This window comes from Cricetulus griseus, chromosome 2, assembly GCF_003668045.3.
Source record: "Cricetulus griseus strain 17A/GY chromosome 2, alternate assembly CriGri-PICRH-1.0, whole genome shotgun sequence".
Taxonomy (NCBI): domain Eukaryota; kingdom Metazoa; phylum Chordata; class Mammalia; order Rodentia; family Cricetidae; genus Cricetulus; species Cricetulus griseus.
The window spans coordinates 129,658,881-129,791,208 of record NC_048595.1 but is presented as its reverse complement, the minus strand read 5'-3'; the positions used below and the strand labels follow the sequence as shown (position 1 = coordinate 129,791,208).

General features: G+C 38.3%; 1 protein-coding gene and 3 long non-coding RNA genes across 6 annotated transcripts in view; 2 read left to right on the top strand and 2 right to left on the bottom strand.

Moving 5' to 3' along the window:
• Nucleotides 1-12,153: 12,153 nt before the first annotated feature.
• Calb1 (calbindin 1) lies at nt 12,154-34,867 on the bottom strand. 2 transcript variants are annotated; one of them, XM_027403558.2, is made up of 11 exons: nt 34,789-34,867; nt 34,236-34,312; nt 30,568-30,642; nt 21,253-21,336; nt 21,094-21,150; nt 17,856-17,933; nt 15,970-16,025; nt 15,840-15,879; nt 15,662-15,715; nt 12,773-12,844; nt 12,154-12,456 (listed from the first exon to the last, which is right to left on the bottom strand). In XM_027403558.2, the coding sequence occupies exons 1-11, from the start codon at nt 34,865-34,867 to the stop codon at nt 12,343-12,345; spliced, it is 786 nt and encodes a 261-aa protein (XP_027259359.1). In that variant the 3' UTR covers nt 12,154-12,342. The 2 variants fall into 2 exon arrangements, with proteins under 2 accessions (XP_027259359.1, XP_035294884.1); XM_035438993.1 differs by lacking the exon at nt 30,568-30,642.
• Nucleotides 34,868-56,830: 21,963 nt separating this feature from the next.
• LOC113834421 lies at nt 56,831-116,422 on the top strand. Of its 2 annotated transcripts, none has more exons than XR_004768296.1 (2): nt 56,831-57,103; nt 113,242-116,422. It is a non-coding gene; the product is annotated as an uncharacterized LOC113834421 (long non-coding RNA). The 2 variants fall into 2 exon arrangements; XR_003482935.2 differs by lacking the exon at nt 56,831-57,103 and adding an exon at nt 94,815-95,721.
• On the top strand, nt 64,809-71,170 carry LOC113834422. The gene is made up of 2 exons (XR_003482936.2): nt 64,809-69,243; nt 70,239-71,170. It is a non-coding gene; the product is annotated as an uncharacterized LOC113834422 (long non-coding RNA).
• Nucleotides 116,423-127,616: 11,194 nt separating the features above from the next.
• Nucleotides 127,617-132,328, bottom strand: part of LOC103161023 — an 11,763-nt gene continuing 7,051 nt past the window's right edge. Inside the window, exons 2-4 of the long non-coding RNA XR_003482934.2 lie at nt 130,836-130,894; nt 129,529-129,687; nt 127,617-127,745 (exon numbers count right to left, since the gene is read on the bottom strand). This is a non-coding gene — a long non-coding RNA (uncharacterized LOC103161023). The remainder of the gene's footprint in view (nt 127,746-129,528; nt 129,688-130,835; nt 130,895-132,328) is intronic.

Here is a 132,328-nt window from a genome sequence, read left to right as displayed (position 1 = left end):
TGAACCTTTTCTGTCTACTTGTCCTCTCATACTTTCACAGTTGTTTCCATTGGCATGGATGGGATGTTTTTTTCTTGACATAGGGGGACTTACCAATGGCCATATCACTGAGGAAAATGACCCCCCTTTCCCCCAGCAACCATTAACTACCTGAACTGGCTTGAGTTTGAGTCAACTTGACATAAGCTAGAGGCATCAGAGAGGAAGGAGCATCAGCTGAGGAAGTGTCTCCATGAGATCCAGCTGCAAGGCATTTCTCATTTAGTGATCAAGGGGGAGGGCCCAGGCCATTGTGGGTGGTTCCATGCCTGGGTTGGTGGTCCTGGGTTCTATAAGCAAGCAGACTGAGCAAGCCAGAAGCAAGCCAGTAAGCAGCTTCACTTCATGGCTTCTTCGTCAGTTTCTGCCTCCAGGATCCTATTCCATTTGGATTCCTGTCCAGACTCCCATTGATACGGAAGTGTAAGCCAAATAAACCCTTTTCTCCCCAACTTGCTTTTTGATCATGGTGTTTCATCACAGCAATGGAAACCCTAACTAAGACACTGCCTATAGCTCCTTGGGTGGGGTATGTTGTAAGAGCTTTGACAGTGCTGAAGTATATGTGGAAATGCAGAGAATGGAGAAAGGAGTAGCCTTCTGTGGTCTCTAGTAAAACAGGAAACTAGGGGAGGCAACCTGTGAGGTACACATTACACTCTGGCAGTGAGGCCTAGAAGTGAGAGGCACTAAACTGATTTCAAAGGACCCTGCCTTCTCAGTATATTCTATTCTCATTAGCCTTGTGAATTCTCTTTTTTTCATAGCTCTGTATTAACTCAACCCTTAGTGTGTTAGGAGATTGTTTATTATAGCAGATGTTTTATTTGATACAACTGACAGTCTTGACTCTTGAAACTTTAGCTACCAGGAACGACAGACTTCTAAACTAATTGTGTCTGATACATTGCTAAATATTATTACATGGGATTTAGATGTGGGAGAAGTAATCCACATTGCTTTCAAAGTTAGCAAATATAATAATTAGTAATCTGAGATAGCATTCAAAGATTTCTGTGGGTAGAGAAGAACGAAGACTATAGTTTTGTAAACACACAAACAAGCCAGGTGTGGTGGCCCATGGCTTCTGGGGAAGCAGAAGCAGGTGGATCTCTGAGTTCAAGGCCAGCCTGGTCTACAGAGTGAATTCCAGCATAGCCAGGGCTATTACACAGAGAAACCCTGTCTCAAAACAAAACAAAAATACTGTGTCTTATTAATAGAGTTTACTTATTTGGGCTGACTAACTTGTAATCTTTAGAATCAAATAAAAAGAAGGCCACAGTCTAAAGCACACAGTTAGAATTTTGACCCTGTGTTTTTAAAAAGTACATTCGGCTTTCATAGCAACTGCTTGCAGCATGGTCACATGACTGACTCCCTCCATTGTCTTCCTTGCCAAAGAAGGAAGCAGCTTTTATCTTACATCATGAACAGGTCTGTGGATGACTCCAGAATTTATGCTTATTGTGTGTAAGACCTGTATGGGAAGTCTCTGCCCTGACAGTTAATTGTGTTCAGAAATGATGTGTATCGTTCAGTAATTACGCCCACAGGATCCTCGTTTGGTTTGGAGTAAGACCCTGGATGGTTGCTGCTGCACTGTCATCCACTGGGCTTGTGTAAGATGCAAGTACTTTTCCTGCCCATGCTCTTAGTGCCCTCCTCTAACATCCAGCTTTGTTTTCTTCTCTCTCATCCACATCTTCTGCTTTAAAATCCTCAATACTTATTTTTTTTTTTAGTTTTTTATTTTTTATATATTTGAATTACAAACAAGATTGAATTACATGACAATCCCAGTTCCCTTCTCCCTCCCTTTCCTCAATACTTCTTAAAGCTTTAAAAAGTTTCGATAGTCCTGGCCCGTGAGGGAACAACAGCATCATCTCTGTGCCATGCCTTGCTGTTGGGGTGGCCAGGATTCAACCAGGAACCCACCTTGTTGGAGGCCATGACGAGGGCCATGCTATTGTGGAGGCCATGCCCATCTGCCACCTGGGGCCAAGGTGACATACAAGTCTGGACTGCTGCCAAAGACCATGTCAGTGACTGTGGTCCTACCACACCCAGGGTCTGTGTTGATGTCCGGTGGCCCATTTTGCCACCAAAGGCCACATGGATGCCCAGGGTTTAGGCCACACACTACCTGTGGCCATGTGGGTGTCTGAAGGTTATGCTGCTGCCAGGGCCATGTTGATCTGAGTGGTCTGTGCTGGCTGGCACCTGGACCATGGCATCATCAGGGCTGTTGCCGGGAGATTTATATCTGGGACCATGATCCTGGCCTGTATTGCCACTGCCACCATGATGTCACATTAAGTAATGATAGTCCCACCCCTCACCATGGGTGTGCACCTCACCTGGCCAGCACTCTAGAACTGACCCTGTTGTTGGGAATGCAGGTGAGCCAGCCCTGAGTGTGAGAGAAGCAGAGCTAACCCCGTAGAGCTGACCCTGCCTCCCCCTGGTCTGCCATGTAGGAGGAAAAGATGTCCACCCCGCCATACCTGTGGTAGGTGAGAGAGCTGGCGCCAGGGATCACAAGAGTTGGAGAACTAGTCCTTTCCTTTACCAGCTGCAGCACACAGGGAAGTGGACCCTGCACCCCGACAGGGCAGCACACTAGAGCTAACCTTTTTGTGTGTGGGCGAAAAGGGAGGCGCTGGTGAGCCAGCCTTGGGGCATGAGAGCAGGAGAGCTCACCTCCCCTATCCCGTACACCCCCTACAGCAATCAGGAGAGGGAGCCCTATGTCTTGCCTGAACAAAATGATGGAGTTGGCCCTGGTGGTGAGTGTGGGTGAGCTGGTAGTCTGAGAGCAGAACTGGCCTCTTGCTGCAGGATGTGTTAGGTGGGCTGGCCAAGTAGTGCTGTAGAGTTCACCTAGGTTTGACGATGGGGAAAATCTGGTGAGCTGACCAGCCTAGCTACTACTCAGGCCCAGAAGTAGGGCTATGAGTTAGCCCACACCAATATCCACCTCATCTATCTATGAATTGTTGGAACATATGAAGGGAACCAACCTGCAGATCCAAAACTGCAGGATCTCCATGACACAGAACATCCAAGAGGAGCCCAGTGAGAGCCCATTCCCGATGGTGTAGCAGAAGCCAGAGGCCTCGAGTCAGACCAGTGACTCATTGCAATGAACACTTACAAGTAAAGATGAAAGGACTGAAGGGTAAACTGTGTGGGCAGTGGGTCACACTACAACTTCCACAACAGGATTCTCCTTTTTATTTTCCTTTCAAATTTTGTTTTGCGGGGAAGACTGCAATGACAGAGGTCAGATGTTGGCGGAATGGGGAGATGGGTGGGATGGGGGATACATGATGTGAAATCCGCAAAAATAAAAAAAAATTAGTTATATAACCTTGTTCAGGTTTCTTTTCTTTTTTTTTTAAGATTTATTTTATTTATGCATGTGTGTCTGTACATGTATGTGGGTGCATGAAGGAGCCAGGAAAGGAATCAAATCTCCTGGAGTTATTAACTTACAGTTGGTTGAGAGTTACCCACCTCACATGTGGGTGAACTGGGGTCTTCTATAAGAGCAGCATGTACTCCCAGCCATTGAGACATTTCTTTTGGCCCCTATTTTCTTCATCATCAAAATACTAGATTACGATATCTTTTTCATGGGGTTATAATGAAATGAAGTAAGATGAAATAAAATTCCAAAATATAAAACACATGAATGAGAAATTGGCCTCCCCCTTTTTTTCTGTCACTCCCCCCCCCCCGTTTTACTTTTTTCTGTTTAATTATATCTTATTTTTTTGTTATTTAAAATGGTTTTAAATTTAAATGTATTTTGATAATATTCTTCCCCTCCAAGTCCTTCTGAGATCTTCTCCCCTTCTCTCCCTCCCCAACTTTAAGTTCTTTCTCAAAAATAAAACAAAATCTCAATACAACAACGAAATCCCCCCAAACCAAGAAAACACACCCACAAAAAAACAAAACAACAAATAAAAACACACCAAATAAAAGCACAACAAAAAACTGTGGAGTCCATTATATGTTTGCCAACTAGGGAACATGAAGCTTGTCCTATGGTGGTTGATATACCCAGTGTCATTCTATTGGAGAAAACTAATTTTTCCCCTCCCAGCAGGTATAAGTGACAGTTCAGTTGTTACCCTTTACTCTAGTGGTTAGTTTTTCATTCATTTAAAAATTATAACAAAATAAAATATAATTAGATGAAACAAAAACTATCACATTGAATTTGGACAAGACAAACCAACAGAAGTTAAAGATCCCAAGAGAAGGCAAAAGAATTTGCTTACTCAGGAAAAGCACTAAACAGGAAACCATAATATTTACACAGAGGACCTGGTGCAGGCCTGTGCAAGCCCTGTCTATGCACTTCAGACTCTGTGAGTTCATTTGAGCTTTGTTCATGTTGATTTAGGGGCCTTGTTTCCTTGGTGTCCTCCATTCCCTCTGGCTCTCATACTCTTTCCACTTCCTCTTCCTTGGGGTTCCCTGAGATCTGAGGGGATGGACTTGATGGAGATATCCTAATTATGGTTGTGTGTTTTAAGGTCTCTCTTTGAGTAATGTCTGGATGTGAGTCTATTTGTTCCCATCTGCTTCAGGAGGAAGCTCCTCTGATAAGTCACTGATCTATGAGCATTGCAGAATATCATTAGGAGCCATTTTGTCACTACATTTTTTTTTCTTTTCTTTATACCAACATTATTTGGGTTTATCATAGGTCCCTGGCCTATGTAGTCTCAGGTTCTTGGTTACCAGAGAAGTATTGGGTGTGGGTTCCATCTTGTGCAGTGGGCCTTAAGTCAAATCAGTTTTTGGATTGATTATTCCCTCAAACTTTGTGGCACCATTACCCTAGCATATCTTGCAGGCAGTTCGCCATTGTAGATAAAGGGTTTGTGGCTGCCTTTGTGTTTAGGTTTCTCCTTTGAGAGTGTGATCTAAATGAAATCACCAAATAATGGGGGAGACAGAGTCCCAACTGAACATCTCTTGCCACCAAACAGAGCTTGCAGTACAGAGATTGGGTTACATCTAATTGAATGATTGTCCAAAGGGGTCCCATGGGAATCCTCAAACAACCCAGGCTATTGCCAAGACTATAGGTTGCTCTCCACAAACTGATCCCCCAGGTCCCATTGCTGAAAATAACACCCACACAACTCATTGAAGATGGGGATGTTGATCAGGTGTCAACATAGAGCCTTTGCCCCTACTTCAGCATCTTGGTACAGGAAGGCACTTGTTTATTTTAAAGACACATTTACCATAAAAACACTAAGAAAACCAAAGAATAGAGAAAGAAAACATTTTAATTTTCTAAAGAAAATATGTTAATATCTGAGAATGTTTGTGCTTGGCCATTTCCTTTTTATTTAACTGTTTTTATTAAAGCATATGTAATTTACCCCAAAAGTCTATTTCAGCCCCTACTCTACAGCTAACTACCTCTAACAATTATCTTTGTTTTTTTTGCCCCCATAATACACTTTTGCTTTTTAAAGCAACATACTTTGTTATTATGTTTTTATTTTCCCAGTTTTTCCAAACATGTCAACTTTCTTCCATGGATGATGGTTTAGCTTCAATATATTCCATATCTTAATTCTTCTCTCCATTAACCATATATATATATATATATATATATATATATATATATATATATTTGATCCATTAATTCTATCAACTCTGTTTTTTGCTAAATGGATATTATATTTACCTTTATATGATATACAAAATATTGCTTCCAATGTTTTCTTAATTATTTCCCTTTATTCTAATAGTTCAGATTATATTATAACCAGGGGAAAACTTAAAATCTAGCTTTACTTGGTTTCTTTTGACTTTAAAAATCAATGAAATAGGGGGATGGTAAGTTGGTTCATTTTGTAAAGTACCTGTCATGCGACTGTGAAGACCTGAGTTTGGCCTTCCAGTGCCCAACCTCACCTCCAAAAACTATATATCATGGCATGAACTTATAATCATAGCACTGGGGCAGTGGACACTGAAAGATGCCTGGTGTTTGGTGGCCAGCCAGACTAGCCAACTGGTGAACTCCAGGTTCAACAAGAGACCTTATCTTGGAAAATAAGGTTAAGAGCAATATTGAAAGACACCCAACATTGACTTCTGCCTTTCATGTACACAAACACACATATACATTTGCACAGAAGCTGGTCAACCTGTTTCTAACTTAACCTTTGGGTAATAATTCCACTTATTTCTGTAGGAATCCTTTTAATCATTTATGAAATTTTGTCTGAGATGTTAATAAGAGATTGACTTCTTCCACAGTGACCTAATTCCTTTCTTTTTCCAAGACTGAAGATACCAATGATAAGATATGTTCAGGATTTAGAAGGATATCAGGATCTACAGATAACCAGCTAGTGGGTTTCACAGGTCTTGTTACAGACCATCGTAGCAGTGCCTGGAAGTTTTTAGTTATCAGTACTTCCCTAACCTAAGCCTGCTTTCTGTCCTGTATATGGGGATATAAAGAGCTTGAAGTCTCAACTGAATGAAGATGGCATTTGTTAACCATAGCTTTCCATTTTCTTTGGGTTACTGGTTTTCCCAATCATTTTTTTCTGGACATAGCTCAGGCTGATTTCAGACTTACTATGTAGCCGAGAAGACTTCAGACTTCTGATCCTCTTATCTCCACCTCCCTAGAAGAGGAATAGCCAGGAGGTACCACCATACTCTGTGTTTATCATGCTGGATCAAATCCAGGGCTTCCTGCTTATTAGACAAGCCCTCTACTGAGTTGTATTCCTAGTCCCCAAATTATTCTTTTTCCCCTGTCTCGACAACTTGTTCTCAAGTCTTTACCATTTTTTGTTGTTGTTTTGCTTTATTTTTTTGAGACAGGGTCTCACTGTATCGCTCTGGCTGTCCTGAAACTCACTGTGATGACCAGGTTGGCCTAGAGTATTGGAATTACAGGTGTGTTTCACCACACCCAGAGTGTCAAGGTGTTAAACTTAGCCAGTGACAGCACAAAAAATCAGATTCTGCTTTTTAAAAATATAAATATGATATGCATTCTGAGGTTCATAGGTATTTATTTATTTTTAGAACTGGTTTCTTTTGTAATTAAAATATTTTTCTCAGGATACTTGGTGGTTCTTCCTTATCTAATGGGTTATAAATCATTAATATTTTTATTGTTAAACTATAAATAGATATGTTTAAGGGAGACAATTTGATATCTTGATATATTTGTACAATGTGGAATTATTTAAACCAGCAAACAAACTTATCTATTGTCTCTGGCGACCTATATAATTTTTATGGTGAGATTTTTGAAGTTTACTTATTTTGAAATGTGTTATCCATTATTATTGACTGTAGTCATTTTGTTGTGTACTAGATCTTAAAATACTCTCTCTGTCCATCTGAAATCCTATGGTCAACTGTACATCTCCCTGCACCCTGTTCAAACACCTGGAAACCAACATTTTACTCTCAATTTCATGAGTTTACCTCTGTTACACTACACATATAACCATGATCATATAATACCTTTCTTTTCCAGTATTGTAAACAAAGCTGAACCTTTTAAATAGAAAAAATATTTTTAGGATTTGTTCTTCATGACAGATGATTAGTGTGTGTGTGTGTGTGTGTGTGTGTGTGTTTGTTTGGTCATGGGCACATGTGTGGGTGCACCCTGTGTATGTATATGTGTCGGTGGAGTTCAGAAGGTGGCTTTAAACATCATGCCTCAAGAGTGACCCACCTTGTTTTTTTTTGACAGAGCCTCTCTCTTGGACCTGGTGTGCTTTTAAGTCTAGACTGGCTGGCCAGCAAGCTACAGGGATCTGTTTGACTCTGCCTCATCATGCTGGATTACAAGGGCACACCATGTACTTTGTTTCTTATGTGGGTACTGAGGATAGAGCTCAGGTCCTTTTGATGTGGGGGAAATTACTTTATTATCTGAGCAATCTCCCCCTTGTCTGCATATTGATCAAAGGTTAAGAAGATTTAGCATTGTATAACATTTTCACATATTTGTTCTAAAAATGTGTATGGATTTATAATCCCTGAACAGTGAAATGCTCAATGAAAACTATTTACCTATTTATAAAGAACAAATCATAGTTCACTTAAGAATGTGTTTAGTGGTTTGGCTCAGTGTTAGAGTGCTTGGATAGCCTATGCATTTGACTAAATTTCTATAACTGAGAATTTTGTGTTTTACTTATTGATAATGAGATATTTAAAAATTTTAATTTGCATGAGTTTGCATACTTTTTTAAAAAAATTATCGAGTTTTCTAATTATTAAGTGTGACTATGAGAGATGGACAAAGGACTAAAAGTTACAAGTATGGCACCAGTGATCCAAAGACAGATCATGGGTATTTCTCATACTAAGATATTTCCATGCATGAAAGAGAGAAAACTATTCGTGGATAATCAGACTGGCCACCCTTGGGCTGTAACTATATCTGTTTATCACCTTAAGAATTGTTTTGGTCACTCTTCTTCATTCTTTTGGTAAGAATCCTTACCAATGGAAATGTTAATACTGTCGATTAAAGCAGGATTATTGGTAGCAATGTCATTCATAATTGCCATGTGAAAATCTTAGAAAATATCTCATGATAGAGTGACAGTTATTGTTTCCTTCTTGTTCTTGTAGAACCTGATGCAGTAAGAGCATAAGTGACTGAGTAATAGAACTGTGCACCTGAAGTCTTAGAACATAGCCTCAGGCTCTTTGTTTAATGGAGGAGGCTACTGCCAAGGTCCAGGTAAGTTGTGTGGCTTGTACCATGTCACACAGTCAAGCTCACACCTGTGATCCAGCTAGATGTCTCATGAGTTCATAACTTAATAACAGGGTCTAAGCTATACTTATAGAAATCCTTAAAATGGAAAAGGCCCAGGTTTATAAACCTTTTAATTTAAGAAGAATATAAACAATGAGTCATCACAAAATCAATGCACACACAATGTTCTGAGATAAAATGTTGCCAAGATTCCAGAAACCCCACCTCTGTCCCTCATGAGGAACTGCTTGCTACCTCCTCTTTGGGACTAACCACTATCTTGACATTTGGTACAATAGTTACAAAGATTTGAAACATACAACTCAGTTTGTGCTGCTCTGTTTCTGGCCTTATTCCTGTGTAGAAGCTTCTTAGGCACTGGAGTTGGTCTATAACATTCCTTTTACTGTATGGAGTGTGTATGTACAACAGTTTGTCAGTTCTGCTGTTGATGGATGTCTCAGTTGTTTCTAGTTTGAGTCCCTGCTCAATACAATGCTGTTATGAACATGTCTGTTGGGTGAAAATACACATTTCTCCAGTAGATTGATAATGTGTAAGTATAATTTCTGGGCCATGGAATTTTACTGGACTGTGCCCAAATTTACTAGATACTGCCAAATGGTTTGCCAAAGTGTTTATACTCTAAGCCTCTTCCATTATGTAATGGGGGTGGTTTCCACCGTACCATAACCTCATCAACCCACTTAGGAGCAGATGGTAGGATCCCATCTTTAAAGTTTGCGTTTCTTATGATTAACAATAAATTGGTTATTTTTTGTTTGTTGGAAAATGAAATGTCCTCTTGTGAGATACCTACTAAGCTATCTTACCAGTTTTTCAATTGTATTATATTTTAAAGCTGATATTTATGAATAATCTGTATTTTGGCTATCTTCTTTTGTCAGTTACTTATGTTGCAATTTTTCACTCTTAGTAGTGTGTGTATTTGTGTGTGTGCATGTGTGAACAGATGTGCTTCACTTATTAATAGGATATGTTTTTTTCAGTGTTTCTTCTAAATTGCTAAAATCTATTTCTGTGCCCAGAGTAACAAAGGTTATCTGCATACCATTTATATTTGGTTTGGGAATGAAGCTCCAAATGCATTTCATTCAAAGTTTTGAGGCAGACATTGTGCCACTGGTCTTATATTCACACTTCTAGATTTTTATTCTTTTTATTTTTCTTCCTGTTCTATGCCCCAAAGAAGGATCTGTTGCATATGTTTAAGTTGACTTACTACAAGTGTCAGAATGTTAACAATTTTCAGGAACAGGAGTCCATCATGATGGTCTTGCTACCAGATTTGTGGTCATTGTTGCTGCCAATACTCTGAGGGTCTTTTTGAGAAATACTACTACCAGTGTTGGGTATGGTGACACACATCTGTAATCCTGTCACTAGGGTCGAGAAGGGAAGAAGATCAAAAGTTAAAGCTAGTATACACTACATGGTGAGACTGACTCAAAAAAAAAAAAAAAAACAGATGAATGAGGAAACACAATCCCCAACAAAACATAAAAACAAACCCAGATCAACTACAATCATATTTTTCTATTGTAGGTTTTGTTCTACCATTGTTGTAAGAATGCCAAACTCGGTACCATTTTAATGTCTATTTTGTTGAATAGCCATTTTTCCATAAATGAAATTTAAAACATTTTTGTATGTTCCTATTTCTTTTAAGATATGTATGAAAAAATATGTGACTAAATCACTTGAGGAAAAAGAAATCTTTAAATATCTGGATCTTCTGGTATTTCTTTGTTGATTAATCTTAAAAATCCCCCAAACCTCTAAGTCATGTAGTCATTCACTGAACAAAGTTTGTATTATAGCCCTTAGGTTATGATGATTCAAGATATCTATATTTTTACCTCAATTGATAATAGATTACATGTCAACTAACGCTTTGGGGGAGAAACAAATATGAGAGAGTAATGTAATTTTCTTTATTCTTAGTAGTTATATTCAGTTTAATGTCACTGCTCCCAAACACATGCTGCAACAAAGTCAGTCTATTGTTCCCTCCCATCCTGGGATATGGTGTTTTTTTTTCTCTTTGTTTGTTTTGTGTGTGTGTGTGTGTGTGATCCCTTTTTATTCATTTATGAGGGGGAAAAGTCCACACTTTTTTAGTTGTTATTTTTATGAACTGGAAAATAGTGCTTAATAGGAAGATTCAAGTTGACCTAGGCCTTCATTAACTCTTTAATGGCAACTATACATTTCATAGACTCTGTCCCTGTTTTTTGCTTCACAATAAAGAACCCAAGGTCATTAATCATTATTTGTAACCTATAACCAGTATAGGCTACACTAGCTAAAAAATACATAAAACTGAGCTACATGTGGGTCAGTGAAGGATTTAGAATATCATTTGCTAGGTAAGATAAAGGATTGCATTATTATTTCTCTTTTGATTCTGTCTTGAGCTCATCTAAAACTCTGCAGATAGAAATAGAACTATTTTGAATGATGATCTCAATATGAAATATAGAATCCACAGAATACACCAAAGTTTTGATGAAATAACATTCAATAATCAGGTTGCTATGAATCTTACATTAAAATTCAATTACATAGTAAAAATAGAGTAGTTATAGCTAGAAAAAATATCTTCAGAGGCAGCAGACACCCTTGGTGGAAATGAACAGTTCTACATAGAAAATCCAGGAAGTATGCAAGCTAGACACCAGGATACTCAGTACATTGAATTTAATCAGAGAGTACACACAGAATATGACATAAAACAGCAGGTTTCTAGAATAATTGTCATCTGGAAACACACGAAAATAATTTAGAAAATGGGCTAAAGTCATATTCTCTGGCAGTAGACTTCTTGGAAATATAGACATAGAATCAGATTTCTGTGTCATCTGGCTCCCTTCCCTTGTCACCAAGCCAACTTGAGTCAATAGTGTGGTTTCTATTCAAGCAGTAGACATGTCACTGATCCGTAAACTAAATCTCTAGGGAGACTGTTTTGTAATAAAGCCATAATTAACTAACTATTGATATTTGGTGCTTCAGATGCAGAAGCACATCCCTCTAGTAGATGGAGACAGCATAGAAGTACTTTGTGGGACAGTCCTATGATTGTTTAAAATAAAAATGCTTGGCTTGTCATGAGTTATTCTTCTACTCAGTGACAGATGTGTATTTACACATCTGACACTAGAATTTTTTAGATGAATCCTGGTAGAATTTTTAGGGAATCCAAATGTTCAGCTGCATTTGTGAAAGCAAAACCATGTTAGATTCATTTTTAATTGATTGTACTGACTGGCCTAAGCATGGACTTTCTTCTTTTCAATTATATGGTTACAAAAACTGTACATTACAAACAGTATAGAAACAAGCAGAAAAGAATGTGTCACGCATCCTGGATAATTCTCTATATGCAGTAGAATTTACAGATATAAAAGAAAATACAGCCTACTCTTTTATAGCGCACAGTTATGTTTTAGATACAATGTATCACTAGCAAATGGTTGTGGCCACCAACCCTAGTTGTCCCCAGCAGAGAGAATAAGGGCAAGATCTGTTCGGTACAGCTTCCCTCCATCCGACAAGGCCATTATGTTCTTCTTGTAGGTAGTAATATTATTAACATCCAGTTCCTGTATAGGGCATAGATAGGATTGTAATCCAATTAAATATGGAAGTTAATTAACCACTGGCCAGTGATAAAATGTGAGAAACTGCTTGTTCCATCAACCCACTAAGAACAGATTGGTATTAAGTTCTCTTAATTGAATAATTGCTAGGTTGTTTCTAACCCAGATTGGTTTGTCACAGTTTACTGATTTGTGCTGGACTCAGTTTGAGTTCAGGATTAAAGTCTGCTTCTGCTCCTCTGCAAATTCTTTGAGTGTGGTCATTTCTGGGTAGCTCTAAAGTCTGCTTAGGAAGTGAGTTGCATGGCAACCGAATTACCTGTTTGTTCTTCTCACACAGATCCTTCAGTAAAGCATCCAGCTCATTTTCATCTATGTATCCGTTGCCATCCTGAGGGAGGAGGAATAGAACAGTACAGATTGGAAATAACTGCAGTCCAGAAAAGCCCTGTTGGCAAGTGTCCTAACTGGTGTGTTGCTCCTAAGAAAGTGTTTCTTGCTCTACCACAGATGCAAAATAGGTGAGCAATTTTACAAGTGAATAGATTGAAATTTTCAATGCACTTTTATAGCAGCAGTTATATAGAGTCTAGGTCCAGGAATAGAGAAAATAGAAGCCCAAAGCAGGAACCATCAAACTAATGAACAACTTTTCCTTACCCACGTAGTCCCCCACCCTTTATTTTAATGTGGGAAACTTGTGTGGACTGTTACCCTTACTTAATTTCCATTCAACTTTGCCAGGGAATATCATTATTGTGTCCTATTTATGAACAAGTTTGTGGCTTGGAGGATTTGGTCCTTTACCCACAGTCTCACAGCTGAATGTTTTAGGCTAGCATCTGACTAAGGTCATGTGATGTGAGATATAACAAGTTTTCTGTGGAATGAATGAGTTGGTTGTATAATTTCAGTTGCCCATGATTTTTAAAAATCATGAACCGTGACTTTGAGGCTTTTATTATTTATTATTTATTATTTATTTTATTTTTATTTTCTTCTGGTGAGCACTTTCCAGGTTCTCATGAGTGAAATTGTAGATCAGAGCAGAACGGAGAAGTAGATATATGATTTTTAAATATAGAAAACTCTCAAGATAGAAAGATGTTGGCATTAATATGTAAATTAAGTAAAGGCATAAAATATAAAAACCAGTTCTGTTTCTAGACATTAAGGATAAACTATATGAAAAGGAAATTAAATCCTTTTGTAATATACTAAAATTAGAATAAACTGCTGAAGAGTAAACTTAGCAACGGAAGAAAAACACATGTGTACTGACAGTTGTGAAGCACTGACAAAGGAAATCAAAGATATAAGCCAATGGAGAAGCACTTGTGCTTACAGGTCAGAAGACATAAAGCTGTTAAAGTGTTTATGCTATTGAATTCTAAAGGTCAGTGTGATCTCTTCCCAAACTCTAGTGTATTTTAAGAAGAAATAGGAAAGACAACTAAAATTCATAATATCCACAGAAGGTTCAAACCTGAAATTGTTTAGAGGAAAAAGGGGTGAAGATGGAGGCATTGGGCTGGTATGATGGCTCAGCGGCTAAGACAGGCTAGGGCATGCTTTCCTTCCCCAAACAAACAACTAAACAAGCAAACATGAAAATGGCAGCAGTTTCCAATTTCAAAATATAGCACTCAGCTACAGTAAGTAAAGCAGCATGGTAATTACTTAGAGACTAGTAATATAGACTTATGGAATAGAACAGGGAGCTCAGGAATTGGTCCACATGCAGAGAATCGGCTGACATTTCACTGGGGAGCTGCATATAAGGACAAGGACATTCTCTTCAACAAAAATATGGGGAAACTGTGTATCCACATGCAGTAGGGGAAAAAACTGGACCCATGTCTTTCATGTGAACAAAAATTAACTCAATGCAAATATTTAAATCATGAAGCTATAAAACTCCCAGAGCCAGGTGTGGTGGTACACATCTTTAATCTTAGCTCTTGGGAGGCATAAGCAATGGATCTATATGAGTGCAAGGCCAGTCTGGTTTACATAGTGAGTTCCAGGCCAGCCAGTGTGTGACCTTGTGTCAAAACCAAAACCCAAGCCAGACAACATAAACAGAAACTCTTCCTAATTTAAAATAGGTAAGAACTTTATGACATTGGTCTTAGCATTGAGCTTGTGTGCTATGAGCCCAGAGCACAGAAAAAGGAAGACAGGGGAGCTCAGCATGAAAGTTGAAACAGCCATTCACCCAGGCAACCTATGGACTGGGAGAAGGTAGCTGTAAACCATGTATCAGGTAAAGGCATTAATGCCTTACTTAAAGGGAATGTAATATTTAAACATGTAAGGAATATCTACAATTCACTAGCATGAAACCAATCTGATTAAAAAATGAGCTAAAACGTGAATAGGTACATCTTCAAGGAAGATACAAATGTCTGATCAGTTTATGAAAAGGTGATCAGTATTACTGGCCATCACAGAAATGCAAATTAAACAAATCATCTCAAAGCTGCAAGAATCGCTCATACTAGACAAACAAAGGAAGTAAGTGTTGGTGAGGATATGAAGAAATTGAAAATGTGTTTACACTGTTGATGGAAAGTCAAAATGATACAGCAAGTTTGTATGATGACACACACACACACACACACACACACACACACACACACACAAGAACTAACATATGACATAAAACAAAACATCACAAGTCTGCCTTTCCCCCCAGGATCTTGAAGAGATATGACATTCCATGCTCATTGCAGTGGTTTTACAACAGCTACACCTAATGTAGAAACAACCTAATGTCCATGGATGAATAGATAAAGAATATGTATAAGGACATTGCAAATATAGTGCAACATAATAATATCTAGCATTTAAAAATGACACTATTTAATGAATTATAATACAGGCAAACCTTGAGAATATGCAAGGTGAAATAAGCTTGTCAGAGGAGGGTAGTTTCATGAATCCACTGATGAAATGCTTCTAAAATAGTGAACCTCATTGGAGCAATAAAAGAGCTAATGTCAGGAAGGGGAAGTGGAAACAGTCATCCATGGGTGTAAAGTCTCCATTGTTTGAGGTAAATAAGTTCCATAGAACTAACTGTTACACAGCCTTGCGTCTGTAGTTAATAAATATGTTTTATATTTAAGACCTTAAGAGGATAGATTTCAGGTTAAATTATTTTTGTAATGTTTTTTAAAGAAAAAAGTAAAGAAAATACTTTTACCTGATCATATAACTCAAAAGCCTTATTGAACTCTTTCCCACACATTTTGATTCCCTAGGAAGCAGAGGAGAGAGGTTCTGTTAAAATAATATGCATTTCAGCTTGTTTTTCTTGACAAATCTCCCACCTTTTGTCGTCTTAAGAAACATATTATTTATTGTAAAGGAAAGCCAACTACCTGGAATTTAAGAAGGAAATTTTCCTGCACTGGTAGTAACCTTTTGAGAGAAAAACATCATGTTAATAGGTTGGACTTTCAGATAAGGGCCGGTTTATTCTGATAACATATGTGCAGTCCAGAAACTTACCTGGCCATCTCCGTCAGTTCCAGCTTTCCATCATTATTTGAATCAAATAGTTTCAGCTGAAAGACATTGCCAATGTTTGGGTCACTGAGTTATTAATTATTGAATGAAGGGGACAAACACTTAAAAATCAAACATCTTGAGTGCCTGCAGTGCAAGCTCTGACACCGAATTACATCCTCAGCCTGCTTTATTTTTAAAGCAAAAAATTCAACAAAGCAGTAAGTAGGTAATAAGTCTGAATTATTTTCATAATTTCAAATTATTTAATTTTCCATTGGGAATCTTAGCAATATTTGCTAACTTGATATTGTGCTTACATATCACATACTGAGGTACACTCACACATAAATACCATTTCGGAAGCAGTCACATTTTTAGAAAGCAGTAAATATTGCCATAATGAAGGTAATGCTAATAATAAATATGCCAATATAACACACACATATAATATATGCATTGAGATTTAGAGAGGTCTTTCCAAGGGAAAAAGAAAGGATATTCTATGGTTTGAGATGGTTTAAGATTTCTTTGTTGGAAGTACATCAGTTTTCAGGGTTCTGTATTGAGACAGCATTCTATAATCCATAGATTCTAATATTGTTAAACTGTCTGCCAAGATACTGGACAACTAGATCACAGAGTTTTGTGCCCATAGGGAAATGTTTCTTCACCTATATATTTAAATTTTAATTAGTTCTTCATTAATTTGCTTCCTGGATTGGAACTGGTTTATGACATTTAATCAGATCTACTGGGCCAGTCCAACAGGGGGAAGCTCCCATCTGAGTTGTTTTTGAAAGACAGCATCAAATTCCTACCTGGAAAGGCGACTTTACTTTAAATAGAATCCCTTAAGAGTGAGACAAACTAGAAAATTGATAAATGTAGGTTATTGTCTACTTTGCAAAGACAGGGCCAGAGAAAGCTTAGGTCTTGCTTTCATGACGCAGCAAGAGCATCCCACCTGTTTGCTGCTGTTGCTGCAGACGGATCTGTACTGGGGAGTAAAAGACTGAAAGTAGACCTCAGCGGTACTGAATAGAACAGAAATGCTAGAAGATTGTTCCTCAGGGTACCTCAAAATCTAATATAGCATAGAAGTAACATTTTATGATTTATTTACTTAACCCATGGGGTAAGAGCTCATAATAAGTTTACAGTATGTAGAGAAATATAAACATATGTATATATTGCTTGTTTTCCTATAATGTTAATCCTACAATGTGTTAAGATTTGCAAACTACCTACTTGAGATAAAGTACTTTTATAAATGTTTACTTTGTCTCCAACCTCATTAACTGATTTGCATTAGGCACTTTTGTGTAAAGAAGTTTTGTGGCTATATCACTCATATTTTATAACAAATCTTGTTTATACAATTATCAAAACATCAGGCTTAAGGTGTGTTCACATCTCATTCATAGCACTGGTACAATATTCCAAAATAATAAAAGTCAAAGGAAAAGAAACTCATTTTAAGTCATTTAATGAATAAAATAACTAGCAGTTTTCATTAAAGTCTAGAAAAGTCTATGGTTTTCTAAACAGTGGTAAAAATAAGTTCAGAATTTCTGAGCAAAGGGGAATGTCTCTTATGCTCTATGTTTAACACGTATAAGCTATGTAACTTAGCAATACAATTACTCTGGCTTTGTTTGTTGGTTTGTTTTTTCCAGACAAGGTTTCTCTGTGGCTTCGAAGGCTACTCTGGCTTTTAAAGAAAAGTCTTTTTGAAAGGTAAATGTGCTGTAGCTTTTTCAGAAATGCTCATTTATAGGTATATGGCATGCAAAGTGTGACTTATTTACTCCATCCTGGACTTAGAAAGCACACAGACAATGTGTTTAATGAGCTCTTTGGCTAAATCTTTTCCTGTTCAGTCTTACCATGAGGTCTGTGTACTCAGCTAGTTTTGTATCATCCACAGTCTTGTTTGCTTTCTCTAGCAGGTCCTTTAGAAAGTTCTGTTGAGAAAAAGAGTACACAGAAAATTCCATGTCATTGATAATGTATAGTCTGCAACAGAATATACCTGGATGAATGCAAAGAAAACCTCTACGTTAGGACAGATGAGGAAAGGACTTCAGAAGTCAGGTGGGCCTTGTGGCATCCCAAAATGGAACTATCTTTGCCAGGCACAATACCTGCCTCTTACGACACCCAGTTTGTCACAAGTCAGAGCCTTGTTGTGCTCTTATGATTTCAGTTAAGGGGGGATGTAGATTGTGTAATGTGAGAGGATCTGAATTAAACCTTAAAAAAAAAAAAAAAACCAGCCCAATGGATGCCTCTTTTCAGCTGTACTCATGTCATCTTCCTGTTAGAAGTGTAAGGCCCCCTCTCTGTACTTCTATACTTCGTGTGAAAAATGTTTAGCAAGCTAGATGGAAATATATCTTCAATTTAACATGTATTTCCTGCTGCACCCCAGGCCATGTTTTCTTATTTGCAGCTAGTGTTATGCTGTTCTCCAGATGGTCTGGTGGTTAGCTTTCAAGCATCACAGGGTCTACAGGATCTTTGTTCAAACGCTTCCGCTGACTGTAAAAACTACAACAGTTGGCGCCATCGAATCCTTGAGAGACGTATGAATCATATTAAAACAGAGATTAATGGAGAAAGGGTGAAAATGATGATTAGTAACTCAACATTTGGAACTCGGGAGTGAGTTTAATTTTTGTTTTACAGCGATAAACGCTTTACAAAGTCTTGCCATAGAAATGTCAGTGTGAATGCTGAGGGCTGTAATAGCCTTTCATTTTCTCCACTGATGTTCATTTGTAACTCTTTCATTTCCTCAGAAACCAAACTAATGCGGCCGTGGAAACTGAGCAGATCCCATGCCCAGAAAGTCTTGGAGGGCCTTTTTTCTTTGGTGTTTTTGACAGTGCTCTGTCTGCATTAAAGAGAACTAGCTCTGCTGGGGTGACTCGGCTTCGCAATTTTCAAGGACAGGCCCTTTCTTGGTTTGATACATTTATTTCCACTTTGAACACTCTGCTTCAGAACCAACGTGAAGCATAGAAAATTCAAAGTTATCTGGTGGGGGTGAGTTTTATTTTTGAGCCTTCTGAGGGTTTTTTTGTCAGAGATTAATTGGGTTAAAAAACCTCATCAGACACTGAAATGGTGGTCACAAAAATAGCCTTGGAGAAACCTTGGGACACTAGGATTCAAAGTCATGTCTGAGAGCAAGCGATGTTTTACTCTATTATGGATCTTAAAATTAGCTTTCTTTCCTTAAAATTAGCTTTCTTGAAAGATCCATTAAAAAAGAATGCCAACTTATCTTGAAAATTCTCTAGGGAGGAGGACTGCTATTTAGAATTTCCTTTCTGAGAATAGAATTTAGAACAAAGAGAGAGACTTTAAGAATATTTTGAGGTCAGTCTTGAAGTGAGCTAAGGTTTCCATTATGTACTGTAATGATATTTTACAAATCATTCTTTTAGTCTAAAAGAATAAAACCACAGTGGCTTCCTTGTCACCTTGTGGAATCTAGGTGCAGAACAAGTTCTAAAAGACATTGTTTTCAGGAACTTTGTATCAAAAGTGTTGGCATTTTAAAGAGGCTGCTGTTGAGTCTGTTTCAGCAGTTCCATGGTGGCACAAATGTACCAGTCTAATCCCTAAAATTCTATCCTTCTTAAACCATGTTTAACTGTGATTAGGAAAACAATGCTTCCATTTCCCCCAAAAGCAACCACAGAAGCAGCTCACAGTGAAGCTTGAAGCACAAGATGCTGTAGGAAAAGAGTGTTATTGATGTTAGCAGACACTCTAGGGCCAAGCCTAGCTTCTCGTCCTAGGCAGTCAGTCATGTGATTTTGAAAAATTCCCTGGCCATTCTGACCTTCTGTCTCTCCACATATTGGGAGTCTTAGTAAACTGCCTTACAGATTTCTTGAAGAATAAATGCTGAGATGCATATCAAATGCAGTACTATTCTGTGACATAGAAGGCATGTCTTTGTGATGGTGTGAGGGTGCACAGATGAATGGCACACATATGCAGGCCAGAGAACAATCCTCCTTTTACCCTGTGACGTCCAGGGAAGCAAACTCAAATTGTCAGACTTGCTAGTGGGTGCCTTGACCCATGGAGCCATGTCACTAGTACTTGCTTCCACTTAAGCACTCTGTGTTCTGAAGTTAGAGGAAATAGGGCTTTTCTGACTAAGGGGTCTTCTGGTTGGCTGGAGGAAATGAGGTGGATAATTTGTTCCCATTCCTGAATTGAGTGTAATATCATTTGTGATGCTTTGCACTTCACAGAATGCTGTGCAGTATCTTAGACTCCACAGTAATCTGACACCGCAGTATCATTACCCCTGCTTTAGAGATGAAAAATAGTAGAATGACATGGTCATTTGTCCTGAGGTTATATTTGATTCAGATTTCTTTTCCTTATATCCCTCTCCCACATGACCTCCTCATTACTTCTGTGAGATATGAACTGGGAGATTTATTTTCAAAATTTCAGTTTTCCGCAGTCTAGTTGTGTAATTCATGTTGCCAAGAGGCAGCTGGTCATATACTATGTCTAAGGCCTTGGATATGGATGAGTCTGGGATTAAACATTACAGCCTTTGTCTTATTTCTGTATGGCCTTCAGTAGGTCTCTTAACTTTTTGCATATTTTTGTCACTAGGGTAATGCTTATCTCATATAATATATGCAAAGATGAAATAAATATGCATAAGGTACAACACATGTCTCTGTCATTTGTTTTTTTGGAAGAACAAAAGCTATTTAGGCATTCAATTTATAAAATAAAATTTCAGATTTCAGTGGAGAGTGGTAGCATATTTAGTTGGCACAGTTAGCCACCTCTATCTATCTGTCTCTGTATGTACGTAGGTCTACCATCCATCTATCTTATGTAACAGTTTAGGTACACCACAGAAAATGCTAATTTCTTGCACTGATGAACAGAATCACAAGAAGCACTTGAAGTCTGTCTTTCGATCTGGTGTTTCTTTAATGATGTGAAGAGTGGGTGCAAATGTGCCACTGCTCAACATAAGTTTCTTTTGTGGGAGGTTTTTTAAAAAGCTATGAATCCCTTAGCAGTTCATGATTGCATCTGCAGGGAGCATGCTTAGCCTCGCCTTGATTTGCTCACCTTAAGTTCCTCAGTTTCTATGAAGCCGCTGTGGTCAGTATCATACTTTCTCCAAGTCTGCAAGAAATTTGAAGACAGAAAACCAGATTTAAATAAACCAATAGAACCCACCAACTAATTTACTTTCAGGATCTTTCTTACAGGGCAGATCATTTTTACCTTCATAAATTCCTCACAGGACTTCAGTTGCTGGCATCGGAAAAGCAGCAGGAAATTCTCTTCTGTGGGTAAGACATGAGCCAACTGGAAAAGATGAAAAAACAGAGATGAGGAGCCTGGAAAGGGGCTGGGCCATCACCTGCTGCTTCAGTTTTGCCTCAACATGCTCTGTGAGCAACAGCATTGACCGAGAAAGTGGGAGAAGATAAGTATTAGCTGACTAATAGAGTAGGAGAGGGCAGACATAGTCCACTTTCCCTTTCTGATGCTTTGCTTCGGCAAAATACCGAGGCATGTTCCAATTCCTATGCCTGGACGACCTGACTGCCCAGCTGAAGACATGGCTGTAGTGGACCACTTTTCATCTCCTGCACATACATGCAGATGCATGTTGCATAAGCTCTGTGCCACCCATCAGGTCTCCATTCTTTCAGCGTACCCAGGATGGCACACACTGTGACTCTAAATTTCATGTGAAATGAGAAATTGTGAGGAACATGATACAGGTAAAAGGAAGGAAGAAAAAACATATACATGTCTAGTTCTGTAGAGAAACACAACTTCAAATCGGTAGAAAGAGGTGGAAAAACACATCACCACAGCAGGGGGACTGAGGCAGTAATAGGGATGCTCTTAAACTGTGATCTCCACTCAGAGAACATGTGCTGCTTGAATCTGGGGCTCAGGTAAATTTTTGTTCTTCCCTGTGTGTCTCTGTGACATTTCACCTTAGATCTCCTTCTGTAACTTCAACACCTCTCCCTCCTTTTTTTTCCCCATCTCTCTCCTTGCCTCCCTCCCCTCCCCTCTATTTTGAGGAATAAAGAGCCACAGATCCCATTTTAAGACTAATATAATCTATTGCATGTGGAGAAGGAGGTTGCGGGATTGATGGCTCCACTGCTGATGTGACTACTATTTCTGGCTCTGCTGCTAATGAGCTGTGGTCCCCAGCAACTTCCCCAGCTGCACTGGCCCTCACTATCTTCACCACTAGGAAAAGGAGGTGAAGGAGAAATGAATGTCCCCAGCTCAAAATGTGTGCTGTTGGAATTACTGACCCTTCACGTTAATGAATCTTCACCTTATGAATCTCCATATGCAATATTTGACGAATTTTCAGCAGTAGTTAAATTCCCTGAAGTACAGACATGAACCCTTATTCTTGGTACATACACTTTAAACCTGTCTAGACAAGAACTACTTAAATTTCTTCCAATTATCGCTTCATTTCTCCTGAGGAAGTTTTATGTGACCCCAGGTATATACAATATAGACATATAGATAGACATTTACTGATAACAAACCATAACAATTTAGTTTAAAGTAATTCTTTTATATATTTTTACCATTTATTAAAGATGAACTCAAATTATTTGTTTTTATATAAAGATTAAATCTTGGTTGGATGTTTGATAATACAAGATGCAGAACATTTTCAATCTTTCAGAATTGATCTATCTGTGACAATTCCACGATGTACAGTAAAATTGTCACTAGTGTGAACAATATTTCACATAAGTACATAATATAAAATGGCAGTATCATGTTTTTACACCATTACAGAAACTGTTGAAAATTCTGTCCTAATTCCAAACTAGAATTAATTTAACAAATTTTTGTGAAATTCAACTTGACATTTCTAACAGAAAATTTTAAAATCAAGTATTGTAACACAATACAAAGATATAATAATTTGTTGCATGCTGAGGAATGACAGTAGGAAAATATTAGAAGACTCTGTTTTCCGCTAATATGTACAGTAAATGAGACTGCAATTCACAGCACACACCAGTCCTAGCTGGGGTGTTTTTGGCAGTGCTTGTTGGTGTTGCAGGATGTGATGTATGTTCAGTGCCAGATGAACATGTGTGTTGAGCACCAAGGATGTAGTGAAGTTGTGCAAGGTGAGTGCTGCCAGGAACACCTTGGGTTCACTACACTTTTACGTTTGAATTAATTTTTGTTTCTTTTGTGCTCAGAAACCTTCTACTGTGACCATACTGTTTGTGACCCCACATAGGTCACTATCCTCAGTTTAAGAATTCGGGGATGGAATTAGCATTAAGGTCAGAAGATGTCCAAAACATTCAAATAAATTATGGGATGGATTATCACACCTTAAAATTTTCTTATTTTTGAGCCCATCAAAGTTTGAAGTTTAATGTAAACCATTATTTCACCCTATGTACAGGCAGCGTCATCTTCCTTATAGCTGTGTAATACGTCCTTTAAAGTATCTCGCTTTTAGATCTTTGAAAAAATACCTCAAGTTATAACAGCTATGTTCATAGTCTTTATGTATGGGGTTAGAGTAAGGTGAAAGACAAAATAAATAAATCTTGCTAGAATATTTACTATGATCCAGTCATAAAACATCTTAACTAGAAGCAAATGCCACTAGTGTGGGTAGATGATATGCATCTAAAACTAGAAAATAGGGCATTAGAAATTAAATCAGGTTTTGGCCTATAAATACACTTATACCACTGTAGTGTGAGATTATGTATATATTTCAGGTATCTTTGTACTACATTCAAGTCTTATCTGTATAGTTGATTTCTCTACCCATAAAATTACAGAAATAATTCAAAGCACAAACTTTTGAGTTGAGGATGCTGAGACACAGATTGAGTGATCTGCTCTGGTACTTGCAGACTCTGAAACTCAGTTAAAATTGATGAATGTTAATCAAAAGTCTGCACCATGCTTCTTGATTACAGTAGTAGGATGAATTGGTTGCTGCTTCCCTCTTCGAATGCAAACAATGCATTTGTTGGTGATTGCTACCAGTGGCTATGAGAAGCCATGCTTCATTTTACTCATTGAAACCTAGAACTCATCTTCCTTGTGAGGTTTTCTTTCCTTTACATCTGTACGTGGGCCCCTAGTAGAAAGATGCTGTAAATGGTTTTTATTATTAAATAATCTTAAATTATGCCCAGAAAGCAGGTTTCTACTGAAGCTAAGGGGGAAGATGAGAGAGGGAGAACTGGACACAGAGGGTAATCAAAGAGTGGAGAAACAGCAATGCTCCTAAAGTCCAGTGTAGAATACTGAAGGCTTTCTGGAGAATGTTTCTTTCAGGACTTCAAGGGACATGAGGAGGGAGGAAATATTTATCGGGGAAAGGGGTGAAGACAAAGAAGTAACAAAGTAGAAATCCTAGGTTTTAAAGAACGAGGAAACATGTCAGTGATTAGCCAAGTTGACCAACAGAACTTGATGATAATGGTACATGTTGGAAGGTTGTATGTGATTCTCAAAGTCTGTTTGTGTTATGTCACAGCTGTGATTAACACAAGCACCCATTTAGGACTGGAATAGCCAATCTTAACTCTTCCTTAGCTTATTGATGTGTGTCCTTTAATGCTTGGAGTGAATCTCTCTCAGGCCATTTCAGGAGTTTAGTTTCTTGTCTGCATCATATGCCCATCCAAGGTCAATGGAACCCAGCATATCAGGTGCCTAGATCACATCCTTGTGATTTCTTGATGAAAACTTAAAATATTTCATTGACATGATATAGAGTCAACAACCTTTACTTATACCATTTTCTATATTACATGATTTTTATGAAATATCTGTTGTCTTAAACTAAGAAATAATGACTTCTCTTAAAAATATACTTCTGAAAATCTACCCACTATTTAAAAATAGAAAAAGTAAAGGAATACACTAGTAAGTAATGATTAGATGTAAAATTAGGGGAATTTACCCTAATTTACAAAATCTTTGTTTTGTAAAGTTTATGTAACTCGAATACAGACCAGAGATTCATAGGGTGTCAAATATAAAGAGAGCCATAGTCTCCTCCTTTTTGTTTTTTTCAAGACAGGGTTTCTCTGTGTAGCCCAGGTGTCCTGAAATTCACTCTGTAGACCAAGATGGACTCAACTCAGAGATCTGCTTGCCTCTAACTCCTGAGTACTGGAATTAAAGATGTGCACCACCATGCTCACTGTTCTTTATGGATAGTATAGATGTATATTTCTTTGTACATGCTGTTTTGATATTAATTATAAAATATTGATTGCATCTATATGTAAGATGTTCTTTATAAATATCATTAAACTGTTAATGCTGTACTCATTATAGTACTATCTTATTTAAAAACAAGTGAATTTTACTTGCATAAAATATCATTGTAAGACAAAAATAGCCATTTAAAAAGCACTGCATGTGTATGGATGATATGTCCCTGGGGTGAATAGAAAGACTGCCTTTTCTAGGTGAATTTTACAATGTGGTGGTTCTGGGTTGTCTGTTGGCCCTTCGGTCAATGCATAGTAATAAATATTCAAATCATTATACACATGGATGTGGAGATTCTCCATCTGTAGCAATTAAGACAAGGTCTAGCATGTGCCAATGGTCTTTCACAGAAGTTACTAGGTAGGACTGCTTTATTCTTAGATTTGCTAAGTCACTGATGTCCACAGAAGTTCCCAGTCCTGATTTCAAGATTGTTGGTGATTTGTTAGTCACTGGGTCACCTGCTTTCCCTTTCTTGAACTTCCCAATGTTTAATGTTAGCTGCAGAAAAAGTGGAATGAATCGAGGGAGTAAATGGAATGCAAGACAGACAGCTATGGGTACAGATAGAATTCCATAGGTCTTTACTTATGGAATTGGTTGTTTGGCACTGAAAGTGGAGAAGCAAACATCTTTCCACTTGCCTGTGTCCTTGAGGATACCATTTATATTTTCTTTACTGTTTCTTTGCCTAGCAACTGCATCAATAATTATTGTACTGATGGCAATGAATGATGGTAACTCTGCTTAGAGTCGGCTGCTAACACATGGAAGTAAAGTTCCCTTGGACATAATTCAGTTTATTCCTGGGCTGTGGATAGGGGCTGCTGTGGATATTGGGAGATCCTACCCAGAGCTGTTTCTGGGTCCAAGAGTATTGCTCTGCACACAGCTGCCCCTTTGAGGAATTGTCTGGGCTGAAGATGACTGCACCTCTAAGGAGGCTGTATCTCATAGTTAATCCACACAGGACCCAAAAACTCCACCTCCTTAGTAAAAACTTGGGAAATCTCTGAAGGAGCACCCCCATTTCAGAGATCATTACAGAGAAAGTGTCTATTAAAGCTTTTTTGGGGGCCCAGCATCCCTCAGGGTCGAGGCAGGCTGTCTTTACTCTCCTGCAGGAAGTGATGCCCAAGTACTTACTTCCTAATGAAACTCAGGTCTACTTCCAGGGAACTCAACCCTAAAGGATTTTCACATGCATTCTTTGTCATTTCCTTTCCATCTCTAGCATAATAGGGAACCCCTGTCTTATGCTTTCAAAAGGGTTGAAATCCTGGCCATGCCTTATCTGACTGTAATTCTAGGCCACTGTGTTTCTTGCCGGTGATTCATAGTTACTCCAGTAAGATTCTTACAGGAAGATCGATGATTTCACGAACATTCCCCCTAACAATTTCTTTTTAATTTAAATTAGAAACAACCTTATTTTATATATCAATTCCAGTTGCTTCTACCTCCTATGTCCCCCACCAACCCCCCATCCCATCTCTCTTCTCCGCCATAGAAAGGGTGAGGCCTTCTATGGGGATTCATCAAAGTCTGTCACATCCTTTGAGTCAGGGCCTAGGCCCTCCCCTGTGTGTCTAGTTACCTTAACAATTTCTAAGCAAAGGATAGAAACAAAAATAAATCAAAATGCTACATGTCAGATTACTAACGGAGGGTGACTTCATGGAGGGACAAATAACTAAAACAGACATGTCAACACACACAAAAGCAGAATCCATCACATTTAAAGGCAACTATGTGACACTTCGAACTTTCTGAGAACATTAGACAAGGATTTGTTTTTATATTTGGAAACCAAAGAAGCATTTCCCCCTGCCAATGAGAAGTGAAATGTAGAGGGTAAATAGTAATGAACTTAAAAGTATTTGAGTTTAATAACTTGAATTTAATAAATTATGTAAGAAGGAGAAAAATTTTTGGCACCTAGAACAATAGAGTAGGGTTTTCAGTAACTCATTTCTATATTTAGTAATAATGCTAATATGTGTACTAAGCTTTTACAGTGGTCTGTTTTTGTTTGACATGAATTATCTCATTAGATGCTAATGTTCATAAGATACATATGAAGTTAGAACATAGTCATACTTGTTCATAGTCGAGGAAACAGACGTTTTGAGACTATTTTTATGTAATTTGTAGTTTGAGGCAGTTTTGAAGTCAGATGATGTAACAGTTTTGATTTTGAGACATCAATCCCTTACCATCATCACCCTTTACTTAAAACATTGTTTTCAATAACTCATTTAAAAAGTCTATCCAGAACAAAATTTCAAACCCTATTTTACCATTAATCACTTTCCCCAATTCTAAAGTAGATAAGCGTTCTGTCAAAAATAATAACCTTTCCCCAGGCTAACTGTACACTCTTAAAGTCCACTGTGGAAGAGAGGAGGAATTGGCCAGATTGCTTCCCTTCAATGGTTGTTACAGTTTTTAGGTTCAAATAGCTTTTAGATCTGTCTCTCTTTCTGTGCACCCATTGACCTGGACAGACAGAACACTGAGTCTAGAGAGGTTGATAGGCTCCCACACATTGCCCAAGGGAGTATAGTGAAAGCTTCAAGATTTGACATCTAACAAAAGGAGGCATCTGTGTGTACTTCATGGGAGACCCAGAGAAAGGAATTCCATGACCTGCTAAATCATTCAGTCTTCCTCCTTAATTATTTTAATGGACCTTCTTTACAACAGAACTATATTAGTGTGAATAAATTTAGAACATTTCTGATTGCCATGGTATTTATTAAGTTATCTCAGATTTTCAATGATCCTCCCTTGAATTTGTATTAACAGTCTTGTTATTACTGAACTGTCTTCATGTGAATTTTAATGTCTATTAAAATCATTAAATTAACAAATTCAGAATATTAGACATATCAACATTTCTTTACTTTGAGTATATTTAGGTAAAAATGCACATTATGGAAAGTGTCAGTTTACTGTATCAGGTCAGAACACTGAAAATTAAGTACAGAATTTTCCTTTCTTTTAATTCAATTGGGTGGTCCCCCCAGGGAAGCAGATTACTGCATACCTATTAGTTTCCTTTGATTAGACTTCAGTTAGTCCAGGAGTCTAACTATTAAGCGAGCATAACATACAAGCCAATTCAACCCCTTTCATTTTTGAACACTAAGGCATAGTGTACTTGCTAAGAGGAAGGAGACTATAATGTATTTGGAAAACATGGGGTTTTTGTGTTCTGCTATAGCTAGCTAGGCTTTTATACTGGAATGCCATATTATAGGCAGGATTTCTAAGCAAGCAATATCATGTATCAAATTGGACATGGGATGAACAGCATTTAGCCCAACTTGCGGGTGATACTAGAGGGCTAACTGAGTTCCCACATTCCCCACTGTCTCCTTGTTTTCTGTAACATTTTGGTTCTTTTTCCCAGGCATGCATCAAGACTGATCTTTTCTTATCTCTTACTTAGCTGTCCTGGACATGTGTTATGAGCCATTGCCGCAGTCTCCTTGCTATTTTCCAATCTTAAAATTCTTTTCTCTTTAGAGAATGTCTTTCAGCTGGCTCTTCCAAGGAAAATCTTGGGTAATAACTGTTATGAGGGCTCATAACTGTACAGTGTACCATGCACAGTATCGTTAAGCTATGCTGTTTGGCAGGTTTGCTATTCTCTCTCTTTCTTTTTATCCATCTTCTTTTATTTCCATTTTCCTCATGCATACAGAATCCCTTCCTTCCTAATAGTTTTTATCTCAAACTTGTGGAGATCATGTTTCACTGTATCTTAAGACAATGCATCTGCTGGCTTCTCATGGACATAAAAGTTGAAATGTTACGTCTGAAATGGTTAGACTCAATCCAGGTTATTCATCCATTTTACCTACTTAAAATTTAACACTTTGTGAATAAGCTTCATGCTTTTGCCACATAACCTTGTAACACCAAATAAGTGACTTATGATAAATAAGCAGGTCCACTGGAGGGCTTCAAGGTGAAATTGCTAAATACAAGATGGTAATCTTCCTCCAACTAGAATTATAAAATATTCCAAGCTCTGAAATAGACAGTTTAGAAAAATCACTGATATTAGACATTCAAACTAGTTTTGAGTAATTATTTATCTTATTTCACTTACATTCATAAATATAATTTTATTATTCTTGTCTTGATTAGTCGGCCTCTACATCAACTGAAAGTTCAATGACTATTATCTATTTATACAGTAATGAGTTGCTCACAGGCAAAGGGGGGAAGCATATGCTCCAGGGAGAAATTTTAATTACAAAGATAATAATAGTATGTCCTCCCTATTTGTAGTAGGTGTTTAAAAATATGTATATTTCATGCTGGCACCACAAGTGTCCTAATAAGATCAATTATTTGAAAACCAGGCTAAGTCTCTGAATCAAAAGTGATTTATATTTTGAAGACCAAGCACCTCACAGTTGAAGAGACCAAGAATGTTTTATGAACATAATTGTGATTGTAGTATTTTATATTTCAAAATGTCATTTTATTTTATTTTTCTAGATAAATCTTTCTACCAAGTTTTTAAAAAGGTGGCAGAGCTAAACACAGCTGAGATATCACCAGTAGGAATAAGGGAAGCAAAAACTATTTTGCAAATTTAGAATATAAATGGATAAATAATTGATTTTGTTTCCTTAATTTATAGGCATAATAACATGTCTTTAAGGGGAAAAGTTATTGTCAAAAGGCAAGATTTCACATTCACTTTTTAGCTTCTAGAGATTTAAATGTGAACCTTTACCAGACGGTGGAGGATTCATCCATTGTAGGAAAGTTCTTGTGCCTTTGATAAGGTCATCTGTCAATCTGAAATGGAATTTCAGAAACCAGGATGCAGCCTTTGGCTATGACATCTTCACGGGTCTGAAAACATTGATTTAAAAATATTCCAGAAAATTTTACACCGCTAAACGTTAACAGATTAATTGTGTACCCAGCCTCTGTGCTGAAGACAGTGTGGGATTGGCAATGCAGAGCATGCTCATCCAGAAGATGGGATTTGCTTGTTCTACCAGTGTCAGTGACAGGACTTTGTGTTTCACTCTTGGCCAGCTTTATAATGCTTTTAATTTAGGATTGGGGCTACATTAAACTCTTCACTCTCTTTTCAAGTTTCTACCATTTTAATTTGATGTTTTGAAAGAGAAGATGCTATATTGACATTGGGTGGCCTCTATGAATGAGTTATGTTTGACTTAAGATCACTAGATAAATTTCAAAGTTGATGTTCATTCATTAAACCAGACAAACACATAGGTTCCTTACCTCTACAATTCCTATTTTGCCATCATCTCTCTGCCCATACTGGTCCACAAAGGTTTTCATCTCAGGTGATAACTCCTAAAATTATAAAAAATTATGTAAGATGTTTGTGAAAAAGTTCTTGTAGTGATGTTAACAAATTATTGCAAAGAAAAATGAAAATTGAAATAGAATAGCTGATCGTATACTTTAAAATTGTTTGCTTTGTGGAAGGTTATTTTATTTTGCTGCAAGTTTTGTCTTATAACATCTCCTTATTTTAACATAATATCTTGTCTATGGGAAGTGGAGTAAGTATTTGGCTTGGACAAGTAGAATATGTGTATGTGAAAGAGTAGCCCAGTTTGTAGGCAATGAATCTTTCCAGCTTGAAAAAGGTGTGTGTTCATTAGAACATTAAAAGGGATAAAAGTGTGAGAGGAAAAAATGACAAGTTTGTGTTTCACTAGGAACTGACAATACTGAAGAACACATTTTAGGCCACAGATTAAATGTGTCTGATCTTCACCTCTACCACGACCATAGGGAACAATTTTCCAAACTGCTCTTGTTTCCACTTTCTTCAAGGTATTATTTTTCCCACATATTTTGTATAATAAGCAGTGATATACACTGCCTTCTTATTTGACTTTCCCCACCTCCAATATGCCTATTCCTTCTATAATATCTTTATATATAGGCATATTAGAAAGTTATGAACTGTAAGCTATTTTAGTTTTTAACACTTGCGTCTCAAGCAAAGCCCAGTTAAAATATCTCTGTGACATAACTGGTTTATTTAAAATAGGTCAGTTGTTACTAATACCCTATGCTATCTCCTTGGGAAAGCAAATTAAGGTCCTGATTTTCACCATAATATACAAGTTGGCAGTGCCAACCACACAAGTTGACTTAGATAGCTGGTCTAATATAACCCAAGGGTCACACTGAAGCTCTAAAGCATTAATGCCAGCACTTACCCTTTAGAAATCATTGTAAATATGTAGTAGAACTAAGGTAGCAAGAAATAATACATTAATTTAATTACACTGTGGTCCTACAAGAACCCTTCTACTATAGGTAATTTTCAATTTGGTTTATTAAATTTTGTTACAAAAACAACTATAAGAAAATGAAAGTGCCTAGCTCAATAGTGTCAAGCACAGGGATTTCAGTCCCAGATTTTTTACACATATCTTTAAATGAACAAAATAAAGCCTTCATTGTTAAATATTGAAATTATATGATACTACTGGTTCAAGAAGCAGACAACTTGATATTTAGCTTGGGAAGTTTCTGGGTAGCAACTGGGTTGTAATATATGTTGTAAACAGTGAGGAGCATGTATAATCAGCATCATCAATTAAAGATTTATAAGGATGAAGGTAAATGTAATGATGAAGCATGTTTAATGCATAAGGACAGTGGTTTCAGAAATGGTATACTGGGCTATCATATTCATTTGGTGGAAATGTGAAATCTCACATTATTGTGGTGAGCCAAAATAAATGTTTCTCTCTGTCCTTCTATTCCAGGAAAAGAGAAGAAGTCTGGTTTGTCAAGTCAGCATGCATAAAGAAATACATAAAAGTAGGTTTATAGCAGCAGACCACTAGCATAAATGAAATGTGCCCAATATATATGAATTCTTAATCTAGATCTTAATTTAGATTTTATTTATCCAACCAAAGCCTATTACATAATCCATAAAAATACTCAGGTACCAAGGTATTCAGCAACTTGATATGACCATATGCTTGTGTGGAAGATGAGTCTTATCAAATTACAATCTAATTACAGCTTCTTATAGACCAAAATTAGCTTCTAGGCGCAGAAAAATAAATGTTTTAACTCTTTAACTCCTATCTGACCTCTGTTTTGTTTTGTGATTTTTGTTTTCATATTTTAATTATATGTTTATTTTACATAAAATAAAAGTGTTAAAATGAGGAGAAAAAAATCTTTGAAAAACACAGAACTCATGTATTTATAGGGTGGAAGTAAATCTCAATATTAAAGTTACTTCTGGAAAATTAAAACCTGTTCATTTAGCTGTTAGAAGCACCATTCAAGGTTGTAAATTACAGTTTCTCTGAAAAATATGACTCTCCATATATATTTGATATATTTTAATCGAGCAAGAAAATGACTTCAGTCTTATCAGCTAAAGACCCATAGAACTATAGTGATAGTATTGCATGGTAATACTATGTAGTGTATGATAGGTAAAGCAGCAGGTGGAAACAGGGCAAAGTGCGTAGAAGACATTATTATTTGATCTCATTCAATTAAACTTTTAGATTACACTGTATTAAATCTGAGTAAAAGAATCCCAAGAGCATGTTCTAGTTTAAAGTCAGGCTGGCATGATTTTAGCAACTTCATAGTCTGCTTATAATACATTAGAGTACATTTACAACCCTGTGGGTTCCTTCTAATATGTTGTATAGAGATACCTACCATACAAATGACATCATAGACACAACAACAACAAAAACTAGTCCTATTAGTACATTTCACCCACCCCCTCATAGCACTTGAAAGATATGTGATATTTAGGGATGTTATGGGTATAATTTTTTAATGTAAAATATCTTTGTAATTGTAGTCTCAAAGACCATTAACATTTAACTACTCCAAATCCAACATTGCTTTCTGAGAGGCAGTCTTACATAAATGCCAACAGACCTGTAAAATTTTCCTTTATGCAAACATCTTACATTCTTAAAAGCTGGCCGGATACATTTTATTTTTATGTTGACATCATCTTTTCCCTACAAATACATTTGGCTCAAAGGAATTAATTTATAACCAATAATTATCATTTGTTTAAACAATGGCTTAATTTAAAATCATAGCTTATTTTAAAATCATCACTAATAGTTTCTCATCAGAATTTTTTCTTTTTACAATACATGAAATTCTTTTTTTTTCATTCATTTATTTAGCTCATAAATAAAGGCATGCACTATTATGATACAGAATACAGTATGTTCACAGTGGCATGGCTAAATTAAACCAATTAACACAATACATGAAATTCTTAAAAATGCTTTGTTTTATTGTTTTCCTAATTTTGGAGTTTCTCTCCAACAAAAAAATGAAAAACGTTTTTTGCCACGTTCTCATTCATACTTCCGTTACACGTTAGTTATGATTATCTTTTTTCAGGGATAAGGGTGAAGGCAAGCTGTTTGCTCATTCCTCACCCCCTAGCTACACCGACATCGCAGCAATAATTGGCACTAGAATCTGCAGATCTGCTCCTGGCCACCAAGGGGCAGAAACGTATTTCTACCCCTAACTTAGCGTCTAGAAAAGAGAAGTTAGAAATCACCCAACTCAGTGGTAGAGATGCGGGTCTGATAAAGGGTCTCACACATCGATGTTGCCCTTTAAGATCTATTAAGGAAAGGACGAGTATAGACTCTTTTTGCCCGATTTCAGACAATAGGGATTTTTTTTTCTGTAGACTCCCCTCTGCTCCTGCACACACACACACACACACACACACACACACACACACACACACACACACACACACACACACAATTTCTCCTGACGCAATTTGGAAAGATGTTCTTTCTTGCCTTTCTTAGTAAGACTTTATTTTCGCCCTCGAAACCTCTTTCATGAAACACAAGAATAGGTATGTTTTAGGGTTGAAGGGTCCTACAAAAACCCAAGCCTACCAATCCAGCCTTCTTTCGCGCCTGCAGGAGCTCCTGGATCAAGTTCTGCAGCTCCTTTCCTTCCAGGTAACCACTTCCTGCAAAGAGAAAGAGGCACCCAGGTGTCAGATGTCTCTTTCTAAGTTTCTTCTCGGTTCTTTCCAGGACAGCTGTCCTGAGAGGCTATGTAGCCTGAGCTCTGATTAATCAGCAATGGGTATAGCCGTTGCAGCGCTTCCCTTCCGAGGTATCAAACTTTGAACGCACCGAGGGCAAAGGAGGAGAATGGGGGTGCGGGGGACAGTCTTTGAAACTTTTGGGGGACAGGATTTTCCAATTTTCGATCTCTGTCCTACCACTGCTGTTCCTAGAAAGGTGAACGCTTACAGTGTGGGGGTGCCATACAAGCGATGTAAACTTCCAGGCTGATGGGTCAGCAGCCCAGCGGGGAAGATAGAATTAGGCAGGGTGATGGGAGAAGAAAAGGATGGTTGAGATGAAGAGGGTCAGTGAAAGGAGAGGACAGGGAAGGAATGGGGACCGGTCTTGAAGGGGTTAAAAAGAAAATATTCACCGTCAGCGTCGAAATGAAGCCAGATCTCGAAAAACTGTGAGGCTGTGATCAGGGATGACTGTAGGTGCGATTCTGCCATGGTGCAGCTGCGAGTATCAGAGCGCTGAGCGCGAACCTCAAGGCAAGAGGGCTGCTCAGGCTGAGCTGGGCAAGGCGCGGCAGGCGCTGTCCGCGGTGCTGCTCCGTTCGGGCGTCCTCCGGAGTTCTCTGCACCCCGCACCCAGTTCTCAGTATTTATCCCGCCGGCCCCAGGCCGGGCCACGCCTCCTCCTGCCTCTCTTTCCTAGCTCCCGCCTCTTGCTCTCGCCAACCTTCTTCCCCTCCCCTCCAGATTTCTCTCTTCCCTGGAAATAGCTGGAGCTGGAGTTTTGGAGTCTAGGAAGCAGCAGGTGGTGGGATTACCTTACTTAGACGCATTTACCCTCACAGCCCCCTGGTCCAGGGAGACTGTTAGCGTCACTTACTTGGAAATGATTTGATTTTCATATGGAAAGGAAAGCTGATGGAGGATAAACCACGTTGGTGGTGATTGTCTGCTTATTATTTATCCAGGCAATCCAGTATTTGTTTGAACAACATCAGACTGCCAGGTATTAGTTTAATTTGATTAATGTACACAATGGATTGGATAACCTCAACGATGTTTCATCTTGTGCTAACGAAGACTGTCAGTCATGTGGTTGTTTAAGATGTGAGCTGTCCTTACAGAATGGAGAATGCAGGATTATGCTGCCTTTGTTGCTTTTTAAAGCTGGACGTAGAATTATTGGAATGCAATAGAATCAACGCATAAAAATTTAAGATGTTGGGAAGGAAGTGATTTTAGCAATAACATTAGCTACTCCATAATGAATCTTACAAAGTACAAAATGAAGGAAATGTAACAAGGGGTCAACAGGTAAACCAGTGATTCAGAAATAGCCCCATTCACTGACCTTATTACCTGCACCACTCCCATATCTGGGTGTGGAATTTTCAGAAACTGGAAACCACTAGAGATGGAGAAAACTGCCCAGTTACATGTTTCATTTGATATTTTAATATAACAAATGCTGTGTTTGGGTTATCGTTTGTATTATTATTTCTAGGTTGTCTAATTGTCAATCTTTCGAGACCTTATTGTCTGCAGAAAATGTTTCCCAAGTGTCTGGTTACAATAACATAAAAGCAAAGAAATGTGGTATAAATTTTCAGAACAAACTCACCAAGCTGCACATTTTCACCTGTGTAATCAAATATGAAATGTCCACATTTGTGTTTCTGAGACTGTGAATCTCTCCAGGAGTGGAATTGTAAGACTTTATGAAATCATTCAAAACCATCATTTCAAGACTGGGAGCATTTTATTTGTCTTCTCCCTACAGATGTTGTGGTCATAACACTCTACAGTTATGAACATAAATTATTTTCACTTTCACCACTTGATCAGATTCTCACATAAATCTCAGGCTTATGTTATACAAGAGACCAGCTAAACTCTTAAGAGGCTAACAACTTTATATTCTTTTACTCAAAAGGGCCATATACATGCCCAATCACTTATACTTTCATTTACTCAATGAACACTTATTAACTCCTTTTATGTCAAGTACTCTGCTAGATCCTGGAAGTAATGAAATAAAAAGTACTGAGGCTTAGTCTTATGGTGATGTGGTCACACAAACAAATGTGATAGGGCATTTTGATACAATGCATATAAATTAATTTTGTGCATAAACCAATTTCTGGGGAGAACTGAAGCTTATCTTACCTAAGTCACATCCTCATACATAAAAGCCTGTTCTGAAGTAGACACTTTGTTGTCTAAGGAGAAACAGTCATGAGAATGAAACACCAACAGCTTGGATGAGTTTATTTTACTTCCTAGAAAATTAATTATTAAAATGGTCCCATTTGTATTTATAATAATGGACTAGAGCTTTGTATGAAAAAATGCTATGTAAATTTGAGCTAATGTGAAAGATAAACTGAAGATCACAGAGAAATCACAGTGTTTGTGGGATGACTTGAAGACTCATTTTCATCCTTCTTTATTCTGATAGAGATAGTAATGTTTAGACTTTGGATAAATCTTAAAACAAAGAAAAATGTCACAAGTTAACTAACTTAACAAACGGCCTGGACAAACAAATGAAAGAACAGTAGTTAGTATTATTTTCATAATTATAATGAATATTTTACCCTCCCCAAACAAAATAAAATAATCCTCACATTTAAAATTTTAAATATTTAAATTTTTAAGAAAGAATTTTATCTTAAATTCTAAATAATAAAAGACAGTTTTAGGAAGTTAAAATATTATATAAGAATCACTTTTGTGAACTCATGAAAGGATTTTTTTTTTAGTTGTCAGTCACTAGGAGACTTCAGAATTTCCATGCTGGAATGCTTACTTGCTGTGGCTTGCTGAGAGGTGGGTGGGAAAGAAATACAGAATTTGCTTGCAGTTGTGTGATAAAGTGCATTCTTCTGTTTTTTCCATGCTGAGCTTTTTTTTTTTTTGTCCACTTTTACAGACTAAGGAGATCTGAAGTCCCCTTTAAGTTAGTTCTTAGTGCTATCCTGAGGTAATCAGGGTTAAAAGCTCCATGCTTACACAGACAGATAAATACACACATATGAGATTTTGGTTATTTGCTTTTACAGGACAAGGTCTATATTCTGTATATCATCCTCATTTAAATACTAATGAAAGGGCACCCCTCCAGCATTATCACCAATGTCTAAATTATACTTTTAAGGAGTTGGCTAACATTATACTGAATCATCCTAATTGTAGATGCTACAATTAGGTGCATCTAGTGCTCTACTGTGACAAACAGTTGTGACAAACATCTGCAGACATTTATGTCAGATATACATGTTTTCTAGTTATGGAGGTACTATTGTTAGTTCAAAAGTATGCATAATTTAAAATGTAATTTTAACGAACATTTCCAGGTTAGTTCTTCCAATTTGTATCAACTCAAATTAACAAGCAGTAAGCATGGAGTCCTTATCATCTTTGAATGCTATTGTCTTCAATTTCTTAAATTTACATTTTGGTTTTCTAAAGTAATATTTTTTCCTTGTATTTTTTTAGCATAAGAAATTTAACTTCATAAAAAATCTTTTTCTTTTAAAGTACTATTAGTACTGAATTCTCATCTCAAATCAATATCTCTTTTTAGACATCTTTTCAGGGGAGCACTTCAAAATTTAATTCATCTTAAGGACACTAAAGCCTGTGTGTTTTAGTTCTACAGATCTGAAGTGACTTAAGAACTTTTTCTGCCTCCTGCCTCCTGGATTTTTCAGTTCCTTAACCAAGGTAGGGAGGTTGTTATCCTTCTCAAATGTTCAGGAACCTGTCACTTTTTAGGATTCTGGGAGAAGTACACACACTTTGAATAATGAGATTGTTCCATAAGATTAAATTTTCCAAAAGCATTTCGAAGCACTTTTATGACTTGTTTTATAGGCCTCATTACCCAGCATTAAGGTGAACGGGTTCACAATCCCACATGTCATAAAAGTAGAAAAAAAAAAAGCTTCAGTACAATCAAACTCTTTCGAATCTCATGTTACTGAATTACTGCTTCTCCATTCAGACTCTGGACTCTATTGGCAATTGGTATAACTATGCATATGGGAGACCCAGAACCCTCCAGGCTGAATGAATGAATGCTTTCTCAGCCTTCACTCAGAAAAGAAACTTCTCAAAATTATTTCACTATGGATTCTAGTACATGGAGGATTCCATCATATTCTCTTATGAACCTGTCCACACATAGAAGTTTTTAAAATTAAATTAATTAAATTTTTACATCCCTACCTCAATTTCCCCTCCTTCCTAACCTCCCATTCATTCCTCTCACCTCCCCGAACCATCCACTCCTCCTTTTTTATGTTCAGAAAGAGGTAGGCCTCCCGTGGATATCAACAAAACATGATATGTCAAGCTGTAGTAAGACTAAGTGCCTCCCCTTGTATTAAGGCTGGGCAAGGTGATCCACTGTGAGGAATAGCCAGCCAAAACATTAGGGACAGTACCTGCTCCCACTGTTAGGAGTCCCACATGAAGACCGAGCTACACAATCCTAACAGATATGCGGAGGGCCTATGTCAGTCTTATATAGGCTCCCTGGTTGTTGGTTCAGACTCTGTAAGCTCCTGTGAGTCCAGGTTAGTTGATTCTGTAGGTTTTCTTGTGATTTTGTTGACCCCTCTGGCAGATACAATCCTTCCTTCCCCTCTTCAGCAGGATTCCCTGAGCTTGTCCTCATGTTTGTCTGTGGGTCTCTGCATCTGTTTCTATCAGTTGTTGAATGAAGCCTCTCTGATAATTAGTGTTCTCATGTATCTACGAGTATAGAAGAATATTGTTAGGTATCATTACATTGACTTTTTCTCTCCAATCTTGTTTGGTTCTATTTTAGGTCTCTGGGCCATCTAGCTTCTGGGTCTTGTCATTCCAGGCAGTGTAAGGAGTGGGGCTCACTCTTGTGGCATGGATCTCAGGCTGGACCAGCCATTGGTTAGCCACTCCCACAATCTGTGCCACCCTTACCCCAGCACATCCCATAGACAGGGCAGACTGAAGGTCGAAGGTTATATGGATGGATGGTTTCCCAATCTGGTCATAGGAAATGGGCTATGTGTCCACTATTGCTAGGAGTCTTAGCTGGGGTCATCCTTGTAGATTCCTTCGAGTTTCACTTGCACCAGAAACCTGATCCCGAAATGCCTCCTTTTCTAGATATCTCTTTCAGTACTCCACTGGCTCTCACCTGATTACTCATGTTCCCATCCCCACCTGGCCTAGGACTACTAACAAAATATCTTCTATTTCCCCTTCCTATGGAGATCCATGTTTTCCCCCCTTGAGCTATCTTTGTTACCTAACCTAACTTGGTTTGTGGATTGTAGGATGGTTATCCTTTCCTTAACAGATAATATCCATTTATGAGTGAGTCCATACCATGTTTGTCTTTCTGGGTCTGGTTTACTCACTCAGGATGATATTTTTCTAGCTCCATCCATTTGCCAAATTTCATGATGTCATTGTTTTTAACAGATGAATAATATTCCATTGTGTAAATGTATCAATTTTCTTTATCCATTCTTTGGTTGAGGGGCATCTAGGTTGTTTGTAGGTTCTGGCTATTATGAATAATGCTGCTATGAACATAAATGAGCAAGTGTCCTTGTGGTATGATGGGTATCTTTGGGTAATAGATTGATTCCAAATTTTCTGGGAAACCACCATATTGATTTCCATAGTGGCTGTACAACTTTGCACTCTCACCAGCAATGGCAGAGTGTACCCCTTGCTTCATATCCTTTCCAGCATAAGCTGTCATTTGTGTTTTTTTAAACCATTCTGACAGGTGTAAGATGGAATTTCAGAGTTATTTTTATTTGCATTTCCCCCATGGCTAAGGAGGTTGAACAATTCTTTGAGTGTATCTTGACCATTTGAGATTCTTCTGTTGAGAATTCTCTCTTTATGTCTGTATCCCATTTTAAAATTGGATTATTTGGTATTTTGATGTCTATTTTCTGGAGTTCTTTATATATTTTAGAGATCAGCCCTCTGTCAGATGTGGGGTTTGTGAAGATCTTTTCCCACTCTGTGGGATGCCATTTTTTCTTATTGACAGTATCCTTTGCCTTACAGAAGCTTCTCAGTTTCATGAAGTCCCATTTATTAATTGTCAAACTCAGTGTCTGTGCTACTAGTGTTGTACTCTGAAAGTTGTCTCCTGTGTCAATGTGCTCAAGGCTACTTCTCACTTTCTCTTCTATCAGGTTCAACATAACTGGATTTATGTTGAGTTCTTTGGTCTACTTGGGCTTGAGTTTGGTGCAGGTGATAGATATGAATTTATTGCATTCCTCTACATGCTGACATCCAGTTATGCCAGCACCAATGTTGGAGATGCTTTCCTTTTTTCATTGTATAATTTTGGCTTTGTGGAAAATCAGGTGTACGTAGGTGTGTGGATTTATGTCTGGGTCTTCAACTTGATTCCATTGCTCCATGTGTCTGTTTTTATTCCTATACCATGATGTTTTTATTACTATAGTTCTGTAGTATATCCAGAGATCAGGGATGGTGATATCTTCAGACAGGTATTTTTCATTGTACAGGATTGTTTTAGCTATCCTGTTGTTTGTTTTTGTTTTTCCATATGAAGTTGAGTAATGTTCTTTCAATGTCTGTGAAGAATTGTGTTGGGATTTTAATGGGAACTGCATTGATTGTTAAATCTGTAGATTGCTTTTGGTAAGATCGCCATTTTTACTATGTTAATCTAACTGATCCATGTGCATGGGAGATCTTTCCATCTCCTGATATCTTCTTCAATTTCTTTCTTCAAAGACTTGTTTCCCTGATTTCTTACTCAGCCCATTTATCATTTGTATATAAGAAGGCTACAGATTTTTTGAGTTAATCTGGTAGATTTTGGATATATATGTATATATTTGCAGATGATATAAAATACATACATATATATCAAAAGTATACACACACACACACACACACACACACACACACACACACACACACACACACATATATATATATATATATATGCACACAAAATATCACCTGCAAATAGAGATATTTTGGCTTTTTCCTTTCCAATTTTTATCCCTTTGATCTCCTTTAGTTGTCTTATTGTTCTAGCTAGAACTTCAAGTACTATATTGAATAGATATGGAGAGAGTGAACAGTTTTGTCTTGTTCCTGATTTTAGTGGAATTGTTTTGAGTTTCTTTCCATTTAGTTTGATGTTGGCTGTTGGCTGTTGGCTTGTTATATTATTGCTTTTATTATGTTTAGGCATACTCCTTGTATTCTTGATCTCTCCAAGACCTTTTATCATGAAGGGGTGCTGGATCTTGTCAAAGGGCTTTTCAGCATCTAATGAGATGATCACACACATAGGATTTTTAATAGATTAATAAAGCCTTCAAGGGGAGTGTCTGCTGAAAGGTCTTAAAACTCCTTCCTCAACAGTTGAAAGGTTTGTATAGATGTTTTAGTAAGCAGACTCTATTCCTGAGGTAGCTAGGTGTGCAGTGGGGGGAGTCTGTTTCATCCAGGGTACTACCATTTCTAAAAGAATGATAGAGTATTTGTTATACTGAACAGAGTAAAAATGCTTGGGAACAATAACATATGGGAGGTTGTGGAATTAGCAAAGTTTGGCTTGGAGGATCTGCCTCTATGTATCCTTAGGGCATACCCAATGAGAGGGAGCTGACTTTATTGGAAGGCAGCTTTTACTCACTGGAAGCATTTTTACTGCTGTTTAAACAGACTCCTCAAGTTTGTAGTGCTTCACAAAGATGGGCACTTGTATATGAGTGTTACATTCCCTCACAGGCCTTCAGAGACATTCATTCATTCACATTTATTGATCACAGTATATCATCCATGGGGTACAATGGTGAATGAGACAGAATATTTCTGTCGTTATTGGTTTGCAGCTTAGCAGAAAGAATGTACCAATTGAAGCTACATTGCTGGCTGTCATGAGAGTTGTGAAAAGAATACCAACTTGGAGGTTCTTTGACATTACAGCTCTGTGACCCTTTCCATCTTTTTAATCTATAATTTTGAAATTGCTTATTCTGGTCCACTTTCAGATAACTAACACAAATTTGGACATCAGGTTTCTAGTATGAAGTATATGTTACAGACTTGAGAGGTAAATTTCTTTTTATTTTATTTTTAAAGATTTTATTTTTAAGTGTGCATGTGGTGTGTGTGTGTGTGTGTGTGTGTGTGTGTGTGTGTGTGTGTGTGTATTTGTGCATGTGAGTACATTGCCCACAGTGGCAAGAAACAGGTGTCAGTCCCTTGGTGCTGGAGTTACAGGTGGTTGTGATCCATCTGACATGGGTGCTGGGAACAAAATTCCAGTTGTCTATAGAGTCCATGACATTAACATCTGAACTGTCTTTCTGTCCCTTAAAATGAATTTCTTGCTGATAAACTAGTACACTTACAGTAAGTATGAAAACTTTGGGCTCATTAACTTCATTAATTTCCTGAATTACAAGGACTAGTAAATATTACAAATTACAAATCTATGTATTTTGTTTACTTGTTCATGTGTCGGCTTTTCGCTTGTTTGTTTTAGATGGGGGTCTTTCTACACAGCTCTGGCTGTGCTGGAACTCACTACGAAAACCAAGCTGGCCTTGAGCTCAAAGAATTCACCTACCTCTCTGCCTCTTGTGTGTTGGGATTAAAGGCATGCACCATCAGGCCTGGCCCAATACCTTAATGGTATGCTCACCATTTAAAAAAGTCACAGAATTTCTTTTTTATTTATGAGAAATTGGATGCTTACTATAGAATGTTTTTCTATAATCATATCTAAAGGCTTTGGCAATTAGTACAAGTTCTCATGATTTTGGAACTCTTGTTTTTTCCCCCTTTAATATTTCTGAAATGATGAATCTAACAATTATTGTTCTGTAATTATCAGGTCAATATGTGACAACCAACTGTGTTTTAAACATGAGGAAATCTGCTAATTCCCTTTAAAACTACCTATGTGGGGCTGATGACATGGTGCTCCACTGGTAAAACACTTGTTATATGAGACTAATGTCCTGAATTTGATTCCCAGGACTCACTTGAAGATGAAGGGAGAGTACCAATTGCACAAAGTTGTCTTCTGATGTGCCTTGGCATGTGTGCATACACACACATACAAAACACAATAAAACAATAAATAAAGTCTACAAATTTCATTTATTCATTTGCTTGAGCAATAGAATTTAAATCCTTATACCTAAATCCAAACACTTGTATATTTTAATATCATTTCCCTAACTATCCCTAACAACAAAATCATTTATTTATTTTGAACATGTTTTTGATCTTCTTTGGGAAGATATCTGGTGGCCCCTCCTTGGGCATCTCCTTGTTGGAACAGTACTCACACAGCTGTCCATTTTGTCAGGTTTTCTCCAGCTTCTTCCTAAGAGATAATATTTCTGCGTTGGTGTATGTAACTTTAGCTACTCTCTTGTTCTCTGTCTTCCTTGCGTGACCGCTCAATTGGAATGCCTACTTATTTAGTATGAGACATAAAGAGCTAAGCTAAAATCAATTAAGTTCACAAATTAAAGTCAGCCAGTAACAGGTGGGAAGTTTATTACATTTTGCTTTTAATTTGATGACAAATTAATACCTGACTAGAAGAAATTTACTACATATTAATATCTTTGAATTTATAGTTGTATTTTTTTGGAGGCACAGATGGGACAGGTCTGGTGGAAAGCCCTCATTAAAACATGAAATGAATGGAAATATTAGCCATTTGTTTTTGTTTCTGTGCTACTGGGTTGGAACCAGGGCCTTGTACAAAGTAAACAAGTATTCTCCCAGTGCAGTACAAGTCCAAACCCCCAAATTAGCCCTTTAAATATGCAGATCAATTGAAATATGCAGGGAGTATAATCACATATATTTCCAAGTCTGGTGTCTGAAGCTCTTGTAGACTTAACATCTTCTCAGATGTTTTCTGTGCTGTACCTCTACTAAAGCTTTTCGGTTTTCAAAGACACTTCTTTGGTTACAGGGCCTTTGCACATGCATGCACTCTTCCTGTCACATCTTTCTGAACTTCTGATCATCATTTGGGAGAAGGGGAAAACATTTCTTCAAGAAGTTATTATTAAATGTCTTCTGCTGTGTTACATAATCTTTCTACATGCCGGATTAAATGCTATGTAATTACCATAAAAATATCCATTGTTCTAGATTTCACTTTTTTTGTCTACCAGAATGTAGTTATTGTGAGGTGACCAAATCTGTGCTTGTCTCTATTGTTGCACAAGTGCCTGCCTTAACTAAATGCTCAATTTTTTTTTTGGCCTCCTGAGACAGTTGTACTCATGGTTTTGCTATCTATGCCTCCTAACTGTTAGGATATACTGTCTCCTAGAATCTTTCCCTTAACTCTTCTGTGATGTTGTCTGAGCAAATAATGCAGGAGCTGTGATGTAGATGTATCCACTGGGGCTGGACTCTTCATGATTCATTCATCTCTGCACTGTATCCAGTTGTGTTTTTCTGTATGGTCTCTATTTGTTGCAAAGAGAGGCTTCTTTGATGCAGGGAGGTAGCCAAACTTATCTGTGGCTATAAGGATAAGTTTAGAATGTGGTGAGAAATTACTCTGGTCTAGCAAAATGGTAGTAGTAGAGTCTTTTCTAAAGTCCATGACTTTGCTAGCTCTGGGAAAATAGTTAGCTTTTCAGCGCCAGGCATGATTTCCTTCTTGTTGAGTGGGCCATACATCTAACTAATTAGATAGCTCTTAGTCACCACCAAGTTGTGAGTGTCACTTATTGCATCTTTGTGGCTATCTTGCTATGCTGGTTATTGTCGGGTCTCATAGGTGTTGCAGGTGGGTAGGGCTGTTAAACTGAGTTCCACCCTTGGCATCTTGTATAGTTACCTAAAATTATAAATAATGCATTTAAGTGTAGGTGAGTACATATATGAGATGGACCCTTATTGCTGAAGACACTACACATCCACCACAGGACTTTGAATGACTGAAATTTGATCTGACTTGGTGGCTATTTAGTTTCCAAGCCACAGGTCTAGGAGTCTGGATGAAAGAAACATCCAAGTAGGTTTGATTCCAAGCTGAATATATACCACTTCTTTCTTTTACCCCATAGTTGCTCTTCAGTCATCTTCAGTCTTGCCAGTTACTGGATAATTATTGCAGCTCTCACCTGCTCCCTGCCTTGCTCTGCAAGCTTTCTCTGGTCCTTTCTTTTCCTGAAAGAAGTATAGTTACCATACTACATATATATTGTGTACTTAAAGTGAGCACAATGACATGCTTTGATGAATGAATTGCTGTCGTAAAACCATAACGTCAGAGTAGGCTTGGGGCTGTTTCTGGCTCTTCTTCTTATGCCCTGCTACAGGTCACCTGAGGCCAGGGTCTGCTCGAGGTGGATTACAGTTTGGCAGGATCCAACACATCCAGAGACTTCCAGGTCCCTGGTGCCAGTTCAGCCTCCATCCACCAGGCTGGGTGTGCTTGGGCCTGCTTCAAGCTCTTCTTCTTCTGCTCTGCTCACCATGGATCCCAATTTGGCGGGATCGAACAAACCAAGAGACTGCCAAGGTCCCGGTACCAGTCCTGCCTCCATCCATGGGAAGAGGACAGACATCAGAGTATTGGATCTGTTTGCACCTACCAGAAGGGAACCTTTGTCACATATCCACCAGGAAAGGAAGAGAATTCTTCTACACCCACTGGAAGAATGAATGCAAAGAAAATAATATAAAAACACATTCAACAACAGAAAAACCAATACAATAACACCTGAGTATAGGGACCATACACCAGCAAGACCTGAACATCACAACACAGATGATGCAGAAAAGAATGACCTTAAAAACATCTTCATGAAAATGATGGAGGCCCTCAAAGAGGACATGAGAAAATCCCTTAAAGAAATGGAAGAAAAAAACAAAACAAAAAATACTAGTAATCAACAAATCTCCTAAGGAAATCCAAGAAAATACAATCAAGCGTCTGAAGGAAACAATTCAGACAGTTCAAGACCTGAAAACTGAAACAAAGACAATAAAGAAAACACAAACTGAGGGAATGCTGGAAATAGAAAAGTTGAGTAAATGAACAGGAATTACAGATGCAAGCATAACCAACAGAATACAAGATATGGAAGAGAGAATCTCAGGAGTTGAAGATACACTAGGAGAAGTAGACTCATCGACCAAAGAAAATCTTAAGTCCAACAAATCCCTAATACAAAATGTCCAGGAAAAATGGGATACTGTAAAAAGACCAAACCTAAGAATAATAGGTATAGAAGAAGGTGAGGAAATCCAACTCAAAGACCCAGAAAAAATATTCAACGAAATAATAGAAGAAAACTTTCCCAACCTAAAGAAAGACATGCCAATGAAAGTACAAGAAGCCTACAGAACACCAAATATAGTGAGCCATATAAAAGGTCTCCTCACCATATAATAATAAAAACCCCAAACATACAGAATAAAGAAAGAATATTAAGAGCAGCAAAGGAAAAAGGCCAAGTAACATATAAAGGCAAACCTATCAGAATTATACTTGATTTTCCATGGAAACTCTGAAAACCAGAAGGTCCTGGATTCTACCTACCTCTAAGAGACCACAGATGCCAGCCCAGACTACTATACCCAGCAAAGATTTCAATCAATATAAATGGAGAAAACAAACAAGTTATTACATGACAAAACCAGATTTAAACAATACAAATCCACCAATCCAGCACTACAGAAATTTCTGGAAGGAAAACTCCAACCCATGGAAGGTAACTACAGCCAGAAATACATAGGCAACAGACAATCTCACTTTAACAACAGCCAAAAGCAAAATGGGGTGGAAATCCACACACAATTCCACCAACAGCACCAAATCTAAAACAAAGAATGAATAATCAATGGTCATTAATATCCCTCAATATCAATGGTCTTAACTGGCCTATATAAAGACACAGGCTAACAGATTGGATAAGAAGACAGAATCCATCCTTCTGTTGCATTCAAAAAACACACCTCAAATTCAAAGACAGATGGTACCTCAGAGTAAAGGGGTGGGAAAAGATTTTCCAATCAGATGGACCAAAGAAACAAGCTGGTGTAGCAATCCTAATATCTAATAAATTAGACTTTAAATGAAAATCAATCAAAAGAGATGAAGGTGGTCGCTTTCTACTCTTCACAGGAGAAATCCATCAAGATGAAGTCTCAATTCTGAACATCTATGCCCCAAATACAAAGGCATCCACTTTCGTAAAAGAAACGTTACAAAAACTCAAATCACACAAAACCCCACACATTTATAGTGGGAGACTTCAACACCCCACTTTCACCTCTAGACAGGAACATCAGACAGAAACTTAACAAAGAAACAAAGGAACTAATAGAAGTTATGACCCTATTGGGTTTAACAGACATCTGCAGAACATTCCATCCAAACACAAAACAATATACCTTCTTTTCAGCACCACATGGAACCTTCTCTAAAATCGACCACATACTAGGCAACATAGCAAACCTCATCAGGTACAAAAAATTAAAATAACCCCCTGTATCTTACCAGACCACCATGCTTTAAAGTTAGAATTCAACAACAACATAAATGGCAGAAAACCAACAAACTCATGGAAATTGAATAATGCCTAATTGCACCATCCCTGGGTCAAGGAAGAAATAAAAAAGAAATTAAAGATTTCCTAGAATTCAATGAGAATGTGGACACATCATACCCAAACTTATGGGACACTTTGAAAGAAGTGCTAAGAGGAAAGTTCATAGCACTGGTGCCCACATGAAAAAACTGGAGAATAGTCACACTAGAGAATTAACAGTACAACTGAAAGCTCTAGAATACAAAGAAGCCAATGCACCTTGGAGGAGTAGACCCCAGGAAATAAACAAATTGAGGGCTGAAATCAATAAAGTGGAAACTAGGAGAACAATACAAAAAATTAATATAATGAAGACTTGGTTCTTTGAGAAAATCAACAAGATAGACAAATCTTTACCCAAACTTACCAAACATCAGAGAGTCAACATGCAAATCAATAAAATCAGAAATGCAAAGGAGGACATAACAACAGATGGGGGACATAACAACAGACATTGAGGAAATCCAGAGAATCATCAGGTCATACTTTGAAAACCTATATTCCTCAAGATTCGAAAATCTAAAGGAAATGGACAATTTTCTGCATAGATTTTTCTTACCAAATTTAAATCAAGAACAGATAAGCAATTTAAATAGACCTATAACCTCTAAGGAAATAGAAGCAGTCATCAATAGTCTCCCAGCAAAAAAAAAAAAGCCCAGGACCAGATAGATGGCTTCAGTGAAGAATTCTACCAGAAATTTAAGGAACAGCTAATACCAATCCTCCTCAAAGTATTCCACACAATAGAAGCAGAAGGGTCATTGCCAAACTCTTTTTATGAGGCTTCAATAACCTTGATACCCCAAGCCACACAAAGACACAACTATGAAAGAGAACTAAAGACCAATAACTCTCATGAACATTGATGAAAAAATACTCAACAAAACACTGGCAAATTAAATCCAAGAACACATCAAAGAAATCATCCACCATGATGAAGTAGACTTCATCCAAGGGATGCCAGGATGGTTCAACATATGAAAATCCATCAATGTAATCCACCATATAAACAGACTGAGAAAGAAAAACCACATATATGATCATCGTACTAGATGCCGAAAATGCCTTTGACAAAATCCAACACCCTTTTGTAGGGAGACACCCTAACCCCACCCCAGGCAACCCGGACAGGTGTGTGGGACACGCCAGTGAGGGCAGGGTGAGGGGAAGTCTGAGGTGACGTAAAAGGAGGTTCTTAAAGGGCTGCACGGGGGGGACCCCTTCCCTTCTTTCCGGCCTCCCTGCCTTGCTTGCTGGTGTATCTGAATAAAGAAAACCTATACCCTATTGGTTGCTGGACGATCTCTAACACCCCTTCATGACACAGGTCCTGGAGAGATCAGGGATAACAGGAACATAACTAAACATAATAATAGCAATATACTGCAAGCCCAACAGCCAACATAAAAATAAATGCAGAGAAATTCAACATGTTTCCCCTAAAATTAGGAACAAGACAAAGCTGTCCACTCTCTCCATACCTCTTCAATATTGTCCTTGAAGTTCTTTGCTAGAGCAATAAGACAACAAAAGGAGATCAGGAGATATAAATTGGAAAGGAAGAAGTCAAACTTTCACTATTTTCAGATGATATGATAGTGTATATAAATGACCCAAAAAACTCTACCAGGGAACTCCTATAGCTGATAAACACCTTCAGCAAAGTGGCAGGATACAAGATTAACCCAAAAAAATCAATAGCCCTACTACATACGGATGATAAATGCGCTGAGAAAGAAATCAGAGAATCATCACACTTTACAATTGCCACAAACAATATAAAATACCTTGGGGTAATGCTAACCAAAAAAGTGAAAAACCTGTACCATAAATGTCCCGCGCGCTCTGTATTTCTCGCCAGCAAGAAATCATACACGGGACACTCGGATCCTTCTGCAGACAAGCTTTAATGCATCTTGAGAGTGAAAGAGCATAAGCTTCCCAGAGCGGAGACCCCGAGCCAAGAATCCCGTCCCCTAATAAAGGCTGGCAACCGCCGCCTCGGACGTGTCACCCCATGATTGGCTGCAGCTCATCCGGCCATATGACGCCACGGAATAGGCAGAGATCAAGGAATGGAAAATTACCCAGCGCCTGCGCAATAATCTTGTTTACATTCGGTGCCTGCCGGATGCAGGCGCCATCTTGTAATGGAGAATGCAGGGACGGCTCCCTACATCTCCCCCTTTTTTATTAATTAATGATAAGGCTTTATATTTTTACAAGCAAATAGGTCACCCAAATGTTGAGGGATAGAGGCAGAGGTTGTACCTTCCCAATCAAATATTAAGACTGTGTACAAGAGTCGCCATCAGGCTGTTAGCTTGACCCGAAGCGCTCTCGACCTGTCCTCTGCCGTTTTTCTGGGAAAGGGAGACTAGGGCAGGCAACCCTTATGCAGGACAACATGCCTCCCAGAGAAGCCTGCATATTGGGCAACTCTCTGTGCGATGCCTTGCTCGACATCCCTCATGGGCTGCTCAAGCCAGGCACTCTACCCTGTGCAATGAGCCTAGGCTCCGGGTGTGCAAGAGCTGTCTGGCCAGCGGCCTATTGCTTAAGCATAGTTAGCCAAATATCAGTGGAAGCCCCTTGTTCCAAAGCTACAAGCGCTTGGGCGATAACCACCTTGTCTCTCTTAGTTTGAGCCCTGAGCCTACAGACCAGCCAGAGAAGCAACATCAATCCGCAGCAAACGGCTGCACCAAACAATCCCACCTCCACCCATTCCTTAAAATAGGAGACAGCTGAAGCAATCCATGATGACAGTCCCTCCGTCAAGGACAGGAGTTAATCTGGATAATAGCGGCTCTCAACTCCCGGGGAGAGGGTGGAGTTCCGACTTTTGAGGGTCCAAAGGGGCTCTTCGGGTGAGTCTTTCCGGGATCCACAGGGGATTCTCTTCATCCTGTGGAAAAACACATATCGCTCCCCTGGATCTTATGAGAATAGGATCCGGGCCTCTCCAAAGACCAGTTAAGATATCTTTCCATTTTACCATTTCCTTTGGCCTTTCAGGTTCTGAGATGTGGCACTTGGCCGCAGTATGGCTACAGAAGTGCTGGAACTTTTGAGAGGTATAAGCCGGCCCATTATCTGTTTTTAAGAAGCACACAGGTGGCTAGGTAAAGTCTTATTTCTGTAATACAGCTGAACTTCCTTAAACAGTAGCTTAACTTCTTTCTGAGGCAGGGTTTTTCTGTGACTTTGGAGCCTGTCCTGGAATTTGATCTGCCGGACCAGGATCTTATAAAGATCCATCTGCCTCTTACTCCCGAGTGTTGGGATTAAAGGCGTATGCCGCCAACGCCCTCAACTTAAAGGCGTGTGTCACCAACATAATAGATTAGCATCTTTTACAAAACAAGAACTTTACATTGTCAGGCTTTGCTTAAAAATAATTCTAAATTGAAGCTCTTTAAGTAAAAACATTAATAAAATCAAACATTTGAAAACTGGTTTTAAAAAGAAATTTAAATTCCCTTAAGGTCTTTCTGTAATATATAGAAGCATTAACATTTTAAATCTTAACTGAAAAACTTGTTTCTAAGATGGTACCTCTAATTTCCATGCGGTCACCTTTAGTTAAGATGGCGGTCTAAGTATCCTTTTTTTAACTTTAGCAAAATGGCTACCGTCAGTCATGTGACCAGCTACAAAATGGCCGTACCAGGAAATAGAACATTTTAAAACAAGCATACATAAATTACTTGAGCGAATAACATGCGCGGCCTTTTCCCCTGTCAAAGACTGGGAAAGCCATCTGCAATTTTCTCCGCTCCTCTAATGGTAAAAAGGAGTCGGTACCAAATAATGGGGGTGCTGATGGAAGTACACCCGCTGGATTAACAGGTCTCTTAAATTTACCGGGGTGTGACCGGTTATTCCCTATTTTCTCTCCCTCCATTTTTGTTTCTTTTTAACCTAGCTGAGCTGTTTCCTCTAAAACTTTATCTCTTGAGCTTTTAGAGTCATCAGAGCTATCAAGATTTAAAGCTTTAAACTTATTTACAGAATCATCTAACAAATTATTCACTCCCTTGTCAGTAGACATTCCAGGAGGTCCTTTTTTCTTATTCACTCCCTTGTCAGTAGACATCCCGGGAGGTCCTTTTTTCTTATATTTTATTGTTAGGCGCGCCCCATCTCTCATCACATTCGGTTTCTGATATGTAATTCTGGACTTCTTTAAGATTGTTACAACAGTGAGAAAAGTCAAAATAGCTCCTAGTAAAAGCATAGAAGCCTCTATATTAACCTCCCACAATAGCAACATTCCCAAGCCAAAGTCCAGAAAAATCATACCTCTCCGAATTTACCACCCTGCAGTTCTGAATCTGCCTCGTTAGAGGGGTCTCTGAGGTGCTGGAGATGTTCACATGTTCCCGGGTTTCGGCACCATATGTCCCGCGCGCTCTGTATTTCTCGCCAGCAAGAAATCATACACGGGACACTCGGATCCTTCTGCAGACAAGCTTTAATGCATCTTGAGAGTGAAAGAGCATAAGCTTCCCAGAGCGGAGACCCCGAGCCAAGAATCCCGTCCCCTAATAAAGGCTGGCAACCGCCGCCTCGGACGTGTCACCCCATGATTGGCTGCAGCTCATCCGGCCATATGACGCCACGGAATAGGCAGAGATCAAGGAATGGAAAATTACCCAGCGCCTGCGCAATAATCTTGTTTACATTCGGTGCCTGCCGGATGCAGGCGCCATCTTGTAATGGAGAATGCAGGGACGGCTCCCTACACATAAAAATTTTGAGACTTTAAAGAAAGAAATTAAAGAAGATACCAGAAAATGGAAGGCTCTCCCATGTTCTTGGATAGGTAGGATCAACATAGTAAAAATGGCAATCTTGCCAAAAGCAATCTAGAGATTCAATGCAATCCCCATCAAAATCCAAACACAATTCTTCACAGACCTTGAAAAAACAATTCTCAACTTTATATGGAAAAAAAAAGACCCAGTATAGCTAAAACAACCCTCTACAATAAAGGAACTTCTGGAGGCATCACCATCCCTGACTTCAAGCTCTATTATAGAACTATAGTCCTGAAAAGATCTTGGTATTGGCACAAAAATAGACAGGTAGACCTATTAAAAATCGAGTTAAAAACCCTGAGTTTTAAGCCACACACCTACAAACATCTGACTTTTGACAAAGAAGCAAGTTATACAATGGAATAAAGAAAGCATCTCCAACAAATGGTGCTGGCATAACTAGATGCTGGCATGTAGAAGAGTGCAGATAGATCCATGTCTATGGCCATTCGCAAAACTTAAATCCAAATGGATCAAAGATCTCAACACAAATCCAGCCACACTGAACTTATTTGAAGAGAAAGTAGGAAATACCCTTGAACAAATTGGCACAGGAGACAGCTTCCTGAAAATTACACCAGTAGCACAGACACAGATCAACAATTAATAAATGGGACCTCCTGAAACTGAGAAGCTTCTGTAAGGCAAAGGACCCATTCAACATGACAAAACTGCAGCCCACAGACTTGGAAAAGATATTCACCAACCCCATATCTGACAGAGGGCTGATCTCCAACATTTACAACGAACTCAAGAAGCTAGTCTCCAAAACACCAAATAATCCAATTAAAAAGTGGGGTACAGAACTAAATAGACAATTCTCAATAGAGGAATCTAAAATGGTTGGAAGACACATAAAAATGTGCTCAACATCCTTAGCCATCAGGGAAATGCAAATCGAAACAACTCTGAGATACCTTCTTACTCCCGTCACAATGGCTTAAATCCAAAACACCAATGATGGTCTATGCTGCAGAGGATGTGGAGATTGGGAACACTCCTCCACTGCTGGTGGAGTGCCAACTTGTACAGCCACTTTGGAAATCAGTATGCCAGTTGCCTAGGAAAATGGGAATCAGTCTACCACAAGACCCAGCAATTCTACTCTTAGGCATATACCCAAAAGAAGCACATTCATACATACACAAGAAGGGCATCTGTTCAACTATGTTCATCGCAGCATTATTTGTAATAGCCAGAACCTGGAAGCAACCTAGGTGCCCCTCAACAGAATGGATAGAGAAAATGTGGCACATTTACTACTCATTGGAAAAAAAAAAACAATGATATTTTGAAATTGGCAGGCAAATGGATGGAATTAGACGAAACTATCCTGAGTGAGCAACCCAGTCACAAAAAGACAAACATGGTACATACTCACTCATATATGGATTTTAGACATAGAGCAAAGGATTACCAGTGTACAATTCATACCGCCAATGGATCTAGGATACAAAGAGGACCCTAAGAGAGACATAGATGGTCCCCTGGAGAAGGGGAAAGGGACAAGATCTCCTGAGCAAATTGGAAGCATGGGGGGAGGGGAGTGGAAGATAGGAGAATGAGAAGGGGAGAAGAGGAGAGGTGAGGGGGACATGAGGGAGCAGGAAGTTTGAGTTGGGGAAGAATAGAGGAGAGCAAGATAAGAGATATCATAATAGAGGGAGACATTATAGGTTTAAAGAGAAATCAGGCACTAGGGAAATGTCTGGAGATCTACAAAGATGACACTAGCTAACAATCCAAGCAACAAAGGTTAGGCTACCTTAACTGCCCTCCCCTGATAATGAGATTGATGACTAACTTATATGTCATCCTATAGCCTTTATCCAGCAGCTGGTGGAAGTCGAAGTAGACACCCACAGCTAAACACTGAACTGAACTGAATCCAGTTGCAGAGAAGGAGGACTGATGAGCAAAGTGGTCTAGATCAGGCTGGTGAGACCCACAGAAACAGCTGACCTGAACAACTGAGAGCTCTTGGTCCCCAGACTGATATCTGGGAAACCAGCAAGAGTGCTAATCCAGACCCCCTGCCTGTGGGTGTCAGTGAAGAGACCTCAGAAATATATGGGTCCCCTTGTGGTAGATCAGTACTTATCCGTAGCATAAGAATGGACTTTGGGATCCCATTACACTTAGAGGAATACTCCCTGAGCCTACACACATGAGGGGTGGGCCTTGGCCCTATCCCAAAGGATATGACAGACTCTAAAGACCCCCTATGGAAGGCTTCCCACCTCCCTGGGGAGAAAAAATGGTATGGGATAGGTAGGGTGCTTGTTGGGGCTGCCAGGGGAGGAGGGAAGGGAGAGGGAACTGGGCTTAACATGTAAAACAATCTTGTTTCTAATTTAAATAAATAAACAAACAAAATATCCTTAGTCAAGACAGTGGGTGAATCTACCACCATGATATTTTCAGACCCACCTGCCTTTCCTTATGTCTCCCTGTTCTTGGTTACCCCACCTCTTCACAGTTCCTGGTAGGTTCTGAGCCTTAGCTAACTGTTGCTAATAATCAGCTTACATTTTCTAGGGATTTATGTATATTAGGTCATGCAATACAACTCTTTTTTTGTTTGGATCTGGCTTCCTCCATTCAGTATAATTATTTTGAGATTCATTCATGTTATCACATGTATCAGTCCTTGATTTATTCTTAAAGAATGTGTATATGTTATGTATGTGTTTGTTTGTGTCTGAGTGAGTTTAAGGACACCACATGTGCCAGAGCCTTGGAGGCCAGAAGAGGGCAGTGACCTCTGGAACTGAAGTTACAGGTGTGTGGATGTAGTGCTGGGAACAGAACCTGGTTCCTTCTGCAAAAGAGTATGTGTTCTTAAGAGATGAGCATCTCTCTAACCCATCAATTGTTATTTTTTAAAATACAATATCCCTCCACCTCTCATCCCACGCCCCCCCCCATTTTCTTTTCCTTGCTCTCATTAGAAAACAAATAGGTTGGGTGGTGATGACACATCCTTCTAATCCTAGCACTTGGGAGGCCGAGGCAGAGGCAGAGGCAGACGAAGACGCAGAAGCAGAAGCAGAAGCAGTCACAGAAGCAGGTGGATCTCTGAGTTAAAAGGCCAGACTGGTCTACAGAGTGACTTCCAGGACAGCCAGGGCTACAGAGAGGAAACCCTGTCTTGAAAAACCAAAAATGAAACCAAATCAAACCAAAACAAAAACCCTCCAAAAATACCATTGAATTTGTTTTGTTTTGGCCATGTACTGCTATAAGCAGGGCTTGCCTTTCAGTGTGGTTTGTATACCCAATGAGATTCCATTGGAGAAACATAAATTGTGCTTTGTGAGTGGTTTAAGGTGGAGATAGCTGCAGGGTTAGGGATGGGGACTGGTGTCCACTTCTCCTCTCAGCCTTGGGACCCCATCTAACTTAGAACTATGAAGGCCCCATGTTTCTGTGAGTTCAGATACATGGCACAGACACACAGCGTTTATCTGTTTGTCTGCTGATGCTAATTTGACTTCTTGATTGTTGTATAGACATGTATAAACAAGAGGGTCTCATAGAGCCCTAACCCTCCCTGCTGGACCGCTGGCTACTGAAGGATTCTGATAGAGGGGCAGTTGATGGGGGAAGTACTTCTGTGTATGTTTATCTTATTGATTGTTTAATAAAGTTCTGTTTGGCCAACGAAACAGCAAGTTAGACAGGACTAGGAGTCAAAGAGGATTCTGGGAAATGTAGTAGAGAAGTGGTGATCCAGGCCGGAAGTGACATAGCAAGGAGACTCATATTTAGCAAGGCTAAACAGGAAGTGTCCTTTTTCCGCTTCCTCCTCCAGCAGCACCATGTGAGCCACCAGAAAGAGAGGGTGCCAGCGAAAGGCATTTTCTATAAAGATAAGTCTTATAAAATATATGTTTATGATAATTAAGACTGAGCTAACAGATGCGGAATCCTAGTCATTGGCCGAGCAGCATTTGAACCTAATAGAAGTCTCTCTGTGTATTAATTTGGGCCCTAACTCAGGCGGGCGGCTGGCATATAGTGTACACGTGGCGGTGGGGCTCAGTGGCTTTTGGCAGAAAGATTTATCATAACAGTCAGTCACTGTCTTTAGATGTGTACCCACTGGTGAGCCCACCAAGCTCCCCTGGATAGCTCCACAGTTGTAGTCATACAAATGGCATTTGTTAAACTCAATGAGTCACAAAACAAATAAAAAGGACACAGCATGGGGAAAGGACCTATGGGGAGACAGTGATTTTAGCAGGACTGGGAAGCAGGTAAGAGAGGATGGAGGACCCAGAGTAACCAGAATGCATTATGTGCACATGTGAAAAATCATCAAATAACAAATTAGTTAAAAAGTTAAATGTACGCTTTCACTTATCTTGAGAGTGTATGTAGATATAGATTGGCTAACTCAGATGAAAGAAATACATTTATGCTTTAAGAAACTGCCAGGTTGCTTTACAAAGTGGTTGTACCATTTTTTATAGCCACAAGCAAGGCAGCAATTCTTCAAAAATCAGTCTTTTCCTCACAGATCTTACCTGGTGAATGTGCTGTCAGTTATCTTATTACCGTTTTAATTTTCATTTCTCCAGTCGTCATGTGTCCATGTGTTGAATTTCCTTTTGCAGTGTGTGTGTGTGTGTGTGTGTGTGTGTGTGTGTGTGTGTGTGTGGGTGTGGTGTGTGTGGTGTGTATGGTGTGGGAGACGGAAGCCAGTGTCTAGTGGCCTAGTGCATGCCTGGCAAAGCACTCTACCATTGAGCTCCATCTAGACTCTGTGTGCTTACTTTCCATTTGGGTATCTCCTTTGGTAAAGTATCTGTTAAAGATTTTTGTATGACCTTTATTTAACTTGTATTCTGATTATATGTTCTTAGATATACAGTTGGATATACAATCCACAAATATTTTTTCCCAGGACTATATTTTTTTCTATTTCTTTATTTTTCAACATTTTTTAAATTTGAATTAGACACAGGATTGTTTTACATGACAATCCCAGTTCCTTTCTCCCTCCTGTCCTCCCCTACCCCCCCCCCAACTAAAACCCTATCTATCACATATCCTTTCTGCTCCCCCTGGATGGTGAGGCCTTCCATAGGGTGTCATCAGAGTCTATTGTATCTTTTGGGATAGGGCCTAGGCCCACCCCCATGGCATATAAGTTAGTCATCAATCTCATTATCAGGGGAGGGCATTTAAGGTAGCCTCTCCTCTGTTGCTTAGGTTGTTAGCTGGTGTCATCTTTTTATATCTCCAGACATTTCCCTAGTGCCTGATTTCTCTGTAAACCAAAAATGTCTCCCTCTATTATGGTATCTCCGTTCTTGTTATCATCTATTCTTCCCCTGACTCAATCTTTCTGCTCCATGATGCCTACAAAGGCTAGAAGATTACAAGTGATTGTGATCTGCTATTTGGGATCTGAGGATTGAACCTGGGTCTTCTAGAAGAGCAGCCAGTGCTCTTAACCTCTGAGCCAACTATCCAGCTCCACAATGTTTTTATTTTTAACTTTGATTTTAATTTCTTTTCCAAATTTTTCAGCTGTACTGAATTTTGCTTTATCCAAGCATTTTCTATTCTGAGTATTTTCATCTGCCATTTCCTCCCCTCTAATCTTTAGTATTAAGAACCACTGTGTCTTAAGCTTTCCTTGACCTTTCTTTGTTGCTCTGATAGATCCGTCCTGTTTTTATATTCACAGTAACTTTGTATCTGCTTCTATTATATACTTGATCACACAGTTAAGATTCTGAGATTGTACTTCTCTCTGTTCCTCAGTCCATGAGAACAGAAAGAAGGTCTCTAATTTTTTTTGTCCCCTTATTGTAAAACACGATGTTGGGAACACAGTGAATGTTCAATTAATTGCCTAATAGATGAGCAGAGCTGCAGTGGTGAGATTAGCACTCCAGGTCAGCAGGGCTTTACAGAGGCGGCGTGCTTGCTGCAGGGCCCTGACACCACAGCTGCACATTAGAATTAATCAAAAAGCTCCAAGAATCCTTCAGTGCTTAGACGCTAAGCAAATTAAACCAGAATCTCAAAGAATGCACCCTGAACATGAGTATATCTTAAAACTTACCATGATGATTTAAATATGTAAACCAAGTTGAGCAATAATTTTAATTTACTAGTTTTAATTTTATTTATTTAATTTGTATATGCTTGTGACACCATCTAACTAGGAAGTCCTGGGTGGCCTGGAAGTTTCTATGTGGAACAGATTGGACTCTTTCCATTCTAGAATCTCACTTCTTTTGTTCTCTGTCAATTACAGTTTTCTGGAAATTTTGTATAAATGGAATCATGTAATATGTAATCTATTGCTAAGGTGCATCCATGTTGTATGTATGCTTTCCTGTCTGTCTATTTTAATGCCAGTGCTATCCTGTTTTAATTACTATAGCTTTGAAGAATTTCAATACTGCTTTGGCTAATCAGGATCTTCTGTGGCTCTGTGTGAAGCTAGGTGTTGGTCTTTATATTTATATCTATATAGGTATGTATATCTGTTGAAAATACTATTGGATTTGGTAAGACTTAAGCTTTCTTTAGGTGTTTTTGGCATTTAAACAATGTTTTTCTTTCCTATTCACTAGTCTGGAGTATCTTTCTATTCACTTGTGCCTTTCATTTACGTTTTATAATTTTCAGTTTGTAAATCTTTCATCACTCTGATTTAATTTATTCTTGAGGATTTTACTAGTTTTGAGGATATTACAAGCAGTATTATTTTCCTTTTTGGTTTGGTCATTTTTGTTAGTGAGAATTTCAAGTGATTTTTGAATATTGATTTTGTATCCTGGAATTTTGCTAATGTTACCTCTAACATGTTTTCTTTTGTCTGTAATGACATTAGGGTTTTCTATATATGGAATCTTGATATGTACAAACAAGGATGGTTATACTTCATTCCTAGTTAGATTTTTTTGCATTTGGATGACTTGGATTCTTTTATTTTTCTAGAGTGATTTCTCATATTACTAATTTACATTCCCACCAAGACCATGAAGTGTTTTCTTTCTTCACATATTTGCCTATACTTTCTGTCTTTTGCCTGTTTGATAGTTCCAGAGTTTAACTAATACTTACCTACATCAAGTCTCCAGGAACCTGCCAATTACAATTCAGATATTTCTATCCTGGTGCTGCCCCCCACAGAGGTTTCTGCTTGTGGTTCTGCCCAGGTAGTTTTTTATTTTTTATTTTTTTTTATTAATTCAAACTAGGAACAAGCTTGTTTCACATGTCAATCCCTCCTCCCTCTCCTTCCACTCACCCCACCCCTCCTCCTCCACCCCCGACCTACCCCCTACCCCATCCACCCTCCACCCCCCAGGCAGGGTAGGGCACTCAACGGGCTGCCCAGGTAGTTTTGTGTGATGTCTCTGTTCATTTGTCTGTCTCTCCCATTTTCAGGCAGTATTTTGTCCTATGACTTTATCTGTTCTACAGATCTAGAAGAACCGTTGGATTTTCAGCCAAATTAGCCTTTTACTTACTGTTAGAGTGACAACTTTAAAGTGCCTTTAGAAACCCCTAGTAGGATTTCAGAAAAGGGGGGCATTTGAGATCTTTTTGGGGGGATTCTTCTGGAGGCTCCCAACCACCTGCTCTACAATATTCTCAAACACCGTACTTCTTATTCATAAGAGGTTTTAAAACAAATTCACCAGTGGTCCCTTCAACTGGGCATGCCCACTTAAGAATTCAATGCAGCCAAACATGGTTCACAAACATGCTTTATCCATCCTTATGGATACTCATATCTGGCTTCTCTTATTGATTCCCAGACAACCATATATGAATAAGAGTTTATGTGTGTGTCAATAGAACAAAAAGAAAAAATGTTGACTTCATGTTATTACATTATATTAAGAGAAACCTATCTGCATTCTTTTTTTGTTTTCTAAAGCTGAGTCTGTAAATATATGTGCTCTACCATGAATGCTTCCTGCACACAAAGTAAAGAGAGCAAACGCTAAGGATGTTTTGGGTGCTTCCTTAGTTTCACTTTCATTTTGTGCCTTATGGATAGAAAAGAAACAGTAGGCTATAAATGTATTTAATTGTGTTCTATAATACATGTTTGACACCAAACATGCAGAAGAGGTGCTAGGACAACATTAATGAGTGATATTCATAAATGTCAAGGGACCTGTTTTTTTCGGTGGTGAATTTTATTTCTTTATTTAAATGTTTTCATTCAATAAAGTTTGATCATATTCTTTCTTCTCCCTCAACTCCCCTAGATCCTCCCCACATCCTTTCCCATCCAACTCCTTGTTCTTACTTTCTATCTTTGAGTGCTGAATTATAAAAGATGTGTTGGCATTTTTAATGTTGTTCTATCTTGTATTCAATGATAATTGATCTTTTAAAATAAATTTTATGTAAATTAGAAACAATATTATTTGCATATCAATCCTAGTTCCCTCTCTCTCCCATCCTCCCATCCCCCATCCACTCCCCATGGAGGGTGAGACCTTCCACGAGGGATCTCAAAATCTGTCAAGTCATTTGAGGCAGGGCCTAGGCCCTCCCTTGTATATCTAGACTTAGAGAGTATCCCTTCATGAGAAATGGTCTCCCAAAGTCTGTTCGTGCATTAGGGATACATCCTGGTGATAACTGATATCTTGATTATGCATCCTGTCATAATAGGAAAACTTGGCAGTTATGGTGACCTATTTAAAAATCCTCATTTTGCTACTTTCCAATTTGACCCAAAACTTTTTGTCATCTGCAAAATGATGACATCTACCTGATGGTACACTAAAGATCAGTGAGGATTAGCAAGGATCTAACTAACCATATAGACCTTGCTTGGCTTGTCTGTGTGCTAGCTGGGTCAAATAGTGATTGGTGAAGTTAAGATAATCATCTATTAAAGTCCACATGTTGCCGCTCAATTTAGATAAGCCTGAACTGAAAGTGACTGGTGAAGAGATTCCCATGCTTTGAATAATAGAAAAATTCCAAGGTGATTTTATTGGTGTTGACTAAGACAATGTCAATTTTCATTCATGTTTTGTTATGATTCATTAACTAGAGGTACTTATCTGAATGAGCTTTTGGCATCTATGTCACACACATAAAAATGCCAGCATAAAGTGCAATCTGTTGATCATGATAAGGACTTTTCACTTGTTTGATAGGCAGTTGTACAAGCCTTCATAGGGTCTGAGAGTAGCACTGTTAGGCAGCTCCTTTGTTTTGAGTATCATGGAATTCACTTGTCTGAACTCAGATGGCTACTTCATTGTGCAGTTTAATCTGTGGCATATATAGTGTGATGACTGAATCATCTTCATGGGGGAATATGAGCATCACTTTACAGAAACATTAAGAATGTTTTCTCTTGGGCTGGAGAGATAGATCTGTGGTTAAGAGCATGTACTTTTTTGCAGAGAACTTGAGTTCAATTCCTAGCACCTCCAATTCTAGTTCCAGGAGACCTGATGTCTTCTCTGGCCTCTACAGGCACCTGTTATCTGCCCTCCCCATACACTTCCCCTTACACACATACACAACAAATATAACAAATCTTTTAAAGAAAAGTAACTTTCTTTTTTTAAAGAATGTTTTCTGTCCATCGGGGAAGATTTGAAAATTGTATTTTTCTCATTTTGTTTTGGGAATAATGAGGATTTTTATACTTGGAGTTGAATCAGGGTGAAAGATTTTATAATATAAATATACCTTTAATTATAAGGAAATTCCATTTTAAATCTTTTCTCTTTAGCAAATGTACCTAGGGAGACAAATGAAAAACACTAAACAACTACCTCATGGGATAATGAGAATCAATTAGAATTAGACACTGCACTCCACATAGAAGCATAGAGTGCCATGGGAATTTAAAATAATGAAAACATGGTGATTATAATGTTAATAACAATGAGCACTGTTTAACAATTATTTGAACTTAAGTAGACTGAGCTTTACTTATTGTTAGATAAGTATTAAAGAAACACATGAATATATGCAAACATATATGTAGTCAGAGATATTTTTTAACTTTATGAAACATTTGTACTAATGAAGTTGCAGATAAGCTGATGTTTTTATAAGTAAGTCATATTTTCTGGCATATCCCAATTACATAATTAGAAATATTTCTATTCAACAGTGTCAAAGGTCTCTATGTATTAACCAGTGAATGTAAACCAAGGACACAGTACTGAACCATTTATTCTGTTTTCCAGGGCACAGCTTTCAAACTATGACTTGTGATCCCATTTTGGTACAACATAGCTAAATGTGGGGGTTATGAAAAATTTTGAAACAGTAAAAGTTTCTGAATATGCAATGAAGGAAAATTAATTCCAATTATATAATGAATCTAAATTGTTTCTGACAGTCTATGCCTGAGTGGCAGCTCATGACTTCACCTTGGCCTTGGTTCTGAGTACATGACTTTTGCATTTTACACTATGTATGTTTCCACACACCACCAATAAGCACTCCCTGAAGCAGCTCAGCTCAGACTTGAGACCACACATATTATAAATTCCAGTGGGATCACTGTATATACTATTTTATGCTCTTATCAAAACAAAAGGGTTTAATTATGGAAACAATTAGATGAAGTCAGTATACTTATCTTTGTATTGTGCTCTATTAGAATGTTTGACTTTAGAGAGGATGTGGAGAAAGGGGAACACTCTTCCACTGCCAGTGGGAGAGCAAATTCATACAGACCCTTTGGAAATCAGTATGGTGGTTCCTCCAGAAAATGGGAATCAGTCTACCTCAAGATCCAGCAATATCACTCTTGTGCATATACCCAAAGGATGCTCAATCACACCACAAGGACACTTGCTCAACTATGTTCATAGAAGCATTATTTGTAATATCCAGAACCTGGAAACAACCTAGATGACCCTCAACTGAAGAATGGATAAAGAAAATAAGTTACATTTACACAATGAAGTATTTATTATTCAGCTGTAAAAAAACTAATGACATCATGAAATTTGAAGGCAAATGAATGAAACTAGAAAAAATCATTCTGAGTGAGGTAACTCAGACCCATAAAGACAAACATGGTATGTATTCACTCATAAGTGGATATTATGTGTAAAGCAAAGGATAACCAGACCACAATCCACAGTTCCAGAGAATCTAGGTAATAAGGAGGACCTTAAGAGGGACACATAGATCACCTTGGGAAGGAGAAATAGATGAGATTTCTTGGGTAAACAGGGGGGTGGTGGGGGTGGTAAAGGGGAAGGGATGGGGCATGAGAATATGAGGAGATGAGATGGTCCAGTTGGAGGGACAGAGTGGAACAGAAATAAAAGAGATATCTCCATAGAGGGATCTTTTGGGGTGAGGAAAAAACCTGGTGCTAGTGAAATTCCCAGGAATCCACAAGGATGATCCTAGCTAAGACCCCTAGCAATAGTGGAGAGGGTGCCTTAACTGACCTTCCCTTGTAATCAGATTGGTGAATACTCCTATTGTCATCATAGAACCTTCCTCCAGTAACTGATGGAAGCGGATGCAGAGAACCACATCCAGGCACCAGGCCAAGCCACAGGAGTCCAGTTGAAAAGAGGGAGGAGGGATTATATGAGCAGGGTGGGGGTAACGATCATGATGGGGAAACACACAGACAGTTGACCCAAACTTGTGGGGAGCTCATGGACTCTAGACTGACAAGCTTGGGGAGCCTTCATGGGACTGAACCAGGGTCTCTGCAGTTTTGTAGCCTGGTCTGTTTGTGGAACCTGTGGCCATGGGACCAGGATCCATCCCTAGTGCATGAGCTGGCTTTTTGAAACCCATTCCATTTGGTGGGATATCTGCCTTGTTCAACCTTGATGGTGGGGGTGGGGAGGGCTTGGTCCTGCCTCACCTGATTGTGCCAGGCTTTATTGACTCCTCATGGGAGGCCTTACCCTTTCTGAGGAGTGGATGGGGGTGGGTTGAGGGGAGGGAGGGATGAGATGGAGGAAGGGTGGGAAGAGGAACTGTGGTTGGTAAGTAAAATGAATAAAAAAATATAAAAAAACTTGCTGCAACAGTTGAGTTGCATTTTATAAAAAAGAAAACATTAAGTGAATGTTGGCTTTAGATTATTACAGAATTTTCAGCAACAACTGAGATAGTCCTAAATACAATTCTGTCATTTTGTACTATGCATGTACATGTATAGGCACATATATGTATATGTATTTGGGCAAAATGCCATCCTCAACATTTATGGCTCTAAAATTAAAGTATCAATCCACTGAGAAAAACTAAAAGGATGTTCTAGATCCTTGTACTAAATATTCTGCTAAGAATAATTCTTTCTGTAAAAATCAACAAGCACATCTATCACATTATTATACAAATATGCTGTAATTTTTAATGAATGACAAAATTATACACATACCAAAGAAATGCTTGCTGGAAATAAGTGTCTTTATGATTTCTGGTCAGTGTTTGATTTGTGCATCCATTTTATAAGTTGGGAAAATGTTAAGGAGCCCTTTGCTAGAAATTACTCCTTGGCTACAAACTCAGGAGTAGACAAGAACTTCAGCACAATGTTACATGTGCCATTAAAAGAAAGTGAATACTAAAGAGTATACACAAAGACATGAAAGCAGGGGTGAAGATTTGGCCAAGTACAAAGACAATGGTGGAAGCAGTGAAAATGGTAGTGTTCATGGTATTGGAGGAAACAACACACACCAAAGAACAGAGGCAAAAGGGAACACAGTATACTCATAGACCTGTACATTTTAATTATTGCTGAAAGATTTAAATGTGGAACAATTAAGAAACATTGATGGTGAGATATATTGTAGGAGTATATCTGTAACTTAGGGAATAACATGAATAAATCTGTAACTTAGGGAATTGGTGTTTGGTTGAAGGGCACACAAACCAGTTAAAGATGGCGCTGAGGGGAAGTCAGGAGGGCATCCTGAAATGTTTACAAAATAGGGTGATTGGTTGCCAAGATGGAACCAGATGAGGCCACTGTATGATCAGCTTGTGTTCACTAGGTAAAGCATAGGGTGCCTAGGCGCATGATAGGCTGACCTTTAAAACCATTGGTTGGCTGTTTTCCCACTCTGTGGTTTTTTGCTTTAAAAGATGCTTGCTGTGGGGCAATAAATGTGTTCCTGCTTGACTAGATTTACTGCTGCATCTGATTGTCTCTGGGATCCTCAGAGGTTGGGAAATGGATAAGTGGCACACTTATCTGTCCTAGGACCCAGCTCAACCTTCTGTGGTTGGGTTAAGACATGAATAAATCTATAACTTAGGGAATTGGTGTTTGGTGATATGCTGTTAACTATTCTTTGAAAGAAATGCTGTAAATACTGTACTATAAATACTTTCACATGTTTGACTTTATGCTCTTAATATTCAAATGAGAGGCTTGCAAAAAACCTTGGATATCCATGAATTGGCTCTTGAGTTTAGTGAGACTATGGATTTTATTCGAATCCTATGAAGTAGTACAGCTCCTCTGACATGGTGCCAGAGAACAAGGAAGTACACAGCCTCATTATCATTCTAATGGGGGAGGGGCAAGTACAGGTCTTCACTCAGCTTCCATGGAAACTGGATAGTAGTAGAAGGTCTTGTTATTACTGCCTGTGCTTTGGAATTCAGACTTCCAATTATCCTGCTTGACACCACTCAGGTTGGGGTGGGGGATGCTTTCTGTTTCTATGTATGCTCCTCTGACACCACTATAGATGGTGGTTATTGTCAAATATGGATGGGAACCCTCCCTTCCTGCACTGTGTTCTCTAATACTCCCGCATAAGGCAGACCTGTGACAACCAGGAGAAAGCACGTTCTATTTGCCTCTTCACCTTTGCTGGGAGGTTTGGGGCATGGTCATAGTTTTCTCTGTTATATATGGTTGGAGGCAGTTATCCTGTTTTGTTAGGCTACCACTCTGGGGAGACTTCAGTTAGAGATCTGACTTCCTTGTTGCCTACACCACTCAATTATTTCAAGTTATTGGCTTCTTTGGTACTTTAAATGTCAGATTCTACACATATTTTTACCTTTCACGAAAAGGTTACCTAGAAAGCCAACAAGTAGGAAATGCAGTTTTTAATTTTGAAATTTGAGAAAAAAATACCAAAAGTAAGTACAGTTCACAGATTTGTTCTTGGTAGTGGGGTTGTCCTGTCCACTGGCTGCTGCGGACAAAATTCAAGACGCATGAAAGGGTTAGGATCAACATTCAAAGCCTCCTTCGTCCTTGAAGGTTTGAGGCAAGCATCACATTATGCTCTGTGAATTTGCCTCTAACTTACAGTTTCCCCACTGAGTCCTGGGATTACAGACCCACATCGCTATGCATCATCAGAACTGGAGTTCTTACATTCTGAAAGCCGCAGTTTCAGGATGCCTTCTCCAGTGAAGAGCACTTTGGATGTGAAACACAGCAAGCTCCAGCATGGTCTCAGAATTCTTCCACACATAGTGTCTTCACGTCTGCTAGTCCCCTTAAGAAAAGATGTGAGTGTGTGTGCAGGAAGGAGAGGACCCGAGGAGGTCATTTACTGTACACATAGAATGCATATATTGAAGTAGCTTAGGTATCAGCTCAGAATTCTATCATCAGCTATAGATAAAAATGCTTGAATATTTAGCCCAAACAATTTTTGTATATTTTGGAAAGTTCTTAGGAAAAAGAAAGCATTGGCCATTATTCAGGCAAGATTTGTGGACCTGCTAATTTATAACATAAGGCAATTAAAATAGAAATTTTAAATTAAAATTTCAGGATAGCATACAAAGCAGTGGTTTTCATTTCATTTTGATATGCATCATAATCTGCTGTTTTACTGTTGCTTTTTCCTCACTGTCCTCCCCATGCTCCTCCAGCTACTCCCTTTGGTCTGGCTACTCCCTTTGGTCTGGCTACTCCCTTTTCTCTGGCTTACTTCCTTTCTTCCCCCACATACTTTCATGATATACAAATTACATTTTTCTTATTTTAGAGTTTTAAGAACAATTTGAAACTCAAGTAATGCAATACAAAATTTGCCCACATGTATTTTAATCTAATTCCACTATGCACTTGTCTATATAAAAGGAGTCATAATTATTCCTTGAGAAAAAAACATTCATTTTAGAAACATGTTGGTGCTGGGGAGAGCCTTAATAAGCAGGAGCAGCTCTGAAATGAATCCTGGAAATTGCAAAATGTATAATTCTACATGGTTTTATTATAGAGATAGGTCAATTGCATGTGACTCAAAAGCAAATATATTTTAGGAGGGGCCTCTCAATAAAGTTTTATATGGAAAAATGATACCAAAATACACAGTCTGAAAGGTTAACTAGTTCATCACTTGTCCCCATGTGAAGGTGAAAGGAAACAGGTATATATTGCTATAGGGAGGGAGTGATGAGGGAACTAAGCAGCGTAACTGGAAGTTTCTGGTACAAACTTGTTACTTAGCAGGGAATCACACAGATGAAATTTATTCATTATGTCTTCATCTACTCATGCTCTTGGCTAGTTTCACTGGGGGCTTCAGTAACAACAAAGACCAATGTAATGTTTGTTCCCAAGTACTGCTTTCATTAACGTTGCTGGGTGTGAACAGTAAATAGTGAAGGGGAAATCATTTTTCTTTGTAGCTTCCAGAAAGTGCAAACTGAGGGAATTATGAAATAGAAATTATTTTCTTTTAAAGACATGTTGCATATTATTCCTGGGGAGATTTTCATTTGTGGGTTAATGGCTAAGGATTCAATTTTTTAAATATTTATTTACATTCAAACTGAGTCACATACTTTTTGCAACAGTTCATGCAGATGAAAGTGAAATGACCAGAGCCATACTGTTGACTAATAAGAAAGACAAGATTAAAAATACAAGAGACAATTTATACTTGGTGAGGGCTAGAATGAACATCTACCCACATGTTTAATGTATATAAAATCTGAGTCAAAATTAATTCCTTTGGCTTAAACTTGATGTGCAAATTTGATACTTGTGTTTCTTTAAACCTTGAGCTTAAGTTCCTTCTTTGTATCAGATCCCAGATCTTTGTAAGAGCTACTGTTAGCTAGTCAGAATTCAGCACACGGAGAGGAGAAGTAAGAGATGGCTTTTGCAGCACCAAAAGAGTGATATTCGACATGTGTGAACGTAGATTCATAGGGTGAAAGCAGGTGAATGTAGGTTCATAGTACGACATAGACATGCAACAATGATGCTTTCTACATTTGCACAACATTAAGACGCATCAGCTCTCCTGTGCCACTCAGCTGCCTTAAACTAAAAGCACCATGTTGTTTTCTTTGTTCACTCATTTTTGTTTTTTTGTGTCTTGTAAACCATTTTAGTGAAAGCTGTGTTTCTAAGGTGGAGAAATGTAGACCTGATGCCCGGATTTTTATTTCCATGACACCCAAATTCATGGTATGTTCTCAAATATTTCTCTTATCCTGCCATGTTGTTTTCCTTGCCTACAGGGAGAAGTGGCCCTTTTTTTTTGTGTAAGGAGCAAGCTTGTTCAACTTTAGGAAGTACATACAGAAAGTCCAGAGGGGAATGCACACTGTTTCAACTTGTTAAATTGAGCAAGAGGCTACTTCAAAAGAGTTAACAAAAAAAGAAGGACCCCATGGCCTAGGTCTTGAAATGGCCCTGCCCTGTGGGACCAGCCTGGCAGGGAAGCGTAAGAGGTGGAATCTCTCCCACCTTGCACACCAGAAGCTGGGTTTCAGCAAAGGTATCTATCGATCACCTCAATGGTTGGAAGCCCAGCGGTATTTGAACTCACATATTAGACCCCAAAGTCCAAAGACTACTTAGATTCTTAAAAATTCATTTTGTTCTGACAAATTGTGTCAAAAGTTACCTGTGTTCAATTTCCTTAGGATACAATGAATGAAAGAAGTGAAGGGTGAATGGGGAAGTCTTAGGTTTGTTATTTTCTGGGCACACAACCATCCAAGCTGCATCAACTTCCCTACCTATAAATGCTCAGTTCTGGCATCATTGATGAGCTTGTTAATGGAGGCTCTTCTTTACCTTTTGTTATTGACTATTAAAAGTACAGTATTCAGTCTTCCCTCTCTAATTCCATCACCCTGAAACATCTGTACCGACTGGAGCTTTGATGACAAGCATTGAGGCAGAGGGATAAACAAGTCAGTCCCCCACATCTAAGTAGTTGTATTCTGATGGGAAAAAAAGAAAATCTCCAAAAGCTTTCAGATTTATACAAGTTGATGTCCTTGAATGTTAACTGAATATTTCCAGGAGACAGAAATTCTTTTTTCTCCACAAAGCCCAACTTTGTTCTTTTTTGACCTTTATCCGTATTCCAGCATTTAATGACCTTCATTTAAAATGAAATTTTCCTTGTAAATAGAAACTAAGCTGCTTTTTGCCTGTTCATGCTCCACTAGAGAGAAGAAACACACAGATGTGATTTTCTACTGCAAAACTGGAGTCTTACCCCACTGCTCAGCAAAGAACAGATTTCTCCAACTTTTACAATACTTGGTGTTATTTCACTGTTGTAATACAATGTAGGGCAAAGGGTGTTTGGAAAAAAAATTCAAACTTCACAACTGTTGAGAAAAAAATCATTTGGTAGACTACCATCTTTGAATTTTTAATCATTTTGTTTAAGCTCCATGCAAGCTAAAAACTGGTAATTTTCAGTGACCCTTCTCAACAGCAATGCAAGTTAGCAGGTAAAAACATTAACCTGAGATTTCATAGATATGGGGAAATTAAAATTTCTTTCATTGTTGAACACCAGGGAGAATACTGGAGACAATAGGAAGCTGGGATATTATGGAATACTATTCTTTCTTTCAAATTCAAAACCAACAAATATGCTCATTGCACCGAGTGGAGGTTCAGAAATGCTTATGCTTCCAGTGCACTGATGGCCTGGGTAGATGGAAGTGATTGGAATCCAGAAGATAACCATGCTGTTAAACCATTCATTCAAACTCCCCTCTTTTCCTGTTAAATGGTTGTGACTTTTGAGCAACAATTATTATAAAAACAAAACAAAACAAAAAGTACAAGTAAAAACAACTAAATATGGAGAAGTTTTATTTAGATTTTATTTGATCTTTGGATGTTCCCAAAGGTCAAAATTAGTTCAATCTTCCTTTTAGTTCCTTAGCAAAGATGAAGATGGGAGATAAGTGTTCATTCCACAACACTGTTTCCTGCCGAGGAACTGAGTCGGCTATAGCCAGGCAGTCCTGTCCAGCTCACCATGACTATTCTGAATTTGAAACAACTACCTGACATCAAAATGGGGTTTCATTCTTACATTTCTTTTGTCACCATAGAGAATTAAAAAGATAATTTGTATTCATATTTTAGATTCTGGTCTGCTTCTAGTTAACAAGGATTAACTAGATTCCACTGTCTGAATTGCACTGTCTGCACTGGTTTTTAAAACAGAGTTATTCATATATAACATCCAAAATGGGTCCAAAGATAAAGTGAATCCACATTGCCTACAGTATGTACACTTAAGAGACAAGGCTGAGTATTGTGGAGATAGACCAGAAGAGAGGCAAGCCTGGCTTGGGGCTTACTTAATGCTCCAGTCAATGTTTTTTACCTTTATGACTTTGGAAAAGTGACGCCAGTGTTTTTATGCTTGTGACCTTATTTGTAGTATGGGAGAAGTAAGATCTAATTTGGCTGCTGCATGATTTAAATTGGAAGGAGCATGTGCTCCAACTGGCATTCTTTTCTGGTTATCCCGTCACCTTTGTCATTAATGACTAACCTAACATTTATTGGGTGGTTCTAGTCCTATGCAGCACTTCTCAACACACCCAGTACAACTGTGAGGTGTCTAGACACTTAACCAAAGATAAAGAACTTTGACAGCAAAAATGCCCCAGTGCTTGTTTGCTTTTGTTTTTAAAATCAAATAACTGTTTAACCTCCATTTTCATTCAATTGGATGGTGTCGTACCATTAAATCAGAATGATAAATAGGCCCTTTGGCTATGCAGTAGAGGTAGATGTTTGCTTATAAAACTTATATTAAAACTTTGGGTTACTCCCCAAATTAGTTTACTAAATAGAGGGAAGGCATAAATAATAATCTGTTTATACAACTTGTTTATCATGTAAAATGAATTTGTAGTTCTACAGCTTTTACATAAAATACCCCACCCTGCATATTAGCTCTCAGAGAATCTGTTTTAACTAAACATTCATTACATTTTCTACACAAACCTTGTTTTTGAGCCTACTGTGATGAAACTTGTTAATTTCAGTGGTAATTACACAGCTATAAACTTTTAGGACTGTACATACTACATATTTACAGTGCTATTTTCATGAATGACTACACTTAGAGGGGTAAATACGATTGAAACATAAAAAAGCATTTTCACTGCTAGGCAGGGAACACCCACTTGATCATGCTGTGTCTTGAGTAACACACATCTAGTCACAGGTATTCCTTTGTGCCAGGAAAATATTCTATGTGTTTTGTTTATCTATAATCTCACCATATACAACATTAAAGTGTAGTGAAAATATTTTAGTGTTTTGATGATGGCAGTTTTGCACAGACTTAGAAAGACAACATATCCAGTTGGTAAAAACTATGTTCTTTTATTCATGCTATTGACTATCTTTAAAGAAAGAAGATGCCCACCATCTTTTGGTCAATGCAATGAAAAGTCAGATCCTCTTGAGCTTAAAAAATGACACCCCCAGCTAACTAGAAATTACAAATAAGCAAATAAATTGCTGCATCCATATTAGCTGAAATGTTTAATATTATGACCACTCACTGTGTACAGGACACTGTTACCAATCTTATATTAATTTCCTCTGAGTTTTTTTTCATAAACCTTCAAAAAGGGAGGAAAAATAACCTTGGCTTTTAAAAATTCTGTGTATTTAGTATCTTGCTAAGTATTGCCAGGGATCTTGGAGTTATTGGTATTATTCTGTGAGTAGCATTGTTTCTTAAAAACCATTAAAACTCAACTACATGTGGATTTAATATAAAATATGTACTTTACTCCTTCAAATAGCAACTGTATTCATGAACTCTAAACAATAACCCTCTCTTGGTGGAGGAGTCTGGAGATGATGTTCAGAAAAGACACCTTGGTAGGATCAACATAGTAAAAATGGCAATCTTGACAAAAGCAATCTACAGATTCAATGAAATCCCCATTAAAAATCCCAACACAATTCTTCACAGACCTTGAAAGAACAATTCTCAACTTTATATGGAGAAACAAAAGACCCAGGAGAGCCAAAACAACATGGTACAATAAAGGAACTTTTGGAGGCATCACCATCCCTGACTTCAAGCTCTATTACAGAGCTATAGTCCTGAAAACAACTTGGTATTGGCACAAAAATAGACAGTAGATCAATGGAATAGAGTTGAAAACTCTGATATTAACCACACACCTATGAACACCTAATTTTTGATAAACAATCCAAATTTATAAGACGGAATAAAGAGAATATCTTCAACAAATGGTGGTGGCATAACTGGTTGCTGGCATGTAGAAGACTGCAGATAGATCCAAGTCTATTGCCATGCACAAAACTTAATTCCAAATGGATCAAAGATCTCAGCATAAATCCAGCCACAATTAACCTATTAGAAGACAAAGTGGGAAATACCCTTGAATTAACTGGTACAGGAGACTGCTTCCTGAACATTACACCAGTAGCACAGACACTGAGATCAACAATTAATAAATGGGACCTCCTGAAACTGAGAAGCTTCTGTAAGGCAAAGGACACAGTCAGCAAGACAAAGTAGCAGCCCACAGACTGGGAAAAGATATTCACCAACCCCACATCTGACAGAGGGCTGGTCTCCAAAATATACAAAGAACTCAAGAATCCAGTCTCCAAAACACCAAATAATCCAATTAAAAAGTGGGGTACAGAACTAAATAGACAATTCTCAATAGAGGAATCTAAAATGGCTGAAAGACACATAAGAAAGTGTTCAACATCCTTAGCCATCAGGGAAATGCAAATCAAAACAACTCTGAGATACCATCTTACTCCTGTCAGAATGGCCAAAATCAAAAACACCAATGACAGTTTATGCTGGAGAGGATGTGGAGAAAGGGGAACACTCCTCCACTGCTGGTGGGAGTGCCAACTTGTACAGCCACTTTGGAAATCAGTATGGCAACTCCTCAAGAAATTGGAATCAGTCTACCACAAGATCCAGCAATTCCACTCTTAGGTGTATACCCAAAAGAAGCACATTCATACAACAAGGACATCTGTTCAACAATGCTCACAGCAGCACTATTTGTAATAGCCAGAAACTGGAAGCATCCTATATGCTCCTCAACTGAAGAATGGATAGAAATTGTGATACATTTACACAATGGAGTAATGGAGTACTCAGCAGAAAAAAAAAATGGAATCTTGAAATTTGCAGGAAAATGGATGGAACTCGAAGAAACCATTTTGAGCGAGGTAACCCAATCACAAAAAGACAAACATGATATGTACTCACTCATATGTGGATTTTAGACATAGAGTAAAGGATTACCAGCTTACAATCCACACTGCCAAAGAAGCTAGTAAACAAGGAGGACTCTAATAGAGACATACATGGTCTGCTGTTGAAGGGGAAAGGGCTAATGTCTCTTGAGCAAATTGGGAGCATGGGAGGAGTGGGGAGGGAGCTAGGAAAATGAGAAGGGGAGAAGGGGAGGGGTGAGGAGAACATGAGTGAGCAGAAGGGTTGCGTCGGGGAAAGAATAGAAGAAAACATGAAAGGAGATACCATAATAGAGGGAGATATTTTTGGTTTACAGAGAAATCAGGCACTAGGGAAATGTCTGGAGATACAAAAAGATGACACCAACTAACAATCTAAGCAACAGAGGAGAGGCTACCTTAAATGCCCTCCCCTGATAATGAGATTGATGACTGTCTTATATGCCATCCTTAGCCTTCATCAAGCAGCTTGTGGAAGTAGAAGCAGAGATCCACAGCTAATCACTGAACTTAACTGGAATTCAGTTGCAGAGAAGAACGAGTGATGACCAAAGAGTTCTAGACCAGGCTGGTGAAAACCACAGAAACAGCTGACCTGAACATTGGGGAGCTCTTGGTCCCCAGACTGATAGCTGGGATACTAGCATGGAACTGATCCAGATCCCAGGAACATGGGTTTCAGTGAGGAAACCTCAGAAATCTACAGGATCTCCTGTAGATTCAGTACTTATCCCTAGCATAGGTGTGAAATTAGGGAGCCCATTTCACATAGAGGAATACTCCCTGAGCCAAGACACTCAGGGGTGGGCCTAGGCCCTATCCCAAAGGATACAATAGACTCTGATGACACCCTATGGAAGACCTCACCATCCAGGGGGAGCAGAAAGGATATGTGATAGGTAGGATTCTAGTTAGGGAGGTGGTAGGGGAGGAAGGGAGGGAGAAGGAATTGGGATTGTCATGTAAAACAATCTTGTTTCTAATTCAAATAAAAATGTGCAAACAAAAAAAGAAAGAGGTAAGATATAGTATGCCCTAAGAAAGGAGATTCAGTCAGAAATCATTTTATTCTAGTACTTTAATAAAACTGTTTATCAGCAATAAGAAAAGAAAACAAAAGACACCTTGGAAAGGGAAGGAGAAGAAAGATGAGCTGGAGATTATAGCCAATAAAATAAGCCATACTCAGAACAACAATTATTGCGTGTTCTCTTATTTAAAAAATGAAATAGTGGGTGGTGGTCCATGCCTTTAACCTCAACACTCAGAAGGCAGAGATAGGTGCATCTCTGTGAGCTCAAGGCCAACCTGGTCTACAGAGTGAGTTCCAGGACAGGCTCCAAAGCTAAAGGGAAACCCTGTCATGAAAAACAAAACAAAATAAAGCAAAAGTAAAAAAAAAGAAGTTTGGTACTAGGTAAGCAAAAAGAATTAGGTATGGGGAAAAGAAAAAGGTTGGTAAGAGAGGAGAGAAGCTGGGGTGTATAAACCATGATATGCACATGTGTGGAAATGTCACAGAGAAACACCTTCTTGTGCACAGTTAACATGCTAGGAATTATGACTGAAGAGCATTTAGGACATATAATAGCAGTGATTGATCTTTCAGAGACCTAATTTCATGCTTTTCCCCAAGTACATTCCATTTAATGTTCTTTGCTGTGACACTTCAGTAAACATCTTTGCCCACACCTTTGCCCCATTATTTCGTTAAGGTTTTCCTAGAAAAAGAAAATCACTGGCCCTGACATGCTGTAAGTCTGAAAGACATTTCTGAGAATTTTCAAACTTTATTTTCATAAAAGTATACCAGGGTTTATTTTCTTACATCTTTATTAGCAAGTTACATTTTAACATTTCTAAAACTGGGCTGCGGATATAGCTCAGTTGGTAGACTACTTGCCTGGCATCCACGGTGCTCTGGATTCAGCCACAACATCATATAAACCAGGCATGGTGGCACACCCCAGTGATCCCCAAACTCAGTGGGGCAATGAAAGTAAGAAGTTCAAGGGCATCTTTAGCTACTATCAAGTTGGAGGACAGCATAGGCTAGAGACACTTTCTAAAAACCAAACCAAAGAAAAGCATCTCACCCCAAAAAACTTTTAAAAATGTTGCCAGTTGGTTAGGTTGATAGATAATAGAACATTTTACCATCTTCTGTTACCTTTATAATATTAATGAACATTTGTTTGTATTTTTATTTCATAAAGTATTTATCCTTAACCTTTGTCTATTTTTGATTATAGTTTGTAGATTGTTACCCAAGAAATAGTAACTTGGCTTTTGTCAGCATAGAAGTGGTAGTGTTACTTATGAAAATAACTCTTATGTTAAAACTTTAAATATTAATGTATCTGGATTTTGGGTAAGGAGCAAAAAACATATTTTTCCCTAAATGACTAGCCAGCTGTGCTTAAACCATTACATTTAACCTGTTTGTTTCTCTATTGCCTTGGGATGCCATGTTTATAACATGGAAGGCTTTTTTTTTATATTTGTGGGCTTTTATCTTAATTTTTATCTATGCCAGTGACACATATTTTTAATCACTGTAACCTGTGATCAACCTTACTGACCAGAAGAACAAATTTCCCCTTACTGTATCTTGGTCATCTTCACATTTTTCTTTAATTTTAATATTTTTTAACATTTGTTTTAAAAGTTTGTGCATGCACATGTGTTTGTGTGTGTGTGTGTGTGTGTGTGTGTGTGTGTGTGTGTGCACATGCATGTGCAAGCACACCGGAGCTTAAAAGAGAACTTCCTTGTTTTCAGTTCTTTCTTTCCACCCTGGCTTTCTGGGGATTGAACTCAGGTCCTCAGACTTGGCAACAACTTTCCCTGGCAAGCCACCTCTCTGGATCCTTGAATATGTTCTTTCTTATGACTTTAACAACTAGTTTGTAAAATCTCATATCTCTCATTATTTATATAAGGAATTTAATTACCAGTGAATTACATTTGAAAATTAATTGTGCAAACTCGGCATCTTACAACTATGATGAGTTTTCCTTTCACGAACCTGGCATAATGAATGTGAAGGAGAGCAGGGAGGTGGGATGAGATGGTTTGGAGGGAGGAAAGAGAAGGGAGAAATGAAATGAAAATACAACCTTAAAAGTAAACAAATAAGAGAAAAGAAGCTGGCATATTATGCACTTTAGTTAGGAAGTCTTTTCAGAACCTTCAGCAAGCCTTCCCAGTTTCTTTACAGATGTTTTATATTTTATTCAGCTTATCTTTAGGAATAATATAGTCTTATTGTAAGAACACTGTGAATAGGGCTGTTCCCCTTCAGCATGTGTTTCCTTCTTTGAATTGTCTTGAAGTCTTTAGTGTGGTTGGATGATAGAAAGAGCTCTGTGAGACTAGTCTCTTCTGCGTAGTAACTGTATCAAGCTTGCTTTGTGCTGCCCAAGTGTTGTATTCCATGATTTTTCTCTCTGTTGTCTATCATATTCAGAGGGAAATAAGTGAAAATTCCTATGTTCATGGTTTCATTTCTTTTTTTTATTATTCTATTCCATATTGACATTTTGTTTTCTAACGCTTATCATTTTTACAAAACAGAACAAAACAAAAAGCAAGTACTAAGCCCAGCAAAGTTTGCACAACCTTTGGCTTTCACACGTAAGCCCATGGTTATGACACCAATATCTTATGCAAATACTAACCACAGCTGACTTCATCAATGACCACAGGCATTCAGGGGTTTTGTTTGAGAAGTGACTTTATAACAATAACTTTTTATTATAACAATTGTTTTCCGAGAAGTGATTTGATCTGTTTGATGAAGTAAAATTGCTTCACCGTCTGGCATTTTGTTTTTTAAAAAGCACCGAGATGAGACACACCACACTAGTAGTTGTTTTAATTGTGGGTGGCTGGGCGGCGTTGCTCAGCTTCATTTTTTGTGTTATACATATGAAATGGCACAAGGTACTGGTATTGTCAGCACACCTGTTATCTGACACTCGTGGTTTTTAGGAAGTCTTCTGTTTATTCCCCTGAGTTTTCTCAAAGTTAGTTGGAATTTTTTTTTCTGTAGACACTTTTTTAAAAAAAATTAATCATAAAGGGTGGCAATTGGCTCATTTTCATGTATATTTATAATGTACTTTGATCTGATCACATTTCCTCCCCACTCCCTGTTCCCCTGCCCTACTCCCTTTTACCCCTCTCACTATTCACTTATGTTCCATACCAAAACGCAACTCTTACTGCAAAGGGATGAGCAGTAGTTTATTCTGGAGCCAGATATGAATGACCATGGCCTGGGATCACAGATTTAGGTTGTTCCAAATTCTAAGTTCCCATGTGAAAGCAGTTTCTTGAAATCCCTTGTAATTTCAAAATAAAGAAATTCATTATCCGAGATACTTTTCCATATTGGCAGAGATACCATTAATGTGGGTGACATAGAGGAAGACTCCGCTACAGATGTTATATACTGTCTGCATTTTCAGTGGCTTGATTGTTGGAAAGTTAATACATTCCAACTTTTTTTTACCTGTTGGAAACATGATCTTAGGTTCTACAAATAAGTGGGCAAGCAATGACCATGTAGAGGATAAAGATAGCCAAAGATAAATTGTAATCAGGGTCTGAACCTGCAGCTTTTCAGACTCTCCACAATCATTCAAGTTTTAATCAGTTCATCAGCCTCACAGAGGACTCCAGTCTGAAGATACAGCTGCCTTCTGGGAACTTTTCCTTCTACTTCTCACCTTGTCTGTAAAGATATTGTTTTATGTACCTGTAAATTCTAGGACACACAAGTGAGGGAAAACATGATAATTTTTTTTTCTGAGACTGACTTAATTTTTTAATGTATTTGTCTCTATTTGCATCAGTTTTCTTACAAACAAGATAACATTATTCTTCTTTATGGCCATAGAAAGTTTCACTGTGAGCATAATCCCAATTTTCTAATGCATGCCTCTATTAATGGACACCAAGCTTGGCTTCATGACTTAACAATTGTAAATAGCACTCCAACACTCAGGAATAGCTCTACCACTGACAAGTAGGACTTCATGAAATTAAAAGATTCTAAACAGCAAAGGAAACAACCAAGGGAAGAGACAGCTAAAGAATGGAAGAAAAGCTTTGCTAGCTATTATACACTTGACAAGGTCTAACATCTAGAATGTACAAATAATTAAAAAAGCTAAACATTGACTCAGTCAGCAATTGGCCAATGAAATGATGAGACAATTGCCAAATGGCCACTCAACACATGAGAAGATGTTTAAAAGCACTGACCATTGCAGGAAGAAGAAAGCACATAAGCAAATGAAAACAATGTTGTTGAAAATGTGGACAAAAAGAACCTGTATACATTGCTCAGGAAGTGTGCTTAGTCCAGCCACAGTGCAAATCAGTAAGGAGGATCCTAAATAGTCATATGGCCAGCTATTTGACTCCTCAATATTTACCCCAAAGACTTCAAGTTAGTAGAAAAGTCCTTTCTTGACTTCATGATTCCCTAACTTTGTTGACCATCTGTAGGCATTAATACAACAATACCCTCCAAGCTGTCACCTCTCCTTCCCTGTATATTTGTGAGATAAAGTTCAGTCTGAGGTTTGGTAAGATTTCATTTCCTTTTAAAATATATTTTACATTTACCATACAAAGGGGACCTTTTCTTTATTGGTTTTAGCACAGCAGAAAGAACTCTGGGGGTTTCCTTTTTTTCTTATGTACAAATGCTGCTTGTCCAATGACTAGGATTTCTTATCTGCTAGCTCAGTCTTTTTTTTTATTTTTTTTATTTTTTTATTTTTCGAGACAGGGTTTTTCTGTGTAGCTTTGGTGCCTATCCTGGCACTCGCTCTGGAGACCAGGCTGGCCTCAAACTCACAGAGATCCGCCTGCCTCTGCCTCCCGAGTGCTGGGATTAAAGGCGTGCACCACCAACGCTCAGCCTAGCTCAGTCTTAATTATCTTAAATCTGTATATTTTATAAGACTTATCTTATCAGATGCCTTCCATTGGCATCCCCCCTTGCCAGTGGATCATATCGCACCGCTGGAGGAAGAGCAGAGGGGAAAAGGGGGGAATTCCTGGTTGTCCTTACTTAAATATGAGTCTCCCTGCTATGTCACTTCCTGCCTCGATCACCACTTCTTACTACATTTCCCAGAATCTTCCTCGACTCCTAGTCCTGCCTAACTTGCTGCCTCATTGGCCAAACAGTGCTTTATCATCCAGTAAGACAAACACACAGAACCATTTCCCCCACCATCTCCTCTTTTCTGTCTAAATAAAAAGAAGGATAACTTATCTTCTATAATAACTGAAGAAAACTGTAAACATAACTATCTGTCTTCAACTCTATCAAAGACCACAGAAGGATAATATATAAACTCTGGAATTGACAGAGACATCTCGCTACCTGGACAGTCACCCAAAGTTCCTCTGTTACGTTGGGGCATCCGTCTTCAGCCTATAGGCCACAGTGTGTCTAGCACACTTCTCCATTTTAACAGGAACCCTTTAGTACTGTCTTGTTTTGTAAGTTCAGCAGTCACTTTCTTGTGGGTCCTGCATGTCCAGTTTATACAGCAACAAACAGTCCAGGCAAGAGCAGTTTCTTGCCCAAATGGCTAATCTTGCCATGTTGAAAGCAAACTCCATAACGAGTTTCTTCAATGCCAATCCTCCTTTCTGACGTAATTGGTGTGCCAGAAGCAGTTGTGTCTCACTGCCAAGAAAAACCCTAAACCAATTAAATGCCATATTTCTGTAGGTCTTTGAAAGTTTTGAAGAATACCTATTCATCTCAAATACATCTCTGTATATCTAGAAACCCCAACTAACCTATTTACAAGTTCTGACTATCATAGGTGATTATATAACCTGTATTTAATTATGCATATCATTTTAAAAGATCTGTATAAACACAATACCTAAATGAGAGGAGACATATACATATCACAAAATTGACCATAAAGTTGTATCAATAAATGAAAATCCATACCAATGCAAAGTATTCATTCCTATAACCTATTCCCCTTTTTCCTTTAAAAAAAGATTTACTATGTTCATTATCATTTATAACCAACCCCATTTAAATGAAAACAAACATTTATAAACAATATTTGGGAATATGGGTGTTGTTCATTCTAAACTGCTTCTTGCTGATTGGGGGCAATGTCCATACCATGGGGGATAATGATAAAACATAGTAACCTGACCAAGTCCTTGTTTTTTAGTCTGTAAGGCTGCATCGTCTCAGCTGTTTTGGATGTAGGATCAGTTGGGTCACTGCTTCAGGGGTTCTTGCTTGATCAAACCATATTAGTCTGGAAGGAATCCACAGCTTTTGATTTTCTGTGGAAACACAAGTATAAACTTTTTTTCCAAATAGTCTGTCCTTAGACTTAAATTTTGAAGTCAAAGCATTTTTGGAATGTATAAGTTGGATTAATTTAGCAGCATTTATTTTTTAATTTTTTTATTTGAATTACAAACAAGATTGAATTACATGACAATCCCAGTTCCCTTCTCCCTCCCCTCCTCCCCTATACCCCTCCAACTAAAACCCTACCTATCGCATATCCTTTTTTCTAATCTACACCTGACTCAACCTTTCTGCTCCCTCATGACCTCTGCATCCTTCCTCTTCTTCCCTTCTCATTCTTGTAGCTCCCTCCCCCCTCTTCCCATGCTCTCAATTTGCTCAGGGGATCGTGACCCTTTCCCCTTCTCCAGGGGACAAAGTTTGTCTCTTTTAGGGACCTCCTTGTTTACTAGTTTCTTTGGCAGTGTGGATTGTAGGCTAGTAATCCCTTACTCTGTGTCTAAAATTCACATATGAGTGAGTACATATCATGTTTGTCTTTTTGTAATTGGGTTACCTCGCTCAGAATGATTTCTCCTAGTTCCATCCATTTTCCTGAAAATTTCAAGATTTTATTGTTTTTTTTTTTCTTTTAGCAGCATTTATAATCAAATGTATTTTAGCAGAAGTAACTCTTTCCTCGGCAATAAAACAATTTAAAGACCATTCTGTTTCAATAAATATTTCTGCCAAAAGCTGCCTGAGCCCTACGTGGATGCTTTCTGCCAGCCGCCTGAGTTCTGCCCGCCGAGTTAGGGACCCAATTAATGAACAGAGACTTATATTATGTACAAATGCTGCTTGGCCAATGACTAGGATTTTTCATCTGCTAGCTCAGTCTTAATTATCTTAAATCTATATATTTTATAAGACTTATCTTATTAGATGCCTTCCATTGGTGTACCCCCTTGCTGGTGGATCACATCACACAGCTGGAGGAAGAGCTGAGGGGAAAAATCTGGGGTTTCCTATTTTAATGATTATTGCTGAGATATCTTTTATATCCTGAAGTCTTTTACAGATGACCTGCCTTTGGCCTTCACAGTTTCCAGGAAGGAATGCTATGGGTATTTTAGGTACTTAGAGGAACATTTATTCAGCAGAGAAGAAGGAAGGAAACTCACTGAGTTTGTTCTAGGGCCAGGCATAGCTAGGCGGACTATCTGACCATCTCCAAAACTATGAATGACAGCACTGTGAGCCTGAAACTCTTGATTATCATTAGCAGTTGAGGAGAAAAGATTTTAGAATGTTTACTTTGTTCCTTCTGTGCAGTCACAGTACTTAGAAAACATAGATCTGTCTCTTTTCTAAATCCATAAGTTTTCCTACAACATTAAAGCAACTTTGTATTGATTTTATTGAAAAACTGTAATTGCTTATTGCATACTCAATGAGAATCTGGCAAAACAGTTACTAAGAGCTTGCTTGAATATAATATCTTGTTATTTTGGATTTTCAGTCAGAAATACTAACCAAGCTCATTTTGTTCCTTCCTTCCTCTCTCACTCCCCCCACTCTGCTTCCTCTCCCCTCTTTGTAACCTCTAGTAGAGTTTAACCTCATATTCATTATGTGGCCAAAGATGACCTTTAAATTATGATTTTCCTGCCTTGACTTCCCAGGTTCTAAGATTGTAGTTGTGCACCACCACACTTGTTTTATATGCTGCTATGGATGAACCCAGGAATTCATGCATAGAAGGGGAGTATTTTATCAGTGGAGCTACCTCTCCAGCCCCAAGTTCATTTATTGATTCTATCTCCTAGCACTGAAACAATTTTAAACTAATTGGGTATTGTGGAAATTATAAGCTTTGATCTTAGAAAACATTACACCACATACAATTTTGTGTGCAATTTAAGGAGGCTCCATGCATTTCTCTAATACCTGTTAGTGGAACTCAGGATACTATTACATTAGAAGACATCTGATCAACCATTTTCCTACAACACTATGCTTTTCTTGAGACTTGAGCTTAATGATATATGATGCATTATGAACTAAAGGGATGATAATGTTAGATAAGGGGAAATAGGACTTGCTTAAGAGCTACGAGTCTCTCTCTCTCTCTCTCTCTCTCTCTCTCTTTCTCTCTCTCTCTCTCTGTGTGTGTGTGTGTGTGTGTGTGTGTGTGTGTGTGTGTGTACCATCTAATCTCACCTGTCTTTCTGAAATAGTTATTATATTTTACCCACTGTAGTTTTCTTTCCTTCCAAGCTTCATTATGTGGTCTTTCTTTTGAGTTTTATTCTCTGAGTCATACTAACACTCTAATTTCTATGTTAAATTACAAATGAGTTTGACGATCTTATATACAGCTCATTATGACTCAATAATTTATTTGTTGAGTCACTAGAAAATAATTTCAAGGGGCTCAGTCTTTATAAACTAATTTTTATGGAATACAAATATCTGATATTCTTTATCCATAGATCTTGGTTTGTAAAACCTATTGGACAGGACTTATAATAAAGCATTCTTCAAGTTGTTGTTGACAGTAGGTGATGAAAAATAATTGGTTTCAGTGGAAGAACATGTTGCTCATTATTGTATACAGTTGTGAGGCAGGTTATAGAGAACACAGTTGAAATACTATTCATTATTAAAGTTATTTTAGCACAGTAAAATATCTCACTAGCTACTAATGATGGTGATTAATGTACTGTTGATGTTACTGAATTAATCCACTGGTTCACTATTTCTTTGAATGACAAGTGATGTTATTGCTGGTTGATGGCCACACAAAACCGATTTATTTGAGAATTTCTCAGATCATTCTCTGTAGCCAAATCTGAACTTAGCTACATTTAGGGCAGTTAGACAAGGATCTGAATTACTCTGATATGAAAGCCCATGTCATCACAAGTCAATCATGAAATATGCAGTCCTGACTTGTTTTGTTTGGACTTAATAGCATTTAAATACAGTTTGAATCCTCAAACATGTGAAAATTGAGCAGTTCTACTGAAAATACAATAGTTTGCTTTCCATTTGGAAAATTAGAATTCTAGTATCACTAGGCCCTAACACTCTGAATCTCAGCTGCCCAAATCATTGTATACCCAGTGTTTTCTTTTGCAGGGACAAAGATGAATGATTTCTGGTAGATCTTATCAAATGAAGACAAATAAATTATAAGCTGAGTGGATACCATATGGGAAAGAGAGCACATTTCTTTCTGAAACTGACAGTTATTCTTGTGTGTATGTAAAACGTATTTCTGGCCCCATGCAGCAACTTAAAAATACCATTATGTAAACCATTATATTAAGAAATATGACTGATAAGTAGAAAACTTGCCTAATGAGAAACGTTAAGAGTCTGAAAAAAGACCTAATTTTAAAAAAACAGTCCAGCTGGGTGGTGGTGAGGCACGCCTTTAATCACAGCACTCAGGAGGCAGAGACAGGAGGATCTCTATGAGTACAAGGCCATCCTGGTCAACAGAGTGAGTTCCAGGATAGCCAGGGCTACACAAAGAAACCCTGTCTTGAAAAGCCAAAAAAAAAGAAGAAAAAGAAAGTAAGAAAGCTGAGTCCTATTCTTGAATTAAAACTCTGAGTATTATCACTGTGATTTTCAGTTAAGTAGTATCTGCAAATATTTCCTTATTATTGGAAATATTTTTTGTTCAATTTTTTAGAAATGGTCTACCCCTATACCTAACAATGGCCCAGGTGATTTCACTTTGTATCCAAGGAGGAATTGTGCAATCCTCTTTCCTCCAGAGTTCTAGGATTACATGCATGAACTACCACACCTTGCTCTAGAAACATTTTTTAAAAAGATGAGGAGTTTATAGAAGAACATTTATATTAAAGACAGAAAGAGTTATATATCCTATCAGGAAATAATAAATTGACAAATTTAATTTCAACCAGGAATACTAGCTTACAATATCTAAGAAGCAACCAAGAACCTCGTGTGTAATTTGATAAAGGACTTAAAAAACAGTCAGGGTCTGTTGCAGCTGATGAAAACCCATTCGTAATAAATACCACTAGGCTAGCTACATCTATGTGCAATATAAATAATGTGAATGATATTGAAGAAGTTTTGAGCATAGAGTCTGTAGGAGGCACAACACTAGAAAACAAACTATCTGTGTTGAGGAGCCTTGAGATACGTAAGAAATGCCTTCAGGAAATATTAGGGTATGGCTATAGATGGTGCCTGCATGGAATTACATATTAGCATCAAATTGCTTGTGACATCTCAGGTGGTGAAATCTTTGGGGACACACTGCCATTTGTCAGCTACTAATTTGTACCAAGTGGTTAACAAAGATGGCTTCTGTCTTGTACTAAGTAAAACTTCAAGCTGAAAGTGATCCTGTGCCTTGCACATCAGAGCTTTACCTGGGGCACTGCACTTGTGTGAAGGTGTGTGTGTGTGTGTGTGTGTGTGTGTGTGTGTGTGTGTGTGTGTACACGTGCACGCATGTTGAAAGAAAGAAACCACTCATGTCACCTTAAGAAAAATTCTTGCTTCAGCTCCCTCCCTACAGATTAATGGATCATAAATTTTGCTTTTCTGATTGTTGTTAAAATTGACCTGCTAACTATGAAAGGACCTGCACAAATGGTTACAAGAAATTGAATATATCACTACAAGCAAAAAACATATCTTTGAGAAATGAACCCAACAAAGAGGTTTTTAGTTTATATTTCCTTGATGGAAATGACTTCTAGAAGTGACAGCTACAGGAATACTGTACACTCCAAATACTGATGTTGGGACAATTCAAGAGAATGCTCTTTGATTTTTAATGTTCATAAACATGACTTGACATTGTTTTAACAAAACTAAGCTCTCCAGTTAAAAATAACATGGGCAGGGGATCTCTAGTGGAACTTTTTGAGCTGTAGGGATATATTGCTAAATACCAAATAGTTCTTCCAGAATGCCAGAATCCTATCCAGTCATGTTCCTAATGATATAAACATCATGCAAAGACTGTCAGCATATAAAATATACTTATGTCTCTGAATGAACAAAACTAAATAAAAATTTTCAATGAAGAATTTAAAACTGCATTCTATACTGCATGGTCAAGATAAAATAAATAGTCAAGGCCATCTTGGCGTGAAAGAAAAGGGAAAGAACAATATCTGATTTTTTTTTTTTTGGCTTTTTCGAGACAGGGTTTCTCTGTGTAGCTTTGGAGTCTATCATTGCACTTGCTCTGGAGACCAGGCTGGCCTCGAACTCACAGAGATCCGCCTGCCTCTGCCTCCCAAGTGCTGGGATTAAAGGCGTGCGCCACCAACGCCAGGCCTTGATATCTGCTTTTTAATATGTTTATCTAATGTGTAATGTAAGTCATGCTCTTCTCTGTAACTCATGTTTGCATGATGATCTGAGTCATATCTAATAGAAATTAAAACTTGTTGTCAGAGCCTTTAATAAATGTTTTTAGACATGACAACAGCCTTATTCTGTAGGAGCACCATGGTAAGGCTGCTAAGTCATACACTAGGCTTTCCTGAAAGCTTAAAAAGTGATGAAGTATTTTTGATTGATGGTTTGATTTTTATTACTGTGTATATATTGAGTAGTTGATTTCTTTCCTCTCTCAGTTTTCTTACTTCCTTATTTACTTTCCCAAGTGATGAATTGCATTAGAAACTCTTGCCTCAGTGTTTTGCTTGAGAAAAATGACAAGAAGGAGTTTGGCTTTGCCCTCTAAATGTCTTTAAAATAAGGACCAGAAGCTGATGCTACTTGACTTCTCTGGATGGGCATGGCCTGATTACTGTATTTGCCATGACAGCAGCCGTTGGCTGGGTTTGACTGCTTACTTCTTCGTTCACTTTACCTTAGAATTGCTTAAATTGTGGGTGTTCTTTTCTATGATGCTGCACATTTTAAGTAACTGGAAGCAATGATACATAAATGTAAATAAATCCTTTGTTCCTAGCTAAGGTAAACATTCCAATCTTTCATATAGAAAACTTTGTGTATGAACAGCAATGTTCTTAAGAGTGCCATGGGGGTGTCTATTATATTTACCAAAGTTTATTGTACTTCATGGTCATTACTAGTGACAAGTATGATTTTCCTAATTTTGTCATAAATTCCTTCAGAGCACCTGCTCTAAATGATTTATTTGATATACTAAGTAGAATGTAGTTACTCAATAAGTGTCTTTTGAGATAATAGTTTAAGAATAGCAGAGCTGAAACCCAATAACTGAGTAGTATGTAGTAACCAGGCTACACTGGGTTGTGTTGTTGACATATCTTAGTGATCTTGCACACAGCTGTTTATTTCTTACTGCCTCCTCTGTCATGTGATCATCCCCAACAGAACTCTGTATCTGGGTTAATGGATCCTTCATACTTTGTAGTGGTACCATCTATAATGGGGATGTGCATTTACACTTAGTGTCAGAGAAACCAGATGATCATGAATAGCATTTTCTGAATTAATTTTTCTGACAAGAATTGGTGTTTTTCTAGCAGCAAAGAGGGGGAAGTGTTGACAAATAAATACGATATTTGATGAATGTTAGTATTTTGTCACAACATGGTAGTTAAACTGGTAACTGTTAACTGCAATTGCTGGATATAGCTTCCAGAATAGTTCTTAGACACTTCATAAAGATTTCCAAAAATGAAAATGAATTTATTTTCTTGGAATACCACAGGCAGGCTGCTAGGATTCCTGGAAATTCAAAAAGTAATAAAATGTTCTCTAATTTTTATTTATTGTGTGTGTGTATGAATCTATCTATCTATCTATCTATCTATCTATCTATCTATCTATCTATCTATCTATCTATCTATCTATCTATCCATCCATCCATCCATCCATCCATCCATCCATCCAGGCCCCATGAACGTGGGTGTCAGTGAGGAGGCCTCGGAAATCTATGGGGCCTCTGGCAGTAGATCAGTATTTATCCCTAACATACGAATGGACTTTGGGAACCCATTCCACATAGAGGAATACCTCTCAGCCTAGATACATGGGGGAGGGCCTAGGCCCTGCTCCAAAGGATATGACAGATTCTGAAGATCCCCATGGAAGGCCTCACCCTCCCTGGGGAGCAGAAAGGGGATGGGACAGGGAGTTAGTGGGGGGCAGGGGAGGAGGGGAGGGAGAGGGAACTGAGATTGACATGTATAACAATCTTGTTTCTAATTTAAATAAAATGAAAAAAAAGATGTAGGATTCCAAGTGATGAGATATCCTTTGAGTGACTTGTTTATCTTTTAGACTGATTCACTCCAATGTAACCCTGGGTGGCCTTGAACTCACAGAGATCCATCTGCCTTTTGTCTCCTAAGTCCTGGAATTAAAAGTGTGTGCTACCACTGCCCAACTTCTATAGCTAACTAGTGTGGCTGGTAGAATTAAAGGTGTGTATTGCCGTTGCCTGGCTCCATGGCTGTGTCTAGCTTTGAATTTTGATCTCCAATATCTTTATTAAATCATAAACAATATATCACCACAATTCCCCTCTTTTGTCCAATACAAAAGAAAGACTACCACTAACATAAGAAAAACTATGTACAATAAGTATATGTAATAAGCACATTGTGTGTGTGTGTGTGTGTGTGTGTGTGTGTGTGTGTGTGTGTGTGTGTGTGTTTATAGCAGTCAGAAGTGAGCCTACAAGAGCCAACTACATTGTTTATTGAGACAGGGTCCCCACTTGGCCTGGAGTTTGCTGGATGGACTAGAATGGCTGGCCAAGGAGCCCCCAGAGATCTATTTCTACCTCCCCAGCACTGGATGAAAGGAGTGCATTATTGGGATAGATCTCAGGTCTTCATGTGTGGTAAACACTTTACCAACTGAGCTCTGTCTTTAGCTTAAAGTGTGCTTTATGTAGCATTGACTAAGAGCATCACATGAGCAAGCAGAGATTCAACATGGTGTTGTAGATCCTATCTCAGAGTAGGTACATCTCAGCCCAGAGCTGAATTCTGATAGAATACTGTTTTTATTCAAAGGAGGGCCTTTTTCTGCTCCAAAATTAGGGCCTCCAGAACATACTTCCAGTTACGAATCACTGCTTATTCTGTCAAAGAGTATTGTGTTATCCTCCACATTGGTGATGGTCCTGGGACCCTGGTTCAACTTTTCCGAGGCTACAGTCACATATTCCTAGACCTAGACATTCTTGTATTGATTAATCAAGGGATTTCCCTTCTTAAAGACAAACTTCTACTATTCAATGAGATACTACCATGGTTACCATGTTTACATGAGGGTATGAGAACTTCTGAGATTTCTACTTCTAATCAGAATCACTTGAATATGCCTATGTAAGTTATTTTATATTATTATTATATCATTTCACAACTATTTCCATACTCTCCAACGTCACAACACTTTAGATGTAAATGAGAAACATAATCATTTGCCCAAAAATGTTTATTGAGAAATAAGTCTGTGCTAAGTGTGAGAATAATACTTTCATATGTCTGTTGTGAATGTTCAGTAACTTAAGGTTTCTATAGAAATATTTCTTACTCAGGCATCAAAGCTTGCACATATTTTCTTGGGCTCAGAAGTTTTCTCTCATTTGTTTACCTGGAAAAACTGTATCTATTCTACAATACCTATTCAAAAAATACCTATTCAGTGTCACTATGTAATTGGTCATTCTGCCTTTTGCACACTGTGTTATCACTACTCCATTACATATTTTAATGACAGTATAGCATTTGTTACACTGTTGTGGTAGACCATTTTTTTTTCCTTATTAGATATCCTTGAAGGTAAAGGATTCCATCTTTCTTACATAAGTATATGGACACATGTTGATGCCTTTGTGTAATAGATGCTCTGAATGGTATCTTTACCCTGGAGAACATAGGGGATTACCTAATATTCTATAGGAAAATGATTTTATATTGCTAACTTAGGCATCAGTGTGAAAGAGGAGGAAACAAAGACATGTTCCTTCATTTCTTTTTGGGGTTTTCTCTTTTAAGATAAAGTTTTGCTATTCATCATAGGTTTGTTTGAAACATGCTATGCAGTTCAAGTTGGCCTTCAACACACTGTCCTCTTTCCTCAGCCTTCTGAATGTGGGGATAACAGGCATGAGATAGGGAATACACATTTACTCAGTCTCTAACATATTTAGTCAGCATCTCACTTTTGCTTACTTTAGCCTAGGTGGGCCAAGAACTTACTGTATAGCCCATGTTGGCCTCAAACCCTTAATCTTTTCATCTTAGACTTCCAAGTACTCAAGTGTTGCAATTACAGGTACTCAACCTCCAATTAATAGTCACTTATTTCTTATTATTAATAGTCACGTATTAATAGTCACCTGACCATTAACTACTCAGTGATGAAGATGACACATGAAGATGGTTGATTCTAAGGCTGAGTGGACATCCCATGCTAGAAATGTTCCAAATATGGAGGAAGAGGAATTAAAATAATTTTATGATTTCTAGCTTGGACACACAGTTAAGTTGTAATGTCATAGAATGCAATAGAAAATGTTGGAAGAACAGGGTTAGAGAAGATGAACCAGTATCACAGAAAGAGATAATCATGAAAGAACAAAAAATAAAGACACATACACATATTACAACAAAGCCCATTAGATTTTATGTTAGCTTCAAAATCAATATTTAACAAGGAGTAAATAAGCATCAGGATTCAGGCAGCTCTCTGCTGAAGCAGACTTAGGGAAGGTGATGTGTAGCAGAGTACAGGGTGTCATGGTGGACTCACAGAGCCCTGTGATACATTCTTCCCTTGGAAAGCCAAATGAAAGGGAATGAATCAACATACATTAATTATATGATGAGTAATCTTTAATATTCTCCAAGGATGATTTTTACACACAATGAAATAGTGTCTAAGGTATAGCTTACAATGGCAAGTTCCTTAAAAAATAACATATAAATGTATATTATAGTTTTATCTTAGTAAAGGTTTATTAAAGTTAATTGTCATACAAAATAATAATAATCTTTGACCTAATTGAAGATGAAGTTGGTAAATGTGACCATGCAATGATATTCCATCATAGCAACGGTTTTGATAAGGTCTTCTTGTATTACATAACTGCAAAACTTTATTTTGTTTCTTCATTTATTGTTAACAATTGTTTAACAGTCAACATACTAAATAGGTAACCCTTTCCTTTCATCAAAAGTGTTAATGTTCCTGACAAGACTGCAGTTCTGTTTCTTGCATCTTCAGGGTCACAAAGAAAGAAAAGCAAGTATCATGCTGCCCATGACAACACACTCCCATCATATTATTTTCTTTGAGTAAGGTAGACTTTCTATTTTGATTTTTCTCAGAGATAAATTTTGGACAAATGGGAAATATGCTTACTCAAAGCAAGAAGATGAGGAATGAAACCACACATTATTTTATTAGAGAATTGCTTATAGGGATAAAACCAAATCAGATGTTATGGAATAATTTAAAAATAACATAAAACCAAATGTGTGAAAGGCTGGAGTCTTATGGCCATGAATGCAATAATGAAACACCGGATACATCCATAAATAAAAAGTTAAATAAGGCAACTATTATGGTTGGCTCTGAGTCAATTTTGTATTTCATGAAGGTTCAGGTGACCATAGTTTGGTGTCTAGGGTGGTGGTATTGGGATGTGCTACGGGACTCTAAGAAGTGGGATCTACATTGGTATGTTCCCCTGCTCTAGTGGATGGCTCCATATCCTTGCACACAAAGGCATCAGTAGTTGGACTTAGTGGGTTGTCAACACTGGGGGAACAACACAGAGGGAGTTAGAGGGAGAAATGGGGGTAGTTCTCAAGAATAAGGAAAATTTATAACAACATTAGAAGACTGAAAAAAAGAGAGGGAAGTGGTCCTGTGTGCAGTCCTGATGTAATTCTTTGAATTCCCTTGAGAAGATAATTAATACAGGAGGAATCTTGGCTCATCTCATCCTCCATGCTCATAAGTGAAGATGTGATCACTTGATTGCTCTTGTACCCTCTGCCTGCTGTCTTCACCATATGGCAATGCAGCCAAAGGGCAGCCCTTGACAAGCCTGAGCTATGACATTTGGCCTTCAGTGTACAAAGTTACAAGCTAAATAAGTTTTCTCTTCCTAAGTTGCCTATGTTAGGAATTTCTTTACAGCAACGAAACGTTGACTAACACAGAGAGAAACAGATGAAACAAAAAATGAAGCTCAAGACCAAATCTGAAGTCTTGATTTCACCAAGATTCTCAATTCCACTAAATAAAAAAGAGACCAGAGATAGACTCTCATTGTAGTATTAAACCTATCAGTAAACATGAACATGGTGGTAAATGTCATTGTCATTTGTTGTCTCCTTCATTGTCTTGCTTGAAGTGTAAGTAGTCAATTGACACTGTGGAGTTTCAGAATAGATTTGATTGCAACAATCTAGTCACTACTAAGATAGACAACCCCCCTAGTTCTTCTAATTCTCATAAAAGGTTAATGTTATACTGAATTCCAGAGACCTACTGAGTTTGATTTTAAAAGATGCAGATATAACCACTCAAAAAAAAAGCACTTACAGAGCACTTCATGCAAGCCTTAGGTAGACAGAAGGCTATGCCCTACCTGGGAGAATGCTTCTGCTCATCCCTCCCACAGACTGTACTGGAGATATTGTATACTGAAGCTTTGTACTGTATCAGCAAGATAGAACAGATCCTGTAACTAGAGCCTCAGCTGATGCTTGCGATAACTCAGAAACACTCACCTTCTACTCTCTGTAATTTGGGCATTGCTATCTTGGCAGCTGCTTGATAGGTTAGACGATAGTGAAATTAAGTCCAATAAACAATGTGTGCATTGTCAGTTTCTTGGGAAGCTGAGTAGAGGATTCCTGAATATGCAATTGCCAGCAAATTAAAATCAAGGCAGAATTCATTCCCTTACAGGGGTTGCATTTAATAGGGAGCAGGTCCCTGTCTGTGGTGGACAGACTCTGCATTCCTAGGGCATTATGAGCATCAGAAGGCTATTAGTATAGTTGTGGCTTGTAAATATTTTAAATTTGATTTTAGTCACAATATAGCTTCATGTTTTTCCCACTTAATTCACTATGCTTAAAAGTGTATTTTCTAAGAATCAGCATGAGTTGGCCACTATAATAGTTTGATTGGTTCTTTTCCCCCTCTTCTTTTGATCTTGTGGTTAAATTTCTTTGTCTATACAAAGAAAACGTGTATAATTTAATTAGGTTTGTCAGTAATATATTGTTTTATGCTGTTAAAAATTTCAATTTCAAATGTGAAAATACAGCCTTTTGTGTGATACAAAGTTCCTGGGTAGGCACATACTTTTCACTGTATTTCTACTTTTCTCTCTTCTTGTGAACACTTATAACTGATTTAGCATCTAAGTTGTTTCAGCTTCTCTACATTTAAGGAAAAGAGGGAGTTTAATGATGCATGGTGCTGACTTGGATATTTATGATCACAACGAGGATAATAATAATAAAGGTGTTTATTTATTTTGAAGGTAGATAAATGTGCCATAGTCAGACTTTAATAAGCAATGAAGTGAAGCCTTTATAAAAAAAATTAATTTAAGCAATCAATGTATTTTTGGTGAGGGTTAATCACAGCAGTCTAGAAATTAGCCTGATCTGTTTGCTTAAGTCTGTATGACACTGACCTTCCCAGACCCTAACACTTAGAGCTGTTCTCTAACTGTGGTTCTAAGTAAACTAACAGGACTTAGGTGGTGAGAGCAAATGGGAGCAATGAAGGTAGAGTTTCAAGAAGATGGGCAGGTGGAAAATTTGTAAAGCTGGGAAAGCATGGAAGCAAATGACAACGCTGAAGATGACACATGATCAGCAATATTTTGCAGGTGAAAGCATGATTTTGCAAAAGAAAAACTATTAACTGTGTAAATAACAGTGTGACAAATGTGTTTTATAGGCTTGGGATAGATCCTATATTCTTTCCTATTGCCTGAAAGAATACTTGAGAATGGATGATTTACAAGAGTGAGCCTCATAAATGCTGAGTAGGAACAGTAACCACTCTAGTCTCAGAAGGTGGAGACAGGGTACACCCAGAGCATGTATGCAAGACATGTACACATATACATGTGTACTTGCACACAGGGAAAAATATATATATATTATATATATATATATATATATATATATATATCATGAACATACTCCCACACACTTAAAAAAGGGAAGAAAAAGTAGTGAGTTTTATTTCGGTTCATGGTTCTTGGATCATTGTGTTGTTATCTTGGCTCCCAGTGAGAGTCTTATGTTATTTCAACTCATGGCAGGAAGTACAACAGGAGAAGGCATGTAAAATTACACAACACTGGATGGAAATGAAGAAAAATTCACTCTCAAGAGGGCATTAATCCTCTCAACTACCCAATCGCTTCTTAAAACACCATTTCCCAGCAGCATTACAAAAGCAATCACATTTCCATGTAAGTTTTAAAAAAGATGACCCCTATTCGATTCCTGCAATCTCAGGATGGATGTTTTGCCATTTGAAAATGAATAACACATAAAAGGTAGGTTTACTGTATTCAAGTCAGATGGATGAAAGAATACATTTTCCTGTTGGTAAAAATTCTTATCAATTTTTCCCTCTACATGCTTATACCTTGGTAGCAATTAAGCATTTTCTCACATGCAGGTTTTATGCTTTGCCTTCCTGAAGGATTTTGCTTTTCCTTGTTTGCTGAGGGTAGAACCCGGGGCCGCAGGGATGCAGACCAAACTCCGTCACTGACCAAATCTCTAGCCCTCTTCTGAGTACTTTCTCTAGTCTGTCTTTTTTTTTTTTTGGATGAGTAAATTGAGATTCAATTCTATGGTAGAAAGATGCATGTTTTTAGGAAATGCTCCTATGGAACAGAAGTCAGACGTTACACAGAAAGTGAGAGACCTTGGAACACATAACTCTAAATGGGATGTTTTTATCAAATCCCTCCCCTCAGAGCTCAAGGAACCTTGCTGAAGAGGAGGCAGGAAGAGTGTAAGAGCCAGAAGGGATGGAGTAAAGTTCGTAAGAACTCACTTAGACTGAATCAGCAAGCACAGGGCCCACAGGGTCTGCACCAGGTACTCGGCGGCGTGTATGTTACGACTTTCAGTTTAATATTTTTATGGGATTTCTGAGTGGGTAAACTAGTGGATCTCTGATTCTTGTGCCTTCTCTTGAGGCTCTGTTTCTTTTGTTGGTTTGACCTGTCCAGCCTCAAAATAATGTTTTTGTTTCGTCTTATTATATTTCATTTTGTCATGTTTGGATATGTTCTAATGAGAGACTGAAAGGGAGTGGACACAGAGGGGTAGGGTGGGAAGACGGGAAGGAAGGAGGAGGAGGAGGAGGAGGAGGAGGAGGGGAAACTGCAATCAGGATATATCATGTGAGAAAAGAATCTATTTTCAAGAGAAAAGCAAAAAATAAATGCAAAACTAGCAACAACAAAATGGTTCTCTCAAAGTTTGGAGCCAGCAAACCAACTCTGTATTATATTTTCTTTAAATATTACCTAAGTTAATTTGTCAGTTCTTCTAAAATTAATTTTACTGTTATATTCACAAATTCTCCATTTTAAAGTTTGAATACTAGTATTTTTCAAATAGAACTTTAATTAATTTTACATTTATTCATGGCTGTAACTAAAATAAACTAATAACAACAGAAAGTGAGTAAACTATTGCTTCTATGCACTGATCTGTGTGTCTGTTTGTGTTCCAGGACCATGTTGTTTTTATCACTGTGTCTCTGTAGTATAACTGGAGATAAGTTTGGCAAAGCCTCCACTGTTACTCTTCTGGCTAATGATTGCTTTGGTTATCTGGAGTGTTTGTGCTTCTTTGTGAATTTAAGAATCTGCATTTCTGTGAAGAGTGGCAGTGGGATTTTGATTGAGATTACATTGTAATCTGTAGACTGAAAACTGCTCTGGAAGGTTGGTCACTTCTATGACATTCATTCTTCCAGTATGTGAGCTTTTTTTGACTTCTGCATTGCATATTTCTTCCAGTGTAGATAATGACACTCATTGCCGTTTAGTAAGATTTTCTTCTGTCCCCAGTTCAGTCTTGTGTCCTTCTAGCACATGCCTAATTTAATGCATTGTGATTTTTGTTTGAGTATTAGCCTTTAATGCTTTGAAAATAGCTTCATTCTTTGTTGATGGTCTACATTTAAACATTAATTATAGTCCTTTTGATTAGAATCTTTGACCAAAATATTTTCCTCAGACAATTTAGAGTTTTTATCTGGAAATGTGGTGTCCAGTTCTTCTCAAGCTTTATCTATGCATTATTATTTTTCCCAGGTTCAGTGTCTTGCTCTGTTGTTCAGGTGTATTTGGAATTCAAAGGACGCCCCGCCCCCCCACTGCCTTAGCCATGCAAGTAGCTTGGAGTACAGAAATGTGCCACTGTGCTTGTTGCCTTCGGGCTATTTTGAAGCCCAGTTTAGGCAAGACCATGTCTGTATGTAGTAGAGAAGTTCACTGCCAAGCCATAGTTCTCTCCGGTGTACTCTAACTCTGGGAGACTACCAGGGTCTCCACAGAGGGACTTCATAGCTCCTCAGCACTTCTTAGATCATCACTTAACAATGCAAAGACTAGAGGAGATCTTGGTACATTTCCTCAGTGACTACTTTGTGTAGTTTTAATCTTTGCATAGATTGCTCTTTAAATGTCAACCATTTCAATAACCCAATATTCCTATTGTCCTCAGATACTTTTTATCCTGATTATACTTCATGTCTCTAAGCTAAAGTCTAGAAAACAACCTCAGACAGAGTACTGGGCAGATCTTATGGTTTCTTTTATGTGTTGCCTTCTCTCAAGGGTCACAACTTTGTATTGGCTTTGTGTAAAAATTGAAATGTATCAATACATTTTTGTTGTTTTATTTCTAGTGTGGTTTATAGTGGCTATGCTGTCCTGGTATAAGTTAATTCACTGTGACTGGGGGTGGAAGTGCCAATTAACTTAACCTTCACATTTAGAACTGTACTCTCAAGATTTTTGTTATGTTGTGAGATAGAAAAATCTCATTGTGTTGTTTAGACATCCAATTAATCCAACATATTTTTTTAAACATCCTTCCCCACAGAATTAGAGCAAAGCCCTTTCATATTCTTTTGAAAAAAAAACCCCAACATTAACTATTCTGAATTTTCAAGCATTTCAAATACAGTGTACTGGGTTTTCCCCTTCTGGGAAGAGCTGTTGATATTTCTTTGCATCTAAAGGTAGTACTATCATTACATTATGATACCAATTTCAGGGTTATGGATTTAGAACCTTGTCACCTAAGGTGACAATAGAAATCAGTAGCAAATTCAGCATATTCAAGCTTCAGAATCCATTGTTTTCAGTTTTCCTTCCAGCTTCTTGTTCCCAAAATGCAAAACCTTTAGACAGTTTTGATTTTTTCTACACTACTTGACCCTTTTTGAAGAGATAGAATAATAATTATTAGTTGCACTATTACTACTGATAGTAAAAACTTTCATCAATATAATTGTCACTGTGGTGACTGGTCTCCACAGATGGCTTCTCAATGAACTCACACCCTTTGGAGCCCTCCCCCTTGTAATATATACACTTGCCATGTGTGCCCAAGCTAGTGTGATACTACACAACTTCTGAGGTAGGTCATAAGAGTATGTCTATCACATTTTGGGGAAAGCCATCTACTACATAAGAAATTCATCCATCAGAGATTGTGATGTTGTGATGGTTCTCAATTGCCTTGCTTGGCAGAAAGAAAGGAGGAAAAGGGAAATGAGGGAGGAAAAACAGCAATGGAAAGAGATGGGTAAAGAAAGATGGGAGGGCAGGGAAAGGGAGGTCAGAGACTCTGCTAGTTACAGACAAGTTACTTTTTGTGCAGTCATCTGGATGAAGATGTTTTAGTAGAAGTGTTATCCCACTGAGCCACCATCTCACTGCAGCCACACAAGAAATCTATAAAGTGAATTGCTTATAAATGATGAGACATGATTTTTTTCCATTCATTTATTTAGCTCATAAAAATGTCATGCACAATTATGATACAGAATACAGTATGTTCACAATGGCATGGCTAAATTAAACCAATTAACATGTTATATCACGCATATTCATCATTTTTGGTTTTGAGAACACTTAAAGTATACTACCTCACAACTTTCAAAATATAGCATATTGTTATCAACCATATTTATCATGCTCTCAGTAGACCTCAATACTTCAGAGAGTCCATGCCTCTTGTCCAACTGCAGTTTTATATCCTTAAACCAATCGTCTCCCCATTGTTAAAAGACTCACATTGAAGCCTAATAGCCACAATTCTGCTCTCTGTTCCCATAAGTTCATCATTTCTAGGTTACACATAAAATTGAAATTGTGTGACATTTGTCTTCCAGTGTGTCACTTATTTTTTTTTAGCAAGCATATAACTTTACTACTTACTAAAGATGAAATCAAATTTGCATGCACAGGTGAGCACTCACTGAAACACCTTGGATTCATCACATATTTGGGTTTCAATTAGCATATATATATATATGTATATATATATATTTAAGCCACTAATTTTATGGGTAATGTAATTTGCTGAGAAGCCATAGATAAGCAAACAGTTATAGTAATGACTACTGAGAAATAGAATTAAGTGAAATAAGCTTTTAGTGTCTGAATAATTGTTGCTTGCAATGAGCTTTTGTCATCTGCACAATGACAGACTCTACACAATATTTTAGTACTAAAGAGTTGTCATCATTTAAAAACATTTAATTGTTCTCTTGACACTTAATAGGGGTTTGAAATGACCCACTGCTTCAGTTGCCATTACTGAATTAATTTACCATAGTTTTATTATATAACTTGAAGACTTGCTTGTATTAGCAGTGGTTTGACTTGAACAATCAAATAATTATTCCTCTCCTTTAAAAATTATTATTTTATTTTATTTCTATTATGTGTGCCTTGATATGTGTGCATATGATGAGATGTCTGTGGTTGAGTATGTGCCATGGAATGTGTGTTGTCAGAGGATGCTTTCTTCATGAGTCCCAGGGATGAACTTAGTTGGTTAGGATTGCCCATCTAGTGTTTTTACCCTTCAAGTTATCTCATTGGTCCAATTATTCCTTTTCTTTCTAATGACAGTATTTCTATTCTCTATCTATGTGCAGATTTTAAAAAATTGCTGCTTGATTTCCAGAAAAAGCAAAGAAAATGCTAACCAGTTTCCTAGTTGTTTTCATGAACACTAGTAATTTGTGGTAGTAGTTACTATTGTGAGAACTTACTTTGACTGGAAGGTTGGTTGCTTAGTCCCAGCTTATTCATGTAACTCATTGTTCAAATGGAACATCATCTTTTTCAGAGGGGTGTCTATTGACTGAGGGTGTTTTCCTGAATCTCTCAGCAGTCATGTCTCCTGCTTTGAAGTTTTAATGGGAGATGCTCTTGCTGGTGCTTCCTGCTCTTGTGCTGTCTTCTCCCATGATGTCATCAGATAAAAAGTGCCTAGCAAATCTTTGTTGCCTGTGTATCCAATACATTCAAACAGCGTAGTAAAATTCTTTGTTAAGTTCACAATGTGACCTTGTTGTACAATGTCATTATTGGTATTTATGGCAATTAGAAAATATTTGTATCAGTTATTACTGTGGATCTAAAGAAAATGGAAAACATAATGAAATACTAATTTCCTTTAAATTATAGGTGTTCCTAATACATATAAATATAAATCAGGGTAGAATCAAATGTGAAACAAAAAATATTAATTCACATGGTTCATAATTCACTCATTCACTTCTAAATTATGGCAGAAACTAGTTTAGGAAGCAAACTGGAGATTATAAGCCAGCTAGTAAATGCATAACCATTTATTGTCACTCAGATAAATTATTTATTTAGTAAAGATTCTTAAGTGAGATTGCCCTATTGTATAAATAGAAAGCTAAACTACACTGTTGCTTAGAAATGGTGTTTTATAACTGAATAAGAGATCAATGATCCAATGAGCAACCCTCTTAAAAAGGGGAAAATGCTCACAACTCTGCTATCTCTGTTGTAGCGGGGAGAGAATATCTTTGCTCCAAAATGGAAAATCATGAAGAATGTGGGTGAGAAGAAGCAGAAAAGAGAACTCAGAGACGAAATACATGTTTAAAACAATGGTATTCTGATAAATCAAACACTAAATTTGGTGTCAAATAACATGTGGTTTATTATTGTATTCTCCACTTATGTTTACACTTATACATAATCATTTGTCCATAAAGTCTTATAAATTATTGAACTTGAATATTTATTACATGCTTCAGAGCTACACAGGATTTGTTATTTTCATTGTAGGAGTAAGAAAAACTTAATCATGGGGCAGGGATTACTTTTATAATCATATAATAGATAGTTTTCTAGCCAAGAAGTTTGATGATTTTCCTGATGCAAATGTTGCACACTAATAAATTCGAACTTCAATGTTGCATGAATAGTTAATCAATATGCAGAAACCAGCCAGTACAAAACCCTAGCATCTACAGTAATCTACTTGCTTACTATTTTCCCTCTTCATTTTTGGTTGCTAACCAGAACACCCTGTATTTTTTGTTTGCTGAGTAATTCCAAGAAGAGGACCATAAGTGATGTTTCTCCCTTCCCTTTCCTAATATACACCATGGAATTTATGACCTGCCACCTCTGGTATGAGGAAGCCAAAGAAAAGCATTTATAATTTTTTGGTTCTTTCCCCCAAGATTCTCTTAAGTCTTTTTCAAACATATATTTATTAGTAAATGATAACATTTTCCGGAGTTTATCTTTCGTGTTTACTCAGATTTCCAATAAACTAAAGCACACTTGGGTGCAATGCTCTTATATTGCTCCCAAGAGGTAACACAAGCCAGAAGGCAGGTCCTGGTCCCCAGTGGCACACATATCTATAAGTTGGCTGATACCAATCAATGAGGTTTCAGTTTCAATGTGACACAGTCGTTTCAGATTCACCTTGAGTTTAATGTTCCTAGAGCTTTCTTCAGAAGACTAAATTATTTCTCTAGTGAACTCGAGTAGCTGGCATCTGGGATGTCTACAGGTAGACAGTTTTATTTTTTATAGATGGGACACTAGGTTGTTTCAGGAAATTCAACTGGAGTAATGCCTAGTTTTCTAAATTTTCTTGAGGTTGCCTAGACAATGCCCATGGTTTTAAGAGAAATGATTCTTTAGGGGTTATAAAAGGCAAAATATAATAGCCTTTTATTAAATCATAGATCTTTTTATTGTCATTGGAATTGCTGTGCCTATGACTATGTCGAATAAGAAACACTTCAGATACTCAGTTCACTGCCACAACCTTACTATACAGAGACAGGTTTCTGGTAAAGGGCAATGCTAATGGAGAACTTGCATTCTGAATGTCTGGGGGTCATTGTGAACAAGCAATGTGAGAAATACAAAACAGACAATAAAGGTCTTGACCCCAGTAGTGACTTAAAATGGATTAAAACTTTTAAAGGAATGAAAATTTATTTTAATGATTTTGTAAAATAGTTACATTTACTGTGGTACTGAAAATATCTCAACTGAACATTTCTAGTTTTTGTGTATTTTGGTGCAGACTTCTAATTTGGCAAAAAGAGACACACTGAATGCTTTCTTTATGGCTTGTGTCTGGTTCCTAAACTTTGGGTAGTTATTGGATCCTAAATAGCCCATAGATCAAATTTGAAATAGTTGAGTTACTTCAGATGACTGCCAAGTGAATATTGGTGTTAATAACTTGCAGTTCTGGTGCCTTTGAAAAGAAATTGAAAGGAAAAAAAAGGGTGAAAAAACCCCAAGAAATATGGGGGCCAGTGTCCTGAAACTTGCTCTTGACTTTCTGTAGAAGACTATTTCTTTCATCTTTTCTCTAAATGTGGATCGATAGTGACTGGAGAACATTGTCATGTGCCTACTCACGGTGTGATTCAGATGTGTTTCAGAAAGAACTGGACATGAGGGTTCTGATGCCAGCACACTGTGTGGACAGGGTTCAGTAGTGAATTACTCCTTGTCTATTGTTGCATCACAGTGGTCTGTGCAGTATGGGGTAGACTGACATGCCAAGGTTGTCCTTAGGGCACTTCCCTTGTCTCCTTCTTCTTTTTCATGTCTATAGTCTCACCTCAGTGTCTGTTGGATGAAATAAATTCTGCAATTGGGCCTTAGTCTGCTATGATATAATTAAAAGAAATGTATCAATACATTTTGGGAGGCACTGAGTAACAGAGACCGGTTGATTAACCTTCAACATCTCGTTTTGCTCCTCCATTAAAGTGGAAATTGCATTATTAAGCTAATAGGATTACAATGAAGAATAGGTAAGATACATGCCCAGAACAAATAAAGGCGTCTTATTGTTACTACTGTTGCTATTACTAGGAATATATTAACAGGGATGTTGAATAAGCAAAATTAATAGGGTTTAATGAGAAAACAACTTTACAATTGCTCTCCACCTCCCCTTTAACATTTCTTTACTGGTATAATTCAGTTGACTTCTCCTTGAAAAGCAGAGCTCCTATGAATCCGTTCATCAGTAGTGATTACAAAGAATAGGGTTCACTTTAAGTTTAAAAAATACATCAACAATTTAGAAGTTTCTCAGGTTATGAAATAGTGAAATTTTGAATTTGACTTAGCTGTTAAGCATTTTTTTTTCTCTTGCAAGCTGGGGTGTGCTGCAGGCCAGATGTGTTTGGCTTGAGAAAGAGGCAAGTGGAAGGATACTCCATTTAGAAACGTTTCTTTGTAAATAGACACATGAACTAGTTACTACTAGAAACTAAGCTAAGGTAGGATCTACTGAAGCAAACCAAGAGCCCTCTCTCCTCACTCATCCTTTTAATCAATGTTTGTTACCCTTCCTAGTCCAAGCTGGGAGGGCTGAGCAGGAAAAGCCTTCTATGCTGTAGTTACTGTAAAATGACCATCTATGCCTTGCCCACATGGTGTGCAACTTGACTCCTTCCAAGTGCGGTTGTACAAGGCTCCCACTGACAGCATTCAAAATTTTCTTCTAGTGATGAGAGCAGTACATTTTATATCTTCCTCCAGCTGCTTCCTGTAGGCTGCTTTTTTTTCTTCCTGTTTCCCAGGTTCTCTCTAATGAAGGAAGAAAGTTGCTTTAGATGACCTAGTTTTTCTTATCATTAGAGAGATTGATATTCCTGTGTCATTTGCCTTGAAAAGTGTTAGAATTAAAGGGTTGTATCAATTATTTTGTTATTTTTTCTTTCTTCGTTGCCCACACAGGAAGGGGATCCATCTTTGACTCATTCCATCTAAGATGGAAGCAAACATGAGGACAGTCAGAGTTCTTGCTTCTAGATGGATTGAAAGTCCTGCATGTGAGCTGCTATGGAAGCTCTTCTAAGTCACTCTACCTTCTGTAGCTGCCCTGGAACTATCTCTATAGAACAGGCTGGCCTTGAACTCACAGAGATAAGCCTAGCCTCTGCGTCTCAAGTACTGGGATTAAAGGCACGAGCCACCACAGCCCCAGCTCCAGACAGCTTTTGCAGGGAATTTTCCTCATGTGCTCTTTGTAACAGCACATCTCTTTATCTGCAACATTTTCAGAATCAGCCAAAATGTTCTTGTTGATTTCTTCTGAAATTTGTGTTTTGGCAGGAAACTTTGTCAGATTTCTTTCTGATTGGATTGTGTTATTTCAGTGCAAACACCCAAAGTCATGTGGCTTTTTAGACTTACCTTTTACAAACTTTAAACACCTGCTTGGTTCAGCGTGCCCTCTTTCTTAGCTGTGCTTTGTGGCCCCTTTCTATTTTGTGTAAGCTAATCCCTCTGTCCTAGCTTGCTGAACATTTGTCTCTGCCTTGTTCCCAGTCACTAGAGTCTATCTTTTCTGTTTGGCCAACATGTACCCTTCTACGGTAACTTGTTTTAGAAAATTGTTTTATGTGGAGTGTTATACTTTGCAGATAACATTTCAGTTTAACTCAAATGAGTGAGCAATGTGGGAATTACAGGTGCCTTGGAAGAAACAGGAGAAAACACTGCAAACTCTTCAAGCCACAATAGAGCACTGCCTCCTCAGCTTATGTCAAAGGCTGGCTCTGCCAACTCCTGCCTACATGGGGCTACATCAAGAAAAACTCTCCCTTTTCTGTAGCCATCGTTAAAATAATCCAAGAAGACCACAATTTTGAGTGCGGGTTGGTTTTCTGTCATATTTTATTGGTGGAAATAATCTCCACATGTGGAAATAAAAATGTATCGGCATAATCTTAGACAGATAGGATCAGGGTTGACTCCTATGTAATCTTATAATTATTTTTGCTGGGTTATTGTAAAAAAATCAGTGTCTGGCATTTTTCTGCTCCTATACCACAATCAGTATGGAGGATTTCTGGTGATAGAACTGTGGGATAATTTGCTCATAAACAAAACAAACAAGCCAATAAGCAAACAAACATAGTTCAGCAGTGAATGCCAGCCAAATATCTTTTGACCCAATTCAATTGTGATGCTGTGGGCTCCAGTTAACATTAGGTGCCACAGACTGAGGGCTGAGTTCTTTAGACTTTAGCTGTCAGTTCTAGGTGTGGGGGTGTAATACCTGTACTTCTGACCAACCAGCTATAAATGAGTGTTCTCACAACTTTTCCCTTGGGTTAATTTCCCAGAGTGGCTCACAGAAGCTGAAAAACTACCTGGTAAAGGATGTTACAAAGGTCATAAAAGGGCAAGGTGTGGGAAAGGATGGACACAGAACTCTTGTCTATTCCTTGACATAAAACCTTGCCTAACTTAAGAAGCCAGTGATGAAACACAAATTGTGATTCAGTCTTGATGAATTTCACTCTTGTGAAAGGAGACTTGACCAATTAGAAGCAAAAAGAATGGAAATTTGCCCCTTGTAGTCAGAATTGAGAGGAGAAACTGAACATTGTGTACCTTTTAAAGGTTATGTAACTGGAAGGAAACCACGTATTTGGATTTGTCTTAGTTGCTGTTCTGTTGCTGAGAGGAGAAACCATCACCAAGGCAACTTACAAAAAATAGTTTCCAGAGTCCTTATAGGTCCATCACTAAGGCAACTTATTGAAAAAAAAGTTTCCAGGGGCCTTGTAGGTTCATAGGGTTACAGTCCATGACTGTCATGGTGAGTAGCATGGCAGCAGGCATGCATGGTGCAGGAACATAGATAGCTAAGCACTCAAATCTCATGAGAGAGAGAGAGAGAGAGAGAGAGAGAGAGAGAGAGAGAGAGAGAGAGAGAGAGAGATTGGAAATGGTGGCATGGGCTTTTGAAACCTCAAAGCCCATCCTCCTACCTGGTCATACCTGCTAATCCTTCCCAAACAGTTCAACCAACTTGGAACCAAGTGCTAAAACATATGAGCCTATTGGGGCCATTCTCATTCAAGCAGTCATAGAGCTATAATGAGAAATGAGGGTTGTAAGGAACTTGAAGTCATATATCTCTTTTGAACAGATGAAACTTTTTCTTTGTTTATAAGAGCACAATAACTGGGGGATTAAATTTTATGTTATTAGGAAAATCTTAATAATATGTTTTAGAAAACCAAACATTTGAGTGTAGCCTAAATTTCCATATGGTTGAAACATGAGATGCTACCAAGTGAATTTATCAACATTCATATTCTATTCAGTAACAAATATTTTTTGGACATTAGAACATTAGAATGTGGAAGAAAGATAGTTAAACTTGATGAACTGTCTAGAGAAACATCTACCAGTTTCCTCTCTCTTTTTTTTTGGTTTAAATTAAACTTTCCTCTCCTGAGGTAAGTCTTCTTCCACCAGATCTCTGTTACTGAGTCCAAGAAGATCGAGTTAATCTGTTTTGTAACTAATACCTTCTGTTGTTTTAGCTTGTGATTCTATGACCGAGCACTGTGTATTACCAGTACCAAAAATCACATACAAGATAAGCAAGTTTGTGTTAGCAGAGTTATTGTTTGGGATATTAATTTTATGTCCAAAAATGGATCTCATTCACTGATATAAAATTACGAAGACAGAACTTCAAGTCTAAAAGTTAAAAATTGTACTCTTTAATTAAGAGAAAACAATAACTTAGGAAAGACTTAAAAATGTGAATATACTAATTATGTTTTAGAAAAGGAAAAGGAAAGAAAAATATCAGGAATGACAGAAACTTGGTGCTGTATCAACTGGCACATGAGTAACTAAATAAAGCCATGAAGTTATCAGCAAGTCATTCAATTGTGGGCTCTGAGAAAGTGAAGAGATCTCAAGAAGTCATACAGTCTAGTGATTTGCCCTCAGGAAATAGGATATCTCACCTTCTTTCAATTTTGTCCCTCTGGCTACTTGGAAAGATTCAAAATGGATTATATGGTTTTGAGGTCAACAAGTTACTGAGTTCTACAATGTGGCATGGGTTGAGGTAGTGACAGGGTCACATGAATAGACCTCTGCCTTCATCTGAAGGTATTCACAGGTATTCACACCTAAATGGAAGACAGACACATGAACAGATAATCACACCCTATGATATCAATTGGCAGAGCAGGTAAGAGCTGTGTTCTGAGATAAAAATTGCCAAAGGAGATTAGGTGTTTTAAGTGGCAACAAAAATGAGGAAGTTCTGCCAAATGGCAAGAAGGGAGAAAATGTAGAAGACAGGTCTGTTTAGAAAATGTTCATTTGGGCCTCTGCACTCTAGGGGGCCCCAGGTGGTGGATTAGTATTTTTCCCTGGTGTAAGAAGGGACTTTGAGAGCCCATCCCACATGAAGGGATGCACTCTTGCCCTGGACACATGGGGAAGGGCCTATGCCCAGCCCAGGATGATGTGGTGGACTTTGTGGAGCCCCTGTGGAGGGCCCTACCCTGCCTGGGGAGTGGAGTGTGGATGGGGTGGGGCGTAGGAGGGGTGTGGGTGAGGGGAGGGAGAGGGAGAAAGGATTGACATGTGAAACAAGCTTTTTTCTAATTTGAACTAATAAAAAAAAGAAAATGTTCATTTGGGTATTTGAATGTAAGAAAAGGAATAGACTTGAGGAAACAAAGACAAGTTGGTGAGAAAGAGAATAATAGCTGACTAGAAAAGAAGGAAAATACGCCTTTTAGCCAGGCAGTAGGTGACTCACACCTTTAATCCAAGCACTGGGGAGGCAGAGGATGGTGGATCTCTGTGAGTTTGAGGCCAGCCTGGTCTACAGAGCGAGTTCCAGGACAGGCTCCAAAGCTACAGAGAAATCTTATCTCAAAAAGAAAAGAAAAGACACCTCTTGTCAGGTTTTGTTCTGATTTTGTTCATTTTATCATTTCTTTATTAAAACATAAAATATACCATGCGATAACAATTGATGTGAAAAGAGGTCTTGACTTTGAAGGTGCGGAGGTTACATTGGAGAGTTTAGAGGGAGGAAAGAGAAGGGATAAATGTAACTAAATCCAATTTCAAAAACAACAGAAAACCCTTAAATTGTGGAGAAGTGTCTTCATAAGGTCTATGTACTTTTGCATACATCTGTAGTAAGGAATACTTTGAATATTCTTGAAACTTTCTTTGCTCTTCCTATTACTATAAACCTTAACTTGCTCATTATAAATATTAGTGTTGTTTGCTTTTGAGCTCCCTTCTTTCATGCCTTTCTTCTCCTTTTTCTGAGTTTTGAGATATTGTTTCATTGTGAAGCTAAGGTGAGCCTAGAACTTGTGAACCTCTAGACTTTGCTTTCCTGACTGCTACAGTTCCCCTCTGGCTTTCTTGGTCTTGTACACTCTATAACTATAATTAGAATCATATTTTGACTCCTTTTTTATTGCACATATTTGTCTGTAATTTATGTACAATGTATGAAACAATAGAGAATCACAGTTTATTTTTCATGTTAAATAAGTTTGGGTGGTTTATCTTTAGAGTATTAATTTTCTTTCTAGAGGATGAAGAGATGGCCTGTTGGTTAAGAGCACTTGATTCTTTTGCAGAGGACTTGAGTTTGATTCCCAGAACCCACATCAGGTAGCTCACAACCATCTGTAACCAAAATTTCAGAGCATCCGACATCCTCTTCCAGCTTCCACAGGCACTAAAATGATATGTGATACACATACATATACATAGGCACTAAATCATACATGTTAAATAATAAAACAATATTTTAGTAGTTATAGTTCACAAAATTTTTGCAAGTTACTTGGTGTATATATATTAGCATATATTTTGGCTTAACATCTAGGAGTGAAATAATGGGTTATACGAAATACTTTATGGAATTTTCAGTACCCAGTATTTGACCAGAGTACATTTAAAATCAGCAATGCTTTCGAATTCCAGTGGCAACAGAACACTTGGTAGTACCTGTGGGAGCTGAGAAAATCATGTGTGAATGTGCATTGTTTGAAGAAGCTCAGAGGGAAGGCAAAGTCTTTCTCTGCCAAGTGTGAATCTTGGCAGCATGCAAAAAGCATAGCAACTGCTGATGCTTCTTCCTGTATGCTTGAAGCCTGAGGCTGCTCCCCTAGGGACCTCCCTCCTTACCTAGACCAGCTAACCTCTTTCCCGTTCCTATATGTAAGAAGCCATGCTAAGCTTCTCCTTTTGTGTGATTGGTGCCCCTCCATCAAAGTGAGCATAACCCACCCAATTTTAGCTTTTCTGTACATGGATCTTTTCTGAACATGTCATTTCTTCATTTCCTCACTGCCTGAGTCAAATTTCCAGGACCAAGCCATGGAGAATTCGACAAAGACCATGCTGTGAATCTTTTTCAAGTCAGCCATTCTTGTTCTTGTGTAGTAGTTGCTCACTGGTGATTATTTACTCTTTACTGGAAGTAATTATAAGGTGACTACACATCCTGAAAATTCACATGTGTGTGTGTGTGTGTGTGTGTGTGTGTGTGTGTGTGTGTGTTTCAGTTTCTAGTCTTTTTTAACATAGTTTTTTTGTTTTCTTTAATTATAAGAACTTACTACATTTTTTCAGACAAGTGCTCTTTAACACACACACTACAAATACTTTCAAGTATTTCTCCTAAAAATACTTTAAATTTAATGCCACACAAAGTTACCAAGCTTTTCCTTCAGAATTAAGTCCTTCTCAAAGTTAATTTTCTTAAAAAAAGTAAGTCTGTCTACTTCTGGACCACAAAATTGTTTGCATGTTGTTTCCTTGAAGCTGTGCCATTCACTTTTATATTAAGTTCTCTGAGTCATCTGATTTGAATTTTGTGTGCTGTACGAGGCAGGCTTTAGCATTTATTTTCTAGGTGGAGAATCCACTAAGCACCATTTATTTTGCTGAGTTTGTTTTACTGTAGCAGTAATTTTACCTTCACTTACGTGTGTGTAGGGTCAAAAGTCGGTGTTTTCTCCAATTCTGCTGCTATTTTTGTGTGATCTACTCTGGGCTATATTGTTTTTATTATTCAGCTTTATTATTATTTCTGACATGTAGCAGCATAATTCTTAAACACATGTGTTCTTTAATTGCCTTTGTGATTCTTAGTCCTTTGAATTCCCGATTACTTTTAGAACCAACTGGAGAACTAGCACAAAAAACGTCTGTCAAGACTTCAGTTCAAATTGCAATGACGCTAAAGATCAATTTTGGGGGATTCAATATACACAATCTTGAGTCTTCCAGTCAATGAAGATGGTATATTTTTAAAAAATATAGTGTATGTATATATATTATAGATGATATATAAAATGTTTTTTGAAACAATATTTTTGGCACATAAAAATGTTTTTATAAAGTGATCTCATAGCTAGGGACCTGGATTCACAATATTCAAGTAAGATTTTAGTGTAACTTCCAGATATAGAAATAAGTCAGTGAAGACATTGTTTATGTTTTGCAAACTTTTAGACTCATGTCACCTCTTCTTGCTTTAGTGTCCCAGCTCCGTCCTCTAGCATAACATTGAGAAGACATGGTAATATCAGTATCTGGTTTTTACCTTGATTCAGAGAAAATTTTCACTATTTTGCAATTAAGGTTGAAGTCCACTGTGGCTCTTTTTCATGTGTTTATAGGTGGTTTATTTTGGAGCTTACAACTTTCTGCTTCTACTTTGCTTGGAGTTTTAAACTGAGTGGCTACTAGAGTTTATAAAGTTTTGTCTGTATCTGATTCATCACAATATTTTTATTCTTTCATTCATAATGTTATGATCATTTTGGATGGTAAACTAACTTTATGGCTGGAGAAACTGCACAGTGAATGAAGTCGACATTAAGCCCAAACTCAGAGTTTATCCCTTGTGGAAGAGGAGAAACATATTTCCCTTGTATTTGACACTGAATTGTTTTCATGCCAAGATGGGCAGTTGGTTTATAATCTTTCTATATTCTAATGTTTTGATCACTTGCTGGCATCACGTTCTCGGCAGCCTGTGAAACAATTTGGGGCACTTTCCTCTGCCCTGCTCTCTGGGTCAGCTTTTGAAAATCCACTTCTTTCTGAGACACTGAAAGGACTCACCAGTGAAATCTCCATTTTTTTTTTTTTGGTGGGGGATTTTTTTCATCATTATCAATACAATTTTCAACAGATAAAATCGTTATTGTTTCTATTTCTTATTGAACCAACTGTGTACTCAAGGATTTGCTTTTTACTTAGATTAAAAAGGAGAAAATATAGCACAGAACATTTGAATTCAACTAAGGCTTTTGTTTTTGTTTTTTGTTTTTGTTTTTTTTGAAAGAAGTTGTCATGAGTTTTCATAAAGAAAAAAGTGGACCAGGAGAAAGACCTTTCTCAAATCTCCCTGGAATAAAGCAGTGTCCAAATAAACAGTGGCAGCTGGTTAAAGTGTGCTTAATAGTTAGCTTTTGACACTGAACAAAACATCTTAAGTACAGTGACCACTTATTTTTCACTCAAAGTTTGAGCTTAGGAAACAAACCTAAGTCTGGGCTCACTTGTCTGGGCTCCTATTGGCTCTAGACTCTGTATGTGTGGCTGGTTGGGCTGGCCGGGTCTGATTGGCTCGTAGATGGGAGGTTAGTGGTTTTACATCAATGTCCAAATGCTAATCTCTGTGAACTTTCATCCCCTGGAAATCTTGTCTGAGCTTGTCCTCCGAGCAGTCACTGAGGTCCAAAGAAGGCAGAGCAAGTACGCAGCACTAAAGTAACTTTTAATTGTCTCGTTGTAGACAAGCTAGGACCATCATCTGTACCTGGGCACTGGGCAGCTATGAATGCAGAATTCTGTAGGTTTACATTAGAAACCGTCCTTTTAGAGCTCGTTTTCTCTTAAATAGACAGCGATGCTGGGGATCAGGTGATTTGTGTCCCTAATTAGTAGCTATTGGACATTCTCTTGCTCCTGAAGCTGCCTTGAACAAGAGGACCATCAATGTAACAGCCAGTCAGGTTCCCGTTTTGCCAGTATATTTGTCTGGAACACTCCACCAATGCTTCGAATCATCCACACAGGAGATTGCTGCTGATTGCTCTGGCTCCTGAAGTTACAGCCCCAGCCAAGGTTGTTTGATACACTTTGTACCAGAATGCTGGAATCATAAACCAAAAGGTTTTAAGTTTGGGGTTCAATGGTAGCACGGAGGCAGATTGTACTTTTGGGTAAGAGACTTATTAGAAGAACTACTAATTCCTTGGATCTACAGTCAGACAGACAGGCAGTAGAATGACATGGGAGACTCTGATGAGACAGAGTTGATGCCCTTTTTTTATTTAAAGATGTGTGTGTGTGTGTGTGTGTGTGTGTGTATACTTGCAAGTGAGTGTAGGTCTCACTCAGAGACCAGGCTAGTTGGTACCCCTGGAACTGGAGTCACAGGCAGTGTGTAGCTGAGATGTGGGTGCTAGAAACCCACTTGTGAGTCCTTTAGAAGTGCTCTTCTCCAGCTGTCCTGCCCTTTCTTGCAGTTCTCAGAGGAAGGTGAGATTTCATGCCAAATAATTAGTGACTGGCCCACAGAAGGGGCCTGCAGTCAGCTGGTCTCTGATTCACTAATGGTGGGAGAGGAAAGGAGAGATGACTGAGTATTAGGAAGAAGGGGCGCATCTCGTTAGGGTGTCCACACTATTAAGGTAATTCTCTGCTGTCCTTGTGCTCTGCTGGTTCGATCCTATAAATTTCTCTGGGCAAGTGAGAAAGATGTCTGATGTTCTTCTGGGATCTGGGCAATGCAGTCTGTTCGAAGGAGGGTCACAATTCACAGACAGAGTCTCCTTATGGGGCTTGTTATTTTCTTTACTGCAGCTGTAAGAAAGGTGGCTGAAGGGGGAGGTACCCTGATCAGCTCCTATCCCCAAAGCCAACACAAGCAGCAGTGAACACTATACACCTGGATCAGAAGGGGAGCACACCCCCTGATGGAAGAACTACAGTGATTGGTGTGAAGGGCAGAGGATGTGATTGGTCCAGGATGCGAGCCTTCATGACTATGGTTGATCTAAAACAAAAGGCTGTGATTGGTTTGTGCAAACATGCATCCTTTGGGCTATTAAGCAGGCTGGGTCGTTTCTGTCAATGAACTGGAAGGAAGATGCTATCAGTGCTAATTCTCCTAGTGTCATAACTTCAGATCCAACAAAAAATTTCTCTTCGATGGTCTTTTCTTGTTTATTTTCAGTAGTGCAAGCTGCACTGATACGACAAAAAAGGACAGCATGAGAGATGGGGATGGAAGAAAGTTGTCTCTGTGAGTGGGTCCAAACAACAGTGCTCATCTGGAGCTGCTGTTGATCAGGACACAACCAGAAGGAGTGCCTCCCAAAGTCCAGACGACTATCTACAGCTAAAGAAAACCCTACAACCTCTGACAAGCTTGAAGCTGAAGACCCAGAGAGTACAGCAGACCCAATCCTGTGGGTGCCTCGTGTACCATCTAGTGGTTTGACAGCTGAAGATTCCATGGGCATCAGATGAGGGTCTTACTAGAACCAGACATGTCTTTGGTGTCCCTGAAGGCCTGATATTTCCATGTTTCTGATCTCTGATGCCCAGACTCCGGAACAGCTTAAGTGTACATTTGTGAGTCCTGTGCCTCTGGTTTCTGAGTACAGAGTATCTGCAACTGGTTCTTGATAGGTGATTCGGGTTTGGTTGCTTTTAGAGCATATCCAATAACTGGTATCTGTTTTCCAATGTCATGCAGGACCTTCATGGATCCCTGTTACTCTCTTTCCAGTGCAGAGCACTGCCAGTCTCCTCTTGACTGCTGAAGAAGTGCCTTATTTGACTGCTGCAGTCAGCACAGGCCTCAGGCCAGCCCAGTGCTGCACCCACGGACCTAAGTCCACTTGGCAGCTCTAGTGTGGCACCTGCTGCCACTGACCACCTACTGATTTTGCCTGAGGATCCCATCCACCTACCAGGATCCGGCCTCTGGTGGGAAGAGATGTCTGCTGTCTGGATGGTCACAGCACTGACATTATTCAGCTCCCTGTTCCAGCTCCTGAAAGCTGTCCTGACAAAGGCAGTCACCCACAGTTTTCCTGACAGACAGCACTGACAACTGAAGGAGCAACTAAGCAGGTTAGAGCAGAGGGCCAGGAAGAAGGGTCATAGAAGAAGATACATGATGAACAAAAGTGGAGAACAGACAAAATGCTACAGAAACCAAAGGAAAGAACCTGTAGCCCCTCCAGAGAGTAGCAACAGCTCTCAGCCTGGTCTCTGAGACCCTCAACCCTGACAGCTGTAATATTGGGCACTGAGAAGGGCCAAGGGTCCTAATAAATGAGGTTGCAGGAAGACTATAACACTAATGGGTACCGAGGCCCACTGGTTTTACATAACTTTTGCTGCCACCCACACTGCCAAACACTGAGGGGGAACAAAGGCTGCTATAGCTGAGCATTTGAGGGGTTCCCTGTCTATCCATGATTTCTACTCAAGTGGAACCTGCAGCCAGATCATTAGTGATACTTGTGTTAATGGTGTTCAGTTTCTCCTAACCCAATGGCCAATAGTCAAACCAAGCCCAGCCTTGGCATGGGCAGTAGCTGAAAGGCTGTGGCAAAGCCTTTGCTGTTGGCAAAGTGATCTGCCAACCAGTGTTTGAGAGATAGTTGAAGCTCTACTTCCTTCAGAGGCAAAGATGAGTTATAACCAGCTATAACTCAAGATAATTTAACCACACTCAAAAATCACCCACATGATTACCCGTGGCACTAAAGAACAAATTTGGGTGTGGCTGAAAGAAGACACTCTACATCCCAATGAAAAATGAATTTAAGTCAAAATATGTGATAAGAGATGATAATTTATGCAAATTATTCAAGACTTAATTTTAGCAAAAGGAGATGGTTGGTCTAGGTCTTTGGGGGGCTTGGAAAGAAAGAGAAAGTTAAGTATATCAGCAATGTATGTATTCAGAGGAAAGTAGGAAGGGCTGCAGGGGGCAGGAGGCAGGGAGGGCCTCATGATGGAAAAGGGAATGGAAGTCACATACACACACACATGCATGCACACACATATGGGTACACATATGCACATATGTGTATACAAATGCACACATGTATGCACAACACGCATATACACATACATTCAAATACACCCTCACACACAGTATAGATGTTTAAATGCTGCTAATCACTATTTTAGAAGGCATATGATTTTCAGACTTTGTTTTTTTTTTTAAACGAGTTTGTATCTTCTAAATTGTTAAAGAAAAAGGAAAAAAAAAGTATTAAAAGGATTTTTGGAAAAATAGAAGAAGAGAATCTTTTTCCCCCCCCAGAGTGTGATATTAGATTTCATTTCTCCTCACAATGTGTTAAAAGTTTCAAAAGTGGCTCTCAGCCCTTTTAATTGCTGGCTACATAATGGATCTACAACAGTATGTATGCCACATTCGGGGGTTGGGGGTCACCGAACTGTGCCCTGAGGCAGAGGTAGTGGTCTCTTGAGGATAAAGGGAGAAACCTCCAGAAGGGCATGTGATTTGTATTGCTACTTGAGCAGCTGTGGGCCTAGGGCAGCATCACTGGGACCCACAGGCCTAATGAATCAAGCTCTGGAGTTTGCTTTTGGAGATCATGTTTTTGAAACACTCTAGCTGACTCTGTTGCTTTTGAATTATGAGACCACAGAGTTATGGATGCACAGACAATGCAAAAAAAAATAAGGTGAGGTCAAAGGGGAAGAAGTGTTTTTTTTTTTTTCTCTTTTCTACATCAGAGACTCATGTGTCCAACAGTTACTAGCTATTTTATGTTTCATGATTTCGAGTGACCAATGGATCTTAGCATTTTTATCACAAAGCTGTTTTGTTCTTCCCACTCTCCTGTCTAGAGCAGGATGTCTCAGCATGGCACTGTAGGCAGCTTGTGCCAGATAATTTGTCATGGGAGGCGATCCTGTTTGCAGTAGGGCTTTAGCAGCCTCCTAGGCTTCTACCCACTTGATGCTATTAGCATTCTCTCATTAGCAACAACCAAATATTATGTAGGCACAGTCAAATGTCCCCTAGGAGGCAAAATCATCCCAGTTGAAAACCACCAGTTGGAAAAAAATCAAAACTCAAGTAAGGCATACTTATTAAGTAATAGTATATTTCCTTGTTTTTATTAATACAAACATATATAACTGTCAGTTAGAACATGGAAGGATAGGGTTTCTTGGCTCCATGTGGTTAGTCTCTAATATGTTGATCAAGAGTGGTGGTAACAGTTCTTTAAAATTTTTGTTTTGTTTCTGTCATAAGGAATCATAGATAATCTATTTGTTATTCAAATATTAAATATAATGTAGTATAGAAAGTGTGCAGCAATTTGGTGAAGAGTATTCAATAAAACATACTGCTATAATCCATGTTGGTTCTTCTCAATTTTAGTAAAAATCAAAATGTCAAGAAATGTCCATTATTTTCAACAGTGTTGTAGATAAAGATCTAATTTCAATTGTGCTCTTGAAATATTTGAAACAGATAAGTTATATGACTGCCTTTTACCACAGAATTTTAGGTGTCTGTGATCCCAGAGCAGAAAACCAACATCTCCTTTTAAGATCTCTTCTAAGTTCATCAGTCTTGGAGTCTATTTGCATCTATCTCTAAGATCTCAAATTTCTTCTGATCTCATGAAAGTCATAAATGCTTTCCTTAGAAAAATACACGTGTGCATACCATTTTCCAGGTTCAGAAGGTTTTCAGAGTTCTGGAAACCCATGTCTAAGTCTCAGGCTGAAACACCGAAATAAATATGTCAACAGAATAGAATTTATTTACAGCCAGGGAAGTAGGCAGGGAAGACTGACAAGATCTATGCAAAAAGACAATTGAGGTTGACACAGCGAGAGTGAAGATGCCACTCTTCAACCCTGAACTAGTAAATGCTGGAATGAACATTTTAACATTAGTTTGGTGTGGCAATAAAGGAGAGAGGCTGTGACAGAATTCTATTAGAATAGCAAGAAATAAAACAAACAAACAAACAAAAACCCCAAACATGTAAAAAGGGACACCTAAGAGGAGGCAAACCATGTTCTGTGGAGGACAAGCAAAGATAAAAGTGGGTGCTACTGGACTAGGACCAGAAAATGAAATTTTAAATGCATTCAAGGAGACAGCATTGTCAGTATACCATAGGAGAGGCTCTATGCATACTTTTGTGGAAGTGAGGCATGCCAACTGCCCCAGAGAGACAACTGCTCATTAACTAGTTGCTGCTTTCAATAACCACACTGAATGAAGATGTTGACAGGGTTATGTCATCAACAAAGAAGGGACTGCAGAGTTAGTAACATGCTTGCCACACAAGTGTGAGTACCTCATTTTGGGTCCCTAAACCTACATATGAAGCCAGGTACAGTGGTGCACACCTGTAATATCAGTGTTGTGGAGGCACAGACAGATCTCTGAAGCTTGCTAGTTAGCCAGTCCAGTCAAATGAATGAGCTCCAAATTCAATCAAAGGTCCTGTCTCAAAAAATTAACATGGACACCAATTGAGGAAGATACCTCATATTGGCTATGGCTTCCTTACAACTCATGTGAATGTGACCACACATAAACATCTCCGCACACATAGAAAAAATTTAAAGTAACAACAGGAGGCTGGAGAGATGGCTTAGCAGGCAAGAGCACATACTGCCTCTTACAGAAAACTGGAGTTTGGTCTAGGTCCTGCTCCAAATGATATGACAGATTTGAAGATCCCTCATGGAAGGCCTCACCCTCCCTGGAAAGCAGATAGGGGTTGGGATAGGGAGTCGGGGAACAGGGAAGGAGGGGAGGGAGAGGGAACTGAGATTGACATGTAAAAAAAAAAGCTTGTTTCATATATATATATATATATATATATATATATATATATATATATATGCACAGACCCATACAAGGACCTGCAACACAGGCACACATACATACATCTAATGAATAAAACGGTAGTAATGGGTTCCAAAAGGGTGGGGATTATATGCACTGTTACCAGGGTTCTAACAGAGCAGTCTGTTCTAACACTTTCATGCTCTAGGAGTGAGTAGTGTGAGTGACTATCAAGGTGGAGAATTTCCTGTGACTATAAACTTCTCTGGCAACCACTGAAGACTTTTGAGGATCTAAAGCAATCTGAAACTGTCTTCCCCATCTCAGTGGGAAAGTCCACAGTCCAGAGAATGAAGTAGTTGTTAGTTTGGGTACATATGAACATGGAAACAGCAAGGATAGAGCTGGAAGCCTCTACCTTTAAGTAACAACATGAACACACAGATATAGACACCTAGAAATTCTGATGCAAAATCAACTAAAAGCAGAGGCCATGCTAGTGTAGGGTTGGGAAAGAGGAGCTGGATGTAGAAAAGTGAGCAAAGGTGGAATGTAGTAGTCTAATTTGTTATGAAATTGGAATCTAACAAATGAACTCACATGATTGTTGTGAACTTTGCCAAGTGTATTATTTTCCAAACTTTATTTCATTTTTTCCAAATTTTTTATTTGAATTAGAAACAGGATTGTTTCACATGACAATCCCAGTTCCCTCCTCCCACCCGTCCTCCCCTACCGCCACAGCCCCAACTAAAACTCTATCACATATCCTTTCTGCTTCCCCTGGATGGTGAGGCCTTCCATAGGGTGTTATCAGTGTCTATTGTGTCTTTTGGGATAGGACCTAGGCCCACGCCCCTGTGTCTTGGCTCAGGGAGTATTCCTCTATATGGAATGGGCTCCCCAAATCCACACATATGCTAGGGATAAGTACTGAACTTCTACAGGAGGTCCTGTAGATTTCTGAGGTTTCCTCACATAATCCCATGTCCTGGGGACTGGAACAGTCCCATGCTGGTATTCCAGCTATCAGTCTGGGGAGCAAGAGTTCCTGGATGTTCAGGTCAGCTGTTTCTGTGGGTTTCACCAGCCTGGTCTGGACCTCTGTGCTCTTTACTCCTCCTTCTCTGCATCTGGGTTCCAGTTCAGTTCGGTGATTAGTTGTGCTTCTACTTCCACCAGCTGCTGGATGAAGGCTATAGGATGGCATATAAGTCAGTCATCAATCTCATAATCAGGGGAGGGCATTTAAGGTAGCCTCTCCTCTTTTGCTTAGATTGTTAGATGGTGTCATCTTTGTAGATCTCCAGACATTTCCCTAGTGCCTGATTTCTCTGTAAACCAAAAATGTCTCCCTCTATTATGATATCTCCATTCTTGTTATCATCTATTCTTCCCCCGACTCAAACTTTCTGTTTTCTCATGTCCTCTGCATCACTCTTCTTCTCCCCTTCTCATTCTCCTGGCTCCCTCCCCCCCTTCCCGTGCTCCCAATTTGCTAAGCAGATATTTACCCTCTCCCGTTCTCCAGGGGACCATGTATGTTTCTCTTAGGGTCTTCCTTGTTTATTAGCTTCTTTGGTAGAGTGGATTGTAGGCCTGTAATACTTACTCTATGTCTAAAGTCCGCATATGAGTGAGTACATACCATGTTTGTCTTTTTGTGATTGGGTTACCTCGATCAGAATGGTTTCTTCTAGATCCATCTATTTTCCTGAAAATTTCAAGATTCCATTGTTTTTTCTGCTGAGTAGTACTCCATTGTGTAAATGTACCACATTTTCTCTATCCATTCTTCGGTTGAGGGGCATCTAGGCTGCTTTCAGTTTCTGGCTATTACAAATAGTGCTGCTATGAACATCATTGAACAGATGTCCTTGTTATATGAATGTGCTTCTTTTGGGTATATGCCTAGGAGTGGAATTGCTGGATCTTGTGGTAGACTGATTCACATTTTCTTGAGGAGTCACCATATTGATTTCCAAAGTGTCTGTACAAGTTGGCACTCCCACCAGCAGTGGAGAAGTGTTCCCCTTTCTCCACATCCTCTCAATGAACTGTCATTGGTGTTTTTGATTTTGGCCATTCTGACAGGAGTAAGATGGTATCTCAGAGTTGTTATGATTTTCATTTCCTTGTTGGCAAAGGATGTTGAACACTTTCTTATGTGTCTTTCATCCATTTTAGATTCCTCTATTGAGAATTGTCTATTTAGTTCTGTACCCCACTTTTTAATTGGGTTGTTTGGTATTTTGGAGACTAGCTTCTTGAGTTCTTTGTATATTTTGGAGATCAGTCCTCTGTCAGATGTGGGGTTGGTGAATATCTTCACCCAGTCTCTGGGCTGCCGTTTTGTCTTGCTGACTGTGTCCTTTGCCTTACAGAAGCTTCTCAGTTTCAGGAGGTCCCATTTTCAATTGTTGACCTCAGTGTCCGTGCTACTGGTGTAATGTTCAGGAAGCAGTCTCCTGTACCAATTAATTCAAGGGTATTTCCCACTTTGTCTTCTAATAGGTTCAATGCAGCTGGATTTATGTTGAGATCTTTGATCCATTTTGACTTAAGTTTTGTGCAAGGCTTTTTTTTTTTTTTGGTTGGGAAAGTTTTGATGACTGCTTCTATATCCTTAGAGGTTATAGGACTGTTTAAGTTGCTTATCTGTTCTTGATTCAATTTTGGTAAGTGATAACTGTCCAGAAAATTATCCATTTCCTTTAAATTTTCAAATTTTGTGGAGTACAGGTTTTCAAAGTATGACCTGAAGATTATCTGGATTTCTTCAGTGTCCGTTGTTATGTCCCACTTTTCATTTCTGATTTTGTTAATTTGCATGATCTCTCTCTGACTTTTGGTTAGTTTGGATAACGGTTTGTCTATCTGTTGATTTTCTCAAAGAACCAACTCTTTGTTATATTGATTCTTTGAATTGTTTTCTTTGTTTTGACTTCATTGATTTCTGCCCTCAGTTTGATTATTTCCTGGTGTCTGCTCCTCTGGGGTTAATTTGCTTCCATTTGTTCTAGAGCTTTCAGCTGTGATGTCAAATCTCTGGTGTGGCTATTCTCTACTTTCTTCAGGTGAGCACTTAGAATTATGATCTTTCCTTTTAGTACTGCTTTCAAAGTGTCCCATAAGTTTGGGTATGTTGTGTCAACTTTTTCATTGAATTCTAGGAAGATTTTAATTTCTTTCTTTATTTCTTCCTCGACCCAGGAATGTTGCAATTGTGTGTTGTTCATTTTCCATGAGTTGGTAGGTTTTCTGAACTTTGATTTGTTTTTGATTTCTAACTTTAAAGCATGGTGGTCTGATAAAACAAAGGGGATTATTCCAATTTTTTTGTACCTGTTGAGGTTTGCTATGTTGCCGAGAATGTGGTCAATTTTTGATAAGGTTCCATGTAATGCTGAAAAGAAGGTATAGTCTTTTGTGTTTGGATAGAAAGTTCTATAAATGTCTGTTAATCCCAATTGGGTCATAACTTCTGTTAGTTCCTTTGTCTCTTTGTTAAGTTTCTGTCCGGTGGTCCTGTCCAGGGGTGAGAGTAGGGTGTTGAAGTCTCCCACTATAACTGTGTGAGGTCTTATTTGTGATTTGAGTTTTAATAATGTTTCTTTTATGAATGTTGGTGCCTTTGTATTTGGGGCATAGATGTTTAGAATTGAGACTTCTTCCTGATGGATTTTTCTTGTGATGAATATGAAATGACCTGCTTCATCTCTTTAGATTGATTTTAGTTTGAAGTCTAACTTGTTAGATACTAGGATAGCTACCCCAGCTCGTTTCTTGGGTCCATTTGATTGGAGTATCTTATCCCAATCCTTTACTCTGAGGTAATGTCTGTCTTTGAATTCAAGCTGTGTTTCTTGTATGCAGCAGAAGGATGGATTCTGTCTTTGTGTCCAATCTGTTAGGCTATGCCTTTTTATAGGTGAGTTAAGACCATTAATATTGAGGGAAATTAAGGTCCATTGAGTGTTTATTCTTGTTTGTTTTTGATTTGTTGTTGGTACTGGTATTGTATGTGGATTTTCCCTGTCTTTTATTTTGTGTTTTTGTAGAGTGGGATTATCTATTGCCTATGTTTATGTGAATGTAGTTAGTTTCCTTAGGTTGGAGTTTTCCTTCCAGTACTTTCTGTAGTGCTGGATTAGTGTTACATATTGTTTAAATCTGGTTTTGTCGTGGAATATCTTGTTTTCTCCATTTATAGTGATTGAAAGCTTTGCTGGGTATAGTAGTCTGGGCTGGCATCCATGTTCTCTCAGAGTTGGTAGAATATCTATCCAGGTCCTTCTAGCTTTCAGAGTTTCCATGGAGAAGTCTGGTGTAATTCTGATAGGTTTGCCTTTATATGTTACTTGGCCTTTTTCCCTTGCTGCTCTTAATATTTTTTCTTTATTCTATACGTTTGGTGCTTTAATTATTATGTGACGAGGTAACTTTCTTTTGTGGTCCACTCTACTTGGCGTTCTGTAGGCTTCTTGTACTTTCATTGGCATGTCTTTCTTTAGGTTGGGAAAGTTTTCTTCTATGATTTTGTTGAATATGTTTTCTGCACCTTTGAGTTGGGTTTCTTCACCTTCTTTTATACCTATTATCCTTAGGTTTGGTCTTTTCAAGGTGTCCCTTATTTCCTGGATATTTTGTGTTATGGATTTGTTAGACTTCAGATTTTCTTTGCTATATGAGTTTAATTTCTCTGGTTTGTCTTCAGCATCTGAGATTCTGTCTTCCATCTCTTGTATTCTGTTGGTTATGCTTGCATCTGTGTTTCCTGATTGTTTGCTCAGCTATTCTACTTCCAGCATTCCCTCAGTTTGTGGGTTTTTTTTTTGTTGTTGTTGTTTGTTTTTTGAGTCAATGCCTTTTTGGCATAGGTTTTATTGAAATTATCAACATGGTGAGAAAGTAATACAATGAGTTGCTAAGGAGAAAACCTGCTAACCTTGTTCCTGTATCTTTTTTTTTTCTTTTTTTCTTTCTTTATTAGTTCAAGTTAGGGAACAAGCTTGTTTCACATGTAAATCCCTTCTCCCTCTCCCTCCCCTCCCCCATCCCTCCTCCCCCACCCCCAACCTACCCCCCATCCCATCCACCCACCACTCCCCAGGCAGGGTAGGGCCCTCAACGGGGGCTCTGCAGTGTCCACCAAATCTTCCTGTGCTGGGCCTAGGCCCTTCCCAGTATGTCCAGGGCCAGAGTGTATCCCTTCACGTAGGATGGGCTCTCAAAGTCCCTTCTTGCACCAGGGAAGAATGCTAATCCACCACCAGAGGCTCCCTGGAGTGCAGAGGCCTCCTTATTGACATCCATGTTCAGGGGTCTGGATCAGTCTTGTACTGGCCTCCCAGACAGCATCTGGGGTCAATGTGCTCTCCCTTGTTCAGGCCAACTGTTCCTGTGGGTTTCTCCAACCTGGTACAGACCCCTTCGCTCTTCATTCCTCCCTTTCTTCAACTAAATTCCAGATTGCAGCTCAGTGTATATCTGTGGATGTCTGTCTCTGCTTCCATCAGCCACTGGATGAGGGCTCTCGCTGTGGATCAGTCGGCGGAAAGGAGTTTGTGTTTTCATTATTGTCTCTAATTCAGTTTTCAGGTCCTGAACTGTTTCCTTCAGCTGTTTAATTGTATTTTCTTGGCCTTTTTGGTTTTCCTTGATTTCTTGCATCTTTTGTTCTTCATTTTTTTCATTTCTCTGAAGGATTTTCTGATTTCTTCTCTTAGGTTATCTATCATCTGCATGAAGTTTTTTTAAGGTTGCTCTCTTCTGCTTCTTCTGTGTTGGGATGTTCATGTCTTGCTGGTGTAGAGTCCGTAGACTCTGGTGGTGTCATATTGGTTTTCCTGTTGTTGGATGTTTTCTTATATTGTCGTCTTCCCATCTCTTCTTATAGTGGGTACAGTTGGTGTCACTTCCGTTCCTGGTGTGTGTGGGACTGGTGTTATCTTCAGGTGTGTGCAATTGACTTAGATAATCTGATGGGTCTCAAGTTGGGTACAGGGAGGTCTGAGGTACTCGCTCTCCAGGTGGGTGAGAGCTGCACTGGCACAGAAATGTCAGAAGACTCTGGGTTGCTTGGTCCTCAGGGGTCGAGTCGGCCTGTTGAAGACCCTGGGGCAGGAGTTCCCATAGTGGGCAGGCGGAAGTTGGGCCCAAGGCAGGGCTGAAGCAGTTCACCTCTGCACACTCTGCATCCTGTGGGGGCTGGAATAGCCCAGCAATCTCAACACAGTCAGGATCCCAGGGTCCTCAGAGACTGATTCAGTCTGCCTGCAGATCCTGGGGCGGGATTTGCCAGGATGGGCAGGCAGAAGATGGGCCCAAGATAGGGGCTGAAGCAGCTCACCTCTGCACTCTCCAAACTTTATTTCTTATTAATAAAACAAGTACAAGAATACAAATGTCTAAGGACTTTCACACTAATTGACATGAAATGATGTACTGAAAAATCTCTATCTGAAAAGGCTTTAATGTATGATTGCTCATATTTAATGTTCACTATTTTCTAGGAAATTTCATTGTTTGCATTTATTCGCAGATGATTTACTTTTCATATTAGTGTGTGTGTGTGTGTGTGTGTGTGTGTGTGTGTGTGTGTGTGTGAATATGTGAACATGTGTGTATTGGTACCTAAGGAGACCAGAGGAAGTGTTGAATCTCTTGAAGTTACAGGCATTTGTGAAACACCAAATAATCCTGGGATCTGAACTTGGCTCTTCATGATAGACCAACAACTTCTCTTAACTAAAGAGTTATCTTTACAGCCCTATTTACTCACTTATACTCTACAGACTTATGATGTGAGATACATGTGATCACATACATATATACTAAAAGTATTTTAGTTTATGCCAGTGAACAAGTATATTTTATTTATTTTTTAATATTAGGTGCTGGTAATGAAACTTAGGTTTTGTACATCCTTAGGATGCATTCTACAGCCACTGAGGTATACCTGTGTGTGAGTGTGTGTGTGTGTGTGTGTGTGTGTGTGTGTGTGTGTGTGTGTGTGTGTGTGTGTGGTGTGTTTCATGATCCACTCTTTTTAGCCTTCTGAGTGCTATAATCACTGACATGCATTGTCATGCTGAACTTCTTCTATTTTAATGCTTTTAGAGAAAGTATGAGGCTATAATAAAATCTCAGTAATAATTTTATTACTTTAATATTCCTAACAGCTCTCAAGATAAAGAGACTCCTTGGGGACATGGAACATCATTCACTTATATATCATCTCATCTCACAGTACCTGTTTACTTGCTAGCTCCTTTCATCATAGGGGCAATGGGATTTCAGAAAGTATTGGGTTTCAAACATTTTCATGCTAGTTAGCTGAAGAACACAGACTAGAATGCAGGTGACCCGAATCACTCTCTAGAGAATGTTGAGAGGTTTTGCTTTGCATGGCAGTCTGTTTGGTCCTGGGAGTCATAAGGGTGCATAACAATGTCTATAGAACAATCCCAAACTCACTGAACCATTGTTTTCATGTCCTAGAAACCTGCTCTGTGGAGAAGTACTTGGCAGAGGGTCCACCCTTGGCAGTTCTTCAGTAATTGTTCATCCTGAGACTATCTTTTAAAGACAGTTCTTTAATGTAAATAATAAAGATAATGACTTCCTGCAATTTAGTGCTCCACATGTGCCTGCTGTATGAGCAGGTAGAATTGGGCCTTTGCCTGGTAATGGGTCTTGGAATTTCTCAAGTGGAAGATTAAAGTTCATGGGAGGTATGTGTGTTGGGACTAGGAGAAATGGCAGGAAGACTACATATAGTAAAGTATCTGGATAAAGCTCACCACTGTCAAAATTATGAAATAGATACATTTTCTGAGCATCTCTGAAACACTTGCACTTCTCTTTAATTTCCCTGCTTTGACTTCTCTTTTATTTCCCCCTTGGGAAATTTTCTTACATCAATGATTTCCAGCTCATCTTTACATATGCCAGGTGGACCTGGTTCTTGTGAGTTGGCTCATCTTGGACTTGCATCCTAGCTGAGGCTTTGGGACACTGGAATGTCTTTCCACCTCTTTAAGACACTGTTTTGTGTCCTCAGCAGCCAAGGGGAAGAGTTAGTACTGATCTCATACCACTGTGAGGCTTACAGGAACAACCACATGGAAATGTTTAATATCATGCCTGTCATAGCATAGGCCTACTACATTTTGTTTTATTAGTAGTACTGCTTATTTTAATTTATTAAGATTTTAAACTATGTTTATATGTGTGTATCTCTGTTGGTATGTACACATGAGCACAGGTGCCCATAGAGATCAGGAAGTGTTTTCAGATACTGTGGACCTGGAGTCTATTGGGAGCAGCTGGACTGAGTCCTGGGAACCCAAATCGAATCCTCTTCCAAAGCAGTATAAGCTATTAACCACTGAGCTACCGGAGGCCTCAGTTATAAAATTTTGACCTCTAATTGTGTACTGTAAAACACTGTCTGTAAATGGGTTCATGTGGAAGCAGGTGAAGAAGTTTTAAATGAAATAAAGCCCTTTGAATTGGTTCTTTGAGTGGGCCCCATTCTGCCAAGACATACTGCTAACTTGCATAGGGAACCATGATGCCCACACTGAAAATAATCTCCAAGTAGGTATGTATTCACAATATATAAAATTATAGCATGTGAAGAGACTGTATTTCATTTCAGGACCACTTGAAATTATAGGTGTCGTTCCAGCTGTTAGCTGTTACAGGGTGTGGGAAAGCATGGTTGCTATCTTAACTATGTGCCATAAATTTCTACTCTCATCCCAAACAAGAAGCACTGAACCTGAATGTGAACAGAGCATTCATGGGTTCACAGAGCACTGGTGGCTTTCTCCCTTACAGCAGAGGCTGTTCTGTGGATATGATATGATGAACAAAGTTCCCTCTCAGGAGCCAAATGACTCCTGGCTTGATGTATTTTTCCTTTTCCCAGCACCTAGAATAATGCATGACACCATAGCTTTTAATTAATATTTGTTGAACTGGGTCAAAATACTTAACCTGTTATTTTGATTGTTTGGTGGGATAATTTTTGCATTTGTGAAATGAATACAAAACTGGCTGTTCCCACAAGAGGTGTGATTATAGCTTTCATTTATAAATATGAACATTCCACAGTGTTCAGTGTGTCTGGGGAGGTACCCTTTAAGTCTTGGTGGTGATAATGGCAGTGCATATGGCAGCAAGCCAAGTGCAATTGAGAAGGCAGAGACAGGGAAGCAAGCCTGTAATCAGAGGAATCTGACAAGAGTCATTGGAAGCCAAAGTTTGATGTCAGATTCTGATCCTGAGAGTAATTATACCTCCTTACAAGAGTCTTGAAGCAGTCAGGGGTTGAGAAGGTCTTATTTTTGTCTGATTCTCATCTGGCCCAGGTATATTCATTTGCAATGTCTGGGCCCATCAACAGACCATCAGCTCCCTTAATCAAAGATGTTACCTCACCATCCAGGATAAAGAAAAACATAGTATTTAGGTAGCAAATATTATATATACAGCACTGTTATTGCCTTATAGTTGTGATGTGTTAAAAATACCCATATCTAAGCCAACTTGTATATCTGTGTCTCTTGAATGAAGAGTGATTGATATAATTGGATTCAATTCATTACATAATGGCTAGGATCCTTAGATATGGAGTAAGACAGGAGAAATTTCAGTTGTCATAGTTCCTGGTTTTAGTAAGTTACCTAAACATTGCAATGTCTATAGGATTGAAATTAGGATGAAAGACTTAATACAAAGGACTTACCAGAGCAACCGGCTTTGGTGGTAGCTATGAGCATTATTGATAATGGTAACAGTATGACCACAGTAACAGTAACAGTAGAGACACAGACCAGATGTGGAACCCATCCTCACTGAAAAAAATAGTAAGTCAATCAGTTGGGGAGGATAGAAAACTAGAATTCAAGAAGCCTGAGTCTTAGGTAGGAAAAGTAATTCCTGTATTTCTTAGGTATTTTGACATGGAAGTGTCTAATTGGCCTTTTGAGTGAGAAAAGAAATCTGGTTTTGGAAGCCATAAGGGATCTAGTTAAAGAGGTCACTACTTATTGGAGTATTATTATTGGAAAATATTCCTGATGACTTACAGATTAGATAACTGAACAATAAACTACCCCTTTTAGTTTTTACAGTCTTTTTAGTCTGGTTTAATTTCTACCTCATCTCAGAGTAAGCATAGACCATATAGGGATACAGGCTTTTCCTTCTGGTTGAACTTGTCTTTATGAAGGCTCTACCTCATTTAAATGTCTAGCTCAGAAGCTTCTCCTTTCCAATATTGTCAGCAAGGCTATGCAGAGGTCATTAGAAAGATCAGACAGAAGGTAAACTGGGCTCCCACAAAGAGATTCTTCCTTCATCGATAACCTTGACATGTCTAATTTTGTCAAGAATGTTTGCAAAGTATTCCAACTGGCACCTGATCATGCACAATGGTGGATGGAACAATGGTGCATGGCACATATTTTTCCATTAGATCATAAAGGCATTTGACTTCATTATAGCTTTTAAAAATCATCTACAGGATTTGTCTCAATCATTTATGAGTGACTATTCAGTAAATATGTTTTCTGTGTATATAAAATGTCCTACTTACTTGAACATTGGCAATACCTTCTTGAAATCTTATCATAGTGTTATACCATGTCCTTACTTCATCATATATTTTGGAGTTGAAGATATTTCTATGTGCTATCGCAACCAGAATGATTTTTTTAAAAACAAAACTAGTGGGTGGCTTAGAGCATAATTAAATGCTGAGGTTCTCAGTAAAGCCACAGTAAACTTAAAATGTGACTCCAAATTTATGGAAGGGATTGTAGGAGCATTTTCTTCCTTATTAGATCATAAAAATGCTTTTAAATTTTATTTTTTTTAATTTCCTAAACTTGATTATGTGATTTTGGACCTTTGTTACTTGAGAAGAACAAGTTTCTATGGCATGAATATGAATATCTTCCATGTATACAGAACAAACAGCTATGACTTGGAGCTACAGACTCACAGGCTGCAGTTCCCTTGCAGGTGCAGCATCTTGTGGAGGTAGTGAGAGATAGGGGCAGATTGACAGACACGTAAATGATTGTTTGCATACATTTCAAATCCAAAGAATATTGCAAGTAAAATAAAGATTTAATTTTAGTTGTTAGTCTCTGTGTTAGCAATACTTGAAAAAAAGTGCTTCATTAATTGACTTCTAATTACAGCGGATTCTGCAGCAATTTTCATGCTAGCTGCATTATTTTAGTCAGTCTTCTTGACCATCTCATGTTTATTAAAATGAGGCATGCAAGGTCCCTAATTAAGTAGGTAGAGAACTGAGGGCTTAAAACCAACCTGGCTTGACTCCAGTAGCTTCAGTCTTACCCTGTTTGCCCTATTGTTTAGGGAAAGTGAGGCTTAAGTAATGGTATATCACCCATTCCACAGCCCCGAAAGCTCTGGGTTAACTGCTCAGTGAATACTTGCCAAAGGAGTGAAACTGGGCTCTCTTCTGAGTACACTTACACCAACACGTTTTCACAGACTGCCTGCTCACCTAAGCATCTAACTGAATGTAATCCTTTCAATGTGAGAGAAAGCCTGTTCCCTGAGAGCTTTGATCTTCCTTTCATTTACCCAGGAACTTTGGCTTACCTAAGAACAGATGAGCCACTCTGGTGGCTTCCACAGGCTGTTTGTATACTGCACCATTCAGAAAACTGTAAACATGGTACAGTTACTTCTTTTTCCTTATGCTTCCATTTCTTAGTTTATAAAGTTTGCATAGTAGTAGTAACTTTCTCATATGTCCTCCTGAGAAATGAAAGCCAACCCAATAACACATATTAAATCTCATCCAAGAGTGTAGAATTTAGATAAATTTATTACATTAAAATTAAAATCAGGTATTTAGGAGAAAGATAAAGTGGCTAAATACTGCTTAAGGCACAATGTCACTTAATAAAACCAATATAAAACAAAAACTAATGTAAAACCAACTAACCAATCTAAACATCTAAATCAAACTGAAAACAAACTGGGATACAATAGGTATTCCAAAGTGGGGTAATTCTGGTGAACAGTCCCACAATGCCACAGAATAATGAAAATGTTCTGTTGCTAGGGGTGACAAGACAAGGATGGAAGAATAAAAGTAAAACCCTATGCCATTCTTGTCTGTCTCTTTGGAGGCCTGAGTTTCTACATGGGTTAGCAGTGGGCTTATGCGAGGCAGAGACATTAATTACTATGGAGCCATTGTGTTTGGAAATGTTCCATGGGCAGTATGAAGAATGCAGTACATGGAGAGGACAATATAGCTTAGTCAATTTTGTTGACTATTTGTTTTCTCTTCCAATACTTATTTTTTCTAGGTGACTATGGGCCAATCCTTAGCTTCTCCAATTTTCAGTTTCCTTATCTCTAAAACTAAAATAGTGTTACATATTTCATCAAAGTTCAGGAAAGAGTGAAGGATTGTATTCCACACTGCTCTCACAGAGCTAATACATGGCTGGCCAGAAACATTTTCTTAAGAAAACTAGCCACAAAGCCTTATTCCTATTAGGGAGAGGAAACAATGAAATACCACAGTCAAAGGCCAAGTCTGAGCCCAAAGTGGATACTGCAAAATCCAAGTTTGAAGCCAATCAAAACATAAATAAAGGTATGAGAGTTTAAATTTCAAAGGTGTTCTGATATTTGAGAGCTAGTTACTTGTGTACTTCAATACGGGCTACACGATTTATGTTAAAGCAAAATAAGCAACTACTCTATTAAAAACGCAGAAATTTCAATCTAAGTTATAACTGAAAAAAGGATTTAAAGAAATCACTTATAGGTGTGTGCCCTTATACATGTATTGACAATGAGGTGCAGATTTTTACCAAGCTGGGAATTAAAATAATATTGTTAATTGTCTGTGCTGTATGAGTGTTATAGAAGGAAATGCAAATACAGACCACAGTTACCGTCCCAGCCAAGGCTCTTGCATCCAGTGGATTTATACTTAAACCATTCTCTGAAAATCAACAAAAATGAAATGTTTGTTGAAGGCATTACTATTTATGAAAATCACTTTGACAATACAGTTCAAGTTTGGAAATGTCAAATTCTACATTGAAGCTATTTAATTTCTAAAATCAGTTGCCACTGAAAAGTTTTAAGTAAAAGAAAATGGCCTGTAAGCATCTGTATGTTTATTTCCCCCAAGTTCTGAATGTTTATCACTGACCTTTGTATACACAGCTTGTAGTCCCTTATACTGATATGTATAGGACAGCACAAGGGTTACTGGCTGATGGAACTTCATGGTATATAAGTGAGGATTAAACTGCTTTCTTAGGGCTTGATCATTTTAGTGTCACTGAGACAAAAATCACTGGAATTCATACCAAACATGAAAATCAGCATCTTTATTGAAAAGTTACCTCCTAGACATTGATTGATTACTTATGGTGCAATACCATTCAAAGATGTCCCATAAGCAATAACTCTTCAGAGAAAGGAGACAACCAGTAAGAGCTACTTACACAGACTAGAGTATGCTAAGTTAAGATGTCATGGCTCAAATTCAGTTAAAGTTTATTTTCTACCCCCATAAAACAGAAAAAGTAAGGTGTCAAGTCATCGAGGGGATTCTGCTTTTCCAAATAATTTGGTGCTGGAGGTAAATGCAAGAATACCCTCTTTAGCATAGTATGTTCTAGGTGTCACCATTCTTGCCTGTGGAATGCAATGTGAGGAACATGAAGGCACCTCCCAGAGAAGTTTCCCATTGGCCAGGGACAAAGGGTTTTTCCTCTTATTCTACTAGATTTAAGTTATTTGGCCTTATTTAATTGTAGCAAAGATTGGGAAACATAAGGATACTGGGGGATAGAGTGTAGTTCACAGTCAACCTATGCTATTGCCAAGACGACAGGCTGCTCTCTACAAACTGATAGCAAGACCCCATTGCTGAGGACAACACCTATATTGAACATGCAGATGTTGAGCTGGTGCCTACAAATAGACTTTATTTCTTTGTTCCAGTGTCTTTGATACAGAAAGGTTCTTTGTACTCTTATCAAAAGAGTAACATAAGCACCAAGCTAGCCACAAACCCTTTACCTACAGTGGTGTAGTGCCTGCAAGATATGTTAGGGTAATGGTGGCACAAAGCATGCAGGAGTAACCAGCCAATAACTGGTTTGACTTAAGTCTGACTCCATGAGTTATAACCCATATCTGATACTGCTTGGGGTGGTCAAGACCCTGAGACTAGATAGCTCAGGGACATAGGGGAAAAGCAAATAATATTGGTATAAAGAAAAGACAAAAATGATAAAATGACTCCTAATGACATTCTGTTATACTCATAGATCAATGCCTTGCTCAGCTATCATCAGAGAAACTTCCTCCTGCAGCAGATGGGAAAAATATAGAGACCCACAGCCAGACATTATGCAGAGAG

Excerpts from the sequence above, each read along its gene's own strand:
- Calb1 (XM_027403558.2), bottom strand. The coding sequence starts at position 34,867 with ATGGCAGAATCGCACCTACAGTCATCCCTGATCACAGCCTCACAGTTT. Across the intron at positions 34,313-34,788 it reads GCTTCATTTCGACGCTGACG|GAAGTGGTTACCTGGAAGGA; the intron begins GTGAATATTTTC and ends TTCTCTTTGCAG. Across the intron at positions 17,934-21,093 it reads TAGAAACTGAGGAACTTAAG|AACTTTCTAAAGGACCTGCT; the intron begins GTGAGCAAATCA and ends TTTTCTCAACAG.